The sequence below is a fragment of the Urocitellus parryii genome, chromosome 9, assembly GCF_045843805.1.
Source record: "Urocitellus parryii isolate mUroPar1 chromosome 9, mUroPar1.hap1, whole genome shotgun sequence".
Classification (NCBI taxonomy): domain Eukaryota; kingdom Metazoa; phylum Chordata; class Mammalia; order Rodentia; family Sciuridae; genus Urocitellus; species Urocitellus parryii.
This window is the reverse complement of record NC_135539.1, coordinates 22,390,836-22,528,813: the sequence shown is the minus strand read 5'-3', so window position 1 is coordinate 22,528,813 and position 137,978 is coordinate 22,390,836. Positions and strand designations below refer to the sequence as shown.

The 137,978-nt window shown below is 46.1% G+C and overlaps 3 protein-coding genes and 1 pseudogene across 5 annotated transcripts; 3 read left to right on the top strand and 1 right to left on the bottom strand.

Moving 5' to 3' along the window:
• Positions 1-18,114: 18,114 nt before the first annotated feature.
• Asl (argininosuccinate lyase) lies at positions 18,115-26,886 on the top strand. Its single transcript, XM_026400346.2, has 17 exons — positions 18,115-18,168; positions 18,367-18,420; positions 21,237-21,431; positions 21,761-21,844; positions 22,087-22,143; positions 22,255-22,352; positions 23,473-23,550; positions 23,637-23,714; positions 24,138-24,190; positions 24,462-24,524; positions 24,702-24,816; positions 24,965-25,049; positions 25,141-25,200; positions 25,439-25,522; positions 26,258-26,338; positions 26,483-26,589; positions 26,682-26,886. Exons 2-17 carry the CDS (start codon positions 18,409-18,411, stop codon positions 26,824-26,826), a joined length of 1,395 nt encoding a protein of 464 aa, XP_026256131.2. The 5' UTR covers positions 18,115-18,168; positions 18,367-18,408; the 3' UTR covers positions 26,827-26,886.
• An 18,015-nt stretch (positions 26,887-44,901) lies between these two features.
• Positions 44,902-56,352, top strand: Gusb (glucuronidase beta). Its single transcript, XM_026400458.2, has 12 exons — positions 44,902-45,138; positions 45,859-46,044; positions 46,371-46,552; positions 46,723-46,865; positions 47,202-47,389; positions 47,901-48,053; positions 48,236-48,414; positions 48,502-48,648; positions 50,362-50,446; positions 51,735-51,911; positions 53,981-54,116; positions 55,471-56,352. The coding sequence occupies exons 1-12, from the start codon at positions 44,932-44,934 to the stop codon at positions 55,638-55,640; spliced, it is 1,953 nt and encodes a 650-aa protein (XP_026256243.1). The 5' UTR covers positions 44,902-44,931; the 3' UTR covers positions 55,641-56,352.
• A 3,925-nt stretch (positions 56,353-60,277) lies between these two features.
• Vkorc1l1 (vitamin K epoxide reductase complex subunit 1L1) lies at positions 60,278-117,386 on the bottom strand. 3 transcript variants are annotated; one of them, XM_026400406.2, is made up of 3 exons: positions 117,139-117,386; positions 64,816-64,925; positions 60,278-61,168 (listed from the first exon to the last, which is right to left on the bottom strand). In XM_026400406.2, the coding sequence occupies exons 1-3, from the start codon at positions 117,330-117,332 to the stop codon at positions 60,942-60,944; spliced, it is 531 nt and encodes a 176-aa protein (XP_026256191.1). In that variant the 5' UTR covers positions 117,333-117,386; the 3' UTR covers positions 60,278-60,941. The 3 variants fall into 3 exon arrangements, with proteins under 3 accessions (XP_026256191.1, XP_077658387.1, XP_026256192.1); XM_077802261.1 differs by having other exon boundaries at positions 117,277-117,384; XM_026400407.2 differs by lacking the exon at positions 64,816-64,925.
• An 8,107-nt stretch (positions 117,387-125,493) lies between these two features.
• Positions 125,494-130,034, top strand: LOC113190829 (ATP synthase F(1) complex catalytic subunit beta, mitochondrial pseudogene; annotated as a pseudogene).
• The last annotated feature ends 7,944 nt before the right edge of the window (positions 130,035-137,978 follow it).

Here is a 137,978-nt window from a genome sequence, read left to right as displayed (position 1 = left end):
ACGATCATGACACGCTATGAGTAAATCCACAATTATGCATATTTTGTGATTGGAGAAATCGTGGCAGGCTTGGAAAGACTGATTTACCCAACTAAGGTCACTCAGCCGGAATTTGTCTCAGAGAAATCGAACCCCAGGTGATCTGAACAACATAAGTAGTGTCTGATGATAGGATAAACAAAATGTGCCAGATTCATACAGTGGAATACTATTCATCAATAAAAAAGGATGAAGTACTATCAAATGCTACTGCACAGATGACCCTCAAGACATGACCCTAAGAGAAGGAAGCTAGCATGACAGGGCCACATCTGGAATGATTCCATACGTGAAACGTCCAGGAATAGGCAAGTCTACAGACACAGAAAGTAGATGAATGGCGGGTAAAGGTTAGGAGGAGGCTGGAGCCAGAGAAGTGGATTGACAGTGGAAACAGTATCTTTGTGGGGAGATAAGAATGCCCTGAAATGGGGCTGGGGTTGTGGCTCAGTGGTAGAGCACTGCCTAGCATACATGAAGTACTGGGTTCCATCCTCAGATCCACATAAAAATAAAGGTATTGTGTCCACCTACAACTAAAAATATGTATATATTTTAAAATTCCCTAAAACTTTTGGGGGATGATTACACAACCCTATGGAAATACTAAAAAAAAAAAAAAAAAAACAATGAGTTGTACACCTTAAGTGGGTGAACTGTATGGTGTATGAATTATGTATATCAGTAAAACAAAAATTGCACTGGTATTGTGTCCGGGAAATTGATTAGAAGAAAGGATTTTTAACATTTAATTTTGTTTACTCTGTATTTAAGATTTTCAATAAACATGTTATTTGAAGCTTCAAAAACGTTTTAAAATTAATTTACTTTGAATGACTTTTAAAGTCAACCATTGAATAAAATCACCCCCAGCCCAGTGGGGTGGGTTTGCATGGGATCCCGAGCCTCCAGGCCTCCAGAGCAGTGCTGAGGAGGCTCCCTGCATTCTGCTCACCTGTGGTGACAGCTGTCAGATGCAGATGTCACAAGCATGAGTGACACCCTCTGCCCTGGCCGGCTGACGGCCTGGTTGAGGAACCAGCTCTGGACACAGATAACCCCGCACACCAGGTTTGACCCGATGGGCAGGGAAGGCGTGACTAATGGGGCAGGAGGCGTCCCCACGCCAGGAGTGTTGGAGGGGGCGGGGAGGAGCTCCTGTGGAAGAGAGCAGGTGCCTCAGGGCACCCGAGACAGCCAGGGGTGGCTCAGGGTACGGATTAGAGAAGGGTCAAGTTCAAGTGGTGCCCGCCTGGGTACCTGCATACCTAGGCACCTGCATAGCTGGGTACTTGCCTGAGTGGGCACCTACTCAGCTGGGTACCTGCCCACGTGGGCTGCCTACCTAGGCACCTGTCTGCCTGAGCACCTGCCTGCCTAGGCACCTGCCCACCTGTGTCGCCTGGGTACCTGCCTACTTAGGCACCTGCCAACCTGGGTACCTGCCACTCATGCATCTACCTGTCTGGGCACCTGCCCACCTGTGCCCTCCTGGGTACCTGCCTACTTAGGCACCTGCCCACCTGTGCCTGCCTGGATACCTGCCTACTAAGGCACCTGCCCACCTGTGCCTGCCTGGGTACCTGCCTACTTAGGCACCTGCCCACCTGTGCCTGCCTGGGTACCTGCCTACTAAGGCACCTGCCCACCTGGGCACTGCCTGCCTAGGCACCTGCTCATCTGGGTACCTGCCACTCAGGCATCTACCTGCCTGGGCACCTGCCCACCTGTGCCCGCCTGGGTACCTGCCTACTTAGGCACCTGCCTGGATTCCCAAACAGAAGCTGTGTTCTTCGTGGACCCTCCCAGCTTGCTCGCTGTCCCCGTGGACCCTCCTAGCTTGCTCACTATCCACGTGGACTCTTCCAGCTTGCTCAGTGTCCACAGGTGCAAAACACTGCCTTTTCTGTGGGCCGCTGAGTGCCCCTCCCAGCCGCCTGCTGGGTAGACCCAGGTGTCTCTGGTTTTCCCGTGCACTCACACGGTATACACCCCAGCACATGGGGACCTGGGGACCCTCGGTGGCCACCAGGGCCTCTGTGGGATGTCTGCTAGCTCATTAGCAGGGCTGGCTATGGTTGTTCCCAGCCCCGAGGCACAGCCCATTGCCCTGGACACCTGAGGCTTCCTGGGTTTATCCTCCTTCTCTGGCTGCTGGAGTCCCAGGGGCCTGGTGGGAGGCACGAGGTGACAGTCACAGTGTTCCACTCAGGACTGCCCCGTGGCCTTCGACCAAGCAGGACGTGGCTCTGCACTGGGGAGGTGCTTCCTTCCTGGAGCCCACTGGTCCTGCGGGGGCTGCTCCTCCCATCAGCCCTCCCAGGCAGGCTGCCTCCTGGGCCTGCTGCAGGTGCTTCCCAGCAAGAAGTGCCCCGGCAGTGCCTGCCGCTTGCCCTGCGAGGAGTGCACCATGTGGCTTGTCTGCCCTGCGAGGAGTGCTCAGCAAGCCGCGTGTGGCTTGGTCTGCCTGTGAGGAGTGTGCCAGGAAGCCCCGTGTGGCTAGGTCGGCCCTGCAAGGAGTGCCCAGCAAGCCCCGTGTGGCGGGTCTGCCCGCGGTGATATTGGTAGCAGGCTTGGCCTGGAGTCTGGCCCCAGGCGACCCCCTTCGTGGCCTTGGGCAAATCTGCAAGTCTTCTCATTTCCCTATAGAATGGTCGCGATAGCCGGTGCACGGAGAGGGTGAGAGTGACAATAAAAAGCCGGGTTCTGGGTTCTGAGCTACTTCCCGCCCACCTGGAATACGCGCTGGTCTGGGGCGTGGTCTGTGAACTGACTGCAGGAAGTCACTCTGTCCTGGGCCACAAGAGGTGTCGCACCCCAGAGAGCTGCAACCCCGAGGGCCCTGGGCCAGCCTACCCGCCCAGCGTCCTCTAGACCACGGTGCTGGGGGCACAGTCACCCTGGAGACGCCCACCAGCCCCAAACCCAGCAGTCCCAGCCAGAGAGTCTCCAGACCCAGGCACAAGATGGAGTTGGGGAAGCCTGGGAAGGGCCGCGGGCACCCTCACAAGGACAAAACCCTCCGAGGGAGCCGTCCAGCCCCTGGGACTATCAGAGGCAATACGCTGGTCCCCTGCCTGGTTCCTTCTACCATTTCACTTTTCTCACCTGCAGTCAATCACAGCCTGAAAATATAAAATGGAAAATTCTAGCAATGAGCAATTCATAAGAATTTTTTGTTTGTTTTGCTACCAGGGATTTAACCCAGAGGCATTTCACCACTGAGCCACATCCCCAGCCCTTTTATTATTTTTTTTATTTAGAGACAGGGTCTCTCCAAGTTGGTTAGGGCTTCATTAAGTTGCTGAGGCTGACTTTGAACTTGTGATCCTCCTGCCTCAGCCTCCAGAGCTGCTGGGATTACAGACATGTGCCCCTGCACCCAGCATAAGTAAATTTTTAAAATAAATTTTATTACAGTATATTGACATAATCACTATTTTACATTAGCTGTTGTTGACCTGTGTGGCTATTCTGTAGGTGTTTGTCTGGGAAAGATCGGGGGATGGGCAAGGGTGGTGGCACCTGCAGTCTAGGGGTCCGGTGTGTCCCCTGCATGAGGGGACCATGGCAGTGATCAGGACAGCCATTGCACACTCGGTCTGCCCTGACAACAGATGGCAGGGGGTACACACGTGGAACACTTGGCTCCTGAAACGCACCAAATAAATAATAGTCCTAAAAGTTATCCTCCTTACTTCCACCGCCCTGCCTGCCCTGGCCCCAGGGCCTTAACTACCACTAGCAACACCATCCTGTTGGGCACTCAGAGCCAGTCAGACTCAGCACAGGCCACTCCTCCTCATGCCCAGGGCCTGGGGGTCACTATCTACCTTTGACTGAGTGCGGAGGGTTGAGTAGCTCACCCAAGAGTGTGAGCCTCCATCCATGCTGCCTCCCCCATGGGCAGCCTGCTGTGGAGCACGCTGCAGCGTGGTGACCCCGCAGGACTCTTCTGCAACTGTGGGTGGTGAGGCCTGTGCCTGGCGTGTCACCCACTCTCCACCAGGGACAGCAGGACTGGGGCTCCACCGTCCCTGTGGCCTTCCTTCAGGCTGGCTCAGGCATGCCCAAAGCCTAGTCAGCCAACAGAGGGGCGGGCAGTGGGCAGACCCTGCAACTCTTGGGCCTTCACTCCAGGACGGGAAGGCAGGTGCTTGTCCTGCAGGTAACTTCAACAGGCCAGCTCTGCACAGGGCAAGGGCCCTGGCCAGACAGCCTGGCTCGGTTCCAGCTTGCCCTTCCGACCTGACCTCTCCCAGACTCCGTTTCCTCCTGTGCCGAACGGGGACAGTGCAGTGCCGACCCGGGGGTGAACTCAGGGAGCCTGGTGCTGCGCAGGGCCTGGTGATGGCTGCTTGCTCCTGGCTCTCCATGGGAGGACCTCAGCCCCACTCGATTCCTCACTGTCCTCTCATGTTCAGGCAGACTCCATGCTGGGGTTTCGAGTGCCTCTCTATTCCCTCCCGTCTTCCTCTTCTCCTGGAAGCAGGACGGCCACTGTTGGTGACAGCAGTGAGAGCCTGTCTGTGGAGAGCAGCCTGCGTGGGTTCAGGTCTGGTCCTGGGCTCTCCACACTGTGTTGGTTCATCTACCACGCGGCCTGCGCAGTGGTTTCATTAATGAGGTTCTAGGCATAAAGTTAGTTAGACGAGATCGAAATAAAAACACAAGACTCAATTACCTTAATTCTATTGCTAGGTCCGAGACGGCTCCCCTCTCTGGTTCGCTCCTCTAGCCGCCCAGCAGGGCAGCAAGGATTACTCAGGGCTAGCAGGAGAGAGAGAGCGAGCACGCCGGGGAGTAGCCTTTTATTAGGGAACCAGAGATTCAGGGGAGAATTCCATCCAATGAAGGTTGAGGGGGGGCTGCACTCCAAGGTCAGGGTCAGCGATTGGGTCCCCGGGGTCAGTGGTCAGGCACACCCCCACACGGATGGGCTCTCTCATCAGGAGAGGGACGGGAAAAACTTCGACATGTGCCAAAGTGCCTCAGACCCTCAACGGGAGGCACCCGATCACGTGTGAGAATGGCTCCCAACAGGTTCAGACCACCACGAGGGGTCACAAGATGGGGTCTGGCTCCTTCTTGTCCACCCAGCATGGTGGGCTGTGCTCCCTCAGTTCTCGGAGGCTGGGAGAAGTCCAAGAACGGAGCAGACAGGACAGTCAGGAGGAAGCCGACAGGGCCTGTCAGAGGGTGACAGGGACACGGGGGAGGGAACGGGAGCGGCAGAGGGGGGCGCAGGAGACATCGCCCTCCAACGCTCGGTCGCCGTGAGGAGGGGGTGCTCAGCTGTGCAGCAGACCCTGTGATCATTAGCTTCCAAGACCACATTTTGGAAGGTTCGGCCCACTGTGGACTGTCCCCAGTGTTGGGCCTGTGCAAAGGCAGCCACCATGGCAGAAGCGGATGGCAGAGCGAGACTTCTCGTCCTACAGTGGGAGGCAGGGGAGAGGGGCAGGGGGCTGGGATCCCACTGTGCTTCTCAGAGGCAGGGACTTGAGGACCTGTCATCACCCCACCCCATGGCTCAGGTTCCACCACCTCCTGGAGACACTGTGCTGGGGTCCACACTCCCCAACAGGGCCTCCCACAGGACCCCCTAGGTCCGGGGTAGAGCAGCAGGTGAAATGTGGGCAGATGTGAGGAAGGGGGGACGAGCCCCTGGAGACCTGGGCCCCGTGGCAGCAAAGGGCACAGCAGGATGGAAGTGTGCCTGAGGTTAGGAGAACAGAGAGCTGCTGGCCAGAGCAGAGCGGCTCCATGACAGGAGAGTCCTGAGCCGGGAGGGCAAGAGTTGTGTGGGAGACCACAGCAAAGGTCACTGAAAGAATGGGAGCCCCTGGAGAAGTCCCAAAAGTCCACACAGCCTGACTTGACTTTGAAAAGCTCCCCAAGACCAGGAGCCCAGGGGTGGGTGTGGGGCACCAGGGGAGCCGTCCACTGTCCAGGCAGAAGCAGAGGAGGCAGGGACAGGTGCTGGGTGTGAATTCAGGTAGAGCCAACAGGCTGCTGTGACAGAGCAGGACAGACAGGGGAAGAGGAGTCACAGAGACTCTAAGGGGGGGTGTGGCTGAGTGTCAAGGAGTGCGGTGCCATCCTTGTCATGGGAAGGAGAGGATGCTGTAGAGAGCAAGAGCATAGGTATGGGTTGGGATAGCGCTGGGCTCCAGCAAACTCACTGTGGACACCTGTCCGCCAGGTGGGGTTATTTGGACGCAGGGCCGAGGGTCACCAGGGTGGAGCCTCTCTGAGTGGGATTCATGCCCTGGTAAGAGAGACCCCAGGGAGCCCATCCATCCCAGGGACAGTGGGAAGAGGCCATCTGTGACCCAGGAAGCAGCCGTACCACACACCAAACCCCTGGATCCTTGATCCCGGACTCCTGGCCTCCAGAACTGAGTAGAGGACTTGGTGGTTGATGGGCCCCCCCGAGCTGTGTTGCCTTGTTACAGCAGCCAGAGCACACCAAGAAAGACGCGTTCAAGTTCAGCTGTCCTAAACACGCGAGGGAAGGCATCAGATAGAAATGCGGACATAGAAAGTTTTCCCCCAAGTGACAGGTTGAGGTCTAAACCAAGGTAAGTCCATGAATGCCCCACCTTACCCGTTGAACATCTGGCACCAAACGTTTGCCCCTGGCCAGAGTAGGATACCGGGGACCTGTCTTAGTATCACATGTAAAACAAATAAAAAGTCAAAAAGACAAAATGTTGCTGGGCATGGTGACCCACACCTGCAATCCCAGCCACCAGGAGGCTGTGGCAGGAGGACAGAAGTTCAAGGCCAGCAAGATCCTGTCTCAAAGTAAAATACAAAAAAAGAGGGTTGGGGGATAGCTCAGTGGTAGAGCATTACCTAGGATTCATGAGGCCCTGGGGTCAAACCCCTGCACTGGAGGAAAAAACCAAAATACAGAACCGTGGAAGGGGGGCTTTCCGTGAAGGATGAGGGCGGCTGAGGGCGGAAGCAGAGATGAGCTCGGCAGCCATGCAGCCTGCTGTTGAGAGCAGCTCCCAGGGACACCAGGCCAGGAGGAGGACTGAGGCGGGGTCTGCCAACCCCCCAGGTGAGAAGATGAAAGGGGAGCCCGGGGAGGCCAAGACCTGTAGGGTCCCAAGGAAAGGTCTGCACAGCCACGTCTTTCAAAGTCCCTCGACAGAGGACTGAATAAGCAAAATGAAACATACATAAAATAGGAGGACAGGAACCAGAAGGAAATCCTCCCACGCTGGAACGCAGAGGAGCCCTGAGGCCATTGAGTGACATAGCCAGCCACCGAGGACACACTGACCCCCCTCTCATGAGACAATGTGCTGGCCCCACTCACAGACACAGAAGAACAGCAGCTACCAGGAGCTGGCGAGGGACAGAGAAAAGTGACCGTTCAATGCATACAGGACACTTCTGCAAACTGGCGGAGTTGTGGAATCTGTTCCATAATATATAAGAGTATCAATATTGGGGCTGGGGACACAGCTCAGTGGGTAGAGTGTCTGCCTTGCATGCACAAGGCCCTGGGTTCAATCCCCAGCACCTAAAAAAAAAAAAAAAAAAGAATATCAACATTAATGAACAATATACTTAAAAATGGCTGAGATGATATATTTCATTGTAATATGTGTTTTTCATAATAAAAATGTTAATATGCAATAGCATTCCCATATCATAAAAATAGTTATGTATTATAGAAATTATGAAATCATCATTTTGTATTAAAAAAAAAGTTAAATAGAGACAGGGAAGAAATAAATATGACCCTTACCAAGCTAAAAACTACAAGACCTGTGACACTAGGTCAGATTGACAGAAGATTAGACACTGTAGAAGAAAAGATTGGTGTGTTAAAGTCATAGGAAAAGAAAATAATAAAGTCATAGAAAGAGGAATTACCCAGAATGGAACAGAGAAGAAACATGCATTGGGACACGCTAAGTAGCATCGTAATACACAGGTAAGAGGAGTCCCAAAACACGGAAAGAAAAAGGAAAAATGGAAAGAGAAGAAAGGAGAAAGTGGAGATGAAAATATTTGAATATTAAAAATTATAAATCTGGAGCTCCAAGAAATTTGACAGCCTCCAAGCACAGGAAAAAAATGATTGTAACTATAAGGTCTTACTTAGCATCTGGACGGCCATCTTAAGTGGCGGCCGCCATTTTAAGGAAATATCTTTGCTTTCCCGTCCAAGGGCCTTTCTTTTTTTTTTTTTAGAGAATTTTTTAAAAAATATTTATTTTTTTTAGTTATTGGCAGACACAACATCTTTGTTTGTATGTAGTACTGAGGATCGAACCCGGGCCGCACACATGCCAGGCGAGCGCGCTACCGCTTGAGCCACATCCCCAGCCCAAGGGCCTTTCTGAGAAAGGCTCACCACTTGCTCCTACCAACCCCACTCCTAACCTTCCTCGTCAGCGCCCACGGGGCTCTGATTCCTGAGCCTGCCCCATAAAAGTCCCAGAACCCAAGCCTCTCCTATAGAGAGATGGTCTTTATTGGTCAGCTCTGACAAATGAACTGGTCTGTCTTTCACTTCTTGCTTACCCCTCTCTCGTCCCTTGTTTACCCTTCAGTAACGGTGTCCACTTTATGCTGAGGACAGCCCTTGCTGCTCTGCCACTGAGACTTATCTCCGGACTTAACAAGTGACTTACAACTCCAGACAGAGAACACGTGGAATGTGACCTTTGAACCACCTCTTTAAAAGTCCCCTGTGCCTACTGATGGGCAGAATCCCAGCCTCTGGGACAGGAGTCCCCTGTGCTTCTCCTCTTCTAGCTGAAGGGAGAGTGAGGAATGAGAGACAGGTAAGCGAGAAATGAGAGCCGGAGACCAGGCAGAGATGCACACAGAGTTCATTTCTCAGAGCTGACCAATAAAGGCCATCTCTCTATAGGGGGAGAGGGGCAAAACAGGCTTGAGTTCTAGGACTTTTATAGGGCAGGCTCAGGAATCAGAGCCACCCTAACCAGCCACTGAGACTCTAATGCCCCTGGTTAAGGGTGGGTTTGGTATGAGGGGTGGTGAGCCTTTCTCAGAAAGGCCCTTGGGCGGGAAAGCAGAAGTTTTTCCTTAAAGTGGTGGCTGTCACTTAAGATGGCCATCCAGATGCTAAGAAAGGACCTTATATCCACCCCTTTTTGTTTTTTATTGGGCCCCTTAGGGAACAGGGATATAGGTCAATCTTCTATAACTGCTTCCTGCTGAGAAGGGGTGGCATTTGAATCACTGGAGCTATGATGAAGGTTGAGTGGTGGTGGAATGCTGTCCCCATGGCCCAATTTTGGTGAGGGACTGGTTTTCCTTTAGCTGAGGCCGAGCTGTTGTTTTTGATGTTCAAGGTCCTGTTGGAGTTGTTTTGTCATGTCCTTTACTATACCAGATTGATTGACATAGAAATAGCATTCCTCCTGTAGGGACAGACAAAGTCTACCTTTTTGGGGCTGTAAGAAGATCAAAGCCCCTTGGATTCTGCAGAATCACAGCAGCTAAACAATTAGGCTGGGGTTGTGTGTTCAGTAAGGTTTGAGCAAGTTGCTCTAAGTCTCCTAGAAACTGGAATGGTAACTCCTGGTAACGGTCCTCCAGGGAGGTGAGTGCAGAATGAGGGAGGAGGGCCATAATGAAAAAGGAAGGATGGTCCTCACAGTCTGCAGTGCCTCGTGGTCCCCAGAGACTGAAGGAAGAGTGGAGAAAGGCAGCTTGAGGGGGCCTGTGGATGTCACTGTATAAAGGGCAGAGAAAACTGCTTTAAATGGGAGTTATGAACCCAACATGGGATACCCTCAAGGCAAGTCTCCGAGGCAGGGGTAAGAATGACCCAATAGGATCCAGTCCATTTTGCAGAGAATTGAGAGGAGGAGGGGGGCCCGTGGGGGAGGGTGTTAGAAAGTACCAGGTCGCCATGAGACAGACTGGGAGAAGGGGAAGAGGCAGAACTAGGCTTTGCCAGAACAGCATCACTGTATTGCCAAAGAAGGTTCGTAATGTATGCAAGAAGGGGCCAGAAAAGATGAGGAGCAAGGGGTAGTGGGGAATCAGAGGGTGGTGAGCTGGGCAGGGAGATAGTCTGTCCATATAGGAGCTCAAAAGGGGAGATGTTGGGTGGCTTCTTTGGGAGGGCTCATAACCTAAGAAGAGCCAAGAGAAGGAGTTTAGTCCACCCTAAATGTAATTCAAGGGGCAGTAGATGTTGAGGGAGGCTCCCTTTGCCAAAGTGAGGGCTCTGATGAGGACAACCAGTTCCGCCTGCCGGTTGGATATGATACTGGGGAGGGGAGCCACTTCCACCATAGAGGTTAGAGAGACATACCCTGCCTGACTCCCTCCTGAAGGAAGGAGGAGCCATCTGTGAACAATGTGTATGTGGCCTGGAGCAGGGCCTTCCTGTGTGAGGGAGGGATGTGGAAGGAGCTCCTCCAGAGTTTCAGTGCATGAACAGGTAAGAGGAGAAGAGGTGGCAGAGTCCTGAGGAACGGGGAGGAGAGTAGCAGAGTTTAAAGGTGAGCACGTGTGGGAAGTAAGACTGGGGTCTTCCACCAGGGAAACCTGTAGAGACAACAGGCGACAGGGGGTAAGGAATGTAAGCCTTGTAGGTGAGGAGATCCTTTAGGTGATGGGGAGCGGTATGGTGAGTGGGGAGAGGCTGCAGCCAGCCCAGCATTGGTAGGCAAGGGGCCCATCCCCTGTCAGTAGGGTTAAGAGCCTTCAATAGATAAGCCTCAGGGGCAAAGGTTGGCCCTAGCAGGTGTCCAAGGACTCCTATAGCAAATCCCTGCTTTTCAGCCACAGAAAGGTGAAATGGGCGTGGGAGATCAGGGAGATAGAGAGGAAGCTTTGAAGTCATTCTTCTGGTTTGTAGTCAAGGGAAAAGTTAAATTGACTTACTCCAATGAGGCCGGAGTGTGGATGAAGAAGAAGAAGAAGAGCACTGGGTGAATGGAGGAAGGTGTGTGGTCATTGTCCTGGGCCCTCAGGCCACGGTCCCAGGTTCCAACCAGCTCAAATCCCCGAGGGGAGAGCAAAGCTGATAGGAGAACAAGACCCAGTCACTGGCACCAATGAAAGACAAGTGGCGCAGGACGAGTCACACACACGCCTGGGGTAAGAAGCGGCTTGTTGTCAGGAGCTCCATAAGGCTGCTCTGCAGAAGGAGAGGGACAGCAGCAGCAAGGAGGGAGAGCGGGCATTGTGACTGGGCAGAAAAGGGAGGGGGCTTGAGACGGATTGAAGGGGCTCCTGGTGTGAGGCGATAGAGGACTTGAAGCACCCCAGACAGTAGCGTCCACCTCAGAAGTGGGTAATATGGGAGGCACTGGCAGACAGAATAGGGCATGGTCCTAAGGTAAGGGTGAGGATGGGGGAGCAGCAGGAGAGTCTGGATGGAAGCGTGGCCCCCTTGGGCAGTTAAGAGCCCTCCCTCGAGGTGTCTTGATTTGGCCTTAACATCGGGGAAACTCTGGGAGAAAAAGTAGGTCATTAGCAGTTGTCTCCCATCTGGAGTCTCAGGTCCAGGTTAGTATATTGTAATAAAGCCCTGGTCAGGGGGTCTAAACATGCTGAAGGGTTTCATTCTTATCTTGGAGGACTTCCTGGAGCTTTTGATAATTGATAGCCTTATGGGCGGCGTTTCCAAGTCCTGCCATGAGGCAAGTAATGAATTGGTTTCTACTGGTTACTCCTTTAGGCAAATTATAATCCCTACTGGTGTTCCAATCAGGGACCACTTCAGTGCCAATCGGATGGGCAGGGGAGGTAGGATGTACCTCAGCATACTTTCTAGCTTGCTCCCAAACTTGCCCGTGCTTCTCAGGCAGGAAGGTGTTAAACAAGATCATGTGGACATTGTGGAAGGCCAAATCATATGATTGGGTCAGATACTGAAACTCCTTGATTATGTGGTGGGACTTGAAGTTTAGGACCCAAACTGCTCTTCTACCTGTGAAAGTTCTGACAAAGAGAAAGGCACATGAACCCGGATTGTACCGTCTACCCCAGCCACCTGGTGTAGAGGACACTGAGATGCGGGTTGGGCAGCGTCAACCCCTGAGCGTGTAGCAGGAGGAGAGAAGGGTGGAGAGGCTGAGGGGACAGTTGTTGTGTTGACTTCATCAGAAAGAGAATTTGTGGTATGGCGGGGGGCTCATCTGCTGGGTCAAAAGAGGAGGAGTCCTGGGTAGGATCTTCTGTCCTTTGGAAGCTGCCTTAGGGGAGGTGAGAACTGAGAGGACTTGTGAGGGAGAGCAAGAGTTGCAGAGAGAGGGCTTAGAGCGCAGAGAGGAGAAGGCCTGAACTTATGATATCTCTTTCCATTTTCCTGAATGCTCACAATAGTTGAAAAGATCCCTGATAATATTGGGACCCAGAGTGCTGTTAATTTAGAGTCGTTATCCAAAGGATATTGAAGCCAGGTCTGGTTGCACAAAAAGATAAGCTTTTGGGGCTTTAGGTCCAGGGTGAGAGAGAGAGACCCTGGCTTAGCCAGGAGGCAGCCTAGGGGACTATCACAGGGAATGGACGAGGAGCTGCCCATGATGAGACGTAGGACATGAGTCTAGAGGTGAGGCATCCCCCAGTCTCTAGTATATCCCAGTCGAGAGGACAGTTACGCTCAGGGGGTTGTCACCACTGCTGGGTAAGTGTCGGGGCAGGAGCCCATAGAGGTACTCGGGTGCCTGGCCAGGACTAGGTAGTAGGGGCACAAGCTGTAGAGATTAACCCAAGGCCAAGAGGGCTCACCAGGAACAACTCCCGATCATCCTCCGTGGTTTTTTCTCAAAACCCAGGATCCAAATAACAGACCACCTATAGACCCGGTCGACAGTAGGGATTAGCCGTAGCCATGAAAGCTGTGGCTGTGGTGCCCCTGACCACACGGTAACCCTGGGAGTGCCAGATAATCAATGGCCACTTCCCAGGACCCTTAGGTTGTTTAGGTCGACTGGAGACAGGGATCTTACCTAAAAGTCCAGCGGTGGGTGCAGAGAGGGCATTCGGCAGAATGGAGGGCCTGGTCCCATGATGGAATTTGGATTGGGGCCTGGGGACGCTCAATGACCCTTGAAGAGGGGTATGGGCACACAGGGAAACCAATCTTGGGTTTCGGACCAAAATGAAGGAAAAGTGAGGAATGAGAATCAGGTAAGCGAGAAATGAAAGACGGAGAAGACCAGGCAGAGATGCACACGGAGTTTATTGTCAGAGCTGACCAATAAAAGCCATCTCTCTACAGGGGAGAGGGCAAAACAGGCTTGGGTTCCGGGACTTTTATGAGGGAGGCTCAGGAATCAGAGCCGGGTAGGTCCTTATGTGGGTTAGAGGTTGAGTTGATATGAGGGGTGGTGAGCCTTTCTCAGAAAGGCCCTTGGGCCGGAAAGCGAAACTTTTTCCTTAAAATGGCGGCTGTCACTTAAGATGGCCATCCAGATGCTAAGCAAGGACCTTATACTAGCACAGCAATAAACCTTCTTTTTCCTTTTTCTTAAAACTGTGTCCTCATTATTGGGTTGGCATCGGGGACAAGGCCAGAGTTCTCTGCAATATAATGAGAACTACCCTGTGGCACATCATAATCGAATTGCCCCAAACCAGCAATAAAGAGAAAAATCATAAGAGCAGCCCAAGGAGAAAATGATAATTTTCACGAGGAAAAGGAGAGTCTATTTCTTGTCAGAAGCAACACAAGTGGGAAGACAACGGAGCTACATCTTTCAAGAACTGAAAGACAAAAGGGTCAATTTGCAACACTCTGTGTGAACAACATATTTCTCCAAAACCAGAAGAAATAAAAGACAAATTTAGACCTGCAAACACAGACCTATTCATCACCAGCATTTATGATGCCCTGGGTTTGATGCCCAGAACTGAATCAAAACAGAACACGGGTGAGCTATCACTTCACACCCATTAGTGTGGGCACCGTGCAGGGGAAGAAAAGGGAAGAAAACGGCAGGTGTTAGCAGGACAGGGAGAAGCCGTGCCTTGTGCACTCTACAAGGAATGTTAAGGAGTCCTTCAGACAGAAGGGTGATGACAACCTGGAAATCCAGAGCAGGAAAGGAAATGGAGAAATAAAGAACACAGAGATGGAAAACTCACCGGTCACACCTAAGACTGTGCTGACGATTCACGTCTAGTGTGCTTGTACAAGGATGTGATGAGGAACTCCCACTTCTATGTGTGAGTATAATGCACCAAAATAAAAAAAAAATTAAAATCTCTATAAGCAAAACTTACCACTTATGCAAAATGACAATGAATTGGGAATAGAAGGAGCTTCCTCGGTCTGATAAGGGCATCTATGAAGGCTCCAGAGTGGTGGGTTGAACTGTGTCACCTCTACTACTTGTGGACAGGACCTGAGCTGGAAATAGGTCATTGCAGGTGTAATCAAGTTAAAGTGAGGTCACACCAGATTAGGGGAGACCCTAAATCCCATGACTGGTGCCTTCAGCAGAGAAAGGAGGAGGAGACTTGGATACAGAGACACCAAGGAACAGGAAAGAAGCCCGTGGGAAGATGAAGGTGCAGCTCAGAGAAAGGCAGCCACAGGACTAAGAAGGCCAGGAACTGCTGGGTATCACCAGGTGCTAGGAGGAGACAGGAAGGACACCTCCCCAGAGCCTTCAGCAAGCACCCAGCCACGCGGAGACCTCGAGGTCTTCATGGCTAACAATACATTCCTGTTGTTTTAAACCAGATCAATTGAAATTTGTGTTTGTGGAAGTTCTTTAGAGCAGGGCTAGGAAACTAATGCAGACATGAAAGACCCAGAAAACATTGCTCGGAGAAATTAAGGAAGAATTAAAAAAAAAAAAAAAAGAAGATATACACTTCGTTTATGTGTCCGTAGACTCAATGTCCTTAAGAGGTCAATTCTCTCCAAATTGACTGATTAACCAAGGCAAGCCCAGTTGAAATCCCATCTTGTAGAAATTGACAAGCTGGTTCTAACATTCACTGCAAATGCAAAGGATTTAGAATAATCAAAACAACTCTGAAAAAAAAGAAAGATGAAAAGCTAACACTGCCTGCTTTCAAGAATTATGACATGCCATAGTATTCAAAACAGCAGTGTCCACCTGTAATCCCAGCTTCTTTGGAGGCTGAGGCATCAGCAATATAAATTCCGGGCTGGCCTGGGCAATTTGGTGAAAACCATGTCTCAAAATAAAGCTAAAAAGGAAAAAAAATAATAAAAATTAATGAAAGTAAAAAAGGCTGGGAGTGTGACTCAGGTAGAGTGCTGGTTCACTCCCCAGTACCACAAGCAACACAAAACCCCGCATAGGATTGGATAAAAATACACCGATTCTGCAACAAAACAGAATAAAAAATTTAGAAATAAATCCACACATGTGCAGTCACTGATTTGTGCTAAACATGCAAACACAGATGGAGAAAAGACTTTTCCACAAGTGGTATTGGACAGAAAATGCAAACTAAGCTATAGTTACTGAAAACAGATGGGTGCTTTCTTGGGGGTGGGTGGGGAGAGGCAGGAGGAAGGATCTGAAAGAGGAGGCATGGGCACTTTGGATATGAATAGTGCATTTACTCTCCCAATTACGGTGGGTTTCATAGGTGTGTGCAGGTCAGATCTTATGTTCTTTAAACATTTGTATTCTATTATGTATCGATTAAATATCAATAAAGCTGATACATACACATTATAGAGGGTGTGTGTGTGTGTGTATGTGTGTATCAGGTTCATTAGTGTCTTAACAATGAAATTGTGAATATTTTTTAACACTTGGAAATTTTCAAACATACCCCCTCCAGTTGACTCCATTGATATGTTGCCAGCCTCAGCAACTAAGCAAGACCCTCAGCAACTTAGCAATACCCTGTTTCAAAATAAAAAATAAAAAGGACTGGAGATGTGACAGAATGGTAAAGCACCCATGGGTTCAACCTTTAGTAGCACACTCACACCAAAAAAAAAAAAAAGAAGAAGAAAGGAAAAAAAACATCTTCTATACATAGATACCAAGACTATTTCTTTCTTTCTTTTTATACTGAGGATTGAACTAAGGGGCACTCAACCACTAAACCACATCCCCAGCCCTATTTTGAATTTTTTTATTTAGAGACAGGGTCTCACTGAGTTGCTTAGCACCTGGCTGTTGCTGAGTCTGACTTTGAACTCGTGATCCTCCTGCCTCAGCCTCCCAAGCCACTAGGATTACAGACATGCACCATTGTGCCCTGTCCAATCCTCTTCTTCATTCCTTCCTATAGACACACACTTCCTTTCTGATATTGTTTCCTTGGTCTCCAGGCAATGAATTTATAATGAATTTAATCACCAAGTTCTCCCTGAAAAGGCCATGTCCCTGAACAAACACCCAAGGATGGTTTTCCTGTCTCTAGAGGAAGGCGGGACTGTGCCTGTCACTGGCTAGTCAGTTACCAACGCAGGAAAGATGAGCAGGAAGAACAGATCATCTCTAAACATTAGGAGATATCCCTCTCTGACCTCTGGTCCATACATGCCAGAGGGGGCTCTGAAAGGTGACTGTCCCAGCCATGTGTGAGGTAACACTCAGTAAAATCACAGTCTAGCAGCTGCCCCACCAGGCAAGGGGTCTGAGTGGACCTTGCAGTCAGTGTGGGAAGATGCTGGAAGGAAGACGGCTTTGGGTCGCTCTGGAGAGCAACAGCAAGTGCCTCATTATTGCAGACTTCTTTGATCACCATCAGACCCAGATCCCTACAGACTACAGGGCAGGGCTGCTGGCATCTGGGGACTGAGGTTAGTCCACTCTCAGGAATTGCTGGGGTTGTCTTGATCACGTAGCACAGTGGAAATGATGGATGGGATTGAATCAAATTCTCAATCCTTATTAAGTGACAGGTGTCTAACCCTAACCCTAACCCTGTATTTCTTTTTATTTTTAAAGAAAACTTTAATAAAGTCAAAAACATAATTTTAAAAGAGGGCTTTGCATGCAGTTGCAAAGCTCAGAGATCTTGACAAATAACTTACCTCTGCTTTAAGTGAGGGCTTTTTGCACTCTATTGTGTATACCTTTGGGGTGAAATTTGTTTTAAAGGAGCACACCATTGCATTATTGGAGATCCATATGATTTAATATTAAAAATGAGGCTATTGAGCCGGTCAGAGTGGTGCATACCTGTAATCCCAGCAGCTCAGGAGGCTGAGGCAGGAGGATCACAAGTTCAATCAATGCCAGCCTCAGCAACCTAATGAGACCTTGTTTCAAAATAAAATCTTTTTTAGTATTTATTTTTTAGTTATAGGTGTACAGAATATCTTTATTTATTTATTTTTTTAATGTGGTGTTGAGGATTGAATCCAGTGCCTCACGCAAGGCAGGTGAGCACTCTGCCTCTGAGCCACAACCCCAGTCTTCAAAATAAAATATTTTTCAAAAGGGCTGCGGATGTGGCTCAGTGGTAAAGCACCTCTGGGCTCAATCCTGGTACCCCCCCCCCCCAAAGAAGAGACCATTCTCCAACTTGTGACTTACATTTTCATAAAATTTGATTTCCACAATTTAGCTCCGGAGATCTGAACAAAATGAAATTCCAACCAAGCATGTTGTTTGAAACTCTTTGATGTGTTTCTAATGGATTTGCAAGAAAGTCCAACCCCTTTCTCATCTGGATGCTTAACCCTGCTTCCTTCATGAACTACTCTGCAGCCACCCTGGTCTTGCTCTGCCTCACGGTTTCTGGGCTCTCTACTTTCTTTGGGACGGGAGTCATTTCTCAGGTCTACCTTTGGCGCGCAGGAGGTGCTTGCTGAATGAATGAATGAGTGAAAGCATGGCAAACCTGCCACTTCACCTCACACGTGTGGCCTACATGGGCTCCAGCCTGTTGTCACTGTCGACCCCCACCAGAATCGGCAGTGCCTGCGCGTCTGCCAGCGCAGCTCGGACGCTGGTCAGGGCTCCCAGAGCAGGCCCTGCCCACCGCCACCGGGATGGCCACGCCCGTGAACATGATTGGGCTGCTGGGGCGACGCCCACCTCACTAGGCTGCCCCCGGATTGGTGAGACCTCCCCTGGAGGCGGGGACAGGGCGGGGCTTTGCTGACGCCATCCAGGCCAGAAAAGCGCTGCTGGCGGAGGAGAGGGGACTGCGCGGCCAAGAGGGGTGAGCGTGTTGGGCACGCGGGGCGGGCGGCGCGGGCGGCAGGGCGGGACCGGAGATAGGGGACCGGGCGCGAGCGGGGGCGCCGGGCTGCCCGCGTCCGCCTCCCGGTTTTGCGCTCCGCCCAGCGCTGCCGGGCTCTGCGCGGCTCCGCCCCAAGGACCTTGTGGCCGAAGTCGCCAGTCCGGTCTTGTTTTCCAGACCGGAGGACCCACGCGCCTGAAGCACGCGGAACCGCCCAGCATGGCATCAGAGGTGAGTGAGACCTTGGGGGTCCCCGTCTCCGGGCCTGCCAGCCCCAGCCGCCACCTGCGCGCAGGAACCTCTCCTGTCACACCTGCAGTGGGCCACCTTCCAGGAAGCCAGCACCACTAGGCACATTGGCCAAAGCCCGGCAGAGACCTTTGCCAGTGCTCACTAGTGTTCCCATCACTGTCTTCCCACTCCCCACCTTGTGCCTAGATGACCCTAGTGGAAAGCCCTCCGACGACTGGGGGTTGGCTGGCCCTGCCCTGACCTGACAGTGTTGCTACCATCCAGAAAGGTGCCATCCACACATGCAGCTCCCTCACCTCTTCATTCCTTCTTCCCAATGTCATCTTGCCAGTCCCCACCCTACACAGTACCCCTCTCCTGCCACAGAAGCTGTCCCTGTATATAGAAAAGGTAGCAGCCAGAAAGTGTCCTTGCTGTCCACTTCTGGCCTGTGGGAAGAGCCAGTAGGTAGGAGCCTCACTGTGGCCCTCCCTGGTCTCAAGGGGTGCCTGACCTCGGCCTATCTCACAGTGTCTCCTCCTGGCCTCTAAATGGCAGGAGTCCAAAGCACAGGCTCCTGCCTTGGGCTGCAGTGGATTTATCTAGCAAATTAGGATAATAACAGGTGTCTGCCTTCATCTCTAAGGTACTGGATCATGAGGTCATTGCTTTGAACCCTTCAAGCAAACGAGGCTATTAGCTTGAAGCTGATGAAGGGAACTCGAGGCCTGAGAAGCAGCTGTCTGGGTTACAGTCCCTCTGGCCTTCATTAGCGGGCGAGTCACTTCCTCTCTCTCAGTTCATCAGAATAAACAGGTTAAGAATGTCTGCCCTGCTAGTGTCTGGATTGTGGTGGAGGGCCTGGACTTTGGAGCCAAACAGACTCGGTTTCTGTACCAGAGTCACTTGAGCTCTCTAAACATCCTTCCGCACTTGTAAAGCAGGGGTAACAGTGCCCACCTCAAAGCAGGGTGTAACGGCTCTTGGAATCCCTCCTCCAGGGCCACTAAAATAGGTACTCAATTAATGGTGGCTAACAGGACGACATGATGTTCCCTGTGCACTGCAAGTTGGCTGTTGCACATTCAACCCTGCCCTTCTGCCCCCAGAGTTCATTCTGGACCAGCTGTCTCCTGGCTGGGGGCAGTGCCCTCTCCTACCATGATGGGCCTATCCTCTCCTTAGTGACCAGTTGGAAGCACCTCACTCTGACCTCCTCCTACCATCCTTTTAAATGCCTGCCAATGGGATGGGAGCTTAGTCCCAAAGTACAGTGGTCTGCCTTCTGACCAGCCTCCAGGTGGCCTCAGCTTGCCCCAGGCCATCTTGTGGGATGGTGCTAATTGGTTTGGCTGCAGTTCTGCTTGTTACAGTTGTAGTTAGTAATAACAACTCAGGCAATGAGGCCCTGAAGCCTGCCAAGGGAGGCGGTGCTAGTCTGCTGAGCCTCCTCCCCAGCAGGCTCCTGGCTGACTTGGATTCTGACTAGCTGGCTCTGGCCCTGTGTTCCCTGTGGTCAGGCCCACAGCCCCACAGGGTGCTTTGCTGACGATCATCTTAGTGGGGCAGCTGAAGGGTCAGCCCTGCTCACAAGGCTGGTGGGGGTGGAGGCTACCTCTACAGGGCAGAGCCCCGCTGGGCACTGTCAGATCAGCTCACAGCCTGGGGCCAGAGCATTGCCAGCCCCTGAGGTGCACATTGCAGCCCCAGGATCCCTGGCTACTCCCCAGTAATGAGAGCACTGACTGGGCCCTCTCTAGCACCGGTGTTATACTGTGCCAGTGTGTGGCACATATATCCGATTGGGTGTTCACAACAAGACTATCAGGTGCTGTTATTACTCCTGCTTTCAAAGAAGCAGCCCTGAGGGTCAGAGAGGGTGTGTAGTGTTCCCAAGGTCAGTGGTTCACAGAGGCAGGGCACTGCAGGGGGCGGAGGAGGACATTTGTTCACTGGCCCCTTGTAGACACACCTCCCCTTCATGATGCAGGTGAAGTAGCCAGCATGTTCCCTCCTGGTCCTGGGCACTTGGCGCTCAGGCTGCTCCCAGGTGTTCCACAGCCCCTCTGCCCCTCTGCCCCTTGCCCTGGCCTATGCCCTCGTTCAAAACACAGATTTTGTCCTGTCTCTGTCCTCAGCTCATCGGGTCCTCGCCTCCTAGAAAGACAGCAATGGTGAGGGGTCAGTGGTCTCCAAATCCTCAGGCAATGAGGAAGAGAGGTGCAGGAAGCTGAGGCCTCTCGAGTCCCTGCTGTGAAGGTCCAGGACACCACAGCCCAGCAGAGGGATCCTGGTGGAGCATGGGGCTAAGGCGTGGGCTGCAGTCCCGGCCATTGGTGGGAGCCAGCTGCATGGCTCTGTGCCTCTGGCTACCCTCTGTAGAGGACAGTAGTGGTGCCTACCTCAGAGGGTTGCCGTAAGCACATGCCAAGCAGTTAGCATGGTGCCTGGCACACAGAGAGAAAGCAGTGTATGCTCACCAATATTTATATACATGTCATTATCTTTGGTGAAACTCAGGTTCCAACAGGTGACTTCTCACCTTAGTCCATGGTAAGGAAGGACCAGGATTTCTGTTTGTCCTGGGGATGCCACCATGCAGTAGGACACATTCATGTCTTCCATATCCAGCCACGTTCCCACGCTCCTTCTCGAGAGCTCTGGGCAAATCCCTCATCCTTTGAATTTCAGTTTCCCTGTCTGTCCAAGGAGAACAATCCTGCTCACTGCCCCCATCAGCAAGTTCCCTCGGGGCCCTTTTTTGAGAGGCACTATTCAGGTGGGTGGGTGACTGATTGTTCCTGCTGTCCTGGTAGAGCGGGAAGCTATGGGGTGGCCGGTTCGTGGGTGCAGTGGACCCCATCATGGAGAAGTTCAACTCGTCCATCGCCTATGACCAGCATCTATGGGAGGTGGATGTACAGGGCAGCAAGGCCTACAGCCGAGGCCTGGAGAAGGCAGGGCTGCTCACCAAGGCCGAGATGGACCAGATACTGCATGGCCTGGACAAGGTACTCCCATGTCCCAAGCTGCACCAGACCCCTTCCCTGCGACTCTGGGCTCCCACCAATTCCTGAGCACAACTTACAGCATGCTGAGCCTGTGGCTTCCCTGTGGAGTGATTGTCTGGTTAGAGAGCTGCTATGTGGCCATGTGCTATGTCTGCTCCTCATCTTTCAGTGGTCCCCATGTGCCCCATGGCCTATGGCAGAGATGTATAAGTGTGAGGAGCACCCTTAGGGCTAGGACTCCTGTGCTGGGACTTAACTTCTGTGCAAAGACAGGCATCGGGGAGGGCAGAAACCAGGACAGGGGCCCGGGTTGCTGTCACCCACTGCAGGTGGCTGAAGAGTGGGCCCAGGGCACCTTCAAGCTAAACCCGAATGACGAAGACATCCACACAGCCAATGAGCGCCGCCTGAAGGTATGACTCTCCCCGCCTCACGGCCCCCCTCCACCTGGCCCAGCCACTCATGTCATTCTGTTCTTCCTCGTTGGCAGACCTCTGTTGGGGAGGCCTTGGTAGAGATGGCGAAACCGCGGGCACTCCGGGGGCCCTGGGGCAGGGAGGGAGAGCGCAGGTCCTGCAAGGATCCCTGCAGGCCTGGGTTGACCCTGGGGGCTGTGAGCAGGCAGTACCTGACCCTGTGCCTCTCTTCACCCCAGGAGCTCATCGGTGAGACTGCAGGGAAGCTGCACACGGGACGGAGCCGGAACGACCAGGTGCCACCAGCTCCTCCTCCCTGGGAGCCCAAGTGGCAGTCAGCTGGCAGTGCCTTGGTCCCCTCGGGGGGGCAGCAATCTCCTCCCTGAGTACCTCTTCCTCTTCCCCAGGTGGTCACAGACCTCAGGCTGTGGATGCGACAGACCTGCTCGAAGCTCTGTGCCCTCCTCTGGGAGCTCATCAGAACCATGGTGGATCGTGCAGAGGCGTGAGTCCCCCTTCTGCCCCCAGGGACACCCAGATGGCCGAGGGGACTGTCAGGGCAGCCAGCATCTCCCCTCCCTGAGGCAGATGGCCTGAGCACCAGATCCAGGTGGCCATGGTGACCAGTTAGTGAGGCCGTCTTTGGGTGTGGGGAAGTCCTGAAACAAGGTGGAGTGGCCAGGAGGGACATCTGGCTGCCTCCCCCACCCCAGGCCACCCTTGCTCAGCAGACAGGGAAGGCTGGCCCTCGGAGGGTTGGAAGGCAAGTGCCAGACCTCCAAGGCAGCACCTGGCCGAGCCTCGAGAAGTCAGAGTGGCTTGAAGGCCTGCTAGTGCCCGTGTCCCACCCAGCAGGGCCGGCACAGGACAGAGCCCAAGGATGCCTCCCACCAGCCTCATCCCAAGCCTGGATCTCTGACCTGAATCCTTTGGAACCAGCTTTGCCTCTTGCAGACCTGGCCAGGGGCTGCTGGGAAGTCCCAGTGTGGTGGGACTGACCTTGGTCAGACAGGCTGACCCCCCTCTTCCCTAGCTCTCCATGATGCTGTTTCACAGACCTCAGCCACCTGGGCATAGAACTGTGCCCCCCCCCCCCGTCCCCCGACCCCACCCCTGCTGCTGGGAAGAGCAGGGAGTGGGTGCTAATGAGTACAGGAGATTTTATGGAGTGACGAAAATATCCTAAAACCGATTGCAGAGATGGTTATACACAGAACTGCATGACGGGCAGATCCCACGTGGAGTCTGTCTCAGTGTAGCTACTCATTTAAACAAAACAACCAATCAGAATCGTCTCCGAAGCCCCTGTGTCTCTGCCTCACTTCTTCAAAGTGCCCTGTTGTCTCTGGGGTCCTTCAAAGCATCTCTCCTGTTTAAAAACAGGCCTCGCACCTCGAGGTGGTACCCCCCATGGTCTCCTCCCCTGCTCTGGCCCCTGCTCAGAGCTGCCAGGCCAAGGGCCTAATCCACCCTTGGTCCCGGAGTGACCTTGTCCCTGACCATGGCCCTGGCCTAATCCTTGGACCACACAGTCGCACCTCTGCTTTGCCCAGAAGACCTATTTGTGCCCAGGCCTATAGTGTCCTCTGACTTGTCTCTTAGCACCTGCTCCTCCTCCCCCACAGTGAGCGGGACGTCCTCTTCCCAGGGTACACGCACCTGCAGAGGGCTCAGCCTATCCGCTGGAGCCACTGGATCCTGAGGTGAGCAGCTGTGGCACAGGAGCACCGTGAGGGTCGTGTGGGAGGGGAGGCCCTGCTGCCCTGACCCCGCAGCCTGCCTCCCACAGCCACGCCGTGGCGCTGACCCGAGACTCCGAGAGGCTGCTGCAGGTGAAGAAGCGGGTCAATGTCCTGCCCCTAGGGAGGTGAGTGGGGCCCAGCGCCTTGTGGGCCTGGAGGGGTTGTGGGCACTGCTGGCCAGTCAGCATGGCCCTTGGGGATTGAAGAGGAGAAGCAGGAAGCACAGAGCCAGCCAGGAAGCCAGGCGACTGGCCAGGAGGAGAGGATGAGGACTGTACACCAACCCCCAGCTCTTCCAACATGGGGCCGACTCAGCCAGAGAACATGTCCAAGCAGGGCCCAAGCTTTCCAGGGAAGCTCCTGGAGAGCCCAGCTGGCCACCGCAACCTGCCATTTCCCCTGCGTGGAGACGAGTGTTCTGGCACCCAGGGCTGGGCCAGGGAAGGGATGGGCCCTGGCAACTAAGGCTTGGTTCGGTGGGTACATGTAGATGTGCCAGGGCCTGCCTGCCAGGAGCCCTGGTCACTATGAACCCCCTGTCCCCACAGTGGGGCCATTGCAGGCAATCCTCTGGGTTTGGACCGGGAGCTGCTCCGAGCAGGTGAGGAGCCCTGCCTGTCTTCCCTGGGGAGAGTCACTCTCAGCACCTGCCAGGTGACCCCCCCCCACATGATTACCTGCAGGCTTGGAGGTGACCGAGGTGACCAGGTGCTGGGCACACTCAGGGTTGCTGCCTGGGCCTCTGCAGAGATCCCATCCCCTCCTCTGATCCTTGTTCCTGAGGGGAGTCGGGGTCTTGTGGGCATCCTGGTCCAGGGTGAAGAGGACGCTTCCTGCCCTCCAGCCCAGCCCCATTTCCTCCCCACCTCCAGAACTGAACTTCGAGGCCATCACTCTCAATAGCATGGATGCCACCAGTGAGCGAGACTTTGTGGGTGAGTCCTGGGTGCCACCCACTCATCTGCAGGACCAGTCCTTGCATAGCGCCCCATGTTTGTGACCCACCCTGGGTCCTCCCGGGTTCTCCACCCCTGGATCCACCTGGCTCAGCTCTAGGCCGGGTGGGGAACCAGGAGGGCCTGCTGACTGAGCACCCGCTGTCTCCCCCCAAGCTGAGTTCCTGTTCTGGGCTTCGCTATGCACGACCCATCTCAGCAGGATGGCCGAGGACCTCATCCTCTACGGCACCAAGGAATTCGGCTTTGTGCAGCTCTCAGATGCCTACAGGTGAGTCCAGGTGGCCACCCGGCCTGTCCCACTGCCATGGCTTCCTTCCTCCTACCTCCCCGTCGCGACATCTGGACAGCGAGCCGCTGGGCCTGCAGGGCCACCCAGGGCAGGGCAGCCCCATCAGTCCCAGCATCTCTGTCCCCAGCACTGGAAGCAGCCTGATGCCCCAGAAGAAAAACCCAGACAGCCTGGAGCTGATCCGGAGCAAGGCGGGGCGCGTTTTTGGGCGGGTGAGCAGGGCAGGGGGGCAAGATCTCTGGGCCAACCCAGCGGGTCCCGAGGGCACCCGGGTCCCATCAACTGAGCCTCCCTCTCCTGCAGTGTGCTGGGCTCCTGATGACCCTCAAGGGACTTCCAAGCACCTACAACAAGGACTTACAGGTCTGAGGTCGGGGAGGGGCGAGGGCCATCTGCCCCCACACCACACGCCAGGCCTCAGGGCCGGGCACACCCAGGCAGGTCACTGGGTGACTGCTGCTCCTCGTCCTGTACACACAGCCTGTGGCTGCCTTGGGGGCTGTGTTCTTCCTTGGTGTGGGGGTGAGAGGTGCTCAGTGGTCCCAGTGGGAGGAGTGGGACAGAGCTGCAGGGCCCTCACCTGCTGCTACGGACCCCCCAGGAGGACAAGGAAGCTGTGTTTGAAGTGTCAGACACCATGAGCGCCGTCCTCCAGGTGGCCACTGGTGTCATCTCTACACTGCAGGCAAGACTGGCCTCCCCTGCCCATCTGCTGTTCTCCCTCCATCTGGGGTGGGCATGCCTGGGGATGACTGGGAGCAGGCTAGGTGGGCTGCAAGGCTGTGCCCTCTTCTCGGGAATCCCAAAGGGCCAAAAGCTGCTGCAGTGGAGGAGAAACAGGTCCAGGGCCCAGGGCCCTTCTGCTGGCCGGGCGGGTTCTTAAATAATTTATCAGGGAAGATTTCGGTTGCAACAGTTGCAGAACACATCAGAGCAGCTTTGTACCCATGCCCAGCCGCAGTGTAGACCCCGCCATCTTGCTTCAGCTGTCTGTACCTACCCCAGTTATCCTGAAGCAGTCCCACCCCCTCATCACTGCATTTCCAAGTCACTCACGTGTCTTGAGCACCGGTCCTCAGAGCCTCATCCTGGGACTAGCTGCATCCGTGTCAGCTGAGAACCTGACAGAAAGGTGGCCCCAGGCCCCACTCCAGACCACTGACCCCCGCCCTTTAATCAACCTGCAAATCATGCTGTGGCGAAGGCTCTTGCAAACCCAAAGGCAACTCTGGGGGCTCACCTAAAAGTATCAGGAATTATGAGAAGACGGGCAAGGAGAGAGTAGGGCAGATCAAATGGGCAGGAGAGTCTGCCCAAGTAGGGGGCATCAAGGGTTTGGGAGTAGCCCCTGGGTCTGGGCCTGGCAGCACCAGGCTCCAGGGTCCCCAGGGCTCATGACTTGCCTGGTTGATGCCCCCAGATTCACCGTGAGAACATGGCTCAGGCTCTGAGTCCGGACATGCTGGCCACTGACCTGGCCTACTACCTGGTCCGCAAAGGGGTGAGTGTGAGGTAGCTAGGCGGAGGGCATGGGACAGGGCTTTGCCCTGAGCTATGCACGAGGGAGGTCAGGAGGGGACAGGCACACTGGGTAGAGCACAGTGGAGGGAACTCACGCCAGTGCCACCCCTGCCCTGCCCCCCAGATGCCATTTCGCCAGGCACACGAGGCCTCCGGAAAAGCTGTGTTCATGGCTGAGACAAAAGGGGTTGCCCTCAACCAGCTGTCCCTGCAGGAGCTGCAGACCATTAGGTACGGCCTTCCTCTGCTGTCCCCAGGAGGGAGCCTGGTCACCCCACACAGGGCAGCTTGGACTCCCTGACCCTTCTCCTGCCCTCCTCCAGCCCCCTTTTTTCAGGCGACGTGAGCCACGTATGGGACTATGGACACAGCGTGGAGCAGTACACAGCCCTGGGTGGCACTGCACGTGCCAGTGTCGACTGGCAGATTGGCCAGGTGCGGGCGCTGTTGCAGGCACAGCAGGCCTAGACTCCCCACAACGTGCTTCCAAATAAACCGGGCCCCAGAAGGGTGCAGCATGTTCTCGGCCGACCCTGTCTCCCTCAATGGCGCACTTGCCAGGGTCTGTTGAGCAGCTGGTGGGGGCCCCCAAGGAAGTGGAGAGGATGGTGACCTCTCACCTGGGTGTCCTCAGCAGTGCCAAGGTGGCCCCTGGTAGGCATGGCATGTGCCCTCCTTCCCAGTATCCTCTGGACGCCCTGCTTTCCTTCTCTCCTGTTTAATGCACCCTTCCCTGGACATTCAGGCACCATGACAGGTGTCCCTTGGGCAGCAGTCTATGCCAGGGCTGCAGGAGTAACCGTGCCCTCATGAGGGGCATGGCGTACTTGGCAGTGTGTGATGTCAGACATGGGGCCAACTTCACACACAGGTGGAGTTGGTGCCTCCTCCACCCTCAAGAGGATATGCCAGGAAATCTCCCCTGGATGTGAGGCGAGGGCCTCAGAGAGGTGGCATCCCTCCTGCAGACACGTGGGAACAGCCACACCAACCTGCCAGGGCCCTGGCACTTGGGAAGTGTTCCAAAGAGCCCAGACAGGAGATGTCTTCTACACAGACAGCCCCAAACCCTGATAAGAAATGTCTGAAGTTTACATTTTATTAATGACAAAGAAAAGCAAGGAAAACCCAAGGGAGAAAGAATAGTGGTTCTGGGAGAAGTGGAGAGGTTTCTGTATACTAAGGAACCAGAGCTCCAGCAGTGGGGACACGCCCCCAAGCCCAGGACGGAGGGGAAGCTGCAGCCACAGACAGATCTTCCAAGGGAATGGTCTGGAAACTAGCTGGAGACCCAGATTTCAGTCAGACCTAAAAACAGAGACTGAGTCTGTTTCACCAAGTTCTCTGGGGGACTCCAGTGTGTGCTCAGAGCCTGAGAATCACGGTCACTGGAATGGTTACCAGTCTTGCCCTGACTTGGAACCTGCTCTTAACAAACTCCTGGGTACCTCCTGCTGCATGAAAGTCACAGCACCCATCCAGCAGGTGCCTAGAGCCAGTCCAGGGAGGAAGGAGGCCCGTAGATACCCATCAACAGGTAGTGATGCTTTGCCCGCAGCGCAGGAGGCGCTCACTGCACACACGGGGCGCTCACCTGCACCCATGGAGCACTCACTGCACACACGGGGTGCTCACCTACAGCCATGGGGTGCTCACCTGCAATACAAGGCGCTCACCTGCACACACTGAGCGCTCACCTGCACACACAGGGCCCAGCCCTGAAGATGAGAACCAGAACAGAGCAGGTGGGGAGACTGCGGGAGCCTGTCTGCCTCCTTGGGGGGCACCGTGCGGTCTAAGTGGGGGATCTTCTTAGATGACCCTGTTTAAAGTTCCTCCCTGACCAATTAGGATCTGTCTCCCAGGGCCTTGACACAGCAGCCTGGCCTCCTGAGACCTGACATCACCAGAGGGCAGGGGAACGGATGGAGACAGGATGTCACACCCTCCTCCAGGGGCTGCTGTGCCTGACACTCTTCTTCACACCTGTCTATCCTGGTCTGCTACCTGATCTTTTCCACTTCTCTACTTTTTTGTTTTCAACCTCAGCATCTGGGGGATGGGGACATAGCTCAGTTGGTAGGGTGCTTGCCTCGAAATCACAAGGCCCTGGGTTCAATCCCCAGCACCATACACATACCAAAAGAACATAGTCAACCTTGGCATCTAAATACACCCAAACTCAGTGTGACCCTGTATCAGTTTCCTGTTGCTGCTGTAACAAATACCACAAACCTGTGGGCACAAAACAACATGAGTGGAGTCTGAAATGGGTCTCTTTAAGATGAAATCAAGTGTCAACAGGGCCAGACCTCCTTCCCAGGTTTTAGAAGAGAATCCACTCCTTGCCATTGCCAGTCTTTAGAGGCCATGTGTGTCTTGGCTTGTGGCCTCTTCCTCCATCTCCCAGTCTAGCAGATCTCTCTGCTTTCGTTGGCACAGCTCCTTCTGACCCTTCTGCCTCCTTCTTACAAGGACCCTTGTGATCACACTGGATCCAATTAGGTAGTGAACACAATCTCAAGACCCTAGTCATATTTACAAGTTCCTTTTTATCATTTAAGGTACCACATTAACAGGTTCTAGGGATTGTGGTGTGGATTTCTTTGGGGTCCCTGACTGCCAGGGGCACCTGATCTTGCAAGACCAACTATCATTAAGCTTTGCTTTTTGCCATACCTGTCTGTTTCCTGGTCCCTTCTTTAGGCTTTAACAGGTATGTTTCTCACACAAGGTCCCCAGTCTTAGCCCATGGCAGCATCAGTTGAAGTCCAAAATCTCATCTGCATCGAATCATCTAAATGACCTAGCCAGGCGTGGTGGCACACACCTGTAATCCCCATGGCTTGGGAGGCTGAGGCAGGAGGATCTCAAGTTCAAAGCCAGCCTCAGCAACAGTAAGATGCTAAGCAACTCAGTGAGACCTTGTCTCTAAATAAAATACAAAATAGGGCTGGGATGTGGCTCAGTGGTCGAGGGCCCGAGTTCAATTTCTGGTACCCCACCAACACACAAGAATGACCTAAATTAGGGCTGGGGATGTGGCTCAAGTGGTAGCGCGCTCGCCTGGCATGCGTGCGGCCTGGGTTCGATCCTCAGCACCACATACAAACAAAGATGTTGTGTACGCCAAAAACTGAAAAATAAATATTGAAATTCTCTCTCTCTCTCTCTCTCTCTCTCTCTCTCTCTCTAAAAAAAAAAAAAAAAAAAAAAAGAATGACCTAAATTAGGTACAAGTACAGCATCACCCAGGGATGACTGAGTGTAGGCCTTCCTGGGGCCACACTTCGTCTGTCTAATCCTGGGAAACTCACGACTGTGATGAGGTTTAAGTGAGTTCACACACATAGACTCCAGAACCCGTTTGCTCCTAATGCAGTGCCTGGACCAGCACAGGGTAACAGTCACAGACATTCCAGTTTAAAAAGGAAGATGGTGAAGGAAAGAAGGAGTCACTGGTCCCAGGCAATTTTGAATTGCAGCTTGGAAAACTCCCTAGGTCTCAGGGCCTGGGAATGGGCTGACCCTGGGCTCTGCCCCTGGCCTGTACCACCGTCCTCTGAGTCATCCTTACCAGCCGAGTCCTGCTGGTGGGCTGCGGCAGTGGGGTTTGGAGAGAAGCTTGGAAGTCTTCTTTAATTTCCTCTTGATACTGGACATGGGAAATCCTGACTCAGGACACAGAAGAGGAACCAGCTCAGGAGAGCACAAACAGGCCTGAAGGGAGGAGCATTGACTGGACACCAGGCTGCTCTGCCAATAGGGAGATGGAAGCTTGTACGTTGATCTGGGACAGGGCAGAGTCAGGTCATTGGCACTGGCCAGGGGCATGCTCCAAAAGATGTTCCACAGATGTCAGTTGAGCAAGGCTTAGACCACCAGGGACTTGTGCTCAGTTTGTCCTGGGAACCGCCGTTATCCTGTAGCTGGTGCCACCACCCTATGCAAGCCTGGCTTGTGGCTCCCTCGGGGCCTTGTGCTACAGAGGAAGGGCCTAGGATGCTTGGGCCGCGCAGCGGGTGAAAAGGCAGGTGGTGGGATGGAAGAAAGCCCCAGGTCCAGGGGGAGGTCAGCATGTCCACCTGCAGAACCTGGGGGAAGTTCCCCCCAGAGTTAAGGGGACAGATGTATCACGAAGATGGAGATCCCTCTCAGCCACCCATCAGACACCTGCAGGCCCAAGTCCCTGAAAAGTCACCTAGGCAACAGCTGCTGTCATCACCCACACATCAGAGGTGTGACCTCCAGCAGAGCCGGCTGCATGGCCTTTGAGGTTGACTAGGTGAAGCTAGAGGTTTATTTGGTTTCCCCTGGTAACGATGTCATCCGCCTCTGTGGTTCCCTGATGTCTCGAGATGGCTCTGTGGGAAGAGCACAGGGTGGGAGACGCCCTGCCTGCCTCAGAGGATGTGCCCAGAGTCGCCTGCCCTGCCAGCTCCTGTCCCCCCATGCGGCCCCAACACTGTTTCTCTCAGTCTGTGCCGAGGGACTTTTGCTGGCAGAACGTCCTTGAGAGCCCTGTGGGTCTCCTGGACAAGAAGCTCCTCTCCAGAGATTTCCTGGGTGACCCCATTTCTGTTCCTGGCTTCTGCTGAGATACCTGAGGGACTCCATGAGACACATTCCTGATCTCTTCAAGAGCACTGTGTGAAATGCTCTGACCCTTCCTGGTACCGGGGATTGAACCCGGGGTGCTTAACCACTGAGTCACATCCCTGACCCTTTTTATTTTGAGACAGGGTCTCACTGAGTTGCTTAGGGCCTTGCTAAGTCACTGAGGCTGGCTTTGATCCTCCTACCTCTGCCTCCTGAGCTGCTGGGATTACTGGCCTGCACCATTGAGCCTGGCATTCTGGCCATTCTTGATCCTTTCAGGCAATAGCAAACCGTCAAACAACACCCTGGGCTTCCTCTGTAAAGCATGCTTTCCTGACAGTCATCTCCTAGTCTCAGTATCTTAAACTGGATACTTAAGTATCTTGCATGTAGACAGGCTGAGAATTTCCCAAATTATGAAATCCTAGTTTCTTTTTGCTTAACGACTTTTAACTTGTGCTTTTCCTTGCACATTATGCCAGACAGAGAGAGCAGGCAGGTGCCTGACAAAGGGGAATGAGGTGGTTCTATTGGCTGTGGGTTGGGGGCCTGCTGCACCTGAACAGTCAGTCTGTGCACCACACAGACCTGAGCCCTATTTCCAGGGACAGCAGCTTTCCATTCTTCCCTGTTTCTTCTGGTAGTCACCCCCTTATGTCAGATGAATTAAATTATGTGGCTATTTGTTGATTTATTGATGTACTCAATACCTATTAACATTACATAGTCATCACAATTAGTTAAGAGTTTGCCTCTCTATAACCATATTCCACATCCAACACTGTGCTGGGATTGTCATTGGTGTGACTCCACCCTCCATCCCGAATCACAGTCACCACCACCACATGCCCAGTGTCTCACTGATTTAAAATACTCATCTGCAGCGGCTCCAGAGGCCAAGGCTGGAGGCTGCAAATACAAGCCAGCCTCAGCAACTCAGTGAAAGCCTGACTCAAAATAAAAGATAAAAAGACTGGGGTGTGGCTCAGTAGCTAAGTGCCCCTGGGTCCGATCCCCAGTACCAAATATAAATAAATTAAATAAACATGAAAACAGCTCCTTTCTGTCAATATTACTTTTCCAATGGTCAAGTGTATCACAAGACCCACCAGGACAGGCCTGGGAGCCTCTGGTCTTGGACTCAGTTCACGCTGAGCTCTCCAGTACCTCAGCGAAGCTGCAGCCCCATGTCCCTTGGCGGCTTGTCCCTGTCTCAACGTCTGATCTTGGATCCTGCCGCTTCCCCATTTTGTTTTATGTCCATATTTCCTTTAGTAACATCTTCTTAATGTCCTAAGAAAAAGTGGATGGAAATTACAGTTTTAGCACGTTTTGTTCCTAAATCTGTCTTTACTCTCATAATTGGCTGAGTTGAGAATCTAAATGGCAGATCATCTTCCATGGGAATTCTGCTTGGTGCCGCTGTGCTTTAGCTTTCAGTGCAGCTGGAGACATCCCAGGTCACACTTCCTCTGGCTCCAGGTTCCCAGAGCCCCAGCCTCCCAGAGCTTCTACTGTGACTCAGAAGCTGGCTCCTTGCAGCAGCTACTTCCTGCTGGGCTGTGTTCTGAGTTGTTCCCACTGAGATCTGGGAGAAGGGACTTTCGTAGGAAGAGGACCAGGTTGATCTTTCCTAAAAGCAAGATCGGAAGGGGTGGGCCATTCTGACAGCTCCCTCTGTAGGATTAGGACCCTCGAAACACTTCAAATGCCAATTGTGCCCCCCCAGGCCTGCTGTGGCTCCAGCCCTCACCCTGACACCTGCTCCCTCCCAGGTCTGGTATGACATTTAATCTCCTTGGCTCTGAACATCCACCTCTGGGATGTGCTGATGGGGAGACAGCTCTGACCCATTCCCAGCCCTCAAGGGTGGGTTCAGACCCTGGGCAAGCAGGGCCCACAGATCAGAGACCTGGACTGAGAAGTTTAGAACTGCCTCCTTCCGGGTGGTGAGCTTCCTCCTTTTCATCTTTTTTCCTTTGCAGTGAACATAAATAAATAAATAAATAAATAAATGGTCCCTGGGTTTTGTGCCTTCAGGGAAGGGAAGAGAAAAAGTAACTTTCAGATTTGCTGTAATATTCTGCTAATTTTGAAAAAAACAATAAAGTCACAGAGCTAAAAACTTTTTTTTTCCTGATAAATTCTGGTGCAAATAAGAACTATAAACAAAAGCCAATAAATTAAAAAAAACCCAAAGAATGATAAACAAAGGAAAAGCAAACCTCTAAAAAGTAATAAAAACAAAAATTAATAACAGTTATAGAGTAAACATACTTAATTTTAAAACATTAAGAGGCAAACACCACATATCATCATGTATCACAGGTTCCGTTAATATAAAGGTGAAATAATAACAGACAGACTTGGTCTTGAGGTAGGAAACTGGAGCTACAGAAAAGGAAAGGCCGTCTCAGGAGAGTCTTGGGAATGCAGGAAACACCACTCAGGACCAGCAGAGGCAGGTGTCCCAGGTCAGTGCCCTTGGCCCACACCCTTGACTCCACGCCCACACCTGTAGAGAGTAAGGTGGGGGCAGTGAGCCCTGCTGGGAACATGGGTGAATGTGGTTGCTTTGGCTGTCCCTCTAGCCCAGTCCCTGCCATCGGCCAGCCTGAGAACCGATGAATGGGAGACTGAAAGGACAAACAGTACTCAGGACAAACCTGCCCCAGGGCCCAGTGGAGGCCCAACGGCTTCCCAACTGCAGCCTGGGGAAGTTATAGGGGGTGAGAATCACAGGGATTTTGCTGTGAGGCTGTAGCTAGGGGTTGTCAAGGAGGGTCCTTGGGTGGACCAGGTGTTTTCAGGATTTCAGTCCCAGATGACAATTTCCTTCCTTTGCATGACGGTGGAGGTTATCTGGGTTCAGGTCGGGTTAAGTCAGAGTGAGGCGACTCTTGTTCTTGATGGAGGATGTGTTTCAAAATGGCACTGCCTGTGTCAAGTTCTCCCCGACAGTGGGCACCTCACACAATGGGGTTGTTAGGGTTATTGTTTCTCCCTCTCCAGGTGGCCCACATTCTCCTTTGAACATGTATCTGCTTTCCAAAATAAACCACCTGTGTCTGTGATGAGCACGTGCTGAGATGCCCTTCTGGCTGGTGAGGTGGTACAGGCCTGTAATCCTGAGGACTCAGGAGGCTGGGGCTGTGTGGCTCAGTGGCAGGGCACCCCTGGGTTCAGTCCCTAGGCATTGCAACAAATACCCCTAAAAAGAACCATAAAGGGGCTGGGGATGTGGCTCAAGCGGCAGCGCGCTCACCTGGCATGCGTGCGGCCCGGGTTCGATCCTCAGCACCACATACCAACAAAGATGTTGTGTCTGCCAAAAACTAAAAATAAATATTAAAAAAATTCTCTCTCTCTCTCCCTTAAAAAAAAAAAAAAAGAACCATAAAGGAACTTTTCCAGTCCCATATGGCACTCCTGTCTGGAGTAAAGGTCCCCCCTCTCCTGGAACTCCTCCAGGGACAACCTCAGCCTCAGTGTCCTGCACAGAGCCCTTGGGTTTCTAAAGCAGTGGGCATCCACTTATATGCTAATGAATAGCTGGTGTCCCCTGATTGCCGGGGGAACCAACTGTCCTTAGTCCCCAGCAGGGGGTTGGCAGGTCCTGCCTCTCCTCACTTTGAGGAAGAGGAAGGGCTGGAGGTTGATCGGTCACCTCTGGATAATGACTTAATTAATCAATTAATCGTGTCTAGTGATGACACCTCTGTCAAACCCAGCTGACATTCAGAGGGCACCCAGGTGGGTGAAGACCTGGAGGTGCTGGGAGGCCCCTGCCTGGCCCTTCTCCACCCTGCTTTTCCCGGGTTGTACCCCTCATGAGAAACCAGCAATCTAATAAGAAAAACGCTTTGCTGACTTCTGGGGAGACAGGGGTTCAGGATAAAGAGAGATACAGTGAATCTTTTTTTTTTATTGTAGTTGGACACAATATCTTTATTTTATTTATCTTTCTGTGGTGCTGAGGATCAAACCCAGGGCCTCACATGTGCGAGGCAAGCGCTGCACCACTGAGCCCCAGCCCCAGCCCTCTACAGTGAGTCTTAAAGGAAACGCCCACAGCCATGGAGACCGGAAAGCACAGGTTTAAAGCTCCAGTTTGAGTAGCTCACCCTTGGCATGTGTCCTTGACTCGCCCTTGACCTGTGCCTTTGGCCTGTGCCCTTGGCCTACGGGTGCAAGCAAAGGAAACACTGGCGTGAAACTGTGCCCTCCCGGTGCCTCGGCCGCCAGCCCGAGGCACTGTCCTCCCTAAATACTGACCGCCCCTCGGGTCAGTCTCCCTGGACGCTAGGTCCTTGCTTTGCCTGCAGGCGGCACTCTTTTGAGGTTCTTGTCCTCCAACCTGTGTCCACGCCCGGGACTGCAGCTACTAAATCCTTTCCCTCACGCTTGCCAGGAACACCCTTCTCTTGGGGACTCCTCGGACCCTCGCTGTGAGCCATCTCAACAAACCCTGGAACCTGAGGAGCAGGATTATGCAGGCGAAGGGCACAGGTGACAACCCTGCTGGCGACTGGGAGGCAGGGAGCAGCCCAGGACAGCCTGGACCGTGGGCACCTGCTTTCCTTCCCATCTTCCCTCTGTGCTTCAGCCCATCCTCTCTTGCTCACCCACAATCTGCATGGGCTGGAAGGCCACGGAAGCCAGGCCACGGAAGCAGGTCCACTGAGGCCTCCCCACAGAGGCCCGCCCTCGGAGGCCAGTCCATGGAGGCTGGTCCATGGAGGCCTGTCCCTGAAATCTCTCCTAGCTCCTGCCAGCTGTCCCTGAAGGACTGGACACCCGTGGAAGCCTCTTTATAAATCAACTGCATACTGGTCAGGAGTGCGCAAAACCCTCCCAGGGCAGGGACCACGTGGGGGACGAAGGCAGGTGCCCTGGCTCAGGTCTCCTCGACCATCAGGACAAGGGCACGTGGCTTCCCTGGCGCTCTCCTTTCCCCAGCAATCCCGGCCCCTGACGAGGGCACTGAGATGGACCAGGCTGGGCAGAGAGCAGGCGGGCTAGCCACTGACAGCCCTTCCCACAGGCCAACCCGCCATGAGATGTCCTGATCCTGGGAAGGGCCCAAGGGTCCATCTCACCAAGAGCCACTGCGAGACCCGCTGTGGCCACTGTGCAGCCAGGGACAGTAGAAATGGGAAAACGACCGGGAGGCCTTGCTGCAGGCCTCGGCACTCCTGTCCCCCTGCACTTTCCTCAAGGGCTTGCAGCGGTCCTTCTGCAGGTCCTTCTGCAACTCGGTGGCACAAGCGCGGATCCCGACTCCTGCTGGCAATAGGAGGAGACCGCTGGAAAGACAAACAGCCCCCTGGGCCTCGACCCGCTGCAGACTAAGGGCTGGGGTGATCTCTCCACACACCCGAGCTGCCTGGGACCTCCAGCAGCCCCACCTCTCTGTCCCAGGGTCCAGATGCCCTCGCAGAAGGGCAGTGCCGAGTTCTGGTTCCCGGGGTAAACCCACCGTCCTTCCTCAAGGCCCAGGTGCTTGAAGGAGGAAGAGTCTTAAAACCATGCCCCTGATGCCCGGAGCAGTGGTGCACGTCTGTGATCCCAGTGGCTCGGGAGACTGAGGCAGGAGGATCTGAAGTACAAGGCCAACCTCAGCAACTTAGCCAAACCCACAGCAATTTAGCGAGGACCTGTCTCTAATTAAAAAAAATAGAAAGGGTTGGGGATGTGGCTCCAGGAGTTAAGCTCTCCTGGGTTCAATGGCCAGTGCCAAAAACCAAATCCAAAACCAAAATCCATACCCCAGGCCGATGAAAACTCACCAGATTCAGCCCACCCCAGAAATCAATAAAGGCATACTTCCCCTGTTCAGGGGGCAACCTGGCCCCCTGGAACAGTGCAGACCCCTTGGCTGAAGCCCTGTCAGAGCAAGGCCTGTGTCACTTGACCAAGTCAGTGTCCTTCAGTGTCAGAGGATGCTTGTCCAAAACACTGACCGACAAAACACAGCTAAGCCACTTTGGTCAGCACAGAAACAGCCATTTATATCTTCTTCAGGTCCCTGGGCTGCAGCTCGGGGGGCCTTAAGAGAACCAGAGGAGGCGCTCAGGCTTCTGTGGAAAGGGCTGCTATCAGAAACACCCACAGCCCAGGGGCTGCCCATCTGGCACCCACACACCTTCCCTGGCAAAGCCTGAAGAGATCCTCCGTAGGAAGAAGGGTAAGATGGTCCTGGGAAGGCAAGAGCCAACCATGTCCAGCAAGCAGGCTTGTTGATGAAGTGTTTTCTCTCATCCTGCCTCAATCCTTTGCCTCCATGGTGGCAGGGAACTGAACCTTATAGGGTCACAGCACCATGCAGCAAAGCCCCTCCCCAGACTCTGGCTCCTCACCCAGGCCTCCCGGACTCCAGGTCTGCAAGATATAAACATCTGCTCTTTATAAAATTAAAAAAAAAATATTGAAGGAGAGCATGGCACACGATTCTTGCCTGTAATCCCAGCTACTCAGGAGACTGAGGCAGGAGGATTGCAGGTTGGAGGCCAGCCTGGGCAACTTAGTGAGTGCCTGTCTCAATTTTTATTTATTTCTTTAAAGAAAGGGCTGTGGGGGGCTGGGGATGTGGCTCAAGCGGTAGCGCGCTCGCCTGGCATGCGTGCGGCCCAGGTTCGATCCTCAGCACCACATACAAACAAAGATGTTGTGTCCGCCGAGAACTAAAAAATAAATATTAAAAAATTCAAAAAAAAAAAAAAAAGAAAAAAGAAAGGGCTGTGGATGTAGTTCAATCCCCCAAACTGCAAAAATTAAAGAATACAATAAAACTGTAGGTTACCCAGTTTGTATCCGCAGATTGGTCAGAGTGTTCCGTGTTGAGTGTGAGCACAGAGAAAAGCAAATCGCTGTTCCTGCGAAGGGAAGCATCTAGAACAGCCAGATCTACGGACACCACGGGTAGGCGAGAGCCTGCTTAGGGCGCAGAGCGGGACCAGCACCCTGGGAAAGCGTCCTGGACCCCCGCAGTGCGGGCCGCCCATCCGCACACTTGAGCTGGGTGCCTTTTATGGTTGTGTGCATTACAAAGTTGCTCAAAAGCAAACGTGCAGAGCGCTTCCTTTGCCAAACTGGGCAGGAATGAAGAAATTCTCAGCAACCGGTTCCTTGGCATTCCAGGGTCCTCACCCCCTAGGGGACACGGGTTGTCGCCAAGGGCCAGAGCGCGAGCCTTCCGGAAGGAGCAGGACGCGCGCGGGGGTAAGCGGAGGGGAGGTGGGGCAAGGGGTCCAGAGCCCCTGCTGGTGGGCTAGGCCGCGGTCTGCGCGGTGGGCTCTGCGGAAATCCAGAATGACCTGGACGAAAAGCGTGACCTGTCGGACGAGGAGGAAGCGGGCGCCGCTCGCCCGACGAGGCGCTGACTTCACTAGAGTCTTCGCTTTGGTGCAGGAAGACGGAACCGCAGGGAGAGACCCGCAGGCCGGTGAAGAAGGCGCGCTGTCCAGCTGCAGAGAGACGACGACCTGCTGGCCACGTTCTGAAAACGCAACACCACGTCCCTCCGGGGCCGCCCCGGGGGTACGAATCACAGTTGATTACTGTCGCTCCTTGTTAACCACATTTAATAACAACACGTTATTTCAAAGCTACAAAATAGAAGATTTAAAATGTGTTCACTGCCAAAAAGATGCAAGGTGATGGTCATGTTAATTAGCTTAATATAATTATTCCACCATGTGCACAAATCCCAACATCACATTGGTGCCCATAAAATATATGACTCTTACATTCAATTAAAAATTTAAATTTACATGATCTCTTAGAAAAAAAAAAATCCCCCAAAGCATCAGTGTGAAGTCCCTGCCCTGGCCAGCTGAGAGTGCTGGGTCATTTCAAGGCGGTGCCCTAAAGGCCCCTGCGGGGGCATTTTCTGCTGGGCGCCCCTCACCACCAGGGGGCGTGTTTTGTCATTTTCAGTTCCCCTGATCCGAAGGTGCTTTGGATGTAGGTAATTCCAGGACCCTTTCATGGGGCAAAGAGAAGGGCCATATTTTAGTGTCTCCTGCAGACCCCTTAGCAGAGTCTGCTCATGGGGGCTGCTGTCCCTATTGTCACCTGGCAGCTGGATGGCCTTTATGGCTCTGTGCTCCTGCCATTGTGGTTCCAGAACCAGTAAGAATATTGACTGCCAGAGACTCACAGCCCAGCGCCACACAGCCAGGACCCCAGGTCCAGCTCAGGCTCCCAGTGCAAGCGGCTGCCCAAAGGGAGGCTCCCTCTATGGGGGGGGGGGCAGAAGAGCTGGCCTCTGAGCCTGACTAGGAAGGATGACCAGGAGAGAGGGAAAGAATTCAGGGCTTCAGAGACTACCTGGGCAGTTATTTCTGGGACCAAGGAGAAGTATGACCAGTGGCCAGAGAGGTAAGGTGGGTGCACAGAAAAGCCGTTTAAGACAGACTCAAGGTCAAAAAGGGCCTTCCACAGTGGCCACGCCTGTAATCCCAGAGGCTTGGGAGGCTGAGGCAGGAGGATCGCAAGTTCAAAGTCAGTCTCAGCAACTTAGCAAGACCCTGTTCAGAAATAGAATATAAAAAGGGCTGGGGAATGTGGTTCAGTGGTTAAGCGCCCCTGGTTTCAATCTCTGGTACCAAAAATAAATAAATAAATAAAAATCAATAAGTATGGTGAGTCTATGTTTCAAATATATAATAATGACAAATAAAACTCAAAAGAAAACGACCAAGAGGGTCTAGCCATGATAAGTAAGCGAAATCTCTGTGGCGCAGAAGCCAGCAGCAGTGGTGAGAGGAGTTGCTGGGGCCTGCGCTGTGCCCAGGGAGCACCAGGGAGACGTGTCCTCTCTGTAGGGTGGTTGGAAGTGAAGGGCCCCCTGCACAAGGCCCCACAGAGAGCGCCATGGCTTGCATCTGGAGCCTCAGAAGCTGCCGTGATGGCGGGGCAGCCGTGCTTGGTGAAGGGGAGGCTGGACATCCTCAGTGGATCAGCCCATCTGACGCATTCCTAATCTGAATGGGTGGACCATTGGTGGCACTAGGTGGATGGGTGTGTCACAGGGATGTGGCCTTGGGAATCCTGTCAGACCTAGGTCCTTCCTATCTCTCTCTCTCTCTGCTGCCTGGCCTTCCTGAGCAAGCAGCCTGCCCCACCATGTCCTCTGCCATGTTCTGCAGTGGAGTCCACCAACCATGGACTGAACCTCTGAAACCGTGAGCCAAAATAAATCTTTCCTCCTCTAAGTCGTTCTTGCCAAACATTTTGGTCACAGCAATGAAAGGCTAACTGAGAGCGCTCTTAGCAACGGTAGTGAAGGGGCATGCACCCCTGGGACCCTAGCTCCATTCCAAGGACATCGCTGGAGAAATCTCACTCATGTACAGGAATGTATATCTCAGCTTTGATCACACAAGTGCCAACTGCAGACAACCTAAATGGTCAGCAGGGAAAGGGTGAAATAAATTGTGCTACACTCACACAATGGAACATTCTCCGTGGTGAACAGGGTGATCTATACCCCCGTGAAGCCGCGTGCATAGATCTGGATAAAGCCTGACATGGTCATGCCTGGTTTCTGTGACAGGAAGCGGGTGTGGGGGACTGGATATTAGCAGGCTCTCGGAAACATGCTGGGACAGGTCAACTCGAAGGCGCTGTGCATCAGGAAGGTGACTGAGCAGTTGCTAAGTCACACACCCCGAGTAAGGTAAGAGCCTTATCCCCGCACTCTCCTCCTTAAAATTCCCTTTGTCTTTCTCCTACCCAGGGGCTAGGTCTGGAGCTCCTCAGCCCTGTGTTCAGTTGTCTAGCTGCTAGCAAAAATCAGACAGTGAGTATTACCGGAGTCCTAGGCCAGAGGCCTGGCCTGGGGGACCCAACAAATCAGGTCTGACCATCACCCCCCAAAACAAACAGAGGGTCCTGGTGAAGCCTAAAGGAACTTCAGTCAGTGCCGCTGCCCTGACTGAAGACCAGGGGGCTTGGGGGGACACTGAGGTTTTAGAAAGGAGATGGGGCAAGGGTGGGGTTTGCTCAGCTGGAGGACTCTCATTGCTGCCCACCACAGATCTAATCCCATCTGAGCACCCAGGCAGGGCCTGTCCAGGACCAGAAGCTGCTGCTGCTGCCCAGGTTGGGGGGCTCTCTGGAATCCAAGGGGACCCAGAGCCCAAGAGCCAGGTGCAAAATGGAGGCAGAGCCGCCAGGACTCTAGTCCTGCTCTTAGCTCCCTGCGGACAGCTGCAGGGCAGGCCGACAGGAGGAGTCCAGTCTTGTCGCAGTTGCTTCAGGGCAGGAATTTCAGGAAGACAGAAAGGACACATCTTTCCAGTGGCTGCCAAGGGGAGCAGTATGATGGGCTCAAAATCTCATCAGAGCAAAGTGCGGACTTTCGCAAGAATGCTCCACCCCTGAGCCACTGGCCAGTACCACAGTGGACCTGAGAGCCTCAGGCCTAGACTGGCAAAGACCAATGTACCCACCCTGCAGGGCCAGGGATCCCCGCATGGGCTGCAGCTGGTGCTCCTCCCTGCTGCTGTCTGAGGAGCAGTTCAGCCCGCTGCAGGCTCATGGCCCTGGGTCTCAGGCTGCCAGGGGCCCGACCTCCCCAGACTGGCCCAGGGTTCTCCCTTCTGTATTCTGCAAGTCTTTTTACTTATCTTTAAATTTTGCAACAGGGCCCTGCTAGGTTGCTGAGGCTGGCCTTGAACTTTCCAGCCTCCTGCCTCAGCCTCCCCAGGCAGGCTAAGTTGTGGAATTGAAGCATTCATGAATGTCCTGTCCAGAATGAAGTCTCCTTCTGGGATCTGTGGTTAAAAGCTATCCGTGGAAATAGGAGACTGACACATACCATTTTGCAGTGGATCTAAAATGTGTGCTGCATGAAAGAGCTAGACACCCAGGATTTACCATGTAAGGCTCCAGAAGAGCGGACTCAACCGTGATAAGAAGGAGCCAGCGGTTGCCCAGGTCAAGAGTGGGAGGCAAATGGACCGGGAAGTGCCAGGAGAGAACTGGACTGTGAGCCTGGACTGGACAGTAGGTACGCAGGTGTGCTCAGGTGTGCACATTTACCAAGTCCCCTTGGTACCTTAGGATGAGTGCATTTTACATATGTAAACTAGACCTCCATCAAATTTATCTTAAACAATAAAAAGCCCTTGGGAGTATTTCTACAAAGAGGAGAAGATCTTTTAAGACAGACTTTAGAAGTTATTCTTAGATCTTGTAAAATAACCTTTAATATCTAAAGTTTCTATTATTCTAATTGCTTGTTGTACTCGATAATTATTGTCCAGGTACCAATGTTAAAATACCAATTGACATCATCCTACACCAGCCTACGGCAAACTCAGTAATTTGGGAAGCTGAAGCAGGAGGATCTCAAATTTGAGAAAAGCTGCCCCAATTTGGTGAGACCCTGTTTAAAAAAAAAAAATTTTAAAGGGTTGAGGGTGTAACACAGCATAGAGCTTCCCTATGTTCAATCCCTTGTATGAAAATAATAATAATAAATAATAATAAGTAAAACAAATAAACAAAAAACCACTGTCCACCCAGAGGATGAAAATTGGCAGTTCCTTTCCCCTATGCACGTACGACTGTGAGTTAAAGCCCACAACTCTGTTGGTTCTCTTTCCAAACACGGGTCTGAGAGTGTTGGAGGGGCACCGTGGATTTCGAGGGGTAACACAATACTTGGAATCTGATCGGGTTGACATTCCACCTGTGCTCCTCACCAGCTCTGTGGTGTCAGCCAATTTACAGGCCACTTGGGTCTGGGTTAGCATGCTTGGAGAGTGGGAGTAACAACAGTAACCTCCTGGTCAGGCTGCAGCAGGGGGCTGGTATGCTGGATTACAACTCCCTCCTCTCCACTGCGGGTTCAGTGCTGGCTGGAAGGGACCCCAGGGAGGCTGGGTTTCAACAGGTGCTTCCAGGATCACCAGACAGGAGAAAGGGATGCCAGAGCCAGGGCTCCTCTCAGGACTTTCTGCTATTTACATATCATTCATCAAAATGGTCACACGGCCACCCCGATATCAAAGAGCGAAAGCATGCAATACTACCTTGGGCCTAAATGGGAAGAAAGTAAATACCTGGTGAACAGCACTAGCATGGTTAGCAATTATAATTCAATTTTAAAAGTGGGTAGAGGAACCAATAAAAAAAAAAATTCAGGCTGTGGCTGTGGCTCTGCAGTAGCACACTTGCCTGGCATGTGTGAGGCACTGGGTTTGATTCTCAGCACCACATAAAAATAAATAAATAAAACAAAGGTCTATCAACAACTAAAAAAATTCAAAAAATAAAAACGAAAAATGGAGAAAGAAAGAATGGATTTGAATTTTTTAAAAATGTTTATTTTGTAGTTGTACACAATAGTTTTATTTTGTTTATTCATTTTTATGTGGTGCTGAGGATCGAACCCAGGGCGTTGCATGTGCCAGGTGAGTGCTCTACCACTGAGCCACAACCCCATTCATGGATTTGAATTTTAAGAATCACAGAATTGCAAAATAGGCTCACTGATCTGGGGAAATTTCATAGAGGGCATGGGAAGGCCACTGGAGGGACGAGTGGAATGGCGTTGTTATGTCTGGGTGTCCACTTGGGGTCCAGGTTCTTGGGGATGTGAAAAAAGAATTGAGCAAGACACAGAAGGAATAAGCCAAGTGCACTTCATGGAGGGGAAGGAGGAAGTAGCACTCCATAAGGCAGGTGCAGTGGCCCACAGGGGCTCACCGCCCGAAACCCTGGTCTTTTATGCTCTCTTCCCTGTGGGGACAGAATTGAGGACCTTACCCCATCTGCTCCCACTGGTTACCTTGTGACGCCTGATTACAAGTGACCGGTTTCTGAATACCCAACCTGAGGCAGGAAGTATCACAGCGATAGGACTTGTAAACAGGGACATGACCCACCTCCAGCTTGTACCCTGCCTCTGCCATCTTGGAGTCCTGCTTCAGTATCTGGGATTTATCTTTACTGAGCCAGATGGAGGGTCTGGGGTCAGTGGTCGGTATCTGGGAAAGGATTTGTCTAGGGAAGGATCAATGCTTTGGCCTCTTCCCAGAGAGTGTCATTTCAGACTCGATGGATATCTCCTCCTGGGGACCTGTCTTGTCACTGGGGAAGATTGTACTAGGAAAGGATCAATGTATTGCCTTCTGCCTCATTCCCTGTCCCTGGGCCATACTGTTTGGAGTTTGTCATTTTCCATATCCAACACATAAATAAAAGCACATTCTGAAAACAAATTTAGTAAGTAAGTACCTATTAAGTGGACTGACAGCACTCTGTAAGAACTCAGGCCTGGAAAAAGATCTGGAGGTGAAGGTTGGGGAGTTCACGGGTTTTTGGATTTAAAGCCTCAGTCCCTTTTTCCTTCCCTTTAGGTTCTTTCTACCTGTCCTGTTTCTTCTACCCTATTTGGGCTTAGTGGTTGAACACTTGCTTGGCATGTCTGACGCCCTGGGTTTATACCCAGAAAACTGTATTTATTTTGCCTCATATTCTGCTTATTTCACATTGCAAGCATTCGGAGGACTGTTCATCCTTTGTTGGCTTCTACATTTTCACTCTTCTGGGAACTGCACTTTCAGCATCAAAGTCCAGCTCAGAAGGCTGCTGTGGTGACCTGAAGTCAGAACAAACACACGGAAACCTTGTGCGATTGGGCCGGCTGGGTCCAGGCCCCAGGGCGGGCAATGATCTCCCGCCTGCTGGGTTCAGCCCCAGGTTGGGCGAGGACCCCGCGTTGGGTCCCGCCCAGGAGTTGGGCAGTGACCTTGCCTAGGGTCCCTGCTCCGAGGAGGGCAGTGACCTCGCAGACACCAGGCCTGGGATTGGGCAGCGTCCTTGCAGGCACCCGGCCTTCCGCAGGGGGCGCCGGGGAGCTGCCTCGGCTCCGGGCGCGCGCCCCGGACCCGCACGCGCGGGCGGTCTCTCGGGGCCACGTGATGCCCTGGTCCGGCAGACGGCGGGCGCCGCGGAGCCATGGGCTGGAGGCTGGCGCGCGGCTGGGCGCTGGGCCCGCTGCTCTGGGGCTGCGCGCTAGCGCTGCAGGGCGGGATGCTGTACCCGCGCGAGAGCCCGTCGCGCGAGCGCAAGGACCTGGACGGGCTCTGGAGCTTCCGCGCCGACCTCTCCGACGGCCGGCGCCTGGGCTTTGAGCAGCAGTGGTACCGGCGGCCGCTGCGCGAGGTGCGCGCTGCACGGCGGGGCTGCGGTCCGTCGCGGGGTCTGCGAGCCGGGGGCCGCGGCGGCGCAGGGCGGGCGGGCTCGCCCCAGCGGCGGGCGTTGCCGAGCGGTGTCCGCGGCTCAGAGCGCAGCGGGGCGCCGCAGGGGCCAGCCTGGTCTTCTGGGGCCACCTTGGCCCAGACAAGAGGGACCGTGGCTTCCAGCGCTCAGGGAGAGTACGGGTGCTGGCCCCCCCAACACCAGGACCCCTGCCCAGCTCCCCGGCCGCGTGCGGATGCGCAGACGGGGCCAGCAGGGCGCCCGCGCCTTCCTCTCCCTTTCCCACTTCGCTCAGCAGAGGAGGAAGTGAGGAGCCGGCCTGCCGCCAGCATTACCGACCAGTCCAGGGGCCCGGCCCTGCCGGCCTTCCTCTCTTGTCTGCCGGTCATCTGCCTCTGAGTCAGGGGGTGGCCCTTCCTGCCCCTGGCCGAGCTGACCCCTGGCTCACCCTGATCCATGGAGATCTTGGCCCTGGTGCTCTCTGCCCTGAGGAAGCTCTTCTGACCACCACGGTCTCCCCACAAACCATACTGGCATTGCTGAGGCCAGCAAGTGATCCAATTGTTCATAGTCCCTTTTGTGTGTCAGAGCTGTGCCAGGTGTTGGGGAGTGTGGCAGTGCAGGACGGTGGGCCTAGGGCCTAGGGCCTAGGGGACTGGACCTGACCTGACTCTTCTCTCCCAGTCGGGGCCCACCCTGGACATGCCAGTCCCCTCCAGCTTCAACGACGTGGGCCAAGATGCACAGCTTCGGAGCTTTGTTGGCTGGGTGTGGTACGAACGGGAGGCAGTCCTGCCTCAGCGGTGGACCCAAGACCTGAGCACAAGAGTGGTGCTGAGGATTGGCAGCGCCCACTACTATGCCATTGTGGTCAGTGCAGGGGGCAGCAGGCAGGGGGTGGGCAGTCATGCTGCTGAGCATGCCTGGGGTTGCCTGGCTCCCAACTGTCACCTGATAGCCCACCGTCTGGATGGAACAGTAGGGGGACATTCATGCCCCAGTGTGGGGTCTGAGCTGCAGGTGGGACACATTGCCTAATCTCCTTTGGCTCTCCCCTCCTCTCACCAGGCTGGTGTGGCAGGGGGCTTCTGGCAGGCCCCTTGGCCCCTACATGTGGGTCCTTATGTGAGGGAGAACCTGAGACTGCAGGGCCCCCTCTTTAAGCTCTGGCCTGGTGGCCCTCCTTGTGTCTGCAGTGGGTGAACGGGGTCCATGTGGCAGAGCATGAGGGGGGCCACCTCCCCTTCGAGGCTGACATCAGCAAGCTGGTGCAGAGTGGGCCCCTGTCCTCTTGCCGCATTACCATCGCCATCAACAACACACTCACCCCCCACACCCTGCCGCCAGGGACCATCCTCTACAAGACCGATACCTCCAAGTGAGCAGCAGCCTGTCCCCTGGTCCCCCTCCCACCTGCCCAGAGGTCTTCCTGCTGGGAACAGGGTGGCTTTTGCAGAATTAAGGCTTTAGATCTGGGGAGGCCAGGGAGATGTGAGTTGAGGTCAGAGGATCCAGAGCAAGGACACATGATCACTGTCCCCCACCTAGGTATCCTAAGGGCTACTTTGTCCAGGACATAAACTTTGACTTCTTCAACTATGCGGGACTGCATCGGTCTGTGATTCTCTACACGACGCCTACCACCTACATCGACGACATCACGGTCACCACTGGAGTGGACCAAGACACTGGTGAGGGCTCCTGGAAGCCCCTGCCCTCAGCTGGGCCTAGAGAGGCTTTATTTGCTGTTTGGAAAGATCCTAGGAAAAGGGCTCTCGACCCCCACAAGCTCCCATCTACTTAGAATCTGAAATGGGAACCATCAAGGCCTTGAGAAATCACCTGGTTGACCTCACTTTGAGGACAGGAGGCTCAGGGAGAGGTGGGGTCCTGCCTAAAATGGCATAGCTCGTGATGAGGGTCCTGTGCCCCCCTCTCCTCTCACAGACACTGAGCTCCATTGAGAATCTCTGCCCCCCCTCCCCCATTAGCCTACCCTCCCTGGCCTGATCTCTTGTTCCCTGCAGGGCTGGTGAATTACCAGATCTTCACCCAGGGCAGTGAACATGTGCAGCTGGATGTGCGTCTTCTGGATGCAGATGGCAGAGTGGTAGCTGATGGTGCTGGGGGCCGGGGCCAGCTGCAGGTGCCTGCAGCCCATCTCTGGTGGCCATACCTGATGCATGAGCACCCGGCCTACCTGTACTCACTGGAGGTAAGGGTGGTTTAGGATTGGCGTTGAAGGGGGCCTTTTGCTCCCATCTGGTGGCCCTGGCTTCAGCAGGCCTAGGACAGGTGGGCGGGCTGGCTGGTCCCTTGGGCTTTCTTTTTTTATCCCTTGGTGGGGAGGCCCAGCTTTGAAGAGCAGGCCCCAGGGGCAGGGCTGGGGTTATTCTCCCTTGCAAAAAGCAGAACCTCTCACTTTTAGGAGATGTTTCTGCTTGCAGGCCCAAAGGTGGGGCTTGTGGTGTACCAGGGACCTTCCCAGTTGGATGCAGTGGCTCAGACCTGCAGTCCCACTATTCAGGAGGCTGAGGCAGAAGTTTGAGGCCAACCTCAGCAATTTGGCGAGATCCTGTCTCAAATAGTAAAAGGGACTGGGGATGTAGCTCAGTGGCAGAGTGCCTGCTCTCAGCCCCCAGCACCACAAAAAAGGAGGCCTTCCTGTCGAGCCGGTGGGCTCGGTCTGTGGCCCACCCTGCGCTCTGGCTACTTGGCTCCCACAGGTGCGCATGACCGGGCAGACCCAGGACGGGCCAGTGGCCGATTTCTACACCCTCCCCGTTGGGATTCGCACAGTGGCAGTCACAGAGAGCCAGTTCCTCATTAATGGGAAACCATTCTATTTCCACGGGGTCAACAAACACGAGGATTCAGACGTGAGTTGCGGCCCTGTGCCCTGGGGGGCTGTTTCTGTCACCATCCCCTCCTCCCACCTGCCCCAGTGGCCTGAGGTCCTGGAGGGCAGCTCACCTGTGTACGGCTGGAGTCCGGTCGCAGTTCTGACTGTGGCGGGCCAGCCCTGGCCGCGGGTGTCACTCTGCTCTGTGGGGGCGCCCAGGTCCGGGGGAAGGGCTTCGACTGGGCCCTGCTGATGAAGGACTTCAACCTGCTGCGCTGGCTGGGCGCCAACGCCTTCCGTACCAGCCACTACCCCTACGCCGAGGAGGTGATGCAGCTCTGCGACCGCTACGGGATCGTGGTCATCGACGAGTGTCCGGGCGTGGGCATCGTGCTGCCGTGAGTGTGGCCCTCCAGCCCTGCATGCCCGGCCCCGCATGCCTGGCCCCACGGCTGGCCTTGCCGACGCCCTCTTCCGCTCCGCAGCCAGAGCTATGGCAACGCGTCCCTGCAGCACCACCTGCAGGTAATGGAGGAGCTGGTGCGCAGGGATAAGAACCACCCGGCCGTGGTGATGTGGTCTGTGGCCAACGAGCCCACCTCCTCCCTGAAGCCCGCGGGCTACTACTTGAAGTAAGTACCACCTCTGCCTCAGCGGAGCCTGGCTGGGCTAGGTCAGCTCAGGGTTCCACACACCAGTCGAGGTTTTCAACCTGGTGAGACCCTGTATCTCCCATTCACCCCTGAAGTGTTGTTGGTATCCGTAACTTTAAATTAAAGACATGGCTGGTGACAAAATGAGAGTCACCTATAAAATAGTACTTGAAAGCTGAGTGGTACTGCTCCTGCAATCCCAGCGGCTTGGGAGACTGAGGCAGGAAGATGGTGAGTTAGAGGCCAGTTTTGGCTACTTAGGGAGGCCCTGCCTTAAAATAAAAAATTAGGAAAAAAAAAGACTGGGGGTGTACCTCGGAGGTAGAGCACCCCTAGGTTCAATTGCCCAAACTAAAAAACAAGCAAAAAGCCCACACCAAAAACTCCCCCAAACCAACCAACCCCAGGCATAAAAACACTCTCTGCTGCTCTGGTTTCAACTGTAAAGTGGAGTTGGACGTAATAGAGCCAATTAATCTAGGCACACAATGTTTTGATTGTCTTGTTTTTGGTACTGGGGATTGAATCTTGGGGTGTTCAACCACTGAGCCACATCCCCAGTCTGATTTTACATTTTATTTTAAGACAGAGTCTCACTAAGTTGCTTAAGGCCTCAACAATTTGCTGAGGTTGGCTTTGCACTTTCAATCCTTCGGCCTCAGCCTCCTGCAGAGCTGGGATTACAGGTGTGCGCCACTGTGCCCAACTGTAGGCACACAATGAAACAGGTTTTTCAATGATGTGCGTATGTAACAGGCTAAAGTTACAGGTCCAGGTCATCTAAATTCATGCTCCCTTTCACCAGATGTCCGTAGCTCCCGCCCCGATCCCCAAGTCACTGCGGAGGACTGTGGCACCTTTGGAGCAGTTTCCTTGAAGTAGAGGACTTGCTGTGGCTGCTGCCTGGGGGCATTCCTCCTTTCTTAGTCCCAGGGCTGTCACTTGTGGCAGGCTACTCCTTGCTGTAGAGGTGCCAGGCCACAGAAACTCCCCGAGGCGAATGCACCCAGCCCAGGAGTGCTTTGAGCCCTCCCAGGGAGGAGGGGAGGCTGGCTCCTGGACACAGGGACGGAGGCCCAGCCGAGCTTGCAGACTGTTCCCACATGTGGGTCTAAGGTGTCCCTGTGGAAACCACAGCTTTCAGAGGGGAAGGGGGTGTAAAGGAAGAGGATGTAAGGAAGGAGGAAAGCAGGCATGGCCAGGGACAGGGCAGCCTGCTCAGCTCCCTCTACCAGGAGCCTCTTCTCCATTCTGCCTGGTCAGCCTGATGCCACACTGTGCCATTTCTTCAGGGAGGCTGCCCTTGATTCTCTAGACCAGACGAGGTCCCCCATGTGCCGCCCTTTCGTGACCCTTGGTGTCACTTGCCCTTTTAGTTTGTCCTTTTGCCTGTGCCCGACTCTGCTCCTGGGACCTCTGCACTTAGCCTGTGAGCCTTGCTGAGCACAGGCACAGGGCAGCGCCCTGACTGTTGTATGGACAAATATCCCATCCTGACACTGCCCTTCCTACAACCAAGAGCTTCTCAGGTTCACAACGCTACCCAGCCCAGGGGCAGTGCTGGGCCTGCTGATGCCTTTGGAGGCCGGGCAGGAGTGGCAGCCTTGGGGTACCTGGGCAGGTGGGGCGGAGGGAGATGTGACTGAGGGCCCTTCCCAGGCTCACAGCCTGTCCTCTGTCCTCCTTGCTCAGAACAGTGATTGCCCACACCAAAGCCTTGGATCCCACCCGGCCTGTGACCTTCGTGACCAACTCCAACTTCGAAGGGGATCTGGGGGTGAGCTGCACACCTTCCTCGCCCATGTCCTCTGTCCTGGTGTTTGCCAACACCTGCTGCTGCGAGGCTCCGTTAGCATCCCGCCATTTCCACAGATAGTCAAACAGCACTTCCTGGCCAGCCAGCGTGGCTTCTAAATCCAAAGAGGCTGGACAAAGGGCCATGTGCTGTGTTCAGTCTGGACTCCACGTCCTCTGCACCCCAGTTAACAAGCTCGAGAAGTCGAGTCAAAGGTCTAGGGTGCTGAGTCCTCCTGGCTGAGCACCTGTCACTGTGGGAAGCTTTTCAGAAGTCCAGATGGGATCCTGAGGTTCCCAGGTACCTCAGGGTGAGAACCTGAGTTCTTAAGAAGCTGCGCAGGCCTGAAGTGACCAAGTGGCTCCCTTCAGATGGGACCTGTGTGATGGGCACTCAGAGCTGCTGGGCCCACTGTTCTGGGCTTGAGTTTGTGTGGGAGCTGTAAACATGGCACAAGGGAAGGTTCTTCACCAGGAACCAGGGGGAGTATGGAAGCAGGTGCGATAGTAAGAGCAGTAGGAAGGGCCCCCTGGGCGGGGATGGAGAGCCCCTGAGCCCCCAGGCCCTTGCCGCCTCTCCAGAACACCACCTCCACAGCAGTACAGGCTGCGTCCTCGAGCCTGGGCAGCAGCGCTTCCTTTATGGTCTGCCATGTGGCGGGGAAGGCTTTGCTGGGAGCCCTGTGCTTAGCCTCTAGGGAGAGTGCCAGACTCCTCTGGTGGAGTCTGGGTCAGAGGAAGGTGGTGCCTGCACCAGCCTCCCCAGCTTCTGCCTGCCGCAGTCTAGGAAGGAAGGGGCTGTGGCCCGCGGGAAGGGCTGCTTCTTCTACTAGACAGGTGTGTCCCCTTGAGGTTAGGTGCGCTAGCTGGGTGCAGAAGTCTTCGCTGTGCAGTGGCCCCCTCTTCCTATCACCAGTTCCCCAGGGAGCCCAGGAGCCACCTTGGGACGCCATGGTGAGCTGGGAGGGAGCTCTGCAGTGTGCCCTCAGTGCATGCACAGCCCTAGGTCCTCTGGAAGAGCTGCATCCAGTGGGCCTCCAGGGCAAGATGTGGGAGCACCACCTCAGCAGCAGAATCCAGCTGGGTTAGGGCCCTGGACCCCGCTGAGGGTTGGGCCTCTGAGGCCAGCTCAGAGCACCTGCCCAGCATGTTACTGGCCCCACCTGGTCACTCGTAGTCGCCTTTCCTACCTGTGGGGCATCTCCTGCAGCCCCTGGGTGACTTCTCTGATACAACCTGGCTAGTAAACAGACTTTGTCACTCTGTCCCAGGCTCCCTATGTGGACGTAATCTGTGTGAACAGCTACTACTCCTGGTATCATGATTATGGGCACTTGGAGGTGATACAGCTGCAGCTGCGCACCCAGTTTGAGGGCTGGTACAGGACCTACCACAAACCCATCATTCAGAGCGAGTATGGTGCAGAGACCATTGCGGGGTTCCACGAGGTGAGCAGAACCGTGCAGTCCTTCGCTCACCTCTACGAGGTGGGCAGAGCCCTTGCAGTCTTTCACTCACCTCCACGAGGTGGACAGAGTTCTTCACTTACCTCTCCCAGCCTCCCTGCCCTTTGTTTGGACGGGGGTCCTCCCAACTCTCCAGCACCTGCCCTGCTGCCAGTGGTCAGGCCTCTACCTTGCTTGGCCTGAGAGGCAGCCTACTTTCTGGACAGCCACCCTCCAAATGCCTGTCATCTTGCTGGCTGACCCACCGTGGGTGTCCTGGCGCTGGCTTGTGGGTTGGAGCACTGATTGCCCTTTGCTGTACCCCAGGCTCCCCTGTTCCTGCCTAGGCTGCCTACAGCAGTGCCAGTCATCCGAGTTCCAGGGTCAGCTTGGCTGGACCCCGTCAGGGGGTCCATCTTGCCTGCCCAGGCAGGGTTAGCTGTTGGTACCCGTCCCAGCTGTAGGCAGCACACTAGTGCTGAGTGCCCATAGGAGTGGGTGAGGTCTTGGGAGAAGACTCACTTCCTCAAAAATTAGCCACTTTGCCTTGTGTGGGGGGCGTTTCTTATGTGATTCTTTTAAAAAACCTCTTTTCCAGCTGGGGTTTGAACCCAGCAGCACTTTTCCCACAGGTTCTGAGTTGCTTATAGCCTTGTTCATCTGCCCCGGCTGGCCTGAGCCTTGTGATCCGCCTGCCTCAGCCTCCCAAGTAGCTGGGGTTACAGGCGTGGCCACCTGCCTGGCCCTGTGTGGACTCTTAAGTCACAGCCAGTCCATGATCCGCACCCGTCCTCTGCTGTCACTGTTGAGCTCTGGTTCACTCAGTGGACTCTGCTATCCTGCTCGCAGAGAAGGTCACTCCCACTGACTAGCAGCGCAGGGGAGAAGAGTGCATGGCGTGCAGCTCCTGTCTGAATAGGTTGAGGGGTCCAGGATGGTGTGACAGACCCTTTGTGACAACAGAGATGTCTCCATCTGTGCTGCCCCAACAGTAGCTTCCAGGTACACATGAGCTGTGACCGGCAAGGCTGCCTTCACTTGGGGTTAGGTAGCTGTGTGACCATGCCGCTGCTTTAGACAGTGCAGCTCCACCTCCATGAGCAGGCGCCCGGCACCCTGCCTGCCCTCCCCTCCCCTCAGACTCAGCATTTTTTTCTCCTCCACTTTCATACTAGGGATTGAACCCAGAGGCACTTAACCACTGAGCCACAGCCCAGCCATTTATTTATTTTTAAATTTTGAGACAAGGTCTCACAGTTGCTTAGGGCCTGAGTTGCTGAAGCCTGTTTAGACCTTGTGAAGACTCGGCTTTGAAATGGACATAGCTTGGCTCCTCTTTCAGCTCCTCTCACTGGAGCAGAGTCAAACCCAGCAGGGCCTTCTCTTCTGAATGACTGCTGCACCCTGGAGCACCTGAGAGACCCCATCTCCCAGGAGGCTCCTGAGGTGGACACTTGGACTGTGTGCCCCAAGAACATCCTTCCATCACGAGGTCCTGCACCTTGACACATAGGAGCACCTACTAGAGCATTCAGTGAGAGCCTGGAAAGGGCCTCTGGCCCTGTCTGCCAGGCGTGCTGCATACTGCCCAGCCCTGCTCTGCATACCCCTTCCCTGTGCCGACTTGGAGCTTGGTCCCCTTGCAGCGTGCTTGCCTTTCCTGTTTATCGCTGTCACCAGTGCCAGTCACACAGGTGGACACTAGGTTAACCGCTGAATGAACGACTGCTTCAGCAGCTGCTGCCCAGGCCAGCTCCAGGTGGAGCTGCAGTGTGTAGAACTGGGGGCACGCTAATTCTCAGACGAGGCTGCTTAAACTCAAGACTTCACTGCAGGGCCATTTGGCTTTCAGATTCGGAAAAACGACAATGCAAAGCTCAAGTTATGCTTATAAATACAGTAACTACTACTTATGGGTTCTACTCTGGGTTACAGCACACCATAGCTGAGTCCTGCAGTCACCATGGCCCACTGCAGGGACAGTTATTTTGGTCACTGTCAAGTGGATCTTTATTTTTATCTAACATTTTTGGTTCTGCCAGTTCTGACTCTTCTCTCTGCCTGAATCCCAGGATCCGCCTCTTATGTTCACTGAGGAGTACCAGAAAAGTCTATTAGAGCAGTATCATTTGGTTCTGGACCAAAAACGCAAAGAATATGTGGTTGGAGAGCTCATCTGGAACTTTGCTGATTTCATGACTAACCAGTGTAAGTGGCCCTGTGACTTGTGCAATGTACCACTTCTCATTTCTTCAGGTTAGCTTTTCAGTTCTGGGCATCTGGTTCTAAGAAGGCTGGAACAAAGGAGTGGGCTTAGTTCAGGGCTGCTACACGATGAACTTGCTAGGAAAATAAGGCTGTGCTTATCAACAGCAACGCAATCAGCACCTGCTCACAAGTCATCTTAAGAGAGAGTTCTCTCCTATCTTGAGGCAAAAAGGGCCAGCTTGCCCTGCCTGGGTTCAGGGGACTGGATTTTAATTTTGGATACACCTATTATTTCAGAGAAGGGTACAAAGTCCAAGAAACCCAATTCAGTCTGTTTTATGTTATCAACTTGCAAAAAGGAGGCTCACCAAACACAGGTAAGTCCCAATGTACTGAATATGGGTGTCCATCTGCACCTTCTTGAGTCAGGCTGGATGAGCAGCTTCAGTGAGGTTCCAGGCTAGCACTTCCTGTTTCTTCCATGCCTTCAGATTTCTAGTTTCCTCACTTACTCTACCTTCACATGGCAATGGGGAAAGTCAGGCCTCTGGTAGGTCCAAGTGTGACTAGAAACCCGAAAGGAAGGGGGACAGACAAGCACACAGGATGAGGTGAGGAATCAGAAAAAGGACCGAGCTGCTTAAGATCCATGGCCCTGGATACAGGGATGGCCCTTCTGTGGTGGGACACTGTGACCTTGGGCAAGTTCTGTCACCTTTTCATGGGCCTACAAGGCGAGGTAGTGACCCTCACCTTATAGATTCCATTTGACATGTCAGCGGTGCCGGGTATTTGCTTATCATGGGATAATTAATTTTTTAATTGTACATGGACATAAAATCTTTTATTTATTTTTATGTGGTGCCAGGGATTGAACCCAGTGCCTCAGGCATGCTAGGCAAGTGCTCCACCACTGAGCCACAACCCCAGCCCCAGAAATGGTCTTTTTTGAGACGGGATCTCACTATGCTACCCAGCCTGGTCTTTGGCTCCTGAGCTCAGAGCCCTCTTCCCTCAGCCTTCCCAGTAGCTGGTCACCAGGTGCACACCTGGAGCACTCCACTGGTGGAGCCACATTGCAGGTCCTGTTGCTCTACATCCCAGTCCCCTGGGAGAGCTGCCTCTGCAGGAGGCCCAGGCCTTGCCGGGCACCCATATTTAAATCCCCCCAACAGACCTGTGGTATGGGAGGGCAGTGGTGTTTAAATGCTCTGGTCTAGAAGGTGTTGCTCCATACTCTTCAGAACAAGAAACCGCCACTCCGGACACTCCATTTTTGTGGCTGGCTTGATTGCAGTTTGGTTCCCAGGTTGTCCCGTCAGTTACCTCAAGTGCTTTCTGCCTTGTTTTTTAGCACCGCAGAGACCAGTGGGGAATAGAAAGGGCATCTTCACCCGGCAGCGACAGCCCAAGAGTGCAGCCTTCCTTTTGCGGGAGAGATACTGGAAACTCGCCAATGAAACCAGGTACCACCCTTCGGTGGCGAAGTCACAGTGCTTGGGAAACAGCCCGTTCACTTTGTAAAGCCAGAGAGCTACCTCCAGGACCCCCACCACCCTGCACCTGAGGAAGGGCAACTTCCACACCCACAGAACAAGTGCCTCTTGCCATGTTGATGGCACCAGATTCTGGTCTGGACTCTGGTGACTCCTGCTAGAAGGGGATGATGTCAGAGACAAAATAAAGCTTTTCTAGAGTGGGAAGAGTCTGCATCAGTGGCCCCTCACACAAGGGTCTGTCCTGCATGTCAATTCTTCCTTGGCCTTCGCTGCACAGGACAGGTAGAAAACCATGGCTTCAACACCCACATCACAGACGGAGTCCCCATCACAGGGCTGCCTGTGCTCGTGGGCCCAACAGCCCAGGGGAGTAGACCCCCACGAGAGGAGGCCCACGGGCACTGGCAGGTGTACAGAGGTGCTGCGCTGGGATCGACTCACCCACATGCCACTTCCAGTCGCCTGGCAAATAAGCATCAGAGAGGCTTACGTGTGGACACGTGTTGCTAGTGCTTGTTCCAGCCTTGGCCAGCCCAGTCCAACAGACAGGCTTCCTCACAGCCAGTGCCTCTGTCTGCAGTGACACCTCTGGGCCAGCTGTGTCTGTGAATGGCACTCCAGGCCTTGGTACCTCCAGGCAGACTCCTCCACCTGCCTTCTGCAGAACAGAGGCCTTCCTCAGGGAATTTCCCATCCCTCCCTTACAAGGGTCCAGTGAGGCAAATAAAGTGCGTTATGCCTGAGATTTGAGTTTCCATCAGTCCTGGTTTAAAAAATGATTCCTTTTGGTGTCACTCAAATGGCAGACAGTGAAGCCACACAGTTCTGGATGCAGAGCTGGACTCGCTTCTCGCAGTTGCCTTTTCAGCCTGTTTTCCAAGCTCCGTGGAAGAGATAGCAAAATGAATTCAGCCTGACTGTACCAGGTATCTTCAGACTACTTTCTAAAAACAGCTTAAGTACCAAGTCAGAAATTCACGTCACCACTGAACGTAAGATCTTTAAAGGAATCAAGTTTTGTGTTCCAGTTTAATGCCAAAGAATATATAAAGTTCCTTTAGTTGGCAAACATTAAAGGAAATTAAACGTAACAGGCACATAAATGTTTTACAAATTAGGGACAGGGTCCAATTCTTGAGCCCTTATGGTCTAGCACATGATAGGTCTGTTCTTTCAGTGAAGCATGGCCAAGCTCTACTTCAAATGGATTCATTATCTTGTAGGTGTTCCCTCTTCAGAGGACCGTCAGATGGAGCATCTGGGTGAGCTCCAGGAAAACCATGTACAACATCTGCTTAAACATCCTACATCAGTAGAACTCTAAGCAGCCAGCACCTTTGGTCATTAATTCTTGAGAGCCACATACAGCACAAACCCACAGGAATCCTAAGACCTAGAGTCCATGGGAAATTGATAGCAGATCAGTGTACCTGTAGAGATGAGATCACATGCAGCATCACTTCAAGCACACTTTAAAGGTTCCTACTGAATCTAAAAAAAGATTTCATTCAGGGGCTGGGGTTGTGGCTCAGTAGAGCGCTTGCCTTGCACATGTGAGACACTGGGTTTGATCCTCAGCACTGCATAAAAATAAATAAATAAAATAAAGTTATTGTGTCCATCTACAACTTAAAAAAAAAAAAAGACTTCATTCAGCTTCTCTTAAAAAAAATTTAATCCTGTAGTGTAAGAACGAGGGCAGCCGGTTTCCACAGATAACTTCTACATTTATTTTATACCAAAAAGTTATGTGCAACAAATAAACATTCTTACATATTTACATTTGTTTTTATTTACCAGTTAGCAAAATGGTGTCCTCAATCTTTGATAAAGAATGTTTCTATCTATATTAAAGGGGAAATTCTGCCCAGTGAACTCCATTTAAAATGAATGTTTACTCAGGAGCATAAAGCACTAGTAATAAATATTTTTGATGGAACATACTATACAGATCAGACACCTAATCCTTAGGCCATGCTTAATACAGATTTATAACAAAACATTTCACCTTTTTTGGGCTAATTTGTCAAAAAAAAAAAAAAAAAGGAAAGAAATGAAAAAAAAAATGATGTTTAATCGAGTAGCCTGGACTTCCACCCCTGCCCCTTTAGTTTTACGAAGGGCTGTTCTCACAAATTAGGATTCATAAGTGCTGCCTAAAATGTCTAAATGGAGATGTTTCGCCAAGGCCTGTGTGTTGGATGAAACCCAGAAGACCAGGGCTGCTGAGCAGGTGTATCACCCCAAGTAAATTCCAGGAAGAACTGGGCTTCTTCACTGGCATCTGTCTAATGCTGATCTAAGACAAGACTGCCTATCATTCATTGGCATCAAGCGCTGGTGCCTGCCAAAGTCATGAAGTAACTGCTAAAGATTTCTTTGCACTTCCAAAATATACAGTCTCTTGAAAATAAAGCAAGCAAACAAAAGCCAGCAAATACTTTTAATTTTACGGTGGTCTTGGTCCTAAATCCTACCTAAGAGGTCTAAAGATCCTTTGTACCAAATGAAGAATCTTTGTTTCTTGGTATGAAAATAGTCAATACTTTTGACATTCTTCTGAAGTCAGGACCTGGAGGAGAGGCTGTGCTGTATTTATCAAGAAAAAATAATTTCTGGCACACAACTAGTTAAACCTGAGTTTTCCAGAAGTTCACCCTGACTGACAGCAACCAGCTGCTGTGAAAACCCAGATGAAATCCTCCAAAACACCCTAGAATTCATCCTTTAACCATACTAATTTCCTCAAGTATTTGTGACTATTAAGTAAACAAGAGGCTTTGTTTGTTACAAACCACTTTAAACACAAAGCATGGAATTATTACTAAAACCAATTTTTTTTCCCCAGTCTGTCCTTCAGCATTGATGGTTTATGATGCTGCATTGTTTAAATATTCAATCTAAACACTGCAGATCCTAACAATCTTCAAATTTTATAATATGGTATCCCTCTTCTTGGTGGAGTAGAAGGTGTGTAGGGAGCCTGAATTCCTCTAGAGAAAAAAAAAAAAAAAAAAAAAGCCAAGTAACATGCAACAGGGTTTTCTGCTGCTTGCTGAGACACTGACAGTGCAACAGGGTTTCTGCTGCTTATTGGAGACACTGACACTTCAGCAATGCTGTTACTTCAGGCAGCACCTTTTCATCTCAGTGAGAAAAAGGGCCTAATTCTACTGGGGCATAGGAATGTGGCAACAGTTTTTATATAGCTGAAACAGTGCTTCCCCAAAGTGCAGGAAAGCAAGGGAAACATGAAGGGCCAGGCTGCACATCTGCAGCTTTCTCACGAAGGGTTGCAGACCTTCCCCAGAATGCAGCATCAAGATAAGCTTTAACTCTACTTTGCTGACGGACACAGAATGTGATCAGAGATGGCTTAAAATTGGGCACAACGGACTTGTTGGCACAGCTGCCTGGTGCCACAAGTCTTAGCCGCTAACCATTTCCACTAAAAGAGAGCCAGTGACTGCTCCAGTGACCTCACTGTACGGCTCTCAAACACAGGACCTGCTTCTCTGAAAGCGCCGGGCACTCACTCAGTGCTGTCTGAAGTTCTGTAACTGCTTACGAACACAACTACAATACACACGAGACAGGCATTGAAATGTTCACATTCGTGGGAAATCATAAGCCTCCATGAAATCTGAATACCTTTTAAGAAAATGGGTTAAAAACCCACTAAGAGTTCATTAACTGTTCAGATTTTGCCCCTGCCTTGGGCCAGATCATCTATGGTGTGCCAGTTATGGCAGTTAGTGGTAAACTAACGACCAACTGCTGACTCTACACACCTTAGTTTAGAGCAGAGCCTGTCCCCACAGTCAAAAAGAAGGCAAATAAAGCACTCAGGTTACTCTTCTAATTAACTATTTTTAACATAATGATTAATCAAATTGGAAGCAAAGACATCACTGCTGCTTCTCAATCTAAGGAGTAAAATGACCACACAGAACCTTTCTGCAGAGTGCAAGTTTTCTACATCACAGTTAGGAAGGAAGGACACTTCTGCCCAGGTTCCACAAACAAAATATTTGGTTTGAGATTTAAGACAGAAGGCACTTTTAACATTCTGATATAGGATGTTAGCCACAGAGGCGTACTGTCACAATTTCATATGGGCTTATTAAAATCACCTTGAAAGATTCTTACTGCATTGTGTCGTTATGAGAAAGAGCAGTGATGACATGACTGCATTCCCCCTTTAAAATTTCCACCTGTAATGCTTCTCCCAGTTCAGCAAACTGACCCTTTACAGACCCAGGCTCTCACAACAGTGACCAGCAGTCATCAGTGTAGAAGGAAACAGGGAACATGCAGCTACAGAAGCAATCCTGCCAGGGCAGTGGGGCTCACACTGGAGACTCCAAAGTCACAATACTGCTTGGCTGACTGGCACCAATATTAAGGGAAACATCTGCACTGAAAATGCAACTCTTCTAGGGCTTTACCTAAAAACACCACATTGGTACTTCCAGTTTTTCTCCCATTAGTGTTCTGAAGGCCTTGACATGAAGGTCTGGTCACATGACACATTCTGTAAGGTTACACTGATCCAGTTTTATACTAGACACAAATATGACCTGAACATTCCAATTTAGTTTCTTCCTCTCAGAGCAGGGAGATGAAAGGGAACCAACCACCCTATTATTTTTGCCGCCAATGCTGCACCCACGGCTGTCAGTACTTCCACAAGATGCTCTGCACGGCTTACTATTTCCACTATTTCACCAGCCAACATTGAGCTCACAAATCTTCATTGCTATTCTTCAACTAAACTGTACAGTAAGTTCTGCAGGGATGGATCCAATATTTCTACTTTTATTTACAAATATCACATAAATGGATTCTAGTTGAATCTACATGTTTAAATCCATCGGCTAAAAACATATTACATATTGTAAACATGGCAATATTTAATACAGTATCTATTCTAAAATATTTTCATGTCATGATCACATTTGTTATACCTGAAATTGAATTCATACACATTAAAGAATTACTAGCAATGGTTGCTCACTTTACAGTTGAGGAAAGGGGGCTAGGGCTATGTTTTATTATCTCAGAAACATCTTCAAAGTAAAGTTAAAGCTTGTCTTTGATTGGCTCCGTGTGTCCTTTTTTTTGTATCCATATTTAAAATGAAGATTGACACAGAAAATAGCTAGGGCCCCTTCTAATTTACAGTATTTTAAAAAATCAGTTTAAGATTCTTAGGGAGAGTCTGTTGTGAAGAATTTTAAAAAAACAAAACAAAAACAAAAACCTGCTGCAAAATAAACTTAATGGGAACGGGACATTAGACTGTCAGTAAAAGCTGGCCAGGGCGTCAGTCCTGCTTGGGCTGCAGCTGCCGTTTCCAGGCCTCATTCAAGTAAACTAGTCGTTTGTAGTTGATGATGAGAAGGATGAAGTTCAGCACATATGTGGTGACGCAGATGATGCAGAACTCCTTCAGCACAAAGTACAGGATGTAGGCCAGGTACACGGACCCCACCACAGACACGATGGAGGACGTCATGAGGATCAGAGCCGCGACTGCGCTCGCTGTTAGGCCTGCAAGAGAGAGACATGGCTGAGCCCACTGCCAGGCCAGGGGTTGCCTGAGGTCCACTGCAGTGCATGAATACTGATCAGACGGGGTGCGAGTTTCACAGCATTTCACATGAAACACTGCTTGCTTCATAAGCTAGTCTTAGCTGAGGATATGCACACAGAGAAGATATGCAATCTCACCATTACATGAAGCAAGGAAGCCGATCTGCAAGATCAACAGCCCTGGCTCTCCTAATGCTTATAGGGATAGGACAGCAACTTTTTCTTCCAAGCTGTACACATTTGGTGGCCCCCAACCCCCATAGCACTTTCACTGCAGGCTCCCCATCTGTGGAAATTAAAATTTGCTTTTCATCTTTAGATCAAATTTTATCAAAAATCCACATTGGAGATGACTATGCCAACATACTGCTAAAGAAGGGGGAAAGGTCTTGATAAACATTTCAGAATGGGCTGACTGGTGGATAAGGGAAGCCACAGTTGGCCAGGTGGCCACATGTGGTCAAAGGCAGCCGTGTGTTACACCAGGGCTCTCAAGACAGACATGTGCCTGAGTTCTTGACTCACCTTCCCCTGTTATTTTGTAACAACATAAAAGTGGATGCACTTATTTTCAAGGACAGAGAAGGCATGGCATATTAAACCACCCTCTTACCCAATGGCTAACAAATAGTAACAAGAAAAGAAGAGGAGGTGATGGCAGACTGGAGGAAGTCAGTGAGGACTCAAACCTTGGGGACTACTGGTAGCAAGAAAGGTGACGAGAAGGTGCCCGTGGGCTAAAGCTCCACCATAGGGATTTAGCTTGGTCAGAACTGGATGATGATGCTTTACTAAGGCTCTTCAAAACTAAAATGCTGTTCAATTACTTGTGCCAGAAACTGGCAAATCTGGCCAGCCACCTGCTTTTGTTAATAAAGCTTTATTGAACCCAGCCATTCTCATTTATATGAGTATAGGTGCTTTCGCGCTAGAGATGGGTAGCTGCAGAGGCCAGGAAAGCCTAAACTGGCTCCTTACTGAAAAAGTTTGCTCATCTGACCTCTGCTAAACTTGTAAGATTTCAAAGAAAAAAAAACCAATTTTGTCTCCTTAATTTTACCTACAGAAGTCAGTTTTAAAAATGACAGGGGCAGGCTGGGCTGTAGTGTTAGTGGTCAACAGCTTGCCGTGCATGCTCAAGGCCCTGGGGTTGATACCCAGCACCATGAAACACAGATAAATAAAACAACATTAGAACAACATGAACACTTTCTTACTTTCTCCATGTTTCTCTCTTCTGAAGCCTACCAACAAGACTTGTGAGAACAAAGGGAGCTAGGATCAAGCTGATTAAATGACCACAAAAAGAATGCAATGTCAATGCTGCTAGTAGCTACAAAGTTGTTATAATGTAACCAGGTACTTGTGGCTTGGGGGGAAATTACCAGTAGAATTTAAAATGTGCTATAACTCTAAATAAATGATGGGGCAGCGATGTAATATTTCCCAGCTGTAAAAAAAATAAAAAATAAAATAAAGACACAATGTACTGTTATTTCTTACAAAGATTATCAAGATAGATCAGTCAAGCAAAAGAAGTGGGGGTGGAGGGCAAGCTGTAGAACAGTATGTATAGCATCTGCCTTTTATATTTAGAATGGGAGGAAAATTAAGATCATATATTTATATTTTCCTGTGCATGCATAAAGAAACTCTAGAACAACAATGAGCTGTCAGTCATGATGCAGGGCCATGGAAACTGGGCCAAGTGGAACTTCTGAAGCATGTGAATGTGTATCCACGAAGAAATTAAATCTCAAATGCGGCATCTCACATGGCTTGGTGGGGGTGAAGATGGTGTGCTCTGGAGTAGCAAGATAACTTCAAATGTGCCTCCAGTGATAGACACTGACATTACAAACACATAAGAGTCTAAAGACCTTAGAAAGCATAAATGGAAGTAATACACATGATACATATGACCTGAATCATGCATAAAAAAAACTAACCAATTAACATTACATATAGAATTTTTATTATTTCACCTTTATTTCCAAAAATTGATACAAAGACTTTTCTTAGGCTCTTTCCTATTAAGGGAAAACAAACCATTCCCTTGCATTTGGGCTTATATTTTATATTCTTCTTCAGAAATTCAACAAAATATATGGAATTAAAAAGTGAAATTTCTCCCCTCCACCACATCCTTTCCTATGCTTTTAAATGCACATATATAAACATGTATTTTACCCTATACTTATTAAGTCACAATTTACTTTTTTCACTGAGTAACCTTAAGCTTTCCAGGATTTACAAACAGACCTACTGTTCCTTGAATGAATACATACAATTTTCTGATAGGAATGTGCCCTAATTTATTCAACCATTACCTATCACCTAGGCATCTTCCAATTTTTGCTATTTTAAACTGTACTGCTATGAATATCTTTGTGCAATGTCTTTGTACTTTTGCAGGATAAATATACAGATAAAGAACTGGGCAAACTTGATGAAAGGATCATTCAGAAAAATTCACAATTTGCAATTTGCCTCATAACATCTACTTCAAATGGAAGAGTTAAATGTATTTTTAATGAATCAAATCACAGAAGACCTGGCAGACCACGGAATGAAACATTAACAATTAAAATGCAGGCAAAAAAGGATGCATCTAAATCTACAGCTATAAAATTTTATACAATAAAAATTCACAAAACATAAAAAGTATAAAGGAGTAAAATGTTCACAACAAATATGAACACAGACTATTATCAGGATCTCCATAATTAAATAGGCAATAAAAGGAAATTTAAATACAATAAAATTAAAATAATAGCTAACAATATTTAACTATTAGAAATTTTTAAAAATATTAAAAAATGAAAACTGATGAAGCTTCAGGGAAACCAGACAACTAGGGGAAAAGTAAACTGGTAGTATCTATTAAAATCCAAACACTATTCTATGCTTTTGACCCATTAACCCCATGCCTAGAAATTTATATTATGGAAAAGAGTCCAAGAGGAAGGGAGGGCTGTAAAAAAAAAAGTTGAGTACTGCAGCAGTATTTACGATATAAAAAGCATGAAACCCAGATGTCACCAGTAGCAAAACACCGAAGGGGACAGGCAGCACTGCATTGGAAATCAAGAGTCACCTGAGGAAGCAGGAGACAGGGCTGGGGTACTCTGCAGCAGAGCGCTGGCCTGGCACATGCACGGCTGGCTGCAGCCCCCCACCATACACGCACACAGCAGAAGACAGTGCAAACAGCAGGTATATGAAGGCAATGGAGGTGTGGGTGCAGCTTACTGTTAATGCTTTCTTGATACAGGATATTTAAAACAGCTACTGGGTCAATAATAAAATAAGAAAAAACGTTAACAGGGAAGAATGTTGGATCACAACTGCCTTAAATGGAGCTGGTTTGGGACACCATGAGATGCTGCCTCTCCATGATTAAACAAACACCAAGTGACACTGAGTTCAACGTAAGCACTGTAGAAATTCTGGTGAATCACATTTCACAACACAAAAATATGGAGCGAGCTAGTGGTTCTATCATTAACATATGCTTTTATTTACTATAAAACACTTAGGGCAAGGGCACAAAGTACTGAGTGAACATAACAAACTTATTTTTGTATTGCTGTATAAATACTTACCAAGTAATAACTGTAGTATATAAAATATAAGTCCAAAGACACTGTTTGGCTGGTTTAATACACCATCCTTTCCAAAAATGGAACCCAAAAGACCAAATCCTCGACCCCATCTGTAAAATAAGGAAAACCAGTAACCCTATATTTGAGATTCCCTATTTTTAAAAATGTAAAATTATTTGAGAATGTTATCCAATTCTTAATCAACTAAGTTGCCAAATTCTTAAATATCTTTTGTTCAGAGTGATTTACCCAAAGAGGGAGCCAGTCCTAATTTTCAGTATTGCATCTGATTAAAAACAAGGATTGCATAGAAATAGAAACATATCTAAAACTGCCAATATACCCATCTGAATCTCTTAAGTGGCTCATTTCTATCTATTCCTTTTTTGATGTCGTCGTCATTTTCAGGAGGGAGCCTCTCTCAATTTGAGCCAGGGTCAGCAGCACCACTGACCTTTGGGCTAGGGATTCCTTCTGGTAGGGGCTGTTTTGGAAGGAGTGTTCAACAGCATCCTTGAACTGCTAGGTGCTGGAGCACTCCCCAACCCCCAATGAGACTACCCAAGATGCCTGAAGCCATTGTCAAACCTGGGGTGGGGATGGAGAGCTAATGGCTGAACCATTTTAGGTCTTCCATGGAAGATGGAAGAGCTGTTTCCTGGCAAAATTTATCAGGTTATGTATGAAAAAAGACATCTTAGGAACACACTTTTAAATGCAGGACAGTATCAGCAACTATAGGTCTTCCCTAGAACCATATCTCAAAGGTAAAACTGATACATTATATGCCCCATCATTTTTTAAAGTTAAATTTCAAATTTTCCATTTAACAGTTTTTTTTTCAGAATGCTATGTTCTTAGTTTAAAAAGGATTAATTCTGGTTTAATAAAACCTGTTACAAATGTCAAATTAATATTTACTTTAGATAAAAACCTTTGAAGGTTATTTTAACTCTGAATGAACGTGCTTTTTAAATACCAAAAAGAAAACAGTTATTGATGTTGTCAGTTGAGAGGCACTCTAATAAAACCTAAACTTTAGTTCTGAAGATAGACTGCCTGAAAAATAAAGATTAATGGTTTAAAAGTACTCATGTTCAAAAAAGCTGAGTGAAACCCCTTCAGAATAACCATGTTGAGAGAAGGAATAACCCCAGTTCTACAACCAAGAGCTGTAAACACTTTTACTGTATAGTTATGTTAAAAAACACAAAGTAATTGCCATTATGTTCATTTATTCTTTCATCCATCAAATGCTCACTGAATGTGTACCAGGCGGACACTGAAGTGCTGGGGAACTAGGAGTGGATGCACTGGACAAGGTGCTGCCCTTGGGGAACTTACAATCTAGTGGGGGAAGTAATAGTCAGGTAAACAAAAGACCAAATGACCCTGAGGAACCAAGAAGCCTACTAGTGTTTGTAGCCAGGCAAACTAGTGTGTGGGTGTACTCACCATCAGGACCTCTGGAAGATCAAGTGTAGTCACCCAGGGAGGCCTTGTTAACATGAATATTTTGCTTCAGTGGGTCTATGGGGGCTTAGACTCTGCATTTCTCCCAAATACAAACAAGACCCCCTCTAAGTGATGTTCAAGCTTCTATCTGAAGACTATACTATGAGGTCACTGCTCTGGACAGAGGATGGGTGAAGGAAACCACTCTAGCTAGGCAGCTAAAGAAAGCCTCTCTCAGGAATTCAGTTTGAGCTAAATCAGATCCTGAATGATAAGAAGAAGCCAGTCTCACGAGGAACAGCAGATATAAAGGCCTTGAATGAGCTACAGGTGTACAAAGAAAGCCATCAAGGCTGACAGTGATAAGGGGGAGAGGGGCAGGAGAACCTAGCACAAGTCCAACCATTTAAATTACTTAGGGCCTGGTTTGTAGGCTTGATTAACAATCTGAATTTTATTCTAATTGCAATAAAGGACACTTATGATAGAAGCTTATTTATAATCACTCTTGGCCATGGTGTAAAGACCCAAACTGCAGGGGGGCAGGAGCACAGACAGGGAGAAATCACATGCCGTCAAACTTCTTAGCCTCACTCATCTGAAATACAAATTCAAATTTAAACACTGCCTTTGGCCAATGGAAATAATGGGCATACTGCCAAAATTATCAGGGATAAACAATGTCTTAATCATTCATGTAAGATCACATGGATATTTTCCTTGAAAACAATGTGGTAATCCACAAAATGAATACAGTATCTTATCAAAGAAATACACCTTAAGATTTCAAAACAAAACAATACCAAAGCCTTATAGAACAAAACAGACTTCCCTATTCCAGCACTCCCCACACGCACGTTCTGATCCCCAAAGACAAACATTCTGATGTTTTTAAAACTGTTTTTCATTCCTATTCACCTGAACATTTATAAATAGTGTTTATTTTGTCATTTCTTGATTTACAAATTCTAAATATTATCTTTCGAATATGGCAGGATGGAACACTGCTTTAAAAAAAAAAATCTTAGGGGCTGGGGCTGTAGCTCAGTGGTAGAGCGCCTGTCTTACATGTGTGAAGCACTGGGTTCGATCCTCAGCACCACATAAAAATGGATAAATAAAGACATTGTGGGGCTGGGAATGTGGCTCAAGCGGTAACACACTTGCCTGCCTAGAACGGGGCGCTGGGTTTGATCATCAGCACCACATAAAAAGAAAACTGAAAAATAAATATTAAAAAAATTCTCTATCTTAAAAAAAAGGTATTGTGTCCATCTACAACTAAAAAAATATTTTAAAAAATAAATTTTAAAAATCTTATTACAGAAACTTCAAACGCATGTGTTCAAAGCGAACAGAACAGTGTAATAAACCACCCACCACCCAACTGCAATAATTGTGCCTTTCTTGTTTCATCACCATCTCTACCTACTTACCACTCTGGTTATTTTTAGTTATTTTCTTTAAGGTAAAATTTACATACCCATATAATTTTGACAAATGGACACACCTGGGTAGTCCACAACCCATCACTATATAGAATGCTTTCATCTCTCCAGTTAAGTTCTGTTCAGTCCTCGCCCATCCATCCATGATTCCCTGCCCATGTGCAAAGGCATGGTGGACAGTGAGGCTCGTAGGAACACAGCCTCTGAACCAGAGTGACATCACTGTCTTGTGGACCTCAGTGTTGTACTTTTGCCCTCACGTCACACACACACTATATATATGTTTACTTGTTTATTTATTTATTTGAGCTATAGTTGGACACAACACCTTCATTTCATTTATTTATTTTTATGTGGTGCTGAGGATCGAACCCAGCGCCCCACACGTGCTAGGTAAGGCTCTACTGCTGAGCCCAACCCCAGCTCCAAATTCTAGCATTTTAAACCAAACAGAATAGCCACTAGTTTTCTTAATAGTTAAAATAGTGAATTTGATGAAGTTGCATGTAATAACTGTAACAAGTCAACTCACAAGCAAAGCAGGCCACATTACATGGGCATTTTCCTTGGATGTCTTTTTGTGACACGTATTTCACTTGGGGTGATGCCCTTGTGGTGCATCCATCCATGTCGTAGCATATGTTGGGACTTCTTGTGCAAGGCACTGAAGATACACACCACACTGTGTTTACCCACTCATCTATCTGCATGGCCTTGGTGGCTTCCACCCTTGGCATGTAAAACTATACGTATGTATTTAGCCTCTTGATCCAAACAATCACAAATGCTCCTATAATTTTTCACCCATCCCTTTGAAAGGAGCAAGCCCATTTCAGGTACAGTCAATGTCCAGGCCATCAAATGAGAAGAGGTCCTTAACAAGAAGAAACTGGAATATCCCTCCTACCATTTTGTTGTTAATGGTTAACAGAGTGGTTTATGGGGAAGAGGTGGCTCTGGACAAAAACAGAAAAATAATCCGTATTTCCTTCATTTTAAATTTATGGATTATGGTACATCATCAATTTAGTGACAACTTTCCAGAAAGAAAAATGACTATATGTTGATCCAGATGGTAAAATCAACTACAGATATTAAAGATATTGACGTTAATTGTTTGGGTTTATAAAATATTTGTCAAAGTTTCTTTGGTGGAAATGAACTTGTACCTAAAAATGGCCTCTTTCTTGGGTTAATTTTTCAATTTATCTCAGTAATTCACAAGGGACATAACCACTAGAGAGAATAGCTCCTGGGAAGGGTAATGAGGTGGGGTGCTGCAGGTGGCCACCAGGTTTGCGTGGCAACACACACATCCAATGCTTAGTTAGAGAGGACTGTTGGGAGGTTTTTTGAGTAACTCAGTGGAAGACTATTTATTTGGTAGGCTTTTTGTTTTTCTTATTTTCAACTTTACTTTACATATATAGTTTTAAAAAAGCAGGGCTGGGGGCTAGGGTTGTGGCTCAGTGGTAGAGCATTTGCCTAACACACACGAGGCCCTAGGTTCGATCCTCAGCACCAAATAAAAATAAATTAATAAAGATATTGTGTCCAACTAAAAAATAAATATATATAAAAAAAAATCAGGGCTGGGGTTGTGGCTCAGTGGTATAGTGCTAGCATACCATGTGTGAGGCATTGGGTTTGATCCCCAGAACCACATTAAAAAAAACTAAGTAAACAAAATAAATGTATCCATCTACAACTAAAAATATATTTTTTAAAAAATCAGATGGTGCTAAAACACTTAGGATAAAAAACAGTGGTCCTCTGAACCTGAGTTACCTCAGAAGCAAGTGCTTACAATTCACTTCAGTGGTTTCTCTACATATTTACCTACAAATTTCTTTTCTTCCTCCCACCCTGTCGCTAGGGAGGGAACCCAGGGCCTCACACCTGCTAGGAGAGCATTCTACTTTGTAGAGCCAACCCAGCCTCTACAAATTTCGTTGTATAAAACTGCTGATCATTTCTAGACAATCAATATGGTACTAGACTATGACTTATGACTTAGTGCATTTTCACGCTGCCCTCGACATTGAGCTGAATTGAGGCAGGTGCTGAGTGGACAGGACATCAACACAACACAGAGCTGCCGGTCTGTGCCTACTTCCCCAGCAGGTTAAAGTTTTGCACACTAAATGAAAGTTCACAAATAAACCAGGAAGCAGAGGCCACATGGCCACCAGGCCTCTTCATCTCTTGGAACTGGTAGTGGGCTCCATGAGTCAGTCCTTCCTCACGTTCCCATCATTCAAGCTGCTTTCGAATTTTCCCTCTGCCACTCCAAGGTGAAGTCCTATATATCTAAACATAGCCACAATGATGTTCAAAAAGTAGTTTGTCTATGATGTCATAGTCCCAGCACTCAGGAGGCTGAGGCAGGAGGATTATTTAAGACCAGGAGCTCGAGGTCAGCCTGGGCAATACAGCAAGACCCATTCTCTTAAACAAAAAAATAAGGAAAAAAAAAAAAAAGGAAAGAAAAAGACGAGGAGAGGGAGGAGGAGGAAGAGGGGGAAGAAGAAAAAAAGAAGAGATGAGGAAGCTAAAAATGAAAAAGGACGATTGTGCTGACTTCATAGTCGTTCCCACATTAAAAGTAGTCTGAATATACCAATTAAAAAACATTGTCATTGGGCTGGGGTTGTGGCTCAGTGGTAAAGCACTGAGTGGCAAGGCCCCGGGTTCAATCCTCAGCACCACATAAAAATAAATTAATTAATTAAAGATATTATATCCCCCTACAACTAAAAAATATTGTTTTAAAAAAACATTGTTATTGTCAAACTTCATAAGCTGAGTTTAAGAAATTAATTATAATATAACATAGGTTGAAACTAAAAAGATGAAAAAAAGATATACCATAAGATACTAATAAAAGAAAACTAGAGCCCGGTATGGTGGCACTTGCTTATAATCCCAGCTATTTGGGATGCTCAAGCAAGAAGATTACAAGTCTGGGCCTAGCCTCAGCAACTTGATGTGACTCTGCTGCAAAATTTAAAAGGCTGGGGATGTAGCTCAGCAGCAAAGTTCTCCTGAGTCCAAGCACTATAAAAAATATAAAACTAGATTATAGTTAAAATGCTAAATTTTATGTTATGCATACTTTACTGACAAGAAAAAAAAATATAGTAGCTGTATTAACACTAGAAAATGCAGTTTCCAGAACAAGGGAATTTACTAGGGAAGGGAAAGAGACATACAATGAGAAAAGGTCAAGTGACCAATAAGACAATCCTAAATGTGAACGCATCTAACAGGAAAACTCCAAAATAAATGAAACAGATTAAACTGAAAGGAGAAATGAATCTACAATTATGTATAAAGACTTCAATATACCTCTCTCAGTAACTGACAGGACAGAAAGTCAGAAAGGAAACAGAAGGCCTGACCAGAATTATTACTCATCCAACCTCACAGTTATAAGCACTCCACCCAACAACAGCAGAACACACGTTCTTTTCATAGACACAGAACACTCACCAAAATAGACTATTACAATAAATAAAACACAAACATATTGTAAACAAAATTTAACAACAAAAAAATTGGACATAGGGTGCTGAAGACTGAATTCTGGGATTTGTGCATTAAGCACACACCTTACCACCAAGCTACATCTCCAGCCTAAGCACGTGCCCTACCATTGAGTTACATCTCCAGCCTAACAAGCAAATTTAAATCATAAAAGCTGTCTTCTGACCATAATAAAATTAAACTAGAAATCAGTAGCAGAAAGATATCTGGAAAGTGTACTACTATTAAGAAATTAAATAACATTTTGAAATTTAAAAATTCACATGAGGTGATAGATATGTCTACCCTGGCACCCCACTAATGTGTGAAATTTTTATATTTTTCATGTATCAATTAAAAAATAAATTTTAATTTTAAAAAATTCATGAATCAGCTGGTTGCAGTGGCACATGCCTGTAATCCCTGAGATTTGGGAGGCTGAGGCAGGAGGATTCCAGTAACTTAGTGAGGGCCCAGCAACTCAGCAAACCCCTGTTTCTAAATAAAACATTAAAAAATGGCTGTGAATATGACTCAGTAGTTAAGTGCCCCTGGGTTCAATCCCTGGTATCCCCCCGCCAAGAAAAAATCATGAATCAAATAAGTTATACATAAATAAGAAAATATTCTGAACTAAATAAAACAACATAAAAGAATTGGTGGCATGCAGCTAAAGCAGTGCTCAATGGAAATTAATAGCGTTATTAAAGTGTTTATATTAGAAAAGAAGAAATCAGCCAGGCATGGTGGTGCACACCTGTAATCCCAGTGGCTCAGGAGGCTGAGGCAGGAGAATTGTGAATTCAAAGCTAGTCTCAGCAAAAGAGAGGCAACTAAGCAAACTCAGTGAGACCCTGTCTCTAAATAAAATACAAAATGGGGCTGGGAATGTGGCTCAGTGGCCAAGTGCCCCTGAGTTCAATCCCCGGTACCACCACCCCAAAAAAGAAAAGAAGAAATCATTACTTTTTGTTTCCACTTTAAAAAACTATTAAAAAAAGAAAAAAACAAACTAGACCTAAAGAAAGTAAAAGAAAGGGAAACAAAACACTAGAATTAAAGTAAAAAACAAAGGAATTTAAAACAGGAAAAACAATCCAGAAAATAAAAAGCTAGTTCTTTGAAATGATCAGTATTATGCTTTAGATAATGAGCTGTCTCCCAAGAGTTCTTATGTTAATGTCGGAATGTGAAATGCTAGGATTGTGAGAGCTACAACCTAATCCTTGTAGGAAGAGACTGTGGGCAGGGGGCATGGCTGGATGGGGTAGGTCACTGAGGGTGTGTCCTTCAAGGGTGCATCTTATTCCCTATGGTCCCTTCCTCCTTCCTGGCTGCAATAGGCGGAGCACTTTTTGCCTACCACACCCTTCCAGCACAATGTGCTGCCTCACCTAGGGCTCAGAGCAATGTAGTCGGTAGTTTATGGGCTAATTCTCTGACATCATGAGCCAAAACAAACTTTTTCTCCTTTGAGTTGTTCTTGCAGGTATTTTGGTAATCATGATGAGAAACTGATCAACACAACAATGAAATCAATAAATCTCTAGTTAACCTTTATTCACAAACCTCTGGACAAAAGAGAAAGACAGAGGTGGGGAGAGGGAGAGGAGACATACATATACACAAAGTATTAGCTAGGCACACCTGTAATCCCAGCAGAGGCTAAGGCAGGAGGATTGCACATTTGTGTAACTCTCAAGATTCTGCCTCAAAATAAAAAAATAAAACAGGCTGGGGAAGTAACTCAGTGGTAGAGTACCCTGAGTTCAGTCCCCAGTACCTTAAAAAAAAAAAAAAAGATCAATATCAGAAATGAAAGAGAGGGTATCACAACAAACACATTAAGAAAAGGAAATACTACATATAATCTGTGCCCACAAATTTGAAAAGTTGCATGAAAAAACAATATTCTGAAATTCACAAATACCAAAATCCACTCAAGAAGTTAGCAGAGAACCCAAATAGTACTATTAATAGTTTAAAATTTTCCAAGAAAACCAAACTCCTGGTCTACATTGTTCGTTTTCCTGCAAAAATTCTACCAAATATATAATACCAATTCTGCACAACTTCTTCCAGAAAACAGAGGAGGGAATACTTCCCAACTCACGTTGTAAGGCTATCCTGACATCAAAACCAGGCTAAAGCATTAGAAGAAAAACAAGACAAATGGAAAGAAAATTCACTGCAGATCAATATTAATCATGAAAACAAGACATAAAAAATCTTTAAAAAAAATAAATAAAACCCTACAACACTGTCAATCAAATTCAGCGACAGACAGGATAATACATTGTAACCAATTGGGATTACTTCTGGGAATTCAAGGCTGGTTCAACCTTCAAAAGTCTATTAGTGTAATTAATCATATATCAATGTCCATAACAAAAAATGCTTTGCAAAGGAGGAAGAGAAAGGATTTTCCTTGATCTTATATACTCACCCAAAGGAAAAAAAAATCCTAGAATTAAACATCACAATAAATGAAGAAAGACTAAATTCTTTCCCCCTAAAATAGGAATAAAATGACAATGTTCGCTTGTTCCATTCCTATTCAATACTAGCCAGTGGAATAAAGAGGGGGGTGCGGAGCATTCAGGCTAGAAAGGAAGATGAATTGTTCGGAAAATTCCAAATGGGAGAATGAATACATAAATGAACAAGGGCCAAATCCCACATAAATACAAATTCTACACTACAATTACATGAAGGGAATAAGAAATATAAAAATCAACAGGGGCAAAGAGATTAGGTGAGGAGACAGGGCCAAAGATGACAACTCATTCTTAGAAGATGAAAAATAAATGAATAAATGATAACTGGCAGAACAAAGAAAGCTGATAGTAGGTGACTGCAGAAGATGTCATCGTAGGATGATTTGGGTAGCAAAGCCCCGGGAAGGCTCAGGAAGAAATGGTACCAAGAATCTCAGAAGCAAGAAGTAGAGGTGAAAACAGGAGAACTGGTACAAGCCCTATCCACGTACACTTCTAACAGTCATTTTACTGAATCTTAATATGAACAGATAGCCAAAGACATTTGGAAGAAAGACCTAACATGAAAGAGGTAAAAACAAAGTAAATAAACTGTAATACTTGTAGGAAGTAGACATAATGCTGTTAACAGAAGAAAACTGTATTGAATAGTACAACAGAAGAAAACTGTATTGAATAGCACTTTCTGTCTCCTGCTCCTTTCACCCTGATCTCCATAGCTAGTTAGATCCCACATTCCTGGGGACATAGTCATGTGTATATTATAATCTTTTTTTTTTTTTTGCTCTGTGAAAAACAAATAAATATAAAATTCTGAACCACCATCCCTAATCAATAACTGACTGCTTCAATTTTTTTGCGTTGGCTTTTCTGCTCTGCTTCCAATTTAGGAATAAGAAGTGAAAGAACAGTATCCTCCCATAACCAATCACACAGGGTACCTCCCCTCTGTTTAGTCCTCTTCCTAGCTTCTCTATACAACAACTTCCAACCAGGGAATAAATACCTCAGGTCTCCCCCTGTTCCTCCTCCCAAAGTATTTATATTCCCCCTTTGAGTCTGTGTCAAATGCAAATAATAGTAGCTGATGCCCTTGCTATATATATCAAGCTGAGTAACAGCCTCTTGTTCTCATGTGGGCCAATTTCCACATAAGAGGTAAAAAGCTTCTAGAATTAAGAAGTGAATGAATTTATAGGTCACAAGGTCAATATACAAAACTCAAAATTATTTCTATATATTAGGAACTTGTTGGAAATTTTAAAAGTGTCATACACAACAGCACATAGAGAACGAACATATATAGGTACAAATCTAACAAAATATGTGTAGTTAACTATATGCTCAAAGTTATGAATGAATGAAATAAATCAAAGAAGGCCTACACACATAAGAGAGTATGTTCATATGCTGGACGACTCAATATTGTCCAGTTTATTAATTCTCCTCAGACTGCTCTATAGAGTCAATGCAATTTTAATCAATAAGACTTTTTTTTTGTAGACAATGACAATAATTTATATAAAAAGGTAAAGGAACTAGAAAAGCCACAGCAGTTTTTAAAAAGAATAAAGTTGGAAAATAATAACTTCAAGACATTCCAAAACCTCAGTGATTAAGACAGTGTGGCAGTGGTAAAGGACAGACACAATGACCAAGGGAAGACTAAGAGGCCAGAAACACATAATGTGGGGGCCACACCAGCAATCCCAGCAACTTGGGAGGCCAAGGCAAGAGAGTCACAGGTTCAAGATCAGCCCGAGCAACTTAGCGAGACCCTGTCTCAAAAATTAAAAAAAAAAAAAAAAAAAAAATTAGAAACAGACATAAGTGATGTTTTTAGCATAAGTTCAAAGATAATTCAATGGAAAAAAGAATAGTCTTTTCAACAAATACTGCTAGAACAATTAGACATCCACATGCAACCTCACCCCCAAAACTGAAAATGACGAGAAAATACCCGTAAGAAACTCAACCTGTATTTCATCCCTTAAACACCACTTACCATTAGAGAAGATGGCAGACTGGACTTCATCAAAAGTCCAAACCTTTGATTTAGGAAAGACACTCTTTTTTGGGAGGTGGGTGGATGGGGGGCGAGTACTGGAAATTGAACCCAAGGGCACTTAACTGCTGAGCCACATCTCCAGCCCTTAAAAAAATTTTTTTTTTGGGGGGGATAGTTATATATGGATAGAATGCCTTTATTTTATTTGTTGATTTATTTTTTTCCACAATACCTCTATTCTACTTATTTATTTTTATGTGGTGCTGAGGATCGAACCCAGTGCCTCATGCATGATAGGCGAGTGTTTTGCCACTGAGCTACAGCACCAGCCCCCTAGCCTTTTTAAAAAATATTTTATTTAAAGACAGAGTCTTGCTAAGTTGCATAGGTTTTTGCTAAATTATTGAAGCTAGCTTTGAACTCACAATTCTCCTGCCTCAGCCTCCTGAGCTGTTGGAATAGGAAAGACACTCTAAAATGCCTATAATATAAGGATTTTTGGTTTTAGTATCAAGGATTTAACCTATGGGCACTTTACTACTGAGCCACATCCTCAGCCCTTTTTATTTTGAGGCAGGGTCTTGCTATGTTGCTGAGGCTGGCTTTGAACTTGTGATCTTCTTGCCTCAGCCTCCCAGGCTTCTGAGCTTACTAATGTATGCCACTGCACCCAGCAGAAGAAAGGATTTTGAAAATTTTCATCACATAGAAATGATACATTTTTGGGAAAACATATGCTTACCCTTAGTTGAATATTATACAATCTGTACATGCATCAAAATGTCACATTGTACCCTAATACATATAAATGTACAATTGTCTCAATTTAAAGAAAATAGACACACCATTACACTCTTACCAGAATGGCAAATGAACATAATGTAACAAAACAAAACAAAACACAACACTCAAGTGCAGGTGAGGATGTAAAGCAACTAGAACTCTCATTTTTTTTTCATATTTAAAAAAACATAGTACTTGAATTACAGAAATTTATGGGGTATGGTGTGATGATTTGATACATGTAGCATGTAATGATCTAACCACTGTAATTAACCTTACCATCTCCTTAAGCATCTAAGTAAATTTTTTAATTGACATGCAGTTCTTGTGCATATACACCAGGCACAGTGCAATGTTTCAACTTATGCACACAGTAAGTACTGATTGGTTCTGGGGGACTACGTTTCTAACCGCGTGCCATTGCCTTTGTTTGGGGCCTGAGAGCGCCTTTCTTCTAGCCTGCCATAAAACTTATGACAGGCTACTGGGCCACTACTGTGCCACAAGATGCCAGGACTTCCTCCTTCTCATTATTCTGGCACCCATTGTCCAGCCTCCCTCTGCCCCATCCTTAGAACTTGATACATTTTTGGTAAGTGATACAGAATGCCATGGAAAACAAATCAGCACTTTCCTTTCTTTCTCACTTTCTTCCATTCTTCTAAAAAATGTGGTCTTGCTACATTGCTCAGGATGGCCTTGGAATCCTGGGCTCCAGGAACCCTCTAGCCTCCACCTCCTGGACAGTGGGGGCTGTGTATGTGCCACTGTGCCAGGCTCATTGGTAGTTTCTTATGAAGTCATCATATGACCTAGAAATCCTCCCTCATCTACTCAAGAGAAACAAAAACATGCTCACACAAAAATCTGTTTACAAATAGTAACAGTGGCTTTATTTGTTATTGTCCCAAACTGGAAACAACTCAGTTGTCCTTCAACAGGTAAATGAACAAACTGGTACTCATCATGGAATGTCGCTTGGCAATTAAAAGGAAAGTGGGCACAGTGGAACATACCTGTAATCCCAGTGGTTTGGGAGGCTGAGGCAGGAGGATCTTAAATTCAAGGTCAGTCTTAGCAACTAGTGAGACCCTGCCTCAAAATAAAAAGGGATGGATGTGGTTCAGTGGTTTAGCACCCCAGGGTTCAATCCACAGTACAAAAGAAAGGAAAAGGAAAGACTACATGAAACAAGATGGATGAATCTCAAATACATTATAAGTGAACAAAGCCAGCTACACTCTACAAAATTCTATTCAAATGATATTTGAATTGGAAAAGGCAAAACTTTTGGGATAAAGACGAGAGATCATGTTGTTAAGGGCTGACTATAAAGGGAACCATTTTAATGTTGATGGTAGCAGTAGCCATGTGACTTACAGGTTTGTCTAAACTCAACATACTCTGAACCAAATGGTGATCATCAATATATTTAAACTTAAAATTAATTTTAATATTCATTAAAATTTAAAAGCATAACAAAATGTTATTAGGTAAGGCTCTGTCAACATTAGATGCTACCATAAATGGGTAATTATATAGAAGCTAATCCTACTATTAAGGATTTCCAAATGTCAATCTCTGTACATATTTTTTCTCTGAGGGGAAAAAAGTTTCCCCAGAAACAAAACAAAACAGAAATTCCACAAGTTTCCTACTACTAGGGTAAGAATGGGGATGAAGATGCCTGGCTGCTAGTGCTTAGAGCCTTGTCTATTTTCTCATTCTTTTAGTCCTCATGGCTGTATACAATTTCTTTTATTCCTTTATTTCCTTGGGGTTTCCTGAAGTTGTAGACATAAATACATGCATTAATTTCATTGTTTAATGGGAGGGGAGGGGAGGGGGGATAGTAGGGGATAGGAAAGGTAGCAGAATATAACAATTACTAATTGGGCATTATGTAAAATTGTGGATGTGTAACCGACGTGATTCTGCAATCTGCATTTGGGGTAAAATTGGGAGTTCATAACCCACTTCAATCTAATGTATGAAATATGATATGTCAAGAGCTTTGTAATGTTGTGAACAACCAATAAAAAAAAATTTCATTGTTTACTAGCAACTGAAAATTCATAGATTCCAGTGTTATCCAATATTTATGAAAGAAGCAACAGGGATGTGAAGTGGTGGGAGATATGAAGCTGGGTGTCTAAGTCAACACTCTAGAAGCTTAGTCTTAAAACAGAAGGTCACATTCAGATTTGTAATATAGTAAGTACTGTTAAGTACCTACATAGCAAGTGAAAAGGGCTTAACTGCCTGCGCAGAATGAGTCACTGGCCTTGGTGGTCAGCATCGTCAGCAGGGGGTCAGAACTGCAAAGATTGAGACCAACAGTGAGTGCTGAGACAGTGCTGGGCAGCTACAAGGCCTTCACTGGGATGAAGCGACATTTAGAAGGAACACTGACAGAGTTCCACAAATGCTTGAACTGTGGAAGAACCATAGTGACTCCCAGGCTCCCCAGATCGCTGAGTAGACTGTGAGGCCATTAATGAGATAGAGCACTGGAGCACTGGAGGAGGCTCGAGAGCAGACCAAGCTTAATCTCGACATGTTGAGTCTCCAATACCTCTGAGTCACAGGGATAACTATGTTCTACAAGCAATTAAACAATAAATCTGATATGTAAAATCTCTATATGTACAACCGTCTAAAATGCAGATTTGGAAGTTCTAAAAACTACAGCCATAAACACAACAGCACAGGAAGAACACTCTAAAAAATTAAAATAATAAGAAGGTATTATTTTAAATCCTAGGGACACCAAAAATTAAGGATCCACAGAGGGACTAAAAAAAGGGTGAGAGTGGTAAGAGAACCAGGAGAGAACACAATACCTGGAGGCCCTGGGAGGGAGCATTTAGGGAAGAATGTAACCTTCAATATCAAGTTCTAAGGGTGGTTTAGTCAAACAAAAAGTGAAAAGTACTTCCTGGATTTGGCAATTAAGCCATTGATTAAATACAACATAAAATAATGTGTATATATAGCTATCAATCACTACTAAATCCATATAAATAGAACAATCTGACCATTTATCTGTTACATTTGCAAAAAAATGCCAATGGAATGCAGCCACTCACATTCATACTGTTTCTGGCTGCTTTCCAACTGTAACAGAACAATAAATTAGCTGGACAAAGATATGGCCCACAAAGCCTAAAATATTTGCTATCTGGCCTTTACAGAAAAAGTTGGCCACATCTCTTGTATTTGACCAATATGACACCCCTATTGGTAAAAACTAGTCAGCTACAGTACATAAAGACAGAATCCCCCAATTAACAGAAGACTGATTTGCTGCTAAGTGGCCAACTGGCCACCAGAGGTCCCACAGCTAGTATTTCACTTGGTAGAGGGTAGGTCTAGGGCCTACTTTGGGGTTTCAAAATCTGAAAACTCTGAAAAACCTTGAGAAGGTACTGTGTCCAGCCTCAGTAAGCCATCTGTAAAGACAATGGATGGTACTGACCCCCCCTGGGAAGCCTACACTATGCCATAGGCTCACGAGGCCTCAGAGAAGGGCTATTCTATACACACACCCATCTGCAGGGAAGCCAGGCAATCTGACAGGACTGATCTCATTGTGCTTCACATCATCCCTTTACTTGTCAAGGCCAAGAAGGTAAGCTTTGTAAGGCACCCATCTTCATGCATCTCTCACACTGCTCTGTACTATCCATTAAAATCTAATTTGTGCTGAGCATGGCGGTGCATGCCTTTAAGGTGAAGCAAGAGGATCAAAAGTTCAAGGCTGATTCAAGCCCAGCCTCATCAACTTAGTGAGACACTGTCTCAAAATAAAACTTTAAAAATGGGGTAGGGGGGCCGGGTTGTGGCTCAGTGGTAGAGCACTTGCTGAGCATGCGTTGAGGTACTGGGTTCGATCCTGGAACCACATAAACAAAATAAAGGTATTGTGCCCATCTACAACTAATAATAATAATAATAATAATAACAATAAATGAAAAAAATAAAAAAGGGGGGTGGGGATGTGATTCAATGGTTAAGCACCCCTAGGTTCCATCCTTAGTACCAAAAACCAAAACAATCTAATTTTTCATTTCTCTCCCTTCACAAACTTCTCAGCTTTGTCCTCTGAAGTTTCAGCTTCCTTGATCAATAAGCCCTTAACTTAAAAGGAGAAAACCTTTTCTACCTTCTTTAGCACTTCTCTAACAATGTGATTTCCCCTGCAGCCCATCCAACCTGAGACACTTTTTGCATCATACTCATCTGTCAGGTCTGGGAAGGGAAAATATCCTTCCTTTCTACTGTTATTTTTTGTGGTGCTGGGGGTCAACCCAGGGCCTTGCACGTGTTGGGCAAGCACTCTATCACTGGGCTGCATCCCCAGCCTCCTTTTATTTTTTCTTTCATCTTTGCTCCTGTCTCCCTCTTGCGAAACTTCCTTCCCCTTGGAGGTACTTGCATCACCAGACATGTCCAGCCACTACTCTCACAACTGCCACCTACCTCCTGAAGTCACAGCCTTCCATTCAAAAGGCCTTTAGATCAGGCTCACAGCTGCTGCTCTTTATCTGTTCAAGAAACCTCAACATTAGATATGAACCACCACTCAATTACCTCCTTAATAACTTTAACTCTGGTACTCTCCCAAGAATTACTGTCTCACTTTGTCATTACCAACCAGTATTTGAAAAGACAAATAATAATTAAACCTTTCAAAAATTGAAGACACCAAGCCACTGGATTTAAGAAGTTCTGGGGCTGGGGATGTGGCTCAAGCGGTAGGGCGCTTGCCTGGCATGCGTGCGGCCCGGGTTCAATCCTCAGCACCACATACCAACAAAGATATTGTGTCCACCGAGAACTAAAAAAAAAAAAAAAAATAAAATATTAAAAATTCTCTCCTCTCTCACTCTCTCTAAAAAAAAAAAAAAGAAGTTCTGGACCCCAAAACACATAAAGAAAACCTCATGCAGGTACATATTAAAACCTCAGAAAACCAGACATTAGACATCTTTAAAAGTAGCCACAGAGGAGGAAAAGGACATCTTACTCTCAATGCAACAACAGGAAGACTAAGAGCTAAACCAACAGACAGAAAGGAAGCCAAAAGGACAAGTGAACTGAGAGCTGACAATTCTACATACACGTTGAAGTATCACTTGGAAGTGAAGGTTTTCTTTCCCAGATGAATAAAAACTGAATTAGTTTGCCAGCACACCAGCACTGAAACAAGTTCATCAGGCTAAGGAAGTATGATCCCAGACAAAAGCACTGCAAGACAGAGTGAATGAAGACGGAAAGGAGAAATACAAAGACTAAATGAACATTAGTTCTGGAAAATAGTACCCATGTTTTATGGAATTAACAAATATGTGATTAAAAATTAAAACAGGGCAGGGGGCATAGCTCATCAGCAGAGTGCCGGGGGTTAGAGCCTCAGCACTGCAAACACACACACACACACACACACACACACACACACACGCGGCAACAATGGGGCTGGGGATGTGGCTCAGTGGTAGAGCACTCGCCTAGCATGTGCAAGATGCTGGGTTTGATCCTCAGCACCACATAAAAATAAATAAAATAAAGGTACTGTGGGCTGGGGTTGTGGCTCAGTGGCAGAGCGCTTGCCTAGCATGTATGAGGCACTGGGCATATCAGCACCACATATCAATAAAATAAAAAAAAGTCCACTGACAACTAAAAAATATTTTTTAAAAAGTTATTGTGTCCAATTACAACTAAAAAAAATTTTAAAAAGGCAACAATAATGATACAAAAAGGAAAGGAGTGATAAATGATACAAAATTATTCCAAGGTCCATGTTCTCACAGAGAAGTGATAAAATCATCACTATTGGGTTTTTACAGGCTAAGAAAGAAGGCACAATCTATAGGGTAATGAGTAAAAGAAAATGAATATATCTGAATAAGTAAACAAGTAAGACAAAGTCTGGGGAAATGGAAAAATGAAGTGCTGGGGTACTACAAGACAAGAAAGTAATGAACAGTGTTTGCAGAAACAGAAGTTGGCTGGGGATGGTGACAGACGCCTGTAACTCAAACTCCTCAGGAGGCTGAGGCAAGAGGATCAAAAGTTCAAGGCCAGTCTGGGCAACTTAGTGAGACCTTGTATCAAAATAAGAAAAAAGGGGCTAAAATATAGCTTGCATAGCATGTGTGAGACCTTGGGTTCAACCCCCCATATGGTAGGAGGAAAAAAAAAAGATGTTAATTTTAAAATCTACATTTATCAATAATTAAATTGACCATGTCACAGAGATAGTAGTAAAAACGTGACTACTGGCATTTTTTGGGACATAGCTTATGCTGTATTTAGGGGAAATTTGTAACAATAAATGTATGCATTAGTGCTCCAAATATCAATCTCAAAAGTTGCAAGTTAAATTCCCCCAAAGGAGAAGAAGCTAGTTAATGTAAGAGCAACAATCAAAGAAATATGAAATAAAATCATAAGAGCACAAATCAAAGATTAGTGACCTCTGCCTAGACTCATCAATTTCAAGGAATGGGAAGAGCCTGACATGACAGTCTCCTTCACTTCCATCTTCCAGATCCTGGCTCTGACACCTGGCCAAGACCCCCGACACACATACCTCTCCTGGAAACTCCCTGTTTCCTATGTTCACATGACCAAGCTGCTTTTCTTGAGCACTCCTCTCAGACAATGTGCCTAAACCAGTATGCTCATCAGCTGCAGTGCCTCCTGCAGCAGTCTGTGCTCCAAATGAGGGCTCCTTCCCCACCGCCTGCCCAGTGCCCCACAGTAGCTCGCCTGCAGTGGTCCCAATCACAAACACTTCCTGTGTGTCCACCACTTGCCTAGCGCTGCACTGGGTGCCCTCAAAGAGTTCACATTCTCATAAGGAAGAGACAGGATGCAAGGTCACAAACACATAAAGCAGGAAAAGGTGAATTCAGTGTTGGAAGAACTGCATTTAACTTACGTCTAACATTCAGTCAGGTGCCAGGAAAGGCCTCGCTGAGGTGAGAAAGCAAACTCAGAAGGCTGGTCTGAGGACAGCTGGAAAGACAGTATGGAAGGAAGAGTGAGAAAATCAGAGGGGAGACTGACAGGTGATAAAGTAAAAAAACACTGTGGCTAGGGTAACAGCAGACCATTTGGGTCTTTAGGCCTTTATTATGACTTAAATTATGACTCTGAATGAAATGGGAAGTCAGAGTGGGGTGTGGTGGGGTGAGTGGGATAAGAAGTCCAGTTGTGTGACACTATAGAAATAATGTATACAGGTTATGGGACTTAGATTAAGAGGGTAACAGCAGAGGTGCTAAGAATGCTGAACCAAGGAAAATTCTAAGGAACTTACTCACAGACTATTGGTGCAGAGATAGAAAAATAAAATAGTGCAACACAATAGAGGTTTCTGAGTTCATCAACTGGGAAGAAAAACTGCTGTTTCCTGAAATTAGGGAAAAGAAGGCTTGAGGAGATGATGTGGGACTCAGTTTTATGGACACAAGTTTGAATGCCACTGATATAGCCAAATGGAGATATCAGACAAGCAACCAGCTACACGAATGTCTCAAATGTGCAGAATGTCTCAAATGTGCAGCGTAAGCCAGAGATAACACTGGGGGAGTGGTCAAACACTGGGGGAGTGGTCAACACTTGGAAGGCATTTACAGTTATGATACTGAATGACACCAGCAAGCAGCCACTGATAAATGAACAGGTCTATTAACCAGTGAGTAGTAACAAGCATTTGACTATCAGCCTTGAGGGTTGTCAAGGACTAACAAGTGGTTTATAACTTTAGTGACCTAAGTTTCTGTTGGATAATTGCAACAATGCTATTGTTTTTTTGTTTTTTAAATCCGCCTTTGCTCTTGGACAGTACCATATGCCACCTTTGAGAAACTGTATAGCCAACATTAACACAATGTCAATTTCTTCAGGTTCCTCTTATTTGTTCTTCAAATTGGTGACTTTTCCCTTCGCTAACACTCAGTTCCCAGCATTCTGCATGCATCCTGAAATGCGATACTGTCATGTCTTACTGAAACCTGGCTGAGAAACTTACCCTTCATGGAGACTATCTAAAGACCATTCCAGCAACTCACTCCTGTAGCTTACTCGTGTGTGTGTGTGTGTGTGTGTGTGTGTGTGTGTGTGTTGCTGGGGATTGAACCCAGGGCCTTATGCATGCGAGGCAAGCACTCTACCAACTGAGTTAAATCCCTAGCGCATTTTTTTAAACAATACCTTTATTATTTATTTATTTTTAACATGATGCTGAGGATTGAACCCAGTGCCTCACATGTGCGAAGCAAGTGCTCTACCACTGAGCCGCAACCCCAACCCTCTGTGGCTTATTCTTGAATCAGCCAGTTCATTATGCTCTGCCTTTGGCCAACCCTGTCCTTCCTTCACACAACTGTTTCACTTGGCATTGTCTTGGCAACGTCCACATGCAATCATGAACTCCTCTGTTCACGTACTGAAGGAATGCTGCTGAGGGCATCCATGAAGTCCTGTGTTCTTCAGATGAAACCCTACAAGAGATTTCATTTATAACTGATGGGCAAAACTTTGTTTTCCCTGAAGAATAACAGGCAAACTTTTCTTTTCAGGCAGGACTGCCATGAAGCATATAATGCTTGATTCCATTCATGTCGTAATCCAGAACAAGCAAAACTACAGTGGAAGAAACCACAATAACGATTATCCCCGGGAGGTGGGGAACTAAAAGGCAAGAGCATGAGGAAACTTTCCAGGGTTATGGTAATGCCTGGCACAACTGAGAAAGAACAAAGTGAGACTTTTTCCTCAAGTGGCACAACTGAGAAAGAACTGTCACTACAGTTGTCCCTACTGAGCTCCACTCTCCCCTGCTGATTACCAAAAATATCCCTAGACACTGTCAAGTGTACCCTAGGAGGCAAAATCACCCATAATTGAGAATCACAGCCTTATATCTTGAAAGAGTTTTGGGTCACACAGTGTACGTATCTGTCAAAATTCAGAGGATATACCCTTCATAATCTGTGTATTTATTTCACTGTATACTATATGTGTATTTAGCTCAAAAGAAAATAAACTGTAAGCAAATAATGTGCTCTAATTAATGATATGCATGCTAAAGTAGAGGAAGTTTTAGTGATTGCTGGTGTTAAGAGTCTGGGTCTCCCCCAACCCTCTCCTACCAGCAGTATCAGAGATTGAACCCATGTTGGGCAGATCTCTACCTTTGAGCTACATCCCATCCCCGGTCTGTTTTAAAATTCTAAGACAGGGTCTTGCTAAGTTGCCTAGGTTGGCCTTGATCTTGTGATTCTCTTGCCTCAGCACCCAGTCAAACTTTCCCTCTTTTTAAGCTGATTATTTCAGATATTTTTACAATAATGCAAAGCTGAGGAACATAGTTGGAATACAGGGTAGATATTTGTACATGTGTATAATAATGCAAGTATAGTAAATGTTAATGGTAGAATCTCAGTGGTTGGTATACAGGCATTCTGTAAAATATTATTTAAATTTTTCTGTATGTTTGAAAATTTTTATTCTGGAAAGGAGGGAGCTTTTGAGATACTACGAACATTTGAGAGCAATGGCAGAAAAACATGAAAGTTTGGCAAATTACAGGTTATTCTGAATGGCTGGAGTGGTGTGGCCAAGTGAGGACAGGTAGAGCACAAACCACAGACTCAGAGGAAGCCTACTGCCCTACGTAGGCAATACATGTTTTTAAAGAGACAATGAAGGCCCAAATCAATGCAGAGAGGACAGATGTAAAGGGAAGGAAATGGAAACAGAATCACTGAAGTAGTGAAATTAACAGGGCTTAATCACCATCTGGATTTGCAATGAAGGGGTAAGCAGGGAAAGAGGTGTCCAGCTGGGGCTACTGGTAACATGGAAAAAGTCTCACTTTGTAAGACGAGGGACTAAGTAACGACTAAATACGATCATCTAACATCTTGAGACCTGGGAATCTCGGTGTAGGAGAAAAGACAAATGATGCAGATGAAAACTCTAGCTCTTGAATCTAACTCGGAGTGAAAGAACTTACCATGGAACTGCAGAGGCAGCTCAGTGGTACAGTGCTTATATCCACACACATACCCAAAAAAAAAAAAAAAAAAAAAAAAACAACCTACCTCCCCATGTATTTTCACCTTAAAAAAAGATACTTCCTTTACTCCAAACAATAATCAGTTGGTAGCAATAAAACCTAGATTGTGGTCTTCTGTTTTCCCCCAACAAAAAACTAGGACTCCTTGAAGAGTAAACAAGACAAACTGAGAATAGCAATCATACCAGAAAAAATATGCTATCACAGAAAGCTATGATAAGGCTAGTTATTGATAATATGCCAAGATTCCTTATATGAATAAGGAAGCTCTCAAAGGCTACTGAAGTCATGCCAGAACAACACAGAATCAGGCAAGGTGGTATGAATGTAAATAAAAGTTAGTCAATGGACTGCAGCACATTACAGATGCTTAAATTCTATGAATTCATAATGATACAAATTAGTTGGTCACTATTAGAAATGCCAAGCGCTATGGTACAAGCCCGTAATCCCAGTGACTCAGGAGGCCGAGGCCGGAGGATTGCAAGTTCAAAGCCAGCCCCAGCAACTTATCGAGGCCCTAGGAAACTTAGTGAGATGCTGTCTCCAAATAAAAACATAAAAACCGGCTGGGGATGTGGCTCAGTGGTTCAATCTCTAGTACTAAAAACAGAAACACCACCACCACCACCAAAAACCCAACAAAAATACCAGGGAACTTACTCCATTTTGAAAACTGACAAACACAAGATAAAACCGCGCACTCACTCTGCCTTTTCTACATATGGAATCACTGATTATGCAGAACTTCATCTGAGTATTTCATTAGATAAATGAAGAATAAATGAGAATATGTCACCATCTTGTAATATCTAATAAATTAATGAACTTAGGGATGAAATACAAAAAAGATGTAGCCCCCCTCCCCGCCCCATCCATAAAACCTCTAAATCCAACTACTGATTTCTCAGAAGTTGTTTTTCTCAGAGAAAAAACATGATTTAATTAATAAACTACAAGGGGTGAACAGAGGAAGAATTAGTGAATACAGAGGAAGGAGTTAGGAGATATAGCTGCAAAAAAAGAAGTCTCAGGAGAAACAGAAAAACACATTTAAGGACAGTGGACCCGAGTTACTTTATACAGTCTCTTTCCTAAGAGACACAAAGTCAAATGCAGGACACTCCTTTTTTATTTTCTAGATTCCCCCTTAACCCAGTAAAGGACCTCCACCTAGGAGTGCATCACGTCAAGCTGCTCTGGGAGTTCTGGGAACGTTCCCATGCACCAGTACTGGAGGGTGCCCTGAGGTTTACTTTGACATGAAAGCTCTACCAAACCTAGAATCATAGGAAGCCTTCTAGGTGATTCCATACCTATTTAAAGTCTACCCCATTAATTGGTTGATACTCTCACTTTTTCCTCTTCTGAAAGCACAAAATTTTATGTATATGAAGACTTGGGTAGAGGAACACTGATTTAATAATAGCATAGCTCTTATTGGGCCACTATAACCCAATAAAGAACAGGTTCGTGTGTCCCTTCATGAAGACAAATAAAAGGAAATCAAGGGGTCTGTGACGAAACTCTAGAACAACTTTCCAAGACTCAGAGAAGAAATGCCACTTTAAAAAAAAAAATTCACTACCTGTCTTAATCTGTTTTTGTTGTTGCTACATAACAAAATTCCTGAAGCTAGGTACTTATAAGTTTATTTAGCTCAGTTTGTGAGGCTACAAGTCCAAGGATGGGCAGCCCCACTGGTTCAGGCTCTGGTGAGAGCCTAATGGCAAATCCCAAGAGACAGAAATCACAGAGCCAGATAGGAAGACAGCTCAATTCAGTGGTCAGGCTTGCTCTTTTATAACCCACACTTATAAGCACTAACTGGGGTCTTACAAGGATAGCATGCTCCCCAATGACCTAAGGACCTCCCCAAGGTCTCACTACTTAAAGGTCCACAACACCTGCCAATACTTCCACACTGGGGATCACATCTCCAACACCCAGAGCCTTGGGGACAAACTCAAACCATACCCATAGACTGTACTACCAGAATAAAGAATATCAATTATGCTTCACCAAAATTCCAGTTTCCAGTTAAGAGCAGCCAAGATGGGTGCTCAGCGGTATATTTAGGAGCTGTGCAGGAAAAGATCCCACATAATGCTCCCTCTACTGAGGTCTTGCCAGCAACAGCATCACTAGCCGATACCCGTACCTCCTTCCACAGTCTGTGATATACAAAGACTGGTATCCAAAGGAAGGAAGTGTTTACCACAGTGCTGCTCAAAATGTGCTTCACGGACTGGTGTTGATCCTTGACTGTTTCTGGTCCATGAAGAATGTGTACAGAAATGGACAGTAAAAATTTTCGTGATATTTACGGAAATGTAACTTTGTACACTGAATTTATTAATTTAAAAATGTGGCATGTATTTTTGTCTTGTTCAGCTCATTTCTAGTAACTTGCTTTGTTTATATTTTATGGAAGTACGGATCCATAACTGACTGTGGAAAGTGGCCCCTCACCCCAATGTGAGAAGCACAGCCATACCTTCAGCACCCAGCTTCAAAGGATGCAAACCTATTTGTGGGGTCAGTGAGCTGAAGCTTCCTTGGAGCCTGAGATGGAAGCTGGAGAATGGACTGCCTGCCACATGGTGACTTTATGGGTGAAGACTAACATGTAAATGCTTCATGGAGTTATTGCCAGGGATTCATTACATAAATCAAAATAAACTGATAAAGCATGGAAATGTCTGAGCACAGGAACGTGCCGGGTTAAGCACTGTCACTGCAGCACACAGTGCAAACATGTCCTTGACGGCTCCCTGGAGAACACACAGTGCAGCTCAACCACCACGGACGCCAGGTCCGAGAATCCACACCTGCAAACAGTTCCAATTTCCAGCTATTTTCAAGTTCCTGATAAAACAAAGATATCCACATATTCTTTCAAGAATGTACTGTCAATATTTATTTATTTATTTTTAGTACCAGGAATTGAACCCAAAAGTACTTAACCACTGGGCCACATCCCCAGCTTTTAAAAAATATTTTGAGACAGGGTCTTGCTAAGTTGCCTAAGACCTCGCTAGGTTGCTGAGCCTGGCTCTGAACTTGCAATTTTCCTACTTCAGCATCCCGAGCTGCTGGGAATTACAGGAGTGATCCACCATGCCCCATTGTATTTTCAATTTTCTAAAAATTAAAGTGCAACAATGACTAACTATCAAGTTGTAGCACTTATTATTTCCAATAAGTGCTGTTACCTTGATATTATTTTGTTATGGAATTATATGTCAGTAATGTATAGTGAACCTTGTTGTGTGATATAAAACACATCAAATAAATCCTTCAAAAAGATGCACTGAGCCAGGCACAGTAGTGCAACATAGAATCCCCAACTCAGTGATGGAAACGTATAACCCCAACTGCTTGGGAGGTGGAGGTGGGAGGTAGAGGCAGGAGGCTCCCAAGTTCAAGGTCAGCCTCAGCCACTTAGCAATAACCTGTTTTAATAAGAAAAATTAAAAAAGGGCTGGGGATGCAGCTCCGTGGTAGAGAACCCCGAGTTCAACCACCAGTGTTCTGAAACACACACACAAACACACACATGATGCAGTTAAACCATCTTCTACAGATGTACATATTACAGCACTTAAAGCCTGAACTCTCTTGGGGCTTGAACGGTCTGTCATAAACCCATGATGGGTCAGTTCAGAAATCAGGAGCAAGCACTGAGAAACTTTTATTCAAATGTGTTGCTGCCATGACATCCAAGTATACAATCAAGGATTTGTCTTGCTATAAAAGTACTAATCCATCCAGGTCTCAGCAAATGTGCACATACATTACATGGTACTCACCATGCACAGTGGAATCAAGTTAGTTTGTCAACTGCCTAAAAGTATGTAAAACTCTGAAAAAAATACATTTATTCATTTTTATAACTAGTTCATTTTATAAACATCTTATGCCTGTTCTTTAAATTTAAAATTTAGCACAAATTAAACTAGAGAAATCAAAAAAAGAAATAAAGTAAGCTATAGAAGACAAATTTACATATGGGGGGGGGGGAAGCTCCAGTAGATTTTTTTAGCATCTTTTCAGAGGACAGGACACGCCTTGTTGCAGCACACCAAAAAGGATGGAGGAAATGACCCCAGGAGATGCAGACCAGAGGGGCATGGCCCTCACATAGTGAGCTCAGCATCCCCGCCATACCTGACAGTGTGGCATAATGCCACAGCACTACCTGCAGAGACCCACTAGCTGATGCAGCAATGGAATCTCAAAGCTCAGAGGTATGTACAGACGTTGTATGCAGAAATATATGCAAAACAGAATTCCGTGAAACAGTACTAGACTCCAAGGCTAGTGAAAGTAAATAACAGTAGTTTCTCCACAAATCTCACTTTAACAGGTTTCCTATTCTAGTACTTAGGTTATTAAAATGAAAATGCTAACTACAATTGTCAAAATAAAAAGTGAATGGTTCCACCAAAACATCTGCTTGGAAACAGTGGGACATCTGTACTTTCCATCTGTGGTACACATTTGAAACTAATGCCAGGGAAGATCAATTTACAAAACAAAACTTGCAGAGTACTGTATACTGCACCTTGACACCCGTGCACAGCTATTGCTAATGTGCTATTGGAACATGATGGTGACACGAAGGAAGGTTCTGTTCTCAGCTTCACACCAACTCGCAGCAGCAGCCCTGCACTGGAAAGAACCGAACTGGCAACAGAAATGGTCTGGAGCTTTGTACGGAGTGTTCCCATGGCACAGGCCGAATGACATGAAAATATTAAGAATTCCCAAATTAAGGAGCTTGTATCAGAAAAGGAAATCACACATGGCTTCTTTCACTGACAAGATTTTATTTTAGGACCAAAAAAAGTTAGTTGAACAAAATAATATGTTTAGGATTGAAACATAAATTATGAAAATATAAATGCTAAAACATTAGCAGCTTTCTCTTTAGAAACAACTATTAATGAATTACTGTTAAAACAATGGTTACTTCGGGGTATTTTAACCACAAAATAAACTCAGTGTTTTTGTAAGATAAGAAAAAGGTTGGCTCCAACATTTAAAAGATGTGAACTGGGCAACCAATTGTCTGCTACCTCAGAACTTTGACAGATCTAAATAATTCCTCACAATGAAAAAGCTCAAGTGCTTTTCAATGGCAGGGCAAGATCAAAGGGTGAAAGCAAAAGCTAGAAACTTTTGGGGACAGTTTATACATCACAATACACCTTATAAATTCACTTTCCAGCCTAAGGAGAGCCACACAAAGGAAGGTCCACCCTGCTATCTGATGTGACTATTCAGAACACCAACTGACAGACTGGTGCTATTGGCAGATGAGGTGTGTGCTAGAGTTTTGCCACCCCTTGTTTTCATGTGTGCAGAATGTGAGATGAATAGTCAGGAGTTTCCATGATGCTATTTAAAACCTTTTCTTCAACTCTCACCAACATAACTAAGTAACAATAGTTTCTGAGTATTACTAAATCAATGAACAGCAAAATTTGGCTATGTAGGGTCAGCTGAAAGAGGTGTTTCATTCAGTCCAATCTAAATAAATCAGTAAGAGGTAAGCTTACCTGTCATATTAGAAACTTTAAATATTAGTTGAGGTGGTAGCACAGAATTGTAATCCCAGCTACTTAGGAGGCTAAGGAAGGAGGATAAAGGTTTGAGGTCAGCCTGGGTAATTTAGTGAGACACTGTCTCAAATTAAATTTAAAAAGGACTGGGAGCCAGGAGCAGGGGCACCACACCAGCCACCTGGGAAGCTGAGGCAGGAAGATCACAAATTTAAAGCCAGCCTCAGCAACTCAGCAAGATGCTGACAAAATAAAAATAAAAAGGAGATGGGGCCATAGCACACTGGTAGAGTGCCTCTGGGTTCAATCCCTACTACTTCAAAAATAAACAAAACAAAAACCAAGAGGGTTGCAGATGTAGCCCAGTGGTAGAACACTTGTCTAGCATGTGCAAGGTTCACTTTCCAATATCATAAAAAACAACAAATTTAAATATTGGTCAAACAATGTTGGCTTAAAGTGTATAGGTGCTTAATACAAAGAATTAATACTTCATAACTTTTTAATCAGTTAAATTATTGCAAAACAAAACAAATAATAACTGCAAAACAACTATGCCTATATATGGCTACTCATGTCCACTTTTTATTCTTCATATTACTGATATATTAATTACTAAAATGTAATCCATTTCTGCTTATATATTGTACTTCTGATGGTTTTTCTTTTTAAGAATACATTTTACTGGGCTGGAGATGTGGCTCAGCGGTAGCGCGCTCGCCTGGCATGCGTGCGGCCCGGGTTCGATCCTCAGCACCACATACCAACAAAGATGTTGTGTCCGCTGAGAACTAAAAAATAAATATTAAAAAAAAAAAAAAAGAATACATTTTACAGACATTAGTCTGCAGTGGATTGGAGATTTTTTAAAAACATTGTTTAGTTGCCAATGGATCTTTATTTTATTTATTTATATGTGGTACTGAGAATTGGACCTAGTGCCTCACACATTCTAGGCAAGTACTCTGCCACTGAGCCACAACCCTAGACCCCCAAACTGGAGATTTTAAGAGCCCTGTCTTTCACAGTCTACAGAGCTGGCCTTAAGTAGCTACTTATATCTTTATTTTATGTGGAAAAATTACATCTGAAAAACCTCTATGAATTGGGATTCTGCTATTATTCAAAGTAAATTTTAACATTTAAGACTTGGAACATTGAGGCTACAGGAGAATGTCCTGTCAGAATCCACATCCAGAGCAGTTGTATGCATCACAAGAATGATCAGACCCATCACACTGGTGTGCTTGTTTTCATGTAAGTCTTGAAAGCCAGGACAAGGGCACAACATTCTCATATTTAATCCACGTTCTGCCCACTGACACTTTTTTTGGAGGGAGAAACTGATGGAGGAAGATTCCTTAACAATAAGATTCATCTTGGGTTAATGAGATGAACAAAATTGTTTTGGAAATATCAGAATGTCCTGATTATAATCTCAGACACCCTGAAGCTCAGGAAAATTTGAACTTGAAAAATAATTAAACCCCTGGTTCCGATCTGTGGATTAGCTCCGCTAATAGCAAAACACCAAACCTCTTCTTCCACAATTAAAACATAGTGGCATGCATTGCCAGTAATCAAAAACTGCATACTGGGAGGTCTACTGAGGGTCACTCTGGAATGAGAAAGGAAGTCTGTGTAGCTATTTTAGGCTAGCAATCACAAAGAGGGTACCTGAGGATGTCAGAAATATTGCTACCATAAATAGTTTTCAAGTATGCAGAAAGAAATCAAAAACTTCCATTTTTACTTAAAGTTTTATGATAATTTTACATTTAATGTGAAAAGCTAGTGAGGCCTCCAGCAGTCATATGCCCCAAATTGAGGCTGACTTTGAAGCTTACTCTTCCTCTAATCACTTGCTATGAGTAAATACGCTAATTTCATCTTCCACCCTATACAAGGCCTCTACCAAGTACCTACTAGGAAAAACCATACTTGGTATCAATACAAGGTTTTTCAACCTGAGTGTAGCTCTGCTTTGCAATCTTTTTACTTATGGGTTAAAATCTCCCATTAGACCAAAATGAAATCCCAAATCTCTACTCTGGTGGGCTCTCAGTAGAAAATGTGGGCGGTGAATTATGGATCACATCACCTTAACACCACACACACCACACCACCTCCACCACCAGCACTCTGTTATACACATTTTGCTTTTATCATCTGTCTGGCATTAGACTGGACTTGAGAAGAGGAACCTTCATTTTTCTATAAGCCCTCAGGGCTAAATTTCAAAGTGTAATTAAGGAAAAAAAAAGAACTCCAATTCATTCAAGTTCTGAATTTGTGGTCCTCTCATATAAACAGTCAGTTTGTATTTAGGGTTTGCTTGATTACTTCTTCCCCTGATCCAGTTCTCCACCCTTTGGGATCTTAAAAAATCAGGAAGTTGATATTGTCTAGAAAACATTCCAACATGGCAATTTTTGCAAATAAAAACTTTTTAAAAAAATATTTGTTTTTTAGTTATAGGGGACACAATATCTTTATTTTATTTTTATGTGGTGCTGAGGCCCAAACCCAGTGCCTCACCCATGCTACCTCTGAGCTACAATCCCAGCCCACAAATAAAAACTCTTAAACCTAACATTTTACTACTATGAATTTCATGAAACCACATTTTAGTTTTGTCAAAAAGGCTGAATTAAAGAAACAAACAAAACTATTAAAGAAACAAATGGAAAGTCCCTTATCTTTTATATCCCAGTCCTAATGTGTTTTAAACCTGATTAAATATTGAAGTTTAAGTACCTGGGAGCTGAAAAAGGCTATAAAAATCTAATAGCCTTAAAAAAATTGCTGGAATGGGGGCAGGGAAGGATTGGGCACATAGCTCAAGTAAAGCACCAGCCTAGCAAGTGGGAGGCCCTGGGTTCCATACTGAGTAAGCCCCCCCAAAAGAAGTTGGAACAAGTTATGGAAAATAATAAAAGTCATGGTGGTTAATGTTTTAAATGTCTCTGAGAGAATTTTGTGTTCCAAAAACTATCATAAAGTCAGTGGTCTAGGATGAGGGAAGTTTTATAAGATGAACAAAAATTTCACAAAGAGGATTTTCAAGCTGGTTGCACTGGGACATGCCTGTATTCTCAGCAACTCTGGAATGAGGAGTATTGCTTGAGTTCACAAGTTCTAGGCTAGCTTGACCAAATGCACTGGAATCTAAGCTCAAAAAATTTTCCCAGAGGTGAAAAACATAATTTGCCAAATTTAAAAGAGCAATAGAAACAGTAAATAGTAGATAAAACATTTCCACATAAAAAAGTGTATAAAAGTGAATGAGTTATTTCCAGCTCTGAAGAATGAAACAGATTAATCAGATGAAAGAGAAAAAAAATATTAGAAAGTAACTCAGATCAACCTCACCAACAGTAGAAGCTGCAGAAAGAAAACACACTAGTTATTGAGCACCAGTAATTAATAAATAAACAAATTTATTGAATATCTGATATACTATATCCATGAGCTCAGGATACAACACTGAATGAGATAGACATGAAATGTGTCCTCAAAAATTCCATATTCTAGAATAAATGAAGCTGAAGTAATAACCAAAGAAATGAATGAAGAAGACTATACTGATAAAGCAGGGAAGGAAAGAAGGAGAAAAAATAGATGTATACATTCTGTATCCTAGCCAAACTTAATAGAATCTCGGAATTTCCAAACTTCAAAGATTAAGAATACATCCTACAAGCTTTAGGGTGAGGAGGACCAAGTTATATACAATTTAAAAAAAAAAAAAATCAGACAGGGGCTAGGGCTGTAGCTCAGTGGCAGAACGCTTGCCTAGTATGTGTGAGGCACTAGGTTCAATCCTTAGCACCACATAAAAATAAATAAATAAATAAATAAACGCATTCTGTCCATTTACAACCACAGAACAATTTTTTAAAAAAAAATCAGGTAATGTTTTAAAACTAGTATCATGTGGACATAAGTTAAACTGGCCCCTTCATACACACAGTGGAACCAAAAATTGTTTTATGTACTTTTCTATATGTAAATCTGACAATTCCACTTCTAAAAAAGCAAGCAAACAATACTATAAATAAAGATATACATAGAAGTATATAAGGATGCTCATCACAAATTATTTTAAATGGAAAATCAGAAAACAACTTACATGGCAAATCATCTAGGATGAAACAAACTACAATTTGGCTACTCAGTAGAATGCTATACAAACATTGAAACTGTTTTCAAACATTTATTTATTACATGCCCAAATTTCATGACTCAAAATGAAAGAAAACAAATGGCATCTTAATTTTCTTAAAAAAGCCCATTTATGTGCATATACATTTACATGCATATACACATGCACATGTATAAATATACATAAAATCAACTGGAAGAAGTACACTAAAATGTTAATGATGGTGAGAACAGAGGTAATTTTTATTTTCTGTATATGACTTTTTAAAAAAAAATTTGACTAGAAAAAATGAAATAAAAAGTGAATGCATGGTATCTTGCTATAGTCATGTCTATTCAGGATGTTGAGGCAGGAGGAGGCAGGAGGAGGCTTCAGCTCTTGAGTCCCAGACCAGTCTGGACAACAAAACAAGACTCAAAAAACAAAAACAAAACACACATACAGACTCACACGGAGGAAGTGAAACCCAACAATCTTTTAACACTATTCACATTTCTCAACTGATATTGTTGTTTAAATCTACCAGTTTTCGGGGCTGGGGATGTGGCTCAAGCGGTAGCGCGCTCGCCTGGCATGCGTGCGGCCCGGGTTTGATCCTCAGCACCACATACCAACAAAGATGTTGTATCCGCCGAGAACTAAAAAATCAATATTAAAAATTCTTTCTCTCTCTCTCTCTCACACTCTCTCTTTGAAAAAAAAAAATCTACCAGTTTTCTGTTTCCTGTCTGTCTGTGCTTTGTTCCTTTTCCCTCATATCCTAAACTACTTCAGATTAACTGTTACTTAAGATTCCATTTTCTCTCCACTGTCAGTCTATCAGCTGTGCCTCTGCCTAGATTTCCTGTTGGTTCCTCTAGCCTTTACATCCTTGTAGATTATAGCACAGACCTTATGCATCTTTAACTTCAGTCTGCTATTCTGCAGGATACCACCTTACACTGGGCATACAATGGTTCTTGTACATCCCTCCCATCCTCTGTGCTATTGTCAAACATTTTATACATACACATTGTAAAACCTACAATTATTCTCGACATTTACTGAACTTCTTGAATCTATAGTTTTCATCCAACATAAACATTTTCTTGTCATTGCTTTCTACAGGTATTTTTCTATCCTCCTCTCTCTTTTCTGAGCCTTCAAATACATGTGTGTTCAATTGCTTTTGTCCCTAGCTACTGCCTATAGAGTCACTGATGCTCCATCGGCTCCTCCATTTTCCTTTCTGCTTACTTTGGACAGCTACTATCATCTTTAAGTTCACTCATTTGTAGGGCCCTATCCGCTGTTAATCAAGTCAGCATTCCTTCCATTTTATGTCCAACTCTAGATATTCTATTTGGGCCTTTTTTATCTTCCATTTCTCTCCCCATTATGTTAACCACTTACTCTACCTTTGAACACAGTGATAATTCCTGTTTTAATGCTTAATTCCATTATCTCCATCAGTTTTAGGATTGATTTTCATCCTGGATTTTAAGACGTATTTTCCTGGCTTTTTGCATGCCTTGGAATTTTTTTAAAATATTTTTTTAGTTGTAGCTGAACACAATATCTTTATTTATTTATTTTTATGTGGTGCTGAGGATAGAACCCAGCATCTTGCACGTGCTAGGCGAGCACTCTACTGCTGAGCCAAAAACCCCAACCCCACATGCCTTGGAATTTTTTATTTAATGCCAAACATTGTGACTTTTATGTTTTGGATGCTGAATTTTGCTGTATTCTTAAAATAGTGTTGGACTTTGTTTTGGCACCCAGTTTTCTGGAATTGGCTGGATCTTCTAAGACTGACTAGTTTTTGCACTGTATTAGGGTAAGTACAGAAAAGCCTTTAATTTAGGGGTAACTTAGCCTCATTACCAAGGTGATACCCTTTTGATGCCTTTGCATATATTAGTGGGCACACTACTTCCAGCTGGCTTCAAGTGGTCTCCTCTCATGCATATGCAGACCACTACTCAAGGAGACCCCTAGGGTTGCATGTCTCTGGAGCTCTCTGCATCTCCCTACTCTAAGGTACTCTGTCCCACAAATTATAGCTGCTCCATCCTCACTCCTATCTCTAACTTCTCAACTCAGTAAGACTATCAGGCTCTCTTTGGGTCCCCATCCCCATTCTACAGCCTGCAAACAACCTCCAGACAATAGGTTGGGGCAATCACAGAGCACAGTAGGACATAGTAATTTAATGCTGCCTGTTATCAGGTATCTATGAACTGCTTCATATACTGTCTAGTCTTCCAGTTTCTTAAGATAGTCGAGGTAAATCCAGACCTTGCTATTCCATCATTGCTGGAGAGAATAAATACTGTAAATCAACTGTAACTGTAACTTAGTTTCACATCATCAGTATTTCTCCCATTCCACCTCTTTATAACACCTATACTGTTTTACTCCCTTTTCCTTCGAATTTGCTCCATTCTTAGTTTGACACTAAACTCTAATTCTCCTCTCCTCTGACTATATGTGACTGATTTGAACTTCATGAATATAACAAAGGGGAAAAAAACACTACAAAATGTAATCAACTATGCTTTCTAATTGAGTTCATATATATATATATTTATGTAATACATATAAATATGTATTACATAAATTTATATATATTATTTTTCTGGTTATGTATCTGCAAAAGTGTATACACACACACACACACACACACACACACACACACTGTTTTACAAATACACAACCAGAAAAATAACCAAAAGTTAATCAGTGACAATGTTATGATAATCTGTTTTGTAAAGTTTTCTTCTTTATACTTTTCCATATTCTCAACATACACACAGTTTATAACGGGAAGCTATTTTTCAAGTTTCTGTTTCCAGCTCTCAGCTCCAGCTGTTTTTGTAGGCTATCACCTCAAACTGGTTTTTTGAAAATGAGTCACACATCTTCTTACCCTAGAGCCTGCCTGTCCCCCTCTGTCCTAAACAACTTGCAGAATCCTTCCATAAACTTTGGTCATTTTGATTTGCTCCTCTGATCCCACAACCAGTCAGAATCCTACTGAAAAAAATGAATTTCAATTAGCAGGAAACAGTATTACTGCAGCGGGCTCTAGAACAATGATCTTAGAGCAGCATGGAAAATCTAGCACATGGAAAATCAAAACCACACTGAGATTCCATCTCACCCAGAATGGCTACTATCAAGAAAACAAAAAATAACAAGTACTGACAAGGGTGTGAGGGACAAGGAACCCTTATACACTGTACTGGGAAGGTAAACTAGCACAGCCACCACAGAAAATACTATGGCGTTTCCTCAAAAAACTAAGACTAGAGCTACCATTTAATCCAGCTATCCCACTCCTCGGTGTACACCTGAAGGAATCAAAGGTGGCGTACTGGAGATACCACATGCCCATGCTCATGGAGGCACTACCACAAGAGCCAAGATATGGAATCAGCCCAGATGCCCATCACAGGATAAATAGATAAAGAAAACGTGGTCTATACACACAGTGGAATGTTATTCTGCCATAAAGAACAAAATCATGTCATGGGGGGGAAATGGGTGAACTGGAGATCATGTTAAGCAAGTAGGGTTCAGAAATCACATTTTCTCTCACATGTGCACATGGTAAAAACTAGAAGGTGGACTATTAGGGAAGGGAAAGGGGATAAGAGAAAGGAGAGGGAGGATAGATAAGATCAAAGCACATTACATGCATGTGTGAAATTGTCATTGAATCTCATTATTCTGTAATAAATAATATATACTAACAATTACAGGAAAAAGAAAAGAGCTAGTAAAATGAAAAAACACTTTTTCCCAGGTCAGAGATGCAGGAGAAATCTGCTAAGAGGAAGCAATGCCCTTGGCACAGAACCAGATTATGTCTGGGGTAAAGAGGTAAGAACCAAAATTGGATGATAAGTCTAAAGAGAAAAATTATTCATTAGGGTCAAGAGGCTGAGGACTTGAGCACACAAATTTGTTGCCATCTATCAATGAAAAAAAGGAGAAACATAGTAAAGCAAAATTTCAAATGGCACTTTGGCAATAAAGTTGTTTGCTGCCCAAATTGGCATTTGAAATTGTTTAAGCTGAATAAAGGCACACACCACTACCTCTTTACCATGCTAATAACGAGCTCTGAATGAAAAGATCTCTTAAAATAAGTAACAAACAAATGCAGAATTCAAAAGTTACAAAATAGCAAAGGATGAACCCTGAGGACATTGTGCTAAATAAACCAATCACAAAAAGACAATCATGTGTGACTCTCCCTCTGAGAGGTATGCACAGCAGTCAAATTCCCAGTGCTGCAGGGGAGGGAGAGGGATCCCTGTACTGGGTATGAAGGGTTCTGGAGAGTAGGTGTACAATAATGCAATCAGCTCAACACTATGAACTTACATGGAGAAATGTTTAAGACAGTGAATTTTATGATATATGTACTTTGCCACAATTAAAAATTTTTTCAAGTCTTAAAGTCACAAAATACAGAGAGAGCATCTTCCAATTCTGCCCTCCAAACACTCAGTTCCACTCATCAGAGAACTGGTATTAATATGTTCTCCCACCCTTCCAAAGGTATTCTATTTATATATACCTATGTATGCATGTCTTTAAATAAGACAACCCATACACAAACAGAAACTCAGCAGCTATATTACTCATGCACTTTGGTCTTTTCCTTTAATGTATCTTTCCCAAATTAGTTCCCACAGAATTGCCTTACTTATTTTAAAAGTTGCTAATTCAATATATGATTATGTTATTATTTTAATAGCTCTCTACTGATGGGTAATGAGGGTTTGTCCAAACTAACACAGCACTAAATGTCTTCATATTATTTAACCTCTTAAACCCTACCAAGTGTACATATGTATGTTATATGCCTAGATGGGAATTACTAAAACAAAGGGTATGTGCATTCTCTGTGTTACTGTATATACATGCACACTATTTTTAATGGATCTTTTATCTTATTTATTTACATGCAGTGCTGAGGATCAAACCCAGGGCTTCACACATGCCAGGCAAGTGCTCTACCACTAAGCCACAACTCCAGCCTCCATGCACACTATTTTTATATAAATTTTTAAAATTGAAGTCAGTCCTCTGTACCCGAGTTCTCTACCTGAAGATTAAAATATGGATCGAAAATACTCAGAAAATAAACTGTCTTCACCAAACATGTATAGACCATTATTCCCAAAACAATGCAGTACAACTATTTACACAATATTCACATTATATTACATATTATAAGTAATCCAGAGATGATTTAAAGTATACAGGAGTATGTGCATAGGTTACATGCAAATACTGGGCCATTTTAGATGAGGGACTTGGAATACTTGCAGACTCTGGTATCCACAGGGGTCTTGGACACCAAGAGATGAACAAATAGAATACAATCAGAAAAGTTTACAAATCCTAACTGCAGCTTGATGAACTTTCCTAATGTACACATACCTGAGAACCAGGATCCATACAAAGAAACAGACTATAAGTCCCTAAAGTCCCTCTTGTATCCCTATCCAGAGTTCCTCAAGTGTGACACAACTCCCCTTCTAATACCATACAGTAATTTTGTCTGTTTTTGAACTTATATTTTTGTGTCTGGCTCTTTCACACAATGCTATATTTGTGAGTCATACATACTAGCAAACTGTAGTTCCTTTTTGTTGCTTTATAATATCCCAATGTGTACATACATGACAATTTATCCAAACTGCCCTTGAGGTATGTGCATTAATTTTAGTGAATATTATGAAAGTGATTTCCATAAAGTTTAAAATTCTACCATTAATATATGGAAGTAGCTCTTTCCCTACAGTTCATCCAACAGTTCATCAAATTTGTTGACCTTCGCCAATCTGATACATTAAAAATGCTTTCACTTGTTTCAATTTGCTTTTCTCTTGTGAATGAAATTGAGGATCCCGTATTTAGGAGCTACTTGACTCTTGTTTGAACTGCCATTGAATGTCCTGTGCTCACTGTCTATTGAGTTGTTGGTCTTTCCCATAATCAAGGGCTCCTTTTTTTTTTTAAAGGAAATCAGTTCTTTGAACATGATGCCTGGCAAATATTTTTCCCACTTTATAAGAGTTCCAACTGGGTTTATATAACTAGTTTTTGCTACACATAGTTGTCCCCCCCTTTAAAAAAAAATATATATATATATATATATATATAAATCAATTCTTTTCCTTATGTCTTCAGGGGTCTTGTAAAACAGAGCAAGAGAGATTCTCATACATTGCTGATTGTAGTGAAAGCTGATATAATCACTCTAGAAAAATGTTTGGCAATATATCCTAAAAATAAACTTACATATATCCTATGGTCAGCAGTTCCACTCAATTTCAACAAAAAATGAGTTCTTATGTCCACTGACCATGTACAAGAATGTTCTTAGCAGATTTAGTCATATTAGCAAAAAAAATGGAAAACCACCAAAATTTCCATCAATAATGGTATAAATATGGCATACTGACAAAACACAACACTCCAAAATAGAAAAGACCTACAATGTGCAACATAAATATAAAGAATGTTGAAAGGTACATGTAAATTATAATTATGATGCACCTTTATTTTTTATGTATTTATATGTGGTGCTGAGAATTGAACCCAGTGCCTCACACATGCTAGGAAAGCACTCTGCTACTGAGCTACAACCCCATTCTCAATAAAAGTTTTTAAAAAGAAGCTAGACATAAGAGGACCTACTATATGATTCACTTTATTTGAAGATCAAAAGCAGGCAAAACTCACACATTAATAGAGATCAGAAAAGTGGCTACCTAGGGTTGGGGCTATAGCTCAGTGGTAGAGCCCATGCCTGGCATGTGTAAGGCACTGGGTTCGATCCTTAGTACCACATAAAAATAAAACAAAGGCATTGTGCCCATCTACAACTGAAAAAAAAATGTTTAAATGTGGCTATTTTTGGAAGAGATAGTACTGAATGGGAGAAATGTATATGGGGAAATTTGAGGTGATGGAGATAATCCATATTTTGATCTGAACGGTGGCTACTTTTGAGGATTCATATATAAAAATTTATTGAGTTGTATTTTTAAGACCCAAAATTTACTAAGTTTATCCCTGAAAATGCATATACTATCTTTTTTTTGGGGGGGGGGTGTAACCAGAGATTGAACTCAGGGACACTTAACCCTGAGCAACATCCCCAGCCCTTTTTATATTTCATTTAGAGACAGGGTCTCACTAAATTGCTGAGGCTGGCTTTAAACTTGCAATCCTCCTGCTGCAGCCTCCCAAGCCGCTGGGATTATAGCAGCTGCTAGGATTATAGGTGTGCACCACTGCACTTGGCTCAATAAAGATTCTTCAGTAAATATTTTTAAAACAGAGACAGCAGGCAAGCTTTCACTGTTTTCCCAGATGGCTATTAAGATAACCCTTTATTATTTACTAAAAAATTCAGTGTTTTCATCTTTATCACATAAATCCTTTCTGCAGATGAGGATACTTCCGTAATCTCAAGTCTGTTCTAATGATGGCCTCTCTACTCTGATGGTCTTAATTATTTTACAGACTTAATTTACTTCAACAGACTCTTGTGTGTTAGATAGCACTGATCCTTTCTTCTTGAACACTGGTCTTCATGATTTTCACACAAAATTTCGCTTTTTTTTTTTCATATAAATTTTAGAATAAAAGAGTTCCTCTACCCATAGTGGGGACTTAACCCAAGGGCACTCTAGTCCCAAGTCACACCCCCAGACATTTTAATTTTTTTTTAATTTTGAGACAAGGTCTTGCTAAGTAGCTAAGGCTGGTCTTGAACTTGAAATTCTGCTGCTTCAGTCTCCAGAGCCACTACAATTACAGGTATGTGCCATCACACCTGGCTTAGTATTGAGTTTTGAAAAGACTACTGAAATATTATTTGAGATTATATAGAATTTATAGATTATTATCACTGAGTTTAAGACCTTCAAGATAAGATGCACAACTATCTTACTCCAGTTGAAAAGAGCTCTATTGGGCTGGGGATATAGCTCAGTTGGTAGAGTGCTTGCCTTGCATGCACAAGGGCCTGGGTTCAATCCCCAGCACTTACCAGAAAACCATAAAAAAATGTAAGAAGTAAAACAGCTCTATTAGATTAAAAACATTTTTTTAAGATGACATGAGTTGTGCTTAAAATGAAAGGAAAATAAGTAAAATAAATTGGTTACAATGTTCCTAAAACTTCATTACTGCGTGATCAAGAAGTGACAGAGATGTCACCAATTTTAACATGCATCTTAATTTAGAGGATACTGACATCTTTTCAATAGCTATCCTATTGAAGAGTAAGTTATGCCTTAGCATTTAATTCTTTTATGTCCTTCTGTAAAGTTTTACAATATTTTTCAGAGATACCTTTAATTTTCTTGTTAGTTCTCAAGTTCATTTCAAAGATGACTTATTTTTTTCAAAAATTCCTATATATTAGCATTAAAAACAAACAAACAAAAAAAACCCTAAAGGCCAAATTACATGGGAAAGTCACATCCATGAACTGGAAGACTCAATGGAGTGAAGATTTCAGCTACTCAAAACTTACCCCACTCCACAGCTTCCCCTGAAACCCCCTCAGGCACATTGTACAGCTCACAAGCCCACAGGGCCCAGTATGTAGAAAGGCAGCAGGGAGCCCAGCCTTGGCTTGGCAGCCACTGATACTAAGACCTGTGAAACTGGAGCAGTGATTCTCAAAAAACTTTTTCGTCTCACCTCTCTACAGATTATTGAGACTTTAAATAGCTTCAGTTTATATGAATTATCTCTATTATACTTATCACATGAGAAATTAAAACAGAAAAGTTTTAAATACTTACTGTTTCCTTTAAAAATAACAAAAAATCCATGACACACATACCATTTTATGAAAAACAACTGTTTTACAAGACAAAAGAACTGAGAAGGGTACACTCTTTAAGTCTCTGTCTGGCTTAACAGAAAGTAGCTGGATTCTCAGATCTGTCAGATCTGCTGCTGCGTCACAGGCCATACACCTCTGGAAAGCCCTAACCAATGGCACATGACAGCTTCATCTTACTACAGAAAGAGCTCTGACCTGGCAAACCCATGGAAACGGTCTCAGAAACACTATATGGGGAGGGGAGGGGGGATAGTTGAGGATAGGAAAGGTAGCAGAATACAACAGTCACTAATATGGTATTATGTAAAAATGTGGATGTGTAACCGATGTGATTCTGCAATCTGTATTTGGGGTAAAAATGGGAGTTCATAACCCACTTGAATCTAATGTATGAAATATGATATGTCAAGAGCTTTGTAATGTTTTGAACAACCAATAAAAAAAATACTAAAAAAAAAAAAAAACACAACACTATATGGTACCCAGACCACTCTTTGAGAATTCTTAAAATAGAGTATTTAAGAAAATGAGACAGAGGAGGCCCATGAACAAAAAAAAAGAACAGAACAAGAGAGCCCAAATTCCTGTACATACACTGATGTTTCTTTCCAATAAACTGTACCGCAATAACAATAATAATCAGGTAGTCATACAGGAAAAATAACTGACCCGTATCTCACACTACTTAAAAACATCTAAGTAAACTGTTGATGTAAATGTGAAAGACAAAACAATAAAAGATAGGATATCTTTTTCATACCAGGATACAAAAATCTCTAATTTCAAAGGAAAACATTAACACATTTAACTACATTAAAATTAATAATGAGTTCTGTTAACCAAAAGGTACATTTAAGAGAATAAAAAGGCAGCTGGATGTAGAAGTACATGCCTGTAATCCCAGTAATTTGGGAGGCTGAGGTAGGAGTATCTCAAGCTCAAGGCCAGCCTTGGCAACTTAGTAAGTTCCTTAGTAACCTATTGAAACCATGTCTCACAATGAAAAATAAAAAGGGCTGGGAATATGGATGTGGCTCATGGTAAAGCACCCAATCCCTAGCGCCCCCTCAAAAAAGAGAGAGAGAGCTAGAAGGCAGGGGCGGTGGCAAGGTAAAACACGAGAATAAAAAATACATAGAGGCTGAATGAGGTGGTGCATCCTGTAATCCCAGCTACTTAGAAGACTGAGGCTGGCCTGGGCAACTTGGTGAAACACTGTCTTCAAACAAGCAAACAAACAAATAAAATGGGCTAAGGATGTAGTTCAGTGGTGGAGCACTTACCTAGCATGTGTGAAGCCCTGGGTTCCATCTCCAATAATGCAAAAAAAAAAAAAAAAAAAAGTATCTGTGACACAGATACAGGGTGTGTGTGTTAGATATGTGTATACATGTGTGTATACATATTATTTATATCTATAGATAGCCATCTATCCTACAAACCAGTAAGACACAGACAGAGCACCTGACAGAAAAACAGGCAAAAGGTGTTAATGAGCTCTTAAAAGAGACGATATCTAAATGCCAAAAAACACGGAGAGGCTGCTCAATCTTATCAGTAACCAGGGTAAAACAAATTAAAACCAAAGAGAAGTATTAAATAGTACAACCACTTTGGGAAAGACTTTAATAGACACTCATCTACTCTGTGACCTAGAAATCTACTCCTAGACATAGAACTAATAGGAATGAGTACATACATAAAAAGATTTGCAGAATGTCCTAGCAGCTTAATTCACAAGAGTCAAACCCCAGAAGCAGTATTCAATGAATAAGTGAATTATAATATAATCATAAAGCTCAGCAACAGAAACAGAATAACTGATACAATCAACAACTTTAATGTATTGTACAAAACCACTACACAGGTAAAAGAAGCCAGACACCAGAGTACTTGAACCCATTTATATGAAGTTCAAAAATAGGCAAAATGATTTTATTGTGAATCAAGTCCAAACTGTGTAATCAGAATAGCAACTTCTGGGGCTGAGGCTGTAGCTCAATGCTTGCCTCACATGTGTGAGGTACTGGGTTCAATCCTCAGCACCACATAAAAATAAATATATAGTTGTTTATCTACAACTAAATAAATATTTAAAAAAAAGAATAGCACCTTTTGACTGGAAGAAAGCAGAAGAGAAGCTTCTGGGGTGAAGGAGATGTTTCTTTATCGTGGGGTACATATACATCTAAAAATACTGAAGCTGTAATTTAAGATTTTTGCATGTATTACATATAAAATATTCCTCAGTTACATTCAAAAACCCATAACATATAAACCACAATGGTCAATTTGAAATTTAATAGATTAGGGGTGGGCGTGTAGGTTCAGTTCCTTAGCATGCACGAGGGCCTAGGTTCAATCTCCATTATTGCAAAATAAATAAATGACAAATAAACATAAGTAGAATTTAATAGACTGACAGTTCCCAAGTTTGGCAAAGAGGCGGATACACAGGAATTCTCATATACAAGTTGGAATCTAAGCCGAAGTGACCACTCTGGAAAACAGTCTGACAGTACCGACTGAAATTGAAGATAAATAAAACGTTGGGCTGGGATTGTGGCTCAGTGATACAGCGCTTGCCTGGCACATGTGAGGCACATATAAAAATAAAATAGAGTTATTATGTCCATCTACAACTAAAAACATTAAAAAAATTAATATTCACAATTGCTGCAAACTGGGAATAACTTAAGAGCCTACCCAAAAGAAAACAATTTAGTCAACTGAAGTATATTTAAAATAGAATACTAATCAGCAATGATTAATGAATGAACAAACTACAGCTCTATAAAACATGGATGAGTCTCACAAAACAATACTCAGTGAAAGCAGCCAAGTAAAACTAAAACTTTCCAAGTTCAAATAACAGACAAAACTAAGCTTTCAAGCTTGCATGCAATCTTGGTGAGAATGAGAAAACTAGAAAAGTGATCATTAGAATGTTATGCTTCCAAATTTCAAAAGGTTAAAAACAATCTATTGGATGTGGTGAGTGGATGGGGAGGCACAGACAAGCCACCGTTTCTGATTTGCACACTGCTTGGGTGGTGACGCCTTTCACTGATAGCAAACAGCACTTTCAGAGGAAGAATATGAATGTAATCTTGGACATGTTGAATTTGAAGTACTTCTGAAATGGCCAAATAGAAATGTCCAGTAAGCAATTTAGGCAAGTAGATATGCAGATCAAGTGCTTAAAGAGGAGGTTGGTAAAAGACAAAAATGTTGGATTCACACATATGCGAAGCTGTGAGCAGGGATGTGATTTTTTTTTTTTTTTATTGGTTGTTCAAAACCTTACAAAGATTGTTAAAGAGAAAAGAAAGTGACAGGAGGGACGAGAGCTGATCTGTGAAACATTAACAGTAATGGCCAGGTACAGGCATAAGCCAGCAAAAAGAGAAGGGAAGGAACCAACTGGTAGGAGGAAAATCAAAGAGCACATCATGAACCATTAAGCAGGAGAAAAGCACATCTCAGAAGAAACAAGCCACTGGAGGATGCTGACGTGTACCTAGGGAGGGTACATATCACATGTGACACTCAGCAAGCCAGTTCCTACTCCACCTCTTTGCTGGTGAAGACCAGCAACCACCCAAGAGAAAACCAGGGTTTCTGAGAATGGCTCTAAGTTTTGGTGTGGATCTTTTGAGAAGAATTGCTCTTTCCACTCTCCGGAATAAGAGGACGATGTGACAGCACTGGCTGTGTCTGTGCAACTGGTTAGTCACCACTACAAGGTTAGCTTCTTGTGACAGAGGCAGTACGGAAAGGTTCAGCAACCCCACCGCAGCCCCGCCTTCTCTTCTTCAGGGGACAGCCAGGGCCAGAACTACTTGGGCAAAAAATGCCCAAGGCAGGTGGCCAAGGCCAGATCAGCAGTCAACCAAGGCAAAAGGACTCTCTCTGGTTACATGACCCAGAGCAACTGATAGGAATGAGTTAAATCAGGCTCTGCTCAGATCACATGAGGAAGATCTAGTAATGTTTGAGAAGTGGGGAGACAGAGAGGGATTAATTCACGGTGTTCTAGGATTCAAGTTTAAAACCCAGCACCGCAACAAAAATAAAATCATCTGATTTCTCAATTTCTAGCACCATATAAATCACACACCCAAATACTCAGAGACATGCATGGTTATCCACACTTTACCTACTGCTAAGAAAACTTCACAAATTAAACCATGAAGAATAACTACTAATTAAGATTTTCCTTGAAACACAGGTGATTAATATTGAAATATTAACTAAAATAAAAACAAGCAATAATTTAAAAACCATCATCACTCCCCTAAAATATTTAAATAACAAACTATAAACTTGCAAAGGTACTGCTGACAGTAAATTAATATAATCTGGTGACACACAGTAGGAACTACCCTTATTATAATTTTTTTCTTTAGGGTTAGGGTCAGAACACTTGCCTAGCACATGTGAGGCACTGGGTTCAATCCTCAGCACCAGATAAAAATAAAATAGTAAAATAAAGGCATCAGGTCCATCCACAACTAAAAATACTTTTAATTAAAAAAAAAAAAAAAGAACCAAGATGTTTTCATGCTTTTTTTTCTTTGGTGGGGGGCGGGGAGGTTTTACTGGGATTGAACCCAGGGCCTTGTGCATGTGATGCAAGCACTCTACCAACTGAGCTATATCCCCAGTCCATGTTTACACACTTTTTAATAAGAGTGTTTGTTGAATACTTTGGTGCCAAATGCTTGTACACCTGTTGCTCAGTTTTAAATAACTCTACAATGCAAATATCACACTAAACCTACTTAAGAAAAGTGAGCAGAGACTAACCTGTCCAGTGTCAGAGACAGAAGACGATAGCATTGGGCCTTGAAATTGTAAAACACAACAGTGTTTATAGTATATTTTTATTTTTTGGTACCAGAGATTGAACTCAGGGACTTTCAACCACTGAGCCACATCCCCAGCCCTTTTTTGTATTTTATTTAGAGACAGGGTCTCACTGAGTTCCTTAGTGCCTCACTTTTGCAGAGGCTAGCTTTGAAATCGCAATCCTCTATCTCAGCCTCCTGAACCGCTGAGAGTATAGGTATATACCACCACACCCAGCAATAAGTGTTTATAATATTTTAAAGAATAATATATTAAAATGAGTCAAATGTTATGAAATCCCTGTCCACTGACACAGCACAAGCATTCTGAGGAAGAAATCCTGAAAACTGGTCATCTAATACAGGTCTAGTACAATCTAGCTCAAATGCTTGGTAGAAGAAAACCCAAGACTCAGTGCTTCTTTTATCTTTGTTTACAAGAACAGGGTATAGGGCTGGGGATGTGGCTCAAGTGGTAGCGCACTCGCCTGGCATGCGTGCGGCCCGGGTTCGATCCTCAGCACCACATACAAAGATGTTGTACCGGCCAAAATCTAAAAAATAAAAAAATTCTCTCTCTCTCCTTCTCTCTCTCTTTAAAACAAAACAAAACAAACAAAAAAAAAAACAGGGTATAAAAGAATGCCTGGTTTTGCATTTTTCTGACTACGCTCCAGATGCCAGCCCTTCCCTAACTCGGGTGGAGGTCTATATTACATTCATTATGACCACTTGCCACTCTCCTTATTGCCAGTTGGTAGAAAACTTTCATTCCTTTCTTTGTGCTGTTCCCTGGAGTTCTTTCTAATCATCCAGGAAATAATCAATCTCTCTTAAGTTCCTAGTTCTGCCTGGTGATTTAGCCAGCACCACAACCCAGGGCCAATTTTCCTGTCTTCAAGTGCAGCAGATCCACAGACTCAACACCTCCCTCAGAAAGGGCTATCTAACCACTATAGATTTAGCTTTCTTCCCTCCCACTACCTAGATTCACTTTATCTTCCTTCCAGCTAACCTGGATAATCTTTTTTCTAGCTTACCCACTGCAGATCTGTTAACTAACCGGGTATAACAAATGTCTGGTCTTCACGGGTTTCGGTTTAGTTAGCAAACACTCCAGCAGCTCAATACCACATCTTTATAGTTATGTTCTGGCTTTTCCAAAAAGATTGCTCTGAACAGATAAGAGCTCTAATACAAACTCTACGAATTTCTGTCCTACTTTTTTTTTTTTTTAGTTGTAGATGGACACACTACCTTTTATTTGTATTTAAATATTTTTGTTGTGCTGAGAATCGAACCCAGTGCCTCACATTTGCTAGGCAAGCACTCTACCACTGAGCTACAGCCCTGTCATATGTTTTTATATTTAAAAAACGGCACTATTGTTCGTACAACACTTTTTCATTTGGCTGATATGGGTGTAACTTATCAATATTTGATCTCTAAGGAACTTGGAAGTAGTAAACTTGAAGTGATAAAGTGCTCTTGGACTCTTGAGCCAGGTAGTCTGGGTTAGAAGTGGGTCCCTGCCACTGCACTGTCTAGATCAAGTGTCATGCACACACTATGTGCCTCAGTTTTCTCATCTATAAAATGGCAATGAAACTAACCTACCTCATAGGACTGTTCTAAGAATATATGTGAAGCATTTAGAGTATATAGTAAGCTCTACCTGTAAACATTTATCTCTACTTTATGGTCTTTCAGAATTACTTCTTTGTGATTCTTTCTATTTCTCATGCTCTGTTAGTTTATACTACTTCTGAAATTTCTGTACCAGAAAATAGTTGTAATACAACAATCTATATTTAATTCATGTTAGTCAAAACTATTAAAACAAATTTTCTTTCTCACACTAGCATTCATAAACATTTCACTAAATATGATTACAAGCATTTAAAAATATGGTGGTGATAGAATCCTAAGAAAGAAGGAGGATACAAATAGGGCTATGGTGGTGCACACCTGCAATTCCAGTGACTTGGGAGGCTGAGACAAGAGGTTTCCAAGTTTCAGGTCAGCCTCAGCAATTTAGTGAGACTGTTTCAAAATAATAAAAGGGCTAAGGGTGAAGCTCAGTGGCAGACTACCCCACTCCACACCCCCCAAAAAAAGAAAGGAAGGAACATAGAGGTCAGAATTATGATAACACCTTCATGTTTAAAAAAATGATGGTAACAATATGGTTGTTTCTATGCCGAAAGGAATAAAGTGGCTCTGTAAAGTTCTACAGCCTCCTGAGTTACAGGGAGGAGCACACTTCTGGAATGGGGGGAAAGGAGACCTTACTATACCTGCTAAGCCATCCTTCAAATCTCAAACAGCAAACACAGGCCTGCATGATAATCACACAAGGGATAGATCAGGGATCCAAGCTAGTTCTCTGGAAACCACCAGCTTGGAAACCAGATTTCCAATCTTAACCTTCTACTTCCTGTGTTACCCTGGGCAGGCCAGGACCTCTGAATCTGTCGGACAAAGAGCAGCAATAAAAATCCACAGATTATAAAACTGCATTATTTCAATGGGAAATGAGTAGTGAATAGGTGGTGGGTTTTTATTTATTTATTAGCTATAGAACAGGTACAAGTAAAACATTTTGTAAAACAAGGAAATGTTTTGTGAATTGTTAAGTCTATTAATCTTTCAAGATTATCTGTACTATTTTACATAGAAATCCTTCTAGGGAGTCTAATGCAACTTATAGGAAATACCTACAAAGAGTATTCTGCATATTATTTTGTTTTTCTTGCACTACTTCTGAAACTTTCCTTTTTTTTTCTCGTGGTACTGGATTGAATCCTGGGGGGCTCTACCACTGGGTTATGCTCCACCCTTTTTATTTTGAAACAGGGTCACTAAGTTGCTTAGGAACTTAAATTGCCCAGGCTGGTCTCAAACTTGCAATCCTCCTGCCTCAGACTCTTGAGTAGGTAGGACTGCAAGTGTATGACATTGAGCTTGGGCTGAAATTGTTTTAAATGTTTTACATCTTGATGCTTTGACAGGGAGTAAGCAATAAATTATACTAAAACAATTAATGCTTAAATACACAAATGACTAACCTAAAACAAGAAACTCATTTTACTTAAACACACGCATGATCTGACACTGCAAAAAACAGAACATCTCCCATCAACAACAGGTATAACTGAGAATATACTTTTAGTTCATCTTTAATCCTAACACTGATTTGGCAAAATAGGTTTTCAAAAAAACATTTGTTTTAATTATATGTGGGCACAATATCTTTATTTTATTTTATGTGGAAACCACCAGTTTGGAAATCTGGTTTCCAAACTGGTGGTTTCCAGTGCCTCACAGCATGCTAGGCAAGCGCTCTACCTCTGAGCCACAACCTTAATCTGGCAAAATAGGTTTTGATATCCCTACTTAACCTAAGAATCAACAGAGGTCCCATGAACATAACTGGCTCTAGGTCACAAGTCTAAGCAGTGGTAGAACTAGGAGCCCACCCAGATCATTTGGATTTGAGTTTGAAGCACCAAACTAAGGGAATCAAGAAGTGCTTACTTAATTTTGGTTGACAGGCTCGTTCAGGTTTACAGCAGAGTTTTCACCAATTTATGTAAAAGTGAAAAAAATAAAAACAGTGTGCACAGTGGCACACACCAGTAATCCCTACTGGAGAAGGTGAGGCAGGAGGACCACAAATTTAAGGCCAGCCATGGGGAGGTGTAGCTCAGTGGTACAACATCCAGGGTTCAATCCCTAGTACTGAAGGTGGGGGGGCAATAAAGTTTTTGATAAAGCTAAATTATTCAATTTAAAGATCTTTTATTCTGAAATTATGTTCTTTCAAACCGAGTTAAAATATCCTTTAAAAATAAAATGCGGCAATAGATAGTGGTGTCAGTTGTTACTATCTTTTTTTGGGGGGGGTACTAAGAATTGAACTCAGGGGCACTCAACCACTGAGTCACATCCCCAGCCCTATTTTGTATTTTTTTTTTTTAAAGAGAGAGAGAGGGGAGGGGGGGGAGGGAGGGAGGGGGGAGAGAGAGAGGGAGAGAGAGGGAGAGAGGGAGAGAGGGGGAGAGAGAGGGGGAGAGAGGGAGAGAGAGGGAGAGAGAGGGAGAGAGAGGGAGGGAGGGGGGGAGAGAGGGAGAGAGGGAGGGAGGGAGGGGGGAAGAGAGGGAGGGAGGGAGGGGGGAGAGAGAGAGGGGGAGAGAGAGGGGGAGAGAGAGAGGGAGAGAGAGAGAGAGAGAGAGAGAGAGAGAGAGAGGGAGAGAGAGGGAGAGAGAGGGAGAGAGAGGGGGAGAGAGGGGGAGAGAGAGAGAGAGAGAATTTTTTAATATTTATTTTTCAGTTTTCGGTGGACACAACATCTTTATTTTATTTTATTTTTATGTGGTGCTGAGGATTGAACCCAGCGCCCCGTGCATGCCAGGCAAGCGTATTACCGCTTGAGCCACATCCCCAGCCCTATTTTGTATTTTTTTTAGAGATGGGGTCTCACTGAGTTGCTTACCGCCTCGCTTTTGCTGAGGCTAGCTTTGAACTCAAGATCCTCCTGCCTCAGCCTCCCTAGTTGCTGGAATTGATTACAAGTGTGTCCCACCATGCCCAGCTACTATTGCTATCTTTATTGGCTGTACTTGATAGAATTTAAAAACTGCAATTCTGTTCTGTTGCAGCTCCCAACTTTGAATTTCTTTTGAAATCCAAAATCTGGAAATATTCTCTTATGTAATTATGCCTCTCAAAATTTTAAAGACTTTTATACACAGATACTACTCCCCAAGAATGTCTCATTAATCTCTACCTTATTTGACAAATTAGGAAATTTAAGAATTGAGAAACAAGAATAAAGTAAGTTTAAGTAATTCAAAATCACAAGTTAACTCGGGATCCCAGAGGAAGAGTCTCCTGAGAATCTTTTCCGTCTGTTAATCTTTTCTTATCCTTTACCTTTTAATCCTACTAACTCAAACCTGGACTCAAACTTCCTTCTCATAAAACAGTCACATCTTTCTGTACTGCTGATATATGCCAATCAATATTTGAACTAACTTGAGGCCTTCGATAATCTACTTACATTGAAAGGCATTTTCACCTTATCAAAATAAAAATGCTTAATGATGCTTACTCAATCCACTTCCAAAAGAAAATAAGTCTACCTAATCAGACTTCAGCTGTTTTAATTTCCAAATCTGCAATAAATATTCACATGTACACACATATGGATTTTAAAAGCAGTTTACAAAACAGGCTGATCATACTGGATACATTTCTTCAGAATAACTATAATATAAACAGCAAGTGAACTATTTATTCCTATTATTAGCAAGTAGTATTTCTTACCCATCTTTTGGCAAGAATCAAATTCAAAATATGTACATTGCTACATAATTAAATACTAGTTTCATTCACGACATAGTAAATTCACTTTTAAAAGTAGAGATCCAGTTATTTTAATCTAACAATACTTCTAAATATTTTTAATATTAGTTGATATTACTTGATATAATTTTATGAAAATTCTTAGTTTATACTTACTACATGGTTCAAAAACATTTCTTCTTAAAGAAGTCAATTTTAAGAATTTAAACACAAAGTACTCTTTACATGCCCAAATAATGAAAAGTCTATTAAAAATTTTATAGACTACATAATGTTCCCCAAAAGTCCAAAACTGGAACAGTGTCCCACACCTGTAATCCCAGCGACTCAGGACGCTGAGGCAGGAGGATCACAAATTCAAGGCCAGCCTGGGCAACTTAGCAAGAACCTGTCTCAAAATAAAAAATATAAAGAACAAAAAGGGCTGGGCATGTAGCTTAATGATAAAGTGACTCAGGGGTTCAAACACCAGTACCAACCCTCCCCACGAAAAAACCCTAAAACTTATGACCGACTCTGTTTAAATTTCCTATTTATCTAATATCAAGTTATTATTTGTTTCTTTAATACTACAAATATGCTGCTGCACAGACTTCTCATTATGTATTTATTCATTCAACTAACTTCGGGTGGGATACTTTTAAGTTTAAAAGCCCTTCCCAAAAGTAAAAATAACATCAAAATGTCTGCATAAAATATATTTAGTGGATCTCAAGGAGTATCTGTAACTAATAAAGCTCAAGTTGGTTCAAATAACCAACAAATGTGAGCTTTTTGTCACAATGATATATTTTGCACTGTAAACTACATTGTAAATGCATTTTTTAAATGTTTAATGCAACCAGGAAGATTCAACCAGGGATTCAAGCAGGTACAGGAATATGGTTTAAGATCAAATGAAAGAGTACCTGGTACATGAAAAAGGCCAAGTGGGAAATATCAGCAGCCTGAAGTTTGCAAACAGAAACAAGGCAAACTCCGAGATGCTAGTTTGTTTGTAATTATCAATATGTGGGTCAAAATAAACCAGGGAGCTATACATTTCTGTTTATCAAGCAATTTACAGATCCACAAGAGGGGAAGTAATGTCTCAAATGTGACTACTGTTTACAAACATCAAAATATTAGGGATATGGTTATGAAATCATTCTTTTCACTTTTGCTGAGACCCCGTTATAAAAAACAGCACCTTAAAAATGCAAGTCCCCGGTCTTTCAAAGTAGCTTACCTAGGAAAATTTAATGCATTAAAACAAAATATAACTGACAAATCAATCACGTTTTTTAAAAAAACTAAACCGCCCGGTGTGGAAACCCGTTCAGCAAGTGCCTCGTCTTTGTGAGTGCGCGCTACTCGGGCCGGCAACCTTCAGGTCCGCCCGCAGCCCGGCGGGGCACTAGCGCCGGTCCAGCGCAAACTTCCACCGGACCTCACTCGGCCTCGCCGCGAGCAGACGTCCGGCAATCGGACGCGCTCGGTGAGGGCGTCCCTCACCGGCCGGTCACGCTCGCGCCGGTCGGCGAATGTCACCGGCCGCACGCGTCCCGCGGCCTGCGGTGGCACCTGCCCCGGCCCGGCCCACGCCCCGGGCCGCTCGGCCTGCGCAGGCGGCCGGGAGCCCGCAGGCCGCCCGCCCCCGCCCGCGCCCCGCTCCCGCCGCCGCCCCGGCCCCCGCCGCCGCCGCCGCGCTACCTGGAGGCGAGCGCGGCGGAGCACTTCACCCAGGGCCCCAGGTCGCACAGGGCACGGTGCTCGGGATCGCGCTCCTTCGCCCGCTCCACGTGGTAGGCGTAGATGGAGAGCAGGATCCCGGCGGCGCACACGGCGTACCGGGCCACCCGCTCCCACCGCGGCACCGACACCCTCAGCAGCACGGGCGCCGCCATCTTCCCGCCGCCGCCGCCCTCCGCCTCCTCCTCAACCGCCGCCGCCCGTCGGGGCCCGACCCAGCCGCCGCCGCCGCCGCCTTCGCCGCCGCCACCGCCGCCGCCGCCGCCGCGCCCCATTGGCTCGGTAGCCGCCTCCGGGCCCCGCCCCCACAGGCGCGCGGCCCAACCGCCCCGAGAGGAGCGAGCCGGGCGGGGCGCGGGCGCGAGCGCGAGCGGAGGGGCAGAGCGCGCAACCGCCAGCAGGCCTCCGAGATACAGGCGGAGCGGCGCGCGGTGGGGGCGGGGCCACAGGGGGGCGGGGCGGAGAAGGCGGGCGCGGGCGGACGGACGGAATGCGCAACTGCCGAAGGCTGCCGAGACCCAGCAGGCGCGGCGCGCGGCGGAAGGCGGGCTGGAAAGGGGCGGAGCCAGTGGGGAAAGGGGCGGGACGGAGAAGGCGGGCGCGAGCGGATGGGCGGAGCGCGCAACCACCGGTCGCCGAGACCCAGGAGGCACGGCGCGCTGTGGAGGGCGGGGCCAGAGAGAAGGGCGGGGCCAGCAGATAGGAGAGAGGCGGGGGGAGAAGAGGTGGGGCGGGAGGGCGCGGCCAGGGGGGCGGAGCGCGTAGCCACGGGCGGCCGAGACCCCGAAGGAGCGGCGCGTGGCGGAAGGCGGAGCCGAAGGCAGAGGGCGGGGTCAGCGGAGAGGGGCGGTGCGCACAACCGCTGACTGGCCGGCGCGCCGGGGGCAGGGCCTGCGGCTGGGCGGTGAGTTGCCGGCCTCAGGGGCGGGCGCTGAATGAATTTCAGACACCTCTGTGCGTGACTTTGCAGGCCCGGGCAATCAGTTGCCATCCTTTTGCCGTTTTCGTCTTATAACTTGGTATTTCTGACCCAATCAAAGTTAACCCTGGCCCGGAGCTCCATAGTCATGCTTCAATGACAGGATCTTCCCTGACACTCCTGGCAGTCACCTGTGTCCAACCTGCGAAACTTTTATGTAATACTTTAATAAAAAAGTATTTTTAAAGTTATTTATGACTGCTTTACTTTTCCGTAAGCTGAATTTCAGGAGGCTTAACATAATTCAGATAATGTAGAAAAATATAAAAATGAACTAAAAAATCAGGACACAGAAAAAGGCAAGTCAGAATAAAAGGATAACCAGGCCATAGGGACTCGCAAAACAATTGAAATAGAGCCATAACGTTGGTTCTGAGCTTTCTGGTGGCCATAGCTAAAAGGAAAACACATAAATCTCACTGTTCCAAAAGAAATATGCTGTTTCCGGAGATTACTAGCTTTTCTCTGGTTGCAGCACTCAAATTTTCAGGGGCTTTATGTAGAGATTTGGGATAATAATCAGTGTCCTTAGTTATCTATTATTGGGTACAATTTACCCCAAACTTTGTACTTTAAAACAAACAATAAACTTATTTTTGCAGTTTCTGTGGGTCAGGAATCTAGGTGCAGTTCACCTGGATCATATGACTCAGTGTGTCTGTCTCTCTCTGGCTACATCAAGGTGTATGCTTGCTTAAAAATCCTTTTTTAAGGGGCTGGGGTTGTGGCTCAGTGGCAGAGTGCTTGCCTAGCATGCATGAGGCCCTGAGTTCAATCCTCAGCACCATATAGAAATAAAATAAAATATTGTGTCCACCTAAAACTAAAAAATAAATATTAAAAAAACAAAAAAGAATCCTCTTTCAAGCAGTCTGGTGGCCGATGACAAGCCTTTGCTGGAGTCATCAGTTTGCCGCCCCTTGCACCTTTTCATAAAAAGCAGTTTCCCCCAAGAGATTGAAGAGAGAATTGGAGGTGTGGGCCCCTGGTAGAATATTTCCTTAGCATGTGTGAGGCCCTAGGTCCCATTAAAACATTACAATATGATCTTGTAACCTAACCTCAGAAGTGACCTTCCTTTACCTTTACACATTCTGTTACTAGGTCAGCCCACACACCAAGAAAAGACACACAGGCTTGCATGGCAGGAGCGGCTGTCACTGTTTCTGCAGTTCCTCCTTCATGTTGGTGGAGTTTTTGACCCTAATTGATCCTCTCCAGAACTGTCATGGTGGCCACCCTATTCAGGAGGGGTTTCATCTACAAGTTAATCCCATGTAAATGTGGGCACAGTGGCCAGAAGTTACCTCAGTGTATCTGCATTACTAAAGAGATCTCCCTTCCCTAGAGTGAAGCAGGTAGAGTCACTATACCAGACCTTAAACTATACTACAGAGCAATAGTAACAAAAAAAAGCATGGTATTGGCACCAAAACCGACTGGAAGACCAATGGTGCAGAATAGAGGACACAGAGACTAACCCACAAAAATTACAACTATCTTATATTACACAAAGGTGCCAAAAACATGCATTGGAGAAAAGTTAGCCTCTTCAACAAATAGTGCTGGGGAAACTGGAAATCCATTTGCAACAAAATGAAATTAAACCCCTATCTCTCATCATGCACAAAACTCGACTCAAAGTGGATCAAGGACCTAGGAATCAAACCAGAGACACTGTCTGCATCTATTAGAAGAAAAAGTAGGCCCTAATCTCCAATATGTGGGATTAGGCCCCAACTTCCTTAAAAAGACTCCTGTGGCACAAGAATTAAAATCAAGAATCAATTAATGGGATGGACTCAAACTAAAAAGTTTCTTCTCAGCAAAAGAAACAATCTGTGAGGTGAATAGAGAGCCTACATCTTGGGAGCAAATCTTTACCCCTCACACATCAGATAGAGCACTAATCACTAGGGTATATAAAGAACACAAAAAGCTAAACACTAAAAAAAAAAAAAAATGGGCCAAGGATCTGAAGAGACACTTCTCAGAAGATGATGTACAATCAATCAACAAATACATGAAAAAAGTATTCATCATCACTAGCAATTAGAGAAATGCAAGTCAAAACCACTCTAAGATTTCATTTCACTCCAGTCAGAATGGCAGCTATTATGCATACAAACAATAATAAGTATTGTCGAGGATGTGGGGAAAAAGGTACACTCATACACTGCTGGTGGGACTGCAAATTGGTGCAGCCAATATGAAAAGTAGTATGGAGATTTCTTGGAAAATTAGGAATGGAATCACCATTTGACCCAGCTGTCCCTCTCCTGGGTCTATACCCAAAGGACTTAAAAACAGCATACTGTAGGGACACAGCCACATCAATGTTTATAGCAGCACAATTCACAATAGCTAAACTGTGGAACCAACCTAGATGTCCTTCAGTAAATGAATGGATTAAAAATGTGGCATATATACACAATGGAATATTACTCAGCGATAAAAGAGAATAAAATCATGGAATTTGTAGGTAAATGGATGGAGTTAGAGAAGATAATGCTAAGTGAAGTTAACCAATCCCAAAAAAACAAATGCTGAATGTTTTCTTTGATATAAGGAGGCTGATTCATAGTGGGATAGGGAGCAGGAGCATGGGAGGAATAGACAAACTCTAGATAGGTCAGAGGAGTTGGAGGGGAAGGGAGGGGGCATGGGGTAATTAATGATGGTGGAATATGATGATCACTACTATCCAAAGTACAGGTATGAAGACACGAATTGGTGTGAATATACTATGTATATAACCAGAGATATAAAAAATTGTGCTCTATATATGTAATAAGAATTGTAATGCATTCTGCTGTCATACATAAATTTTAAAAATTTACATAAAATAAAGAGACCTCCCTTCCCAGGCATGGAGACACCTCAGCATCACACACCTCAGTGGACCCTGACGAGAGTCTGTTCCATTGGTCCTTCTCTTTTGACATATTTTCCCAATTAGCTCCTTCTGCTTCTGACTGTTTACTCTCAAAGTCTGTGTACCAATGATTTTAAGTTGTCTGCTACAGGTAATTTACACATCTGCTCTGGCAGTAACGTAAAGGACACTGTAAGAGGAACTTTGAGGAAACCTGTGACCTTGCTATGTGTTTGACTGCTCATTGCTAAGCAGCACCTCAGGTACACCCTCCACTACTTCTCGCCTTGGAGATTTAACACACCCTGTGGCTTAGCCACTGCTCAGCCATCTTGATCCTGGAGGGCTTTCCCACTCTAAGTGATGATTTTGTTTTCTCAAGTCAGCTTTTTTGATAAAGGAGAAGTGGCCTCAGTAGTTTTCTTGTTTTGATCTGTTTTCTCCCACCAGAAAGCAGAAAATGACTGCCTTTTATCTGTTAAACACAATTTATGGAAGATCATTGTTGGGGTCTAAGCTCTCACATTAGGCTCTAACAGACCAAAGCATGCTAAAGTTCATGTCATCAAACAGAAACTCAATTGTCTATCAGATCCTCAATGAAATCAGGAGACAGCCAACAACCACCCACAACAGTCCAGTCCTAGCTGCTGCTCAGGCAGTCCCTCTGCATTAGCCCTTATGAGAACTGCCTGCAGCCACTCTGGCCAGTTGCTTTTCATACTGTGTTGCTGTTTTGTTCCCACTCGAGCTACCACATAAAAACTGATTGTGCCCTAGCGATGGTGCCCGTGCGATGGTAATCCCTGTAATCCCAGCAGCTCAGGAGGCTGAGGCAGGAGAATCACGAGTTCAAAGTCAGCCTCAGCAAAAGTGAGGTGCTAAGCAAGTCAGTGAGATCCTGGCTCTCAGTAAAATACAAAATAGGGCTGGGGATGTGACTCAATGGTTTTGTGCCCAAGTTGAATCCCCAATACCAAAAAAAAAAAAAAAAAAGATTGTCCTGCCATGCCCCATGGAATACCTTATCTAAATCTTAACTAAAACACTGGGGATTTGTGAATCACTGATGAAACCATTATCTGGTTTGGATCTCAAATGTCTCTGGAAGGCCCGTATGGTAAAGACTTGGTTGCCAGCCCGAGGCACTGCCGCACAAGGGGAGTGGGGTCTAGAGGAAGGGTGCTGGTTATTGGTGGCATGACATCGACTCTGCAAGGACCCCCCGCTTGCCTCTTAGCTGCCATGAAGTAAGCCCCTTTGATCCCCCATGCACTCCTTGCACAGGCCCAGAAGAAACAGAGCCAACTGACCATGGGCTAAACGCTCCAAAACCAGGAGCCAGAGCAACTCTTTCCTCCTTTAAGTTTATTATCTCACACATTTTGTCACAGAAATGGAAAACTGACTAACCAATAAACAATGGCACAGGGTAAACATCCCCATTTGAAAAGGGAGGAATAGAAGAAAACCATGAAGGATCAGACCAAAGCAAGAATTAAACCAGGTAGGACAAACATTAAAATCTGTAGCTGTATGTATGCCCAACATTTGCGGGTACTTGGGAGTGTGATGTGAGCTCCAAAGGACTTGGTAATCCACCCGTAAGGCTTTGTGTCCCACAACCCATCCAACACTCTCTGGGGTTAGCTCTGTTCACTGCCTGCAACTTTCCTTAGCAGGCATTCCATGTTGGTGGCATCTTTAACTTCTGGGGTCTCCATTATAGCTTCAGCTTAACTTTCATAGCTTCAGGCATCACCCTTTCTGGCACAGCCTGCAGGGACTCCAACCCTGCCTCCCAGGCCTTCCTTTAAAATCTGAGAGGAAGCCTCTGTGTTACTCCAAAACCCTTGCTTTCTGCATACCTACAAAACCCACATTATGTGGATGATGTCAGTCTCCCATGGCTGGAGCAGTAGTCAGTCCTGCTTAGACCACATCATAGTGGCCTCTGAGTACCTCAACAACTGCACAGTGAAATGATTCCTGAGGAAGTAACTTCCTGGGAAGCCCTATGTAAGCAGTGCACCCTAGCGCTCTCTTCTCAAACTAAAGTCTTTCAAGTCAGATTATATTTTTATACCATTGAGCCTGACATGGAGCCTGAGAGCCCTCAAATTAGCTTTCCATTGTCCTAGTACAAAGCACTTGGCTTCTTTTAAAATAATTTTTGTTGGGGGGTACCAGGGATTGAACTCAGGGGCACTCAACCACTGAGCCACATCCCCAGTCTTATTTTGTATTTTGTTTAGAGACAGGGTCTCACTGAGTTGCTTAGTGCCTCGATTTTGCTGAGGCTGGCTTTGAACTCATGATTCTCCCACCTCAGCCTCCTGAGCCACTAGGATTACAGGCGTGTGCCACTGCACCTGGCTTGACTTCTTCTTAATGGCACTAATCTCTTCAGTAACCTCACCTTCTTCAATTCCAATGTACATGTGCTTCTTTTCTGCTAAAGTATAAGTTTTTCAAATCATTCAGCTCTGCTCTTTGCTCTTAATTCTCACAATAAATCTGGCTAAAAGTAGACAGCAATACCCATGCCATATCCTGAATATTGTGCTGTCTTGAAATTTCTTCCACCAGATTAATTAATCCATCATCCTTAAACGCAGTGTCACTCAAAGTCTCAAGGTGTGGACAAAATGTAGACCACTCTTCTCTAGAATGTAACAATGATGTCTGGTAGTTGTTTCCTAAGGAGTTCTCATTTGTGTTTGGAACTTCATCAACACAGCCTTTACCCTCTGCATTTCTATCAGCATTCTGGTCTTCTGAGCTCACACCAGAATCACTCATCAAGCTCAAGTGTTCTTAGACTTCTTTAGTCTGCTTATCTAAACATTTCCACACTTTTTCCACAAACCAGTTCCAAAGGCTTCTGAATGGCATCATCAGGTATAGTCATAGAAATAACCCCACTTCTTTTTTTTTTTAAGTCATGTTATTTTTTTAAGAGAGAGAGAGAGAGAGAGAGAGAGAGAGAGAGAGAATTTTTTTAATATTTATTTTTTAGTTTTCAGCAGACACAACATCTTTGTTTGTATGTGGTGCTGAGGATCGAACCCGGGACGTGTGCATGCCAGGCGAGCGAGTGCACTACCGCTTGAGCAACATCCCCAGCCCAACCCCACTTCTTGACACCAGTTTTCTGTATTAGTAAGTTTCCCATCACTGTGACAGAATTCTTGAGAGGAACAACTTAAAAGAGGAACGATTTATTTAGGTTCATGGTTTCAGAGGTTTTGCCTGTAGTCACTTGCTTCCATAGTGTGGGCTTGTGGTAATGCAGGATGTTGTGACTGGGAGCTCATGGTAGAGCAAGAATTGCTCACCTCCGTGTGGATAGGAAGGAGAGAGAGGGAGGAGAGGGGGGCCGGAGGGAGGGAGGAAGTGATAGGAAAGGGCATGGACAAGAGTTACTCACTCAAAAGGGACACACCCCAGTGACCTACTTTCAGCAAATAGGCCCCACCCCCTAAAGTTTCCACCAGGCCACCATTGGGGAACAAGTCATTGACACATGGTCCTTTGGGGGACATTCCAGATCTAAACCACCTTTGTTACTATAAGATTTAGTGATCCACTCATGGGTATACACCAATGAGAACTGAAAACAACAGTCCCCACAAAAATTGTCCATGAATGTGCATAGTATCATTGTTCTAGATAGCCAGAAATGTCCATCAGGTGATGAGTGGATAATTGTAATGCCAGATTTGTGGGACCCCAATAGACCTCCAGGAGCCCAATTCAATGCAATCACACAAGAGTCTTTATCGCAAGCTTGAGCCTGGACTCACAACCGTTCCCATTGCAGCCATCCCAGGGAGTGAATCCCAGTCCTTTGTTCAGTGAGATTTTATAGGTTTTGGGGGATACTCTATGTGTCACAACATCACACAGCAAATCATTCCATACCGCGAGAAAGTCAAACAACAACTCTTAACATTGACTAGCACATTCACTGGCGGGAACAAGTTGGGTAGGGGTGATTGGTTAGTCTAAGAGGGGGATTCCTTTGAACTGATTGGTTTAGGCCATGAGGGGTGTATGTGCTAAACTACATGGTTTCCCAACATGTTATCAACCACCATAAACTACTAGGGGGTCATCTGGCATCCCAGGTATTTTCCCTGTCTCTTGCTGATTGATGGTTGCTAGGGGGTTGCTATGGGTCTTCACCTAGCCTAACTGAGTCAGGGACACCTGGTGCCACAGATCTCTCCTGTTATTTGCAGACAAACAACTCAACAGGGTGGGTATGTGCTTAGGAGCGCTCTGTGGGTTTTTCCAAGGACAAGGGACACGCCCCCTTCCTTGGACAGGCTTTGCTCTGAGGTAGAGGCTGGTTTCTCAAAAATGGAGACACAGCAGTTTCTCATAATCAGAATGTGGCATATACATACAATGGAGTTTCATTTAGCCACAAAAAGGAATGCAATGCACATGCCCCAACATGGACGTACTTTGAAAACACGCTGGGTGAAAGAGAACAGACTCACACATAAAAGGCCACTTAGTATATGATTTCATTTATATGAAAAGTCCAGAATAGGGAAATCCCTAAAAGAAAGAAAGATTCATGGTTGTCAAGGGCTGGGGTGGGTGAGAATGGAGGGTAAGTGCTGATGGCTACAGGGTTACTCTTCAGGGTGATGAGAGTGTTTTAGAATCAGTGATAGATAATACTGTGATAGATGCCCAACTCTTTGAATAAATTACAAAACACTGAGTTGTATATTTTAAAAGGGTGGATTTATGGCAGGTGGATGGTATCTCATCAAGCAATTATTTTTTAAATGTGTATGTAAGGGAACTTCCGTGCTGTGATCCATCACTTAGTGTCTGCTCCACCAACTGCAGCACCCAGGAAGGAAAACGCTGGGCCTGACTTACTCCCATTGGTTGGTGCAGGGCCTGGCAAAATAACAGGTGCTCAAGAACTATTGGTGAGCTCTGGGGTTGGGACTCAGTGGTGGAGCACTTGACTAGCACATGGGAGGGACTGGATTCAATCTGCAGCACCTCATAAAATAAATAAATCAAATAAAGGTATTGTGTCCTTCTACAACTAAAATATTTAAAAAGAATTACTGGTGAATGAATAAGTGAATGGGACCAGTTTAAATGCTGCCTCATTCAGATGGACACAATACCTTTATTTTATTTTTATGTGGTTCTGAGTTTCGAACCCAGTGCCTCACACATGCTAGGCGAGTGCTCTACCTCTGAGCCACAACCCCAGCCCCTCCTGAGAAAATTTCATCTAGTATTTCTGTATTTGTACAAAGAAGATCTATGTTGGCTCAAGTTCCCATATCCAAACTAGGAATCTAAAAGTTTTCTGCAAGCTTCTTCAATGATTCCAGACTTGCTTGGTGGAGTTAGAATTCTGTGCTTTGTATTGTCTGCCAACATTTTAGAAAAAAGTCACAATAAGGACCCTCAGGGTGGGGGTTGTGGCTCAGCGGTAGAGCACTCGCCTCGCATGTGCGAGACCCTGAGTTCGATCCTCAGTACCACATAAAAATAAATAAGTGAAATAAAGGTATCATTTCCAACTGAAAAAATAAATAAATATTTTTAAAAAATAAAATAAAGACCCTCAGGTATGGCAGCAGATGGCCAGAAATCTTTCTACAGCAGAGACTGGAAGCCTGGGTGTCCCAAGGCCCTTCAGGAGAACACTAAGATGAACATCTTATTGAGAGGAGAGAAATTCTTACATTCAAGAGAGAATAGGTTCTGCTATTATGTTATTATTGTCAATTCAGAAGAAAATGCTTCACTTTAAAAAACTGGATGAGGGGTGGGGATGTGGCTCAAGTGGTAGCGCTCACCTGGCATGCGCAGGGCACTGGGTTCAATCCTCAGCACCACATAAAAAATAAAAGATGTTGTGTCCACCGAAAACTAAAAAATAAATATAAAAAACTTTCTCTCTCTCTCTCTCTCTAAAAAAAAAAAAAAAATACTGGATGAGCCAGGTGCTGTGGTTCACACCTCTAATCCCAGTGGCTCGGGAGCTGGAGGCAGGAGGATCACAAGTTCAAAGCAATTTAGTGATGCGCTAAGCAACTCAGTAAGACCCTGTCTCTAATAAAATACAAAATAGGGCTGGGGATGTGACTCAGTGGTTGAGTGCCCCGAGTTCAATCCCGGTACTCCACCCAAGAAAAATGGATGAGGAGAGGCCCAACAAACGTCCTTCATACACAGAGGACTTGCTGACCTGCCACTGGACACACATCTACATGCCAAATGAGATATTGTGTTTTAATGTCCTGAGATCTCTATGAGGGAAGTGTCATTGTCCCCACTTTTCGTAGGAGAGCAGTAAGTCTCAGAGGCTAGATGACTTGCCAGTTGCTTGATGTAAGGCTTCAGTTTGCGCCCAGGCCTGTCTGGTTCTAGAAGTCCCCCTCTTCTATCATGTGGCTCTCCTCTGATAAACCACTATCAATTTAACGTGGACTCTCTGTTTGTTACCTGAAGGTAATGAGTGGGTTATTCCTCCCACCCCCTCCTTTTATTCTATTCTCTCACTGTAACAAGGCACTAAAGTTTTTTCTTGCTCCTGGCTCAAGTTGAGAACAGAGGAGACCTCTGGGGTATGCAGTAGGCTGGACCCCAGGCTAAATCCGGATGTCTGCTGAGACTCCATCTGTGCTGTGCATCCCAAGGTCCCTGTCATGTGTCCTCACCAGAATTCTTTCATCCCAAGCTCCTTGGGCCCCAGTGCTGGCACCTGACCACCAGCCCTAATGTGGCCTCAGAGCTCAGGAGTTGGCCAGCCTGGGCAACTGGGTGAGACCCTGCCTCAAAATAAAAACTAAAAAGGGCTGGGCGTGTAGCTCAGTGGTAAAGCAAATTTGGTTTAAAAAAAAAAAAAGTATGGTGAACGTAGAGAGGGCAAAACACTATTTTTAAAGCTTTTGCCTTTTTTTCTGGGGTAATGGAAAAATTAATCTGGGAGGAGAAAGAAGTTCCCTTTTATTTGGGAAAAGATATTCGCTGAAGACCTTTTAGTTGCATAGGTACCAACAACTAATATTTTTTGAGTACCCATTCACTCAGAATATACTTGCTGAGTACCTACTTGGTGGTCAGGCCCTCTTCTAGAGACTGAAAAAGTAGTTACCAGAACAGTCAAGAGCTCTGCATTGGGGGCTTACAATGAAGCAAGATCAGTACATACAGTATACCTTAGTAACATGGTGTTCAGTTCTGACCTCTATGAGTATTAGCTCATGGCACAGGGCTTATGAGCATAGGTCTGGGGGCCAGACTGCTAGAGTCTGAATTTTAGTTCTGCAATTTATCATCTATGTGATTTTTATCAGGTTACTTTTCCTCTCTGATCTTCTGTTGCCATATTTACAAAACAGAAAACAATAGTTTCTGCATCAAAAGTTGTTGTCAAGATTAAATGAGGACTCAGTCTCTACCGGGAGGCTGCCCTGTTAAGTTTTGTGGGCCATGTGGCTGCTGCATCAGCCTCCAGGCCTTGCAGGGACTCAGCCCTTCGGTACCACGACCCCAAGTCCAGCTGTTACTAAGGTTGCCCTGGCAGCAATCTAGCCTGCCAGAAGCTAGCAGCCCAAACATCTCCATGGTCAAAGCAGGCTGGCCACTAGGCACATGGTAGCAGTCATCCATGTAGTAGTGAATGTCATTTGATGAGCGATCACCACCTATCCTAAATGCTCTGTAAGTGCAAGGCAGGGAGACCAAGCTGGTTTTGGAAGTGGCCCAGCATTTGGGTGAGAGCACAGTAGGAACCATTGCTATGGGTGGAACAGAAGGCTTGGTTAGCGGTCAGAAAGCCTTAGATTCTAGTGCACCAATCAAAATTCCTGTTGGTCCTGAGATCTTGGGCAGATCCATGAATGTCATTGAAGAACCTATTAATGAGAGTTTCTATCAAAACCAAACAATTTGCTCCTATTCATGCTGAGGCTCCTGAGTTCATTGAGATAAATGTTGAGCAGGAAATTCTGGTAACTGGTATCAAGGTTGTGGATCTGCTAACTCCCTGTGCCAAGGGTAGCAAAATTGGGCTCTTTGATGGTGCTGGATGGAGTTGGCAAGACAGCGCTGATCATGGAGTTGGTTAACACTGTTGCCAAAGCCCATGGTGGTTACTCTGTATTTACTGGTGTTGGTGAGAAGACCCATGAGGGCAATGACTTACACCATGAAATGATTGAATCTGATGTTATCAACTTAAAATATGCCACCTCCGAGGTAGCGTTGGGGTATGGTCAAATGAATAAACCACCTGGTGCTCATGCCCCGGTAGTTCTGACTGGACTGACTGTGGCTGAATACTTCAGAGACCAAGAAGGTCAAGAGGTACTGCTGTTAACTGATAGTGTCTTTCGCTGGCTCAGAGGTATCTGCCTTGTTGGGCAGAACCCTTTCTGCTGTAGCCTGCCCTGGCCACTGATGTGGATACTATGCAGGAAAGAATCACCGCTACCAAGAAGGGATCTGTCACCTCTGCACAAGCTACCTATGTGCCTGTTGATGAAGTGACTGACCCTACCACTGCCTTTGCCCATTTGGGCACTACCACTGTGCTGTCCCATGAGATTGCTGAGCTATGGATCCTCTGGACTTCTCCTTTCACATCATGGATCCCAACATTGTTGGCATGAGCATTGTGATGTTGCCTATGGAGTGCAAAAGATCCTGCAGAACTAGAAATCCCTCCAGGATATTATTGCCAGCCTTAATGAGTTTTCCAAGGAAGACAAGTTGACTGTGTCCCATGCATAGAAAATGCAGCGTTTCTCTTCTCAGCCATTCCAGGTTTCTGGGATCTTCACAAGTCATGTGGGGAAGTTGGTACCTCTGAAGGAGACCATCAAAGAATTCCAACAGATTTGGGCGGGTGAATATGACCATCTCCCAGAATAAGCCTTCTATATGGTGGGACCCATTGAAGAAGCGGTATCAAAAGCTGATAAACTGGCTGAAGAGCATTCATTGTGAGAGGTCTTCTTGCCAAACCAAGCACTCATCCAGTGTATTGTCCCTGTCCTTGCCTCTAATTCTAATAAAACAGTTTTCCTCTGTCGGCCACACAAGAGTCTTGATTGAAGACATTATGTTCTGTCAGAAGAGTATTTAAGGTTTCCAATAAAATGTACACTCCTCCTCAGGGAAAAAAATAAGATTAAATGAGGGACTTAGCAAAGGATTCCTATGTGGCCCAGGTTGATCTTGAATTGTGATCCTCCTGCCTTAGCCTCCTAAATTACTGGGATTACAGTCCTGCGCCATCACATCTGGCTCATCATACCATTCTGGAATCCTTCCACTTTTCTGAGGAGTCAGAGTCCATAAGGATGACCATGAAATTCCTGAGTCATTGCTTCAAGTCTTCCTCAATCCTGATGACCTTTCTACTTCACTAAAGCCACCCACAGGAATGGTTCTTGCCCTTTTAAAAAAATATGTATATATATTTTAGTTGTAGATGAACACAATATCTTTATTTTATTTATTTATTTATTTTTATGTGGTGCTGAGGATCAAACCCAGTGCCTTGCACATGCAAGGCAAGAACTCTACCACTGAGCTACAACCTCAGCCCAGTCCTTGCCCGTTTTGAATGACTAGATTTCTGTAATCTTAGACTCCAATATCCTGCTCTGTATCCTCTGTTGAAGAGTTTCTAAGGTGGCCACAACCACATCTCCTATTCCATGTGCTCGTGTCCAATGTGATAGGGATCTGTGTTGTTTCCCTTGAATATGAAATGGTCTGTGGTTGGAAAAAGCAATGCTCTGTACCTTCAGAGGCTAGATCATAAAACGTGATTTCTCCATGGTCTTCTTTAGAAACTCTCTGAACACAGTTGCCATGCTGTGAGGAAATCCAGAATATATGAAGAGACCACATTTAGATCTCCTAGTCAAAGACCCCAGCTCAGGTCTCAGACAACAGCCTGCAGTAGTCACCAGACTCAGGACTAAAGAAGATTGAGATAACTTCAGCCCCAGCCACTGCAACAGCATGAGAGACCATGCCACTAGTGAAAGCCACCTAGCCAAACCCAGTCAACTCCCACAATCATGGAGAGAGAGAGAGACAGGGAAATAGATAGATAGATAGATAGATAGATAGATATTGTTGTTTTAAACCTCCAAAGTCATACAGTTATACCTTATGGGACAAGAGTTGAAATATTATCATTTCCTTCTAACTCCCTGGTTCTCTGGCCCATCAAACCTGTGATCTCCCTGAACTCCTGCTCTGCCTTAACCAAAGTTTCCCTATAGACACAATTAGAAACAGTCTGTGTTGTCTCCCTGATCTTTAGAACCATGTTACTAATTGGCTGAGAGTTTTTTGCTCAATGTGAATACAGATAACAAAAAAGGAAAAGTGCAGCTCCCTTAGTGTTAACAGCTCTGAACTTAGAATGCCAGCTGCTCTCAGCTCTCAGTGTGTTAGAGCTCTGAACTTAGAATGCCAGCTGCTCTTATTTCTTGGTGTTAGCAACTCTCCTGCCACTCTCAGCAGCACAAGCTTGCAACTCTTAACAGCTGCAGCTAGAGGCTCCCAGCAGCCCTTCTGCAGCTCTCCCAGCAGCTTTCCACAGCCAGTTCTAATAACTTCACACAGCTTTCCTGCAGTTCTTTGTTAGAGTCTGTAAACAAGTCAGGATGGCGCCTGGTATTTTGCCAGAGGGAGTGGTTTGTAAAGTAATGCCAGCGAGCCATTAAGTGTGGAGATTCCTTATTGGTTGACTGCTGTATCTAGTTTATGTAAATTAAGATAAGCTGTGTGGAATGTATAAATATCTCTGTTGTCCTACAGTAAAAGGCTCCTACTCCTGCTGTATCAATCTACACAAGTTGCTCGTCACCCCCCTGGTTATTTTGCTGCAGTTGTACCCCAGCAGTTCTTGGCCATTCTCTGGAGTGCTTCAGTAGCTCTCTGGTTGCCAGATATTCTTAGGCCTAGCAGTCCTTGGTGTTACCAGCTCGTAGCACAACTAGATCAGCTTGCTCCACTCCAGTTGGAAATCACTAATATGCCAAAGAAAACCATCAGAAAGAGGCTTCAATGGGGCTTCTGCTGAGCACAAAGGGAAGTAGTATACAACCAGAGTTTCCCTGACTGGCCTGATGAGGGTGAAAGGAGTGCCACTTACATGGACAAAAGGGGTGGGCTCATGCATGACACAGTCTGTTGTCTGTTGACCCCTAGACATTCTTCATTGCCAGGCCAATCTGCACAGATGTGCTCGGCCTACCTATCCTTACTGTCATGATCGAGGGAGGTTCTCCTCACAGATCAGTCTGCTGGCATTCAGAGCTCAGAGCTGCTAACACCAAGAACTGAGAGCAGCAGGCATTCAAAGCTCAGAGCTGTTAACACTAAGGGATCTGTACTTTGGCTTTTTGCTATTTCTATCCAAATTGACCAAGAGCCCTCAGCCAATTGTTAACATAGCTATAAAGATCAGGGAGGTACTTCAACCTGTATGAGCAAAAGGGTTGGCAGAGCCTCAGGAGCAGCTGTGGCCCAGGCAAAGCCTCCTAGAACACTTTCAGGTAGTCAGTTTCCCCTGCACCTGAAGTGATAATCTCTATGGTAACCATGATGGCTGCAGTGGCAGCTGCAGAAGCAGCCCTCACTTGATCAGGACCTCCAGAGCAGCAGTCATTGTTAAGAGCCCAACAAGGTAGCAAGGCAGCGATGGCAGACTCAGTACCTCATCACAGCTGAAAAGCAGCACTAGGGACAACAGTTGCCACAACAAATGCCAACATCCAGAGGTTGTAGAATGTGCTCACTGAGGAGCTGCCAACCAAGCAGCAGCTATCCAAACAGCAGCCACAGGAGTGATAACTGAGTAATTGCCAGGGAAGCCACAGAAGCAGCAGGGAGAGGCATCCCAGGCCACCTTCCCTGATCATCCCAGGGTGTCTGCATCTGATGCCTGCATCCTAGATCTCTTGGCCTCAACCCTGATCTCAGTGCACCCATAGACCCTGCTCTGCCTCCTGGGCAGTGGTAGCTGTAGCTAGGTATGGGAAAGGGGCACAGTGATACACAGCTGTCAGCAGAATAGCTAGCACATTGACATCTACTCCCACCAGTCCCAGGTAACTTCAGCTATTGACAAAAAACCCATCAATCTAGGCTGGGCATGGTAGCACATGCCTATAATCTCAGTTACTCAGGAGGCTGAGGCAGGAGGATTGCAAGTTTGAGGCTCACCTGGACAACTTATAGAAACCATCTTCTTTTGCTAAACTAGATATCTCTGCATTCAACTCCCTTGAACACTCAATCTCCTGTGTGGCTGCAGCAAGTCCTGGCTTCTGGGGCTCCTTCCTGAGGATTTCTGATATTCTCCAAGAATGCTCATGCACCACAACTAACAACATGAGTTAGTCTTCCCGTGGTTCACTCAAACTAGCAGTGAAGCTGAAAACCAGTCATGCCTGACTTTACCTGTACATCATGCCCTTCCTTCTTTACTATATAAAACACAATCACTTTTGAACTAATTAATGTGCATGATTTCTGCTTATAGTAAAATGTATAATAAAGAAAACCCTGCTGAGATGCTGAGTTCCTGATGAAATCATGTGTTAAAAGCAGTTTCCTCAACTGTAATTCCTACCCATATTTATCATTTTGTTTATTTTAAAACTACCCAGAGACTTTCCAAAATATGCCAGGTAACTCCTCAACAAGGCACAGGAAGCCCAAGAATGAATTCTTTGAAATCAACAATTGCCAGGTACAGTGGCCACACCTATAGTTCCAGCCACTGAGGAGGCTGAGGCAGAAGGATTGCAAGTTTGAGGCCAGCCTCAGCAACTTAGCAAGGCCCTAGGCAACTTAGCCAAGACCCTGTCTCAAAATTTTTTAAAAAAAAAAGGGCTGGGGATGTGGCTCAGTGGTAAAACACCCCTGCGTTCAACCCATGGTACCAAAAACAAAAATATAACTCATCAATGATAGCTTTACTGAGTTTTATAACATAGTTGGTGATCTCTTCCGATTTCATTAGTCTTACTGGTAAAGCAAATCTTAGAGACCTATCTGTGTTAAGAACGAAACCTCTTTGAGGAGTCACACACAGTACAAGGGAGGCCTCGTCACATAAGAAACACATTTCCCAAAAACACACTGAGTGAAGGCAGATTTTGTGCATCAGAGGACCCGGTCTGGAACAGGCACAGGGCAGCACGGCCCTGCCCAAGTGTGTGCTGACACCTGGGCTCTGCACCCTCCAGCTGTGTGTCTGCCAAGGCGTCTCTTCCCTGACCTGGGACAGCAGAGGGTTTGAGGAGACTTGAGCACATGGTGCCTGGCACCCGAGTGCTCACTGACACTAGCCACGGTTATCGCAGTCTTTATCTCTATGGGTGAAAAAAAAAAAAAAAAAAAAAACACTACACTGGGTGAGATTAAACTCTTCCAGTGGCTACAGCTTAAAATAAACTACTCATCAAAAAGTAAAATTATCACATTGGGTAAACGTTATCCAAAATTTCACAGATCTACAGTCTGATAATTCCATGAGATGCATAAATTTGTGTAGTTACTTAGAACATTTGACAGCTAATTTAAAAAACAGATTTATGGGCTTTATACCTGATTCCAACCAGAGAAGACTAAGAATATGAACTCTTTGCGCAGTTATGATCAGATCTGCATTTATATATATGTGTGTGTGTGTGTGTGTGTGTGTGTGTGTTTTGAGATGGGGATCTCGCTATGTTGCCCAGGCTGGCCTGAAACTCAAGAACCTCCTGCCTCAGCCTCCCAGATAGCAGGGACTACAGGCCCATGACACCAGGACTGGCTTCAGATGTCCTTTCCTCCAGGGTGAGTCCTGAGAGGCATTTGACTTAATTGTCATCCATGGGCTAAGAAGAAGATAGGCATATTTTTAGAAAGAAAAGTCTGGCTTTGCTTTGTTACTTAAATATATCAGAGCTAATCAAATTATAGGCACAAACATGGCCACACTAAAAATTGTCACCTGAATCTTAGGAATTCCAAACCCCACAATAATCAGTCCCCTTCTCAAGGTGCCATGGTCTCAATGTGTCCCCACAATCAAGTGTTGAAAATTAAGCCCCAGTGTGCCATAGTTGGAAAGTGAGGGCCTCTGGGGACATCATGAGGGCTTTGCTGGCAAGGATGTTAGATTGGTGCCACTGTACAAGGACTTGCCAGAGGCCTTAAGACTCCTTCCCTCCTTCTGTCCCTCTACCATGTGAGAACACAGCACTTTTCTTCTCAGGTGGATGTCATGTCAGGGAACAATCTTAAAAACAGATCAACTTTCACCAGAAAGCCACACCTGAAGTGCCTACATTTTGGAATTCCCCAGCCTCCAGAACTGTGAGAAATAAATTTCTGCTTTATAAACTACTCAGCCTCGGGTATTTTGTCATAGCGGCACAAAATGGACTAAAACTTCAAGCATATTGGAAATTTCAAAAAAATGTCTTTGTGTGTATGGGTATTGTCCTATGTCTAGATGGGTGATTTGAATCTCAGCTGAGAAGGCTTGAACAAGTCTTTTGTTTCTTGTTGCTTCGTTATGAATCCAAAAACTTGGCAACCTAAAATGAGTGGCCCTCCTTTTATTACTTCCCATGGTTCCTGTGGCTGAGAGTCTCAGAACAGCTTGGCCATCTCTGCATCTCCCATGCATTCGAGATCGGACAGTGGCTGAAACCAAAACAGCAGGGAGATGGAGCAGCTGGGCTGCCTGGGTGTCTCTTCCTTATCATGTGGGCTCAGGACATCGGGGGGTCGCCTTGTGGACTAGCTTGGGTTTCCTCAGAGCGTGGCAAGTCAGGACAGTGGGACTACTTCTTGCCCATTCTGAGTTCCAGGGTCAAAGACATGACTGTGGCAGTAACATCATTCACTTCTGTGACTTTCTGCTGGTGACAAGAGAGGCAGAACACTGCTCAGGGTTAAGTGGAGGGAAGTGGGGCCTACCCCTCCCATGTCCCACCTCTCAGTGGTAGGAGTGTGAGGGTCCCAGAGTGGAATAAAGGTGGCTCAGGTGCTACGGTGACAAAGGCTTTGGAAGATGCAGTTGACACATGACAACTACCTAAGCTGTAGTTTCTCATCCATAAAAGAGGAGGAGGATTATGACAATAATGTCCACCAGTAGGACGGCAGCGAGGACTAGTGAGTGAAGACACAGAAAGCAGCAGGACAGTGACCAGCCAGGCCCCCCTCCCACGCCAGCTGGCTGCACCCACTGCTGCCTCAGAGTACCCTGCTTACTGCCCTCACCCCAACATTGCCTTGGAGAAGCCTCTTCTGATCTGATCTGGTCTTGCCCTGGGTCCTGCAGAGGCTCCGTGTCGAGGAGTCAATGCCCACTGATTCCCTTAGACACCAGTGTTTGCAAAATGTAAGATGCAGGGAGCGAATAACCAAACAACCCTCTCCGTCATTACTAGGCTTAGTTGTGGATATGAGAAGACTGTTACCTGAGCCCCAAACTCATGGGTTGCAATAAAACTATCTTCCAAACTGGTATCCATGGCTGCTATACCCCTGGAGCAAAGACCCTGGCAGGACAGGTTCTGATATCAGACCTGGCACTGCCTCCGTATGCCACTCCTCCCTCTGCAACCTCGTCCTATTTCAACATCTGGCTGTCCTGCCTGACACCTTTAGAAATAGAGCAAATCCTATCATCTGCTTCCACTGGGTTCCACAGAGCCTCTCCTACAAATCTGTGTATTTCTAAATTGTGGACAGAGTTGAGCTGGTTCTTTCCCAGGGGCCCCCATATGAGTCAATGGACGGAGGTGGGATCTTGGGAGAGAAAGCTGTGTAGGACACATTTAAATCTCAGCTCCTGCCCCACCAGGACACACTGTCACATCTACTAGGACCTGTTCAGCCACTTGCCTGTTGAGGAGGTGCCCCGTGTTCTCCAGGCATCGAGGCTGGTCCCTGGTAAGGAGGGCCTGGACAGAGCCCTAGAGCCAGACTTCCCTCTATGAGGCCAGAGTGGAGCTAGAGGAGCAGTCCTCGGGGTATCTCATGGGCAGCGGGGCCTGTGCCATGTGCCCTGGTGCACACATGCCTGGTGGCTCAGGGGTGGGCCCTCAGCTGTCAAGGGCATTTGGGAATCCAGCCCACTGCAGTGGGCATCTGTCTCTCCTGGTTACCAGAATCTACACCCTTCTGAGACTTAGGGAGCAACCTTCCTCCCGAGGCTTGGCCCATCTCCCTTGAAGAGATAGAAACACCAGGCGGTCACTTCCTGACTCTTTTGGGGGGAGGACGTGGGCCCCCCCCGTGGGCCCTGTGCCGGGAAGAGTAGATGTGATGGTAGAGCTACCTCCAGCTCCTGGGGGTAACATGGCAGGGCTGCACCGTCAGGGGCAATGCCTGCCCATGTCAGTGGGAGCAGGACAGGCATGCACCAGGGGCAGGGGACTTCCTGCGCCAGCCCCAGATGGGATGGGGCCTTAGTTGTCGGCTCCAGTGTCTCCATTGTGGTTCCCCATCACCTGGGTGCCAACCTCACTTTCCCTTTTAAAGGACCCCTTTCCTTGCTAAGTCAGCCAGAGTCGACCATGATGCCTGACTGAAGGCCAGACCAACATGGTCCTTCAAGCAAGTTTTGTTTTTGCTTTCTGCAGCACTGGGGATCGAACCCAGGGCCTCATGCATGCAAGTGATGGACCACTGAACTGCAGCCCCAGCCCTTTTATATTTTATTTTGAGACACAGCTGGCCTTGAACTTGGGATCCTCCTGCCTCACTCCCGAGTAGTGAGGACTGTAGGTGTGCACCTCCTGTGGCCAGCCACTTGGAGTGGTTTTGACTCTAAAAGTCTCAGAACAGAGTGCCCTTAGCAGGGACCCCAGTGTCTACAGGATGTTGCTAGCCCAGCTGGGGTAAGGCCTGCTCAAG

What these genes read in the sequence shown, in the direction of transcription:
- Vkorc1l1 (XM_026400406.2), bottom strand. Translation starts at nt 117,332, where the DNA reads ATGGCGGCGCCCGTGCTGCTGAGGGTGTCGGTGCCGCGGTGGGAGCGG. An exon ending in TCCGCCGCGCTCGCCTCCAG is followed by an intron (nt 64,926 to 117,138) that starts GTAGCGCGGCGG and finishes CTTATTTTACAG; the next exon opens with ATGGGGTCGAGGATTTGGTC. An exon ending in TATACTACAGTTATTACTTG is followed by an intron (nt 61,169 to 64,815) that starts GTAAGTATTTAT and finishes TCTCTCTTGCAG; the next exon opens with GCCTAACAGCGAGCGCAGTC.
- Gusb (XM_026400458.2), top strand. Translation starts at nt 44,932, where the DNA reads ATGGGCTGGAGGCTGGCGCGCGGCTGGGCGCTGGGCCCGCTGCTCTGG. An exon ending in CCTACCTGTACTCACTGGAG is followed by an intron (nt 47,390 to 47,900) that starts GTAAGGGTGGTT and finishes TGGCTCCCACAG; the next exon opens with GTGCGCATGACCGGGCAGAC. An exon ending in TGATTTCATGACTAACCAGT is followed by an intron (nt 54,117 to 55,470) that starts GTAAGTGGCCCT and finishes CTTGTTTTTTAG; the next exon opens with CACCGCAGAGACCAGTGGGG.
- Asl (XM_026400346.2), top strand. An exon ending in GACGGAGCCGGAACGACCAG is followed by an intron (nt 22,144 to 22,254) that starts GTGCCACCAGCT and finishes CCTCTTCCCCAG; the next exon opens with GTGGTCACAGACCTCAGGCT. An exon ending in GTGTCATCTCTACACTGCAG is followed by an intron (nt 25,523 to 26,257) that starts GCAAGACTGGCC and finishes TGATGCCCCCAG; the next exon opens with ATTCACCGTGAGAACATGGC.